General features: G+C 33.6%; 7 protein-coding genes across 10 annotated transcripts in view; 6 read left to right on the top strand and 1 right to left on the bottom strand.

The window, feature by feature from the left end:
- The first annotated feature begins 436 nt into the window (after positions 1 to 436).
- LOC133332579 (palmitoyl-protein thioesterase 1-like) lies at positions 437 to 1,623 on the top strand. The gene is made up of 5 exons (XM_061540953.1): positions 437 to 506; positions 574 to 811; positions 871 to 1,179; positions 1,246 to 1,372; positions 1,489 to 1,623. The coding sequence occupies exons 1-5, from the start codon at positions 491 to 493 to the stop codon at positions 1,615 to 1,617; spliced, it is 819 nt and encodes a 272-aa protein (XP_061396937.1). The 5' UTR covers positions 437 to 490; the 3' UTR covers positions 1,618 to 1,623.
- Positions 1,624 to 2,636: 1,013 nt separating this feature from the next.
- LOC133332589 (uncharacterized) lies at positions 2,637 to 4,652 on the top strand. The gene has a single exon (XM_061540969.1). It carries the CDS (start codon positions 2,637 to 2,639, stop codon positions 4,650 to 4,652), a length of 2,016 nt encoding a protein of 671 aa, XP_061396953.1.
- Positions 4,653 to 10,797: 6,145 nt separating this feature from the next.
- LOC133332577 (carbonic anhydrase 2-like) lies at positions 10,798 to 13,358 on the bottom strand. The gene is made up of 3 exons (XM_061540951.1): positions 12,876 to 13,358; positions 12,662 to 12,798; positions 10,798 to 10,959 (listed from the first exon to the last, which is right to left on the bottom strand). The coding sequence occupies exons 1-3, from the start codon at positions 13,348 to 13,350 to the stop codon at positions 10,819 to 10,821; spliced, it is 753 nt and encodes a 250-aa protein (XP_061396935.1). The 5' UTR covers positions 13,351 to 13,358; the 3' UTR covers positions 10,798 to 10,818.
- A 9,559-nt stretch (positions 13,359 to 22,917) lies between these two features.
- LOC133332588 (putative carbonic anhydrase 3) lies at positions 22,918 to 25,768 on the top strand (the record flags this gene model as incomplete). The annotated part of the gene is made up of 5 exons (XM_061540968.1): positions 22,918 to 23,170; positions 23,231 to 23,383; positions 23,444 to 23,679; positions 23,741 to 24,145; positions 25,715 to 25,768. Coding segments are annotated over exons 1-5 (1,101 nt in total), but the record flags the coding sequence as incomplete, so codon positions are not given.
- A 32,428-nt stretch (positions 25,769 to 58,196) lies between these two features.
- Positions 58,197 to 112,005, top strand: LOC133332595 (rho-associated protein kinase 1). 4 transcript variants are annotated; one of them, XM_061540977.1, is made up of 10 exons: positions 58,197 to 58,230; positions 89,879 to 90,024; positions 92,034 to 94,901; positions 94,972 to 95,126; positions 95,200 to 95,319; positions 95,619 to 95,809; positions 97,745 to 97,938; positions 98,012 to 98,117; positions 98,185 to 98,418; positions 111,863 to 112,005. In XM_061540977.1, exons 1-10 carry the CDS (start codon positions 58,199 to 58,201, stop codon positions 111,906 to 111,908), a joined length of 4,092 nt encoding a protein of 1,363 aa, XP_061396961.1. In that variant the 5' UTR covers positions 58,197 to 58,198; the 3' UTR covers positions 111,909 to 112,005. The 4 variants fall into 4 exon arrangements, with proteins under 4 accessions (XP_061396961.1, XP_061396962.1, XP_061396960.1 ...); XM_061540978.1 differs by lacking the exon at positions 111,863 to 112,005 and adding an exon at positions 104,651 to 104,686; XM_061540976.1 differs by lacking the exon at positions 111,863 to 112,005 and adding an exon at positions 100,661 to 100,793 and having other exon boundaries at positions 95,646 to 95,809.
- A 12,730-nt stretch (positions 112,006 to 124,735) lies between these two features.
- Positions 124,736 to 125,280, top strand: LOC133332587 (uncharacterized). Its single transcript, XM_061540966.1, has 2 exons — positions 124,736 to 124,879; positions 124,951 to 125,280. The coding sequence occupies exons 1-2, from the start codon at positions 124,736 to 124,738 to the stop codon at positions 125,278 to 125,280; spliced, it is 474 nt and encodes a 157-aa protein (XP_061396950.1).
- Positions 125,281 to 130,945: 5,665 nt separating this feature from the next.
- LOC133332585 (uncharacterized) overlaps positions 130,946 to 144,179 on the top strand; it is a 17,379-nt gene continuing 4,145 nt past the window's right edge. The window contains exon 1 of the mRNA XM_061540964.1: positions 130,946 to 131,028. Coding sequence (XP_061396948.1) covers positions 131,012 to 131,028 — 17 coding nt within the window. The 5' untranslated portion in view covers positions 130,946 to 131,011. The remainder of the gene's footprint in view (positions 131,029 to 144,179) is intronic.

Raw genomic sequence — 144,179 nt, 5'->3', positions numbered from 1 at the left:
GATTTTTTAAAAATATTTTTTCAAGGCGTGGATTTTTTAAAAAAATATTTTTTGAAGGTGTGGATTTTTTAAAAAAATATTTTTTGAAGGTGTGGATTTTTTAAAAAATATGTTTTCAAGGCGTGGATTTTTTAAAAAATATGTTTTCAAGGCGTGGATTTTTTAACAAATATTTTTTGATCTGGCCTTATCGGACGACTTTATTATTACCGGCCATGGTGTTTACAAAGGAAACCATATGTTCACATCAGCTGTTTTCTTCATTTTTGCATTTTTTTGTTTGTTTTGCAAATACAAAGGCAATCACAACTGAGTTGGGTACCGTACCGGTCAATAGTTCGAGACAATTGTTGGCTTTCTTTGTTCTATTAGTGATAAGAAAGGGTTAAAATTTAATTAACAAATGAATTGGAATATATTTCTGGCATTCTTGTTAATAATATTTATTAATCAAGCAACAGCAACAAATGGCGAAAAATATCCTGTGGTTATGTGGCATGGAATGGGTAAATTGATAGATATTTGGATAAATAAATTATTTAATTAAATTCAAAATTTGCATTTATATTACAGGAGACACTTGTTGTTTCCCATTCAGTCTGGGCTCCATTAAGAAATTATTGGAACAGGAACTCAATCAAACCTATGTGAAATCTTTGCGAATTGGTGATAATTTAATTATGGATTACGAAAGTGGATTCTTTATACATCCCAACAAACAAGTGGATTATGTTTGCCAGGAATTGGCTAAAGATGAGAAATTGAAAGATGGCTATAATGCCATTGGATTTAGTCAGGGTGGGCAGTTTTTGTGAGTAAAATAATAAACTTAACACAACAATAGAATACATAAGAATTAATTATTTATAGACGTGCCTTGGCCCAACGTTGTCCCACACCACCAATGAAAGTTTTAATATCGATGGGTGGTCAACATCAAGGAGTTTTTGGTTTACCCAAATGTCCCTCGCTGTCGTCGAAAACATGTGAATACATACGACGCATACTGAACACGGCAGCCTATGAAGAATGGGCTCAAATGGATTTGGTACAGGCCACCTATTGGCATGATCCGCTCAAGGAAACGGATTATATGGCCCATAGCACATTTTTGGCCGATATTAATAATGAAGTATTTGCCAATGGTGTATATGCGGAGCACTTGAATCGTTTGGACAAGTATAAATATATCTTTATTTATTTTTTTAATGAAATTCAAAATGCCTTAAATTTATTTTATTTTAGGTTTGTTATGGTGAAATTTCTAAATGACACAATTGTCCAACCAAAGGAATCGCAATGGTTCGAATTTTACAAACCCGGTCAGGATAAGGAAATTTTACCACTGAAAGAGAGTAAAGTTTATGAACAGGTTTGTATAGATTTTGAATTTTTGTAATATTTTATAGCAGCACTCAATACTCCAATTAATTACTTTTTTTTCAATTTTTATTCAAATTTAAAAATATTTTTTTTCATATCTTACAGCTGGCTCTCAGACAAATGGACATAAATAAGAAACTGGTATTTTTGGCTACCGAAGGTGATCATTTACAATTTGATAAGAAATGGTTTTTGGAGAATATCATACCATTATTGAGTCAGGAGAAAAAATAGGGGAGGAAATTTCTTAAAAAAAGAGGAGTAATGAAATTAGAAACCAAAAATATATATTTATATAACATGTAATATTATGTAATAAGAGTACAATATTGTAATAAAAAGGGGTATTATAATCAAATAATTAGTTAGGTCATTTGAATTTTTTTTTTAAATTTTAAAATATTTTTAGAAAATCCACATATATGAAAGACGTTTGCAAAAATATTTAAAAAAACCACTCCTATGGCAGGTCTAAAAAAATTTGGTTAAAAAATATTTTCAAAAAATCCACTGCTATGGCATTTAAAAAATGTTTTTAAAAATTCCACGCCTTGAAAAAATATTTTAAAATTTCCACGCCTTGAAAAAATACTTTAAAAATTCCACGCCTTGAAAAATATTTTAAAAATATTTTAAATTAAAAAATATTTTGAAAAAATATTTTAAAATGTCCACGCCTTGAAAAAATATTTAAAAAAAAATCCACGACTAGAAAAATTTTTTTTAAAAAATCAAGCCTTGAAAAAATATTTTTAAAAAATCCAAGCCTTGAAAAAATATTTTTAAAAAATCCAAGCTCTGAAAAAAATATTTTTAAAAAATCCACGCTTTCAAAAAATATTTTGAAAAATCCATGTCTTTAAATAATCCACGCCTTGAAAAAATATTTTTAAAAAACCCACGCCATGAAAAAATATTTTTAAGAAACCCACGCCATGAAAAAAAATATTTTTAAGAAACCCACACCTTGAAAAAAATATTTTTAAAAAAATCCACGTCTTGAAAAAATATTCTTTAAAAAATCCACGCCTTGAAAAAAATATTTTTAAAAAAATCCACGCCTTAAAAAATATTCTTTAAAAATCCACGCCTTGAAAAAATATTCTTTAAAAAATCGACGCCTTGAAAAATTATTTTTAAAAAATCCACGCTTTGAAAATATATTTTTAAAAAAATGATGAGACTTTCAAAAATTATTTTTTTAAAAACATAAAAAAGTCAATTTTGAAATTATTTTTTTTTTTGTTCAAATCATGTCGAAACTAAAAAATCTAGCCCAAACGGATTTATCCAAAATAAATGCCTTTTCCTTGGACTCGCTGGCCACCAATCAATCGGTCAATGTTGAACACAATCTCCGTTTGGTCAACCACTTGATCGACAATATTTTCGAAGATCGCAAGGGCATTTGTGATATATCCTCCTCACAATGTTCAAGTTTGAAAATACAACCATCCGATTATAGTTATGATAAACGTCTGAAATATTGGAAAGCGGTACTTAGAGATCGAGAAAAATTAAAATCGGAAATTTACAGGAAAACCAAAAAATCTCCTTACAAGGATGTGGTACTTTGCAATAATCATGCCACCACAATCGATGATCGGGATAAACAAACCATTAAGAGAATATTTGATTATGCTGAACGTTTAGATCCTGAGAGGTTATGTACGAGGAAAATCAACACTTTGCCCGCAAAATGCGAACCGACCACATGTCAAACTATAATGGAGATTGAGGAAACTCTACCCAAAGCGGAAAGGGAGAAGACTACGAAATTGGAAATTTGTGGTTTACCCAAGGTAACAAGACAGGAGATATTGGGTAAGGAGGACTGTACCGAGAAGTATCCGAGTAAGTGGTTGAGCTCCAAACATTTGGAGAGACGAATTGAGCAACATCGTGAAAATATAGAACGTGTCGTAGAATTTTATCCGGATATTGAAAATCTACAAATTGTAGGTAAAGGCCTCATAAAGTCGCCACAGGGTGGTTTACAACATAATTCCAAAATTCAATTATTGCTGCCTGAGGCAAAAATCTGTGAAATATCCTCCGAGTCCAAAGAGGATTGTGAAGTTCTCAATAGGCCCTGCCCTCAGGAAGAAGAACCAATTCCGCCGAAACCCATTGAATATGGTTTCAAAATTAATGACCAAATTTATATTTTGGAGAATTATGACGGAAAACAAAACAAATCTATGGAGATTGAAGTGAACTTCAACGGCCACCCCTTTGAGGTGGAAATGAAAAAGGTCTTGGTTTTGCAAAATCTGGGTCAAAAGATATTAAATTTTAAATGGCTTCACTGTTGTTATTACAAAAACAATGTAGCCTTATTGAAATCCATGGACAATGAATTTGTGTTCGACAATCGCCCATTTCGTCTGTGTCGGGGTGAAATCAAGGAAATTTCGGTTTTATATCGACCCCGCAAGGTGGCTTTAATTAAAAGTAAATGGCAATTGAAAGTGGATCTTGGATTTTTCAAAACCAAAACGCAGGGTATTATTTTGAAACTCAGCGGCAACTGTGAACCCCATGCGGAATATGTTAAGAAGCTTGAGGAGTTACAATCGGACGTAATTGGTAAATCGAATATGAAAATGATGCGTAAATTAACCCATATCCTTGGTGATCTATCGCCTGCTGCAGTACCTCCTTCCTACTACCCCTGTCCATATCAAAGACCGCTCACAGAATTGGAAATATTTGAAAATTTAAATCCTGGTTATAAATGTGAGAGGTATCATGATTTGGACACAATGAAAGAGCTTTACAGCCGTGTTAAAAAGCCACGCGACAAATTATGGAACTTGAAAGTGGAGACCCTGAAGAACGCGGTTTGTAATTTGGAAGATCGTGAAAAGCGTGTTTTATATTTCAATGAGCTATCTTCTCTCTTAATGGCGCTGCGGCGAGCATCGCCATTAAAATCTGAAATAGTATACGAAACGCGAAGAACTCAAACCAGTTTACTGTGTGTCAGGGCTATGATCGGTAAATTCATTGAAGAATGGGAAAATCTCAGAGATAGTTTGAAAGATGGATTTCTTAAGGCTTTGGAAATTTCAAATAAAAATGGTTCGGGAGATTCAAATAACCGATTGTCGACCTCAAGCAATGATACCATGAAAATCGACTTTTTGGAAAAGCAGCTCAGGAATTCAAAATCATTTTATGACACCTTGTATCTGCAAACATATTCTTTGCTGTGTAACTTTTTAGAGGACTTGGTAAATGTCATTGAAAGCTCCGAGATTTATTAAAATTTTAGAAAAATTAAATAAAATAAAAAACTTATAAAAATATTTAAAAAAAATATTAAGACCTTTCGAAAATATATTTTAAAAAATCCTGAGACCTTAAAATATAATTTAAAAAACAAAATCCATGCCTATTTTGAGGGGTGATGATAGATTCCAAGCAACGGCTCTGATCGGCTTTAACATGGCGAAGTCCAGGCTTATCATGATCCCTCTTTCATGTGATGGTATATAAACGCGCAAGACATCCAGTAGACTCGGACCAACTGTGGAACTTGAGAAATACAGTTTCGAGGTAGTCAAAGATTTATATATACCTTGGTACCAGGGGGGCTACTCTGTATTGCGATGCGTGAGAAAAATTGTAACGCATCGCGTAATTGGTACTCTCTAATTCGTTTTCGTATCTCCTTTCGCATCTACTTTACGCAAATGCGGCATCACCGCACTCTGTAATACGAAAACGCATGTCAAACTCGTTCGTTAAGCGCAAATATCTTGCGTTAACAAAATAGCAAACGCAAAGGAAGCGAAACATATAAGTAAGCTCCATTAAAGGTTTTATTTATATATACATTGTAAATTATTTTAATTGACCTCCTGTAAAAGATGTCGGTGGTTGGAAAAAGTAATATATTATTTTTTTATATAAAATGTGAAACTATATATGTATATTTATAGGTTGGTGTTGATAACCACCTTGTCCAAGCAATTTCAAAAGCAGCGGCCTCTTTTATTGGAGTTGGAATTGTTGTGGATCTATTTGAAACGACGAGCGTTTAAAAAATACATAAACGAGTCTTTATTGAGACATTTTATATAAATCTATAAAAATTAAATATTTGAAAACATTTGTCACATAATTCGTACTTATATTTTCATACCCGTGGTCACTTAGGGAGAGTATATTTGATAGATCTCATAAAATTCTTTTTTTTTTTAATTCGTTCATCATTTTTGTTTAAAAAAACACTCGTACCACACAAAAATATAGGTGTGTCTGGTTACCCTAAAGTTTGTAACAATTGTTACAAATTGTTACTGGAAGTCGTCTGTTAACCCAAAAGTTCTGCAAAAGAGAGCGGTTGGAGAGAGAAATTTTGACAGTTCTTTCAGTGAGAGTTTGCAAATTCTTGCTGGAAAAATTTCTTCTTGCAATCTCTTGCAACTCTTCTTCTTCTCATACATCGACATTCAATCAGATGTTTTCTATTGTTTGTTTATTTATTTTTGTGCTTTAAATTTGAAAATAATTTTTTTTGGAATTAGCAAGACTAATTGTTTTTGTTTTTGTTAAACTGGTTGTGTTTTCTTTCTTTTAATTCTTTATAATGGCGGACAAATTGGTTTGTTTTGACAAATCAGCTGATTAGTTGCAAGCTTCTGCAGGGATGCCGTCTGTTTACTTTTCGCATTTTTCTTGCAAAAGAGAATAAAACTACCTTACTCTCTCAGAAAGAAGTTACTGGACAATTCCTGCAGGGAAAGTAACCAGACACACCTTATGTTTTCATTTACAATTTTTTGACGTTTCCTTTTGTCATTCTTCGTTATTGTTTACTTTGTGGCGACAGTGTTGCCCTATTTTCAATTTAGTTTGCGAATGCGTTTGCGTGAACGTTACAGAGTACCAAATTGTACTCTTAACGCATTTAGCTTTCGCATCGCACTTGCTTTCGCAACGCAATACAGAGTAACCCCCCAGTTTTGAAATTCGAAGAAGGATTGTGTTGGCCAACAGATGCTACTATGGTCTGAGTAAGCAACTCAAAAGCAAGGCCACCTCCCGCCAGATCAAACTCACACTCTACAAGACACTGATACTACCCGTGTTGTTATATGGATCTGGAGGGCTACTCTGTATTGCGATGCGTGAGAAAAATTGTAACGCATCGCGTAATTGGTACTCTCTAATTCGTTTTCGTATCTCCTTTCGCATCTACTTTACGCAAATGTGGCATCACCGCACTCTGTAATACGAAAACGCATGTCAAACTCGTTCGTTAAGCGCAAATATCTTGCGTTAATAAAATAGCAAACGCAAAGGAAGCGAAACATATAAGTAAGCTCCATTAAAGGTTTTATTTATATAAAAATTGTAAATTATTTTAAGTAAAAGGCAAAAAAGTCACAGTTACAGACTCAGCAACGTCAGTTCCTAACTTCAGTATATTTTATGGGGCAACACAGTGATTTGGCAAAGGGACAGTTGCAGAGTTCAAATGCGAAACAACGCGCCAACAATTTGTGGACAAAACTGTCTGATGACCTCAATTCAAATTGACCTCCTGTAAAAGATGTCGTTGGTTGGAAAAAGTAATATATTATTTTTTTATATAAAATGTGAAACTATGTGTGCATATTTATAGGTTGGTGTTGATAACCACCTTGTCCAAGCAATTTCAAAGCAGCGGCCTCTTTTATTGGAGTTGGAACTGTTGTGGATCTATTTGAAACGACGAGCGTTTAATAAATACATAAACGAATCTTTATTGAGACATTTTATATAAATCTATAAAAATTAAATATTTGAAAACATTTGTCACATAATTCGTACTTATATTTACATACCCGTGGTCACTTATGGAGAGTATATTTGATAGATCTCATAAAATTCTTTTTTTTAATTCGTTCATTTTTGTTTAAAAAACACTCGTACCACACAAAAATATGTTTTCATTTACAATTTATTGACGTTTCCTTTTGTCATTCTTCGTTATTGTTTACTTTGTGGCGACAGTGTTGCCCTATTTTCAATTTAGTTTGCGAATGCGTTTGCGTGAACGTTACAGAGTACCAAATTGTACTCTTAACGCATTTAGCTTTCGCAACGCACTTGCTTTCGCAACGCAATACAGAGTAACCCCCCTGAAGCATGGGTACTTGCGCAAGCATGATTAGCAGCTCTTAAAGTGTTTGGGAGAAAAAATCCTCGAAAAATCTATGGGCCGATCTGCGTCGTCAACGCAATATCGGCGTCGAAAGAACCACGAGCTTTACAATTTATACGCGGACATCGACATAGTCAGACGGATTGAGCTACAGCGGCGACTACGGTGGCTAGGCCATGTTCTGTGAATGAAAAAGAATGCCCCAGCTCACAAGGCATAGAAAAGCGATGTTGTTTTCTACTACGACTTTCCATCTTATTCGTGGCCTTCCCCTTCTAAGTAAACCATCAACTGGTTCGCTTTTATATGCCCCGTCGACGCAGATCGGCCCATAGATCTTTCGGAGAATTTTTCTCTCAAACACTCCAAAAGCTGCCTCATCGGCTTGCGCAAGTACCCATGCTTCAGATCAGGGATGCGAAATGAAATTATTCAAATTGTACTGACTTTCAATAAAATGTGTACTTTTTTCAGTCCGATTGTACTTTTTATACATTTTTTAATAAACAATCTATCAATAAAAACATACATAAACCAGTAAGAAAAGTAGTAAAGACGGACGGGACCGACTATATGATACACTTCACAACTATGTATTAAAACGATACATCTTAACAGAAGGGTCATTAACATGAAATTGGATGAACTAAAATATGTGAACCTTTATCTAAATGTGAATCGACTTAGATCAATCCATAAACATGTCATTCGTTTGTTACAATGGGTCACAATTATGTAAATCGATTTAAAGCAAATATCAATCGGGCACTCTTCGAATATTTGGAGCCCAATTAACACGAAGTCAGTCAAAAATATATATGGGCTACATCTGTACTTCTACAAGCAATTACGTCATTCTATCCTGAAAAAACATGAAGCGTTTGGTGCAACATTTACTTAAAATCGGATGAAAATATATATGGAAGCTATATACAAATATGAACGGATTTCAACGAAACTTGTTACAGGTTAGTTTAGACTAATTTATGCATGTTTTGTTCCTAATGAATATATTTTGGGTCCTTGGGTCCTACTTAAAATTTGGACGGATTCCAATAAAAATTGACACACGTTTGGCTATACTATCTTAAGTACGTTGTGCAAAATTTTGTGTGAATCTGCCTAACATTGATTCTTTGGTGCTCCATTTATTTACATCGGAAGAAAATACATATATATGGGAGCTATACATAAATCCCAAAGGATTTCAGCAAAACTTGACACATAGCTATGTCAAATTATAATTAAATCGGGCGAAAATATATATGGAAGCATTATCTAAATCTGATCCTATTTTCACGAAAATTAACACACATCATTCTATACTCAATTCAGTACGCTATGCCAAATTTTGTGTAAATCGAAAGACCACCATTTACATTAAATCGGTCGAAAATATATATGTGAGCTATATCTAAATCTGAACCGATTTTCCCCAATTTCAAAAAGATTCGTCCTTGGGCCAAATAAATGAGCTGTGCCAAATTTCATCCAATTCGAATCAAAAATGCGACCTGTAGTTTGTTTACAATTCAACATGGACAGACCGGCGGACGGACATGCATAAATCGACTTAACAAATGATTCTATGCATATTCTCAAAAGGAAATATGGGTCTATCTCGTTTCCTTTTGCCTGTTACAAACATATGCACAAAGACATAATACCCTGTACCGCAGTGTGGTGAAGGTTATAAAAACATACATAAGATGAACACATCCATGGCATCCTCAGACTGCATTTCTAAATTGACATTACTTGTAATTTTTAGTACATATTGTAAGAACAGAAATAACAGTTTGTAAAAAGGGGTTTTAAGTAAAATAATTTGATACAATTTAAAAATAGTGATAAATAAGTCATTGTGGTGCTATTGTACTTTTGACTTCCAAATAGTGCTAAAATTAGTACAATTGTGCCAACTTTTGCATCCCTGCTTCATATCCATATAACAGCACGGGTAGTATCAGCGTCTTGTAGAGTGTGAGTTTGGTCTGGCGGGACCAACAGATATTACTATGTTTGCTCAGACCATAGTAACATCTGTTGGCCATCCCCATCCTTCTCCGAATTTCAAAACTGATGTCATTCGTTTTTTTATGGCGGTACCAAGGTATATAAAATCTTTGACTACGTCGAAGCTGTAGTTCTCAAGTTCCACAGTTGGTCCGAGTCTACTGGACTCCTTGCGCCTTGGCTCCTTCACAATTTGTTCAAAGGTGGCTATTATCGCTCTCAGTGTTCGACCCATTATGTGGATGTCATCGGCATTTCTGTTCACTTTTGCCTCTCGTATGACCTTTTCCAGTAGGATGTTAAAAAGGTCACACGACAAACTGTCACCTAGTCTGAATCCTCGTTCGGTATTAATCATTTTTATAAATATTTGAAGAATATAAAACACCCATTAATTTGTCATTCATTCCTCATTTATTCGCGTTTATTATTTTAATTATATATATAAAAAATTATTTAAATAATTAAATGTTTATAAATACATGTAATAATAATAATAGGTAATCTTAAGAAAAGGGGTGAGAGGGACTCTGAAACGAAGAAAAGAGCTCAGCATATTTCTATGAAATATCATGATTGTGATCTCTTTCTTTTCGAGGGAGGGGAGTATACACGTATAGAAGAGGTATGTGGAATGTGCTCATGTTTGAGTGTGAATGTGTTTTTGTTGTTGTTTTTTTTTTTTTTTGTTTCGATTGCCTTTTAAAGTGCACTTTGACAATTGTTTTTAATTAGCGTTTCAATATTCTTTCGAAATTAAAATTATTCTCTTCTATTGTTTGCACCATCATCATCAACATAACAAAGAACAAATGTTGTTGGACAAAAGGGAAGGTGAAAACAAAACAAGTTAACAAAAAATAGAATAGTGTTATAATTAATAAACAAAGTGTGTCGATATACATAAATAAACTAAACATATTGCCGTAACACAACCAAGTAGTATCAACATAAATTCTAGGAGTTACAAAAAGGAAAAAAACAGAAATAAATTTATGAATTGGTATTGACTGACTATAAAAAACACATTACTTACATACATACGTACTAAGTTCATATACATTTACATAAAACAAAAATACTTTAGGTATTCTTTTCACTTTTTCTTGTTTTTTTTCTAATTTCGAACATCTTAGGGCGAGAGACAAATTTTGTTAAAACAAAAACCAAAAATCTATGTTGGGGTTAGAGAAAATGTTGTTGTTTATGATTAGTTTTAGAATGCAGCTTAGCTTCTGGATTTGTAGGATATAATGATTAGATCATAATTTTGATTTTGGTTTGACATTGCGTGCGAAAATAATTTCTGGATTGTTGCTAGGCTTTTGTATTTCACGATAATTGTTGACGATTTTTTTAGTTTCATCCTTGGGACATGATTGGAGATTGCGAAAAACTTGAACCTGCAAGAAAGAAAAAAGAAGAAGAACACATAAATACATATTAGAAGAGTGGTGAAAAATATTGGGTATGAATTGTAAGAAAATTTGTCACCTAATGACAATCTCAAAATGTCAAATTACAGCGTATTTGGTTGAAACCCATATCTGAAATCTTCAAAATTCAAAATTCAGAAATGGGGGCTACCACAAAACTTGGGCCAAAATTGATTATCATTGGTGGGGTACTACTTTACTACCCAAAGCGAACCCAAAATGTGAAATTGCAGCCAATTCGGTTGAAAATGTGTGGATGTGTGGACTAAAATTGGGTATTTTTGGTTGGAAGGTTTGTTAGCCAATAAATACCCAAAACACCAAATTACAGCCAATTCGGTAAAGAAAAGTGTCAAAAATCCTCAAAATATCGAAAATTGGAGATACCTTTACATGGAGACTACCACGAAACTTGGGCCAATCTTTATAATTTTTAGTAGGAAGATGTGATACCCAATGCGAATACAAAATATCAAATTACAGACAATTCGGTTGAAAAACTGGTACGAAATTCTCAAAATACGTAAAAGAAGGGGCACATTTACATGGAGGCTACCCTTCGACTTGGACCAATATTGATAACTTGTGGTGGAATAGTTTACTACCCAATGGGAACTAAAAATACCAAATTACAGCCAATTCGGTTGAAAAATGTGTTTAAAATCCGCAAAATATGGAAAATTAGGGACACCTTTACATGGAGGCTACCACGAAACTTGGGCCAAAATTGATTATTTTTGTTAGGAAGGTTTGTTAGTCAATGTATACTCAAAATACCAAATTACAGCCAAATCGTCACAATAGGCCTAAATCTAACGCTTTGGTGCAGCATTTGCGAAAAATCGGACGAGCATATATATGGGACCTATATCTAAATCTGAACCGATTTCAATAAAACTTGGCACATGTTAGTCTATCCTAACTTCAATACGTTGTGCAAAATTTAGTGGCGTTAGGCCTAAATTTGACTCTTTGGTGCACCATTTGCGAAAAATCGGACGAACATATATATGGGAGTATATCTAAATCTGAACCGATTTCAATAAAACTTGGCACACGTTAGTCTATCCTATATTCAGTACGTTGTGAAATATTTCGTGCTAATCCGCTTAAATTTGAATCTTTGGTGCACCACTTGCTAAAGATCGGACGAAAATATATATGGTAGCTATATCTAAATTTGAACCGATTTTTCCCAATTTCAATAGGATTCGTCCTTGGGCTAAATAAATGATCTGTGCCAAATTTCATCTCATTCGGATAATAAATGCGACCTGCACTTTGTTTAACATGGACAGACGGACATGCATAAATCGACTCAGAAAGTAATTCTATGCATATTCTCAAAAGGAACCATGGATCTATCTCGTTTCCTTTTGCCTGTTACAAACATATGCACAAAGACATAATACCCTGTACCACAGTGTGGTGAAGGGTATAAAAATCCATGCCATTGTTTCTTCTTGAAAAATTTACTATTCATAACAAGTGAGACCTTGACAATTGTCATAAAATCGATGGGTTAGAATTGCATTACAAATCGCAATAGTCCTGGGAATGTCAGTAGACAATAACAGCTGGCTTCCAAACCACACACCAACATATCCACCCCACCCCGCCCGACACACTGACATTTAAAATAATATTGACCGTGACGACGTTTGCATACCTGTCCTTTGGATACATATATGGGTGTTCGATAGATAATCCATGTAACACTTTCAAAGTAGGGTGCTGTTGTTAGAGATCCTTTATAGGTGTAATAATGTTTGCTTAACTCCTGTAAACCAATCCACGAAAGGCAATCTGAAAAATAAAACAAAACCAAATTTAGATTTCCTTAAATTCCAAATTTAATTAAATATTTAGTTTTTGTATCATACCTGAATCAACAGATGCTGAGGTATGGATTTTTTGTACAATTCGTATACCCTCGGTGATTTTCTTAAATTCCGGGCAATCCTTCTCACCACATGCCTGTATAAAGAATGCCACAACAGCCAAGCCGTCTGGCTTATTTTTCGCCTCTGAGAAATCTTTGTACTTTGAATTGTAGTGAACCGCATGGGCTTCCATGGAGTACTTCATACCCTCCAGAGTGTGTTCACAGCCCGATTCATCGGTGTCGGCCCAATGGAAATGCAACTGTTCAAAGATATATTTTTGATCGCCCAAACAACCGCCCAGCAGATAGGGTTGTTCCTTGCGTTTACTAAATGTTACCATGGCCGAAGTGCCGGTATTGTGGATGCGAGCAATGCCCACCGGTTCCCAATGGCCATGATATTCAAGTGGATCAATATCATCGATATGCTCAATGACACGATTGCTAATTTCAATAGGTGATTGAACGGGCATTTTCTGATCTGTTTGGAGGGTTGGTCTAGGTCTAGATAGCTCTTGTTGGTTTGGTTTTAAGCGTTTGGCGGCGCGGTTTCCTTTAATCAGGCGACGACTGTTGCTGCTGCTATTTTAGTTAAAGGCCAAGCTTTGGTCTCTCTAGGCTCTTACTATGTTATATTGACGTCGTGTTGGGATTTTTTCTTAACTTTAAAAACACAAACGTGTTGTGGTTTATGGAACCAAGTAAACTGCGACGTGGTGGCGAATTTTATTAAACTCGTTGAGGATCAAGAATTGAAATTATTTGGATGGAATTTCAGTTTGCCGGTGATGGGTGATGCTGCAGCTTTGCTACTGCACGAAGAGATATGTTTAAACTGAAAAAAAGGAAGAGTTAGGGAGAATTAGTTTAAAGAAAACCCATAAATAATAATAAAATTTAATTTCCAGTAGCAACACGTAATGCGATGGAGAACTATCGGGAGAAAAGGAGAGAGGAGAAACGTATTTTCAGAAAAAAACAAGGAAGAACAATAAAAACGTGAGCGTAAGCAAATCGAGATGTACAGGAGGAGTCAGAATGAAGTCAGGAAATTCTACCAACGGGTAAAACACCAAACCGATGGCTTTGGTGCAGGCACATCCTACTGTAGAGATAAAGAAGGAAACCTGGTGACAGATACAGACAGCGTGCTGAGGATCCATTTTGAAAAGCTTCTGCTATCAAATAGTAGCGGTGAAGAGGATACCCCAGAACCAATAATATATGACGGTATAGAGTGTATACCACCCGCCCAGGCACGTCAGAAAAGATCATCATGATCTAGAGAGAGGTCCAAAGGTACAAGCGTGAACCTCTAGATCAAAAAGCCTATCAAGCAGGTCTGAATGGTATTTACACGGACGCAGTCGCTCAGACAGTAGAGCAATATCACGTGAATACCATAATTGGAGACCACCCCCATCCATTGCAGCAGAGGAGAAGCAGCGGCTAGATACCTAACACATGTCCTGCATGTGGACTAGGACCACACGACACGTTGCACCTCTTCAACTGCCCAGCTAAGCCGACTCATATATCGCCGAATTCACTTTTGCAATATTCTTGAATTCGGAGGTAGGGGAAGCAGAATGAGACGATGTATGATAAACTACATGTATTCTGTTGCTACAACAACTACATGTACACGACTCATACCACCTATTCGTCGACTATAAAGCCGCATTCGAAAGCCGCACAAGACGTCCAGTAGACTCGGACCAACTGTGGAACTTGAGAACTACAGCTTCGAGGTAGTCAAAGATTTTATATACCTTGGTAAAGCCATAAACAAAACGAATGACATCAGTTTTGAAATTCGGAGAAGATAGTGTTGGCCAACAGATGCTACTGTAGTCTGAGCAAACAACTCAAAAGCAAGGCCACCTCCCGCCAGGCCAAACTCACACTCTACAAGACGCTGATACTATCTGTGCTGTTATATGGATCTGAAACATGGGTACTTGCGCAAGTCGATGAGGCAGCTTTTGGAGTGTTTGAGAGAAAAATTCTCCGAAAAATCTATGGGCCGATCTGTTGGCGGTGAATATCGCCGTCGAATGAATAATGAGTTGTACCAGCTATTCTCCTGCATCGGCATTGTTAGACGTATTGAGCTACAGCTAGGTCATGTTGTGAGAATGGATGAAGATGCCCCAGCCCAGAAGGCATATAAAAGCGAAACAGCTGATTGTTCACGCAGAAGGGGAAGGTCACGAATAAGATGGAAAAATACCAAGTGGAAGAAAACATTGCCGAATATAACCTTTCAAATTGGAAAAACTGAACAAAAGACCGACGCGCCTAGAAATTTTTTTTATCTCGGCTTAGTCGAAATAGAGAAAAAATATTTAAAAAAATCCAGAGACCTTCAAAAATATTTTTAAAAAACCCACGCTTATGGAAGGTTCTTCAATAAATATTTTAAAAAACCCACGCTTATGGAAGGTTCTTCAAAAAATATTTTTAAAAAAATCCAGAGACCTTCAAAAATATTTTTAAAAAATCCAGAGACCTTCAAAAATATTTTTAAAAAATGCAGAGAAAAATATTTTTAAAAATTCCACGCCTTGAAAAAATATTTTTAAAAATTCCACGCCTTGAAAAAATATTTTTAAAAATTCCACGCCTTGAAAAAATATTTTTAAAAAATCCACGCCTTAAAAAAATATTTTTAAAAAATCCACGCCTTAAAAAAATATTTTTAAAAATTCTACGCCTTGAAAATATATTTTTAAAAAATCCACGCCTTGAAAAAAACATTTAAAAAAAATCCACGCCTTGAAAAATATTTTTAAAAAATCCACGCCTTGAAAAATATTTTTTTTTAAATCCACGCCTTGAAAAATATTTTTTTTTTAAATCCACGCCTTGAAAAAATATTTTTTAAAAAATCCACGCCTTGAAAAAACATTTTTAAAAAATCCACGCTTTCGAAAAAAATATTTTTAAAAAATCCACGCCTTTAAAAAACATTTTTAAAAAATCCATGCTTTCGAAAAAAATATTTTTAAAAAATCCACGCCTTCGAAAAAAAATTTAAAAAAATCCACGCCTTCGAAAAAAATATTTTTAAAAAATTCACGCCTTCGAAAAATATTTTTAAAAAATCCATGCCTTCAAAAAACCACGCCTTACGACAGACCTTTTAAAACATTTTTAAAAAATCCGCACCTTTAATGGTCATTAAACAGTATTTTTAAAAAAATTAAGCCTTTTTACCTGCAGGATATTTATTTCGCTGAAGACCTTCTTCAATGCCACTTAACTGTTCCGATTTCAAAATCGAACTATTCAAAAATATTGTATATTTCTGTCGCAGGTAATCAAACAATTGAACGGTTCGAAGACACAATAATCAAGAGAGAGAAAGAGAGTGAGTGAGTGAAAATAAATTTAACGACTTTTAAATGTATTTATTGTGTGATGACTGACTTATGATTTAGTTTTGTGTATCGTCTTTTGATACCTTTTAATCAACGGCCAACCACCTCACCCTTCTACTCTGGTTAGAATTTTCCCTATCAAAAAATGACAACCAGACCATCAAACCAATAGATGGGTAGAGGTTGGAATGGGTGTTTACGGTGGTCTGGTTGATGTTTGTTGTAGAGCGTTAAAGTGTTGCACTTGTTTTACGAATATTTTTCAATGTCAATATAGGTAATAGACAAAAGCAAAAAAAAAATACAACAATAATATTTTAATAAATTTATTAGCCACGGGCAATGGGCCTAAGGCAATGGCAAAACAGTTGTATGGCCATAACACAGTAGAGAGCGAAAGTTGCAGAACAAATTATTTTATGGATAGTGAAGTGAGTCTTCCATGTGAATTTAAACTTCTATAGGCCTTCCATACAAAAAACATGGTTTATAGGTCTTCCTTTCGAATTTTCTGCACAGAGAAGACACTTGAGAGGCAAAGGTTATTTGCCTTAGAAGATACTTCTAAGGGCAAATGACCTCCTAAATGACTTCTATGCAAAAAAAACTTTTAAAGACCTTCCCTAGAAAAAAAAAAACATATAAACCTCATTCCCTTGAATATATTAAAAAATTTTGTCCTTCACTGTTTTGTGAAGATAAAAAAACACACAATATTAAATGCCCATCATTGACAGCCAGCCATAAACGCAATCGGGTAATTAAGTCATCCATCAACATTGACGATGATGATATTCAATGTCAAGGATGGAGGATATATGCATATAGATACAGATATCCTTGCTAGAAGTTCGTCGAACTAAAGAAGAAAGTTTTTTTTTTTTTGCCAATTACATTCAGAAATGTGAATACAATAACAAAAAAATGTCTTTGACACTTCCTCTACCCCTACAGACCACCAAACTACAAATTTCTTTTCTATCCACCGCCTTGACTACTGACGGGATATAGAAGAAGCAACAGACCAATTGAATACCGCATAGAAAATGAATAATTGATCATTTGAGTTAAATGGTCATGCCACTATACATGTGCTATTTTTTTGAGAATACATACAGGAAATGTAGGCGGCCACACATACAGGAAATGTAGGCGAATGGAGAATATGGATGGATTCACAGGAAGTTGCAGCAGGATATTAAATAACCAGACAGGCAATTAATTATCTAAATAAAAACCAGTAAAGAAAGTAGTATAGTCGGACTGGGCCGACTATATGATACCCTTCACCACTTTCGGTATATTGAACAGATGAATCCGACCAGTAAAATGAAATTGGATCCATAAACATGTCATTCTGTAACCGATACTAAATTTTTCATTTGGTCAGATATAGTAGCTGTATCTAAATCTGAACCGATTTTCACGAAACTTAACACACATCATTCTGGACCTAATTCATTACGCTGTGCCAAATTTCGTGCAAATCGAAAAATATTAAGGGACTTTGGTATACCATTTACATTAAATCGGACGAAAATATATATGGGAGCTATATCTAAATCTGAACCGATTTTCACGAAACTTAACACACATCATTCTAGACCTAATTCATTACGCTGTGCTAAATTTCGTGCAAATTGAAAGATATGTAGATACGTTGGTGCACCATTTACATTAAATCGGACGAAAATATATATGGGAGCTATATCTAAATCTGAACCGATTTTCAGGAAATTTAACACACATCATTCTAGACCTAATTAATTACGCTGTGCCAAATTTCGTGCCCATCGAAAGATATATAGGGACTTTGGTGCATCATTTACATTTAAGTCGGACGAAAATATATATGGGAGCTATATCTAAATCTGAACCGATTTTCACGAAACTTAACACACATCATTCTAGACCTAATTCAGCACACTATGCCAAATTTCGTGCAAATCGAAAGATATATAGGGACTTTGGTGCACCATTTACATTAAATCGGACGATAATATATATGGGAGCTATATCTAAATCTGAACTGATTTTTACGAAACTTTGCACACATCATTCTAGACCTAATTCAGCACACTATGCTAAATTTCGTGCACATCGAAAGATATATAGGGACTTTGGTGCAACATTTACCTTAAATCGGGAGAAAATATATATGGGAGCTATATCTAAATCTGAACCGATTTTCAGGAAACTTAACACACATCATTCTAGGCCTAATTCAGCACACTATGCCAAATTTTGTGCAAATCGAAAGATATTTAGAGATTTTGGTGCACCATTTGTCTTAAATCGGACGTAAATTTATATGGGAGCTATATCTAAATATGAACTGATTGTCGCGAAACTTAACACACATTATTCTAGACCTAATTCATAACGCTATGCCAAATTTCATCCAAATCGGATCATAAATGCGATCTGTACTTTGTTTACAATTTAACATCAACAGTTTACAATTTAACATTTAACGGACGGACGGACGGACATGCATAAATCGAGTATGAAAGTAATTCTATGCATATTCTCAAAAGGAACCGTCTATCTATCTTGTTTCCTTTTGCCTGTTACAAACGAAAGTAGGGGTTTAGTCGCCGAAGTAGTCGTCAACGACAACATCGCGCATGAATACTGCCACACTTTTGTCCCCGATTGGGACAAAATTTTGCACTGTGCATTGAATTATGTTCAGACTGATGTCTGCGAAGTTTTGTGAAAATCGGTTCAGATTTAGATATAGCTCCCGTATATAGTTTCGTCCGATTTTTTTGCGAATGATACACCAAACCCCCAATATTTGTGCGATTTGGACTAAAGGTTTGCACAGAGTACTGAATTAGGTCCAGACTGATGTCTGCGATGTTTTGTTATAATCGTTTCAGATTTAGATATAGCTCCCGTATATAATTTCTTTATATAATTTTCTAAATCAAAATTAAAAAAAAATCATTAAATTGTAAAATTCAAAATATTAAAAAAATATTTTTTAAGGTTTCAACATTGTTCTCATTAATTGTAAAATCCAAAACCGCTGATTTTGTGTATTGTTGTATTGATGGCAATTGTTTTATTTCAAAATTATTTGTGTTCGGATAGCAGATTGTAATTTTTTTTACCACATATCCCGATTACTTTTGCCATTCAATATATATTTGTTTAAAATAAATTTATTTTATATAGGTATAATAATTTCGAAAAAATTATAATTACATTTTTTTAATTTTTTTTTATAAAAATTTGTTACACTTTTTAAAATATTTAATTTTTTTTTTTTTAATTTTTTCAGATCACTTGAGAAAGGAACCGGTTTAACACAATTTTTTTTGAAATAATTTTAATTGAATTGCATTTCTTTCGCGAACATTAATCACGTGAATTTTGTTTTCTTTTTCTCACTTCACCACCACTAGATGATATATTAGCACGTCTACACGCTTAGCCGTTTAAATATTAAATGAAGTAATCCCGCGTTACGGGGTTTTTGACGATTCTCCTATGCAAATACAAAAATAAAATATATGAACAACAAAAATTAAAACAAATGTATTAAAGGTGACAAATAAAATACGAGAATTCTACCACGAAGTTAGTTAGTCGTATCATTGTAGATAATAATAACCGCCGATAGCAAAATCTCGTTAGAATTCTTATCGTGGAAATGACTGGCTGAGTGACTGATAAAAGATTGTTGAAACAAGTCGTCGAACAAACATATCAGGTCACATAGTCAGACGATGAACGATCAATAAACGAAAATATAAGGAGCGGAAGAAAGGAAATTTTTTTTACTTCACCCAATTTTTTATGGCGGGGTTATAAATCGACAATTTTTTTGGCAAGGTGGGATATTATTGGCGCAAATCGAATTGGGGCGAAGTTGAGGGTGTGAATGTCTTTTTTGAACTAGGAAAAAATTTTCAAGGAATATCAATTCGTATATTTTTATAAGGTCGTTTCCTTAAAGGTGTGGATTTTTTAAAAATATTTTTTCAAGGCGTGGATTTTTAAAAAATATTTTTTCAAGGTTCGGATTTTTAAAAATATTTTCTTAAGGTTCGGATTTTTTAAAAATATTTTTTCAAGGTTCGAATTTTTTAAAAATAATTTTTGAAGTTTCGGATTTTTTAAAAATATTTTTTAAGGTTCGGATTTAAAAAAAATCAAGGTTCGGGTTTTTTAAAAATATTTTTCAATGTTCGGATTTTTTAAAAATATTTTTTTAATGGTTCGGATTTTGTAAAAATATTATTTCAGGGTTCGTATTTTTAAAAAAAGTTTTTCAAGGTTCAGATTTTTTAGAAATATTTTCCGAAGGTTCGGATTTTTTAAAAATATTTTCTCAAGGTTCGGATTTTTTAAAAATATTTTTTCAAGGTTCGGATTTTTTAAAAATATTTTTTCAAGGTTCGGATTTTTTAAAAAAATTTATGCAAAGATTGGATTTTTTAAAAATATTTTTTCAAGGATCGGATTTTTTAAAAATATTTTTTCAAGGTTCGGATTTTTTAAAGATCTCAAGCCGTGAATTTTTTGGAAATATTTGTTTCCCCAGAACATGCAAATAATCTCCTCTTTATAAAAAAGCACACACACGCATTAACATATTTTTCATTATCAATACCGTTTTATCTGATTAGCTGTCAATTACCTACCAGAGAGAGCGAGAGAACATTTCTCAAGTACCCCGCCGCTGGTGTTGTTTACACACTACACAATTTTGCGGGACAAATAAGTGAAAAACTATGTAATCCTAAATGCAATTGTTTATTTGTACTACCTACCAACCTGACTACCTACCTAACTGCCCGTACGCCAGATAAGATGATTATTTTTATTTTCGGAACGATATTTTTTGTTGCTGTTGTTTTTGTTTGCAATTAACATTTTGATGACATACGTCATTTATTATAATCAACGTTGTTATGATAATCAAACCGCATCATGATTGTCATCAACATTGGCGCTATTCGGCTGAGGTATTTTATCGTAATCAGTATTTATACGAGTATTGTTTTTTCACCTGATTTCATTTCTGTAGGCTATTGACTATAAGAAGAAACTCTCAGACGACTCTGACGTCTAGAGGAAGAAGAAAAAAATAATTTAGATTATTTAAAATAACCGATCAGGAATTTTATATGGGGTAGCTAGCTGCCTGGTCATTGCTGTCGAAATACCATACTAAAGAAATCGATCTAAGACCTTGAACATACCAAAAGGTCACTAGTCATTTATGGTAACATTGGACCAATGTTGTTAATTTTTGTTAGAAATATTTATAAATTACAACCAATCCAAAAGAAACCGCGTATGAAATTCTCAAAATACGGAAAATTAGGGGTACATTTACATGAAGATGTGATACCCAATGCTAATCCAAAATATCAAATTATAGGCAATTTGGTTGAAAAACGGGTCAGAAATTCTCAAAATAGGTAAAAGATGGGGTACATTTACATGGAGGCTACCCCTAAACTTGGACCAATATTGATAATTTTTGGTGGCATATTTTACTACCCAAAGTGAACCCAAAATCTTAAATTACAACCAAATCAGTTGAAAAACTTGTTGGAAATCCGCAAAATATCGAAAAATAGGAAGGCTACATGAAGGCTACCCCAAAACATGGGCCCAAATTAATAATTTTTGGTAGATTGGTTTACTATCCAAAGCGAACTCAAAATATCAAATTACAGCTAAATCGGTTGAAAAATTTGTTTAAAATCCGCAAAATATCGAAAATTAGGGACACCTTTCCAAGGAGGCTATCACAAAACTTGGACCAAAATTTATCATTTTTGGTAGGAAGGTTTGTTAGCCAATAAATAACCAAAATACCAAATTACAGCCAAATCGGTTGAATAATGTATTCAAAATCCTCAAAATATCGAAAATTGGAGGTACGGTAATATGGGGCCTACCCTGTAACTAGGGCCAATTTTTATTATTTTTAGTAGGAAGATGTGAAAGCTAATGCGAATCCAAAATATCAAATTATAGCCAAATCGGTTGAAAAACGGGTCCGAAATTCTCAAAATACGTAAATGGGCCAAAATTAATAATTTTTGATGGGATGATTTACTACCCTATGCAAATTAAATTTTCAACCGATTTGGCTGTTATCGGTTGAAAATTGTGTCAAACATCCTCAAAATGCCAAAAAATTGAGATATCCTTATATGGGGGCTACCCTGAAACTGGGGCCAATACTTATAATTTTTAGTTGGAAGATGTGAAAGCTAATGAGAATATCCAATATCAAATTATAGACAATTCGGTTGGAACCAATTGCCAGTGGTTCGGGAAATATAAACCATTCAACACTGTTGGGTCAATGATCCACCATAACTATAGAAACCGCTGCGAAACTGATACTGACACAAATAGCTGAGGGGGAATGGTGGAATTTCTACGCGTGCCCCGGGCATTTTAATGCGATGTAAATTTTGTACAATCGGTTCCAAATAGGGATTGTTGGAAGTTTTTTAAGGAGTTAAAAAACTTAATTTTTCAGTTTTGGAAAAAAACCCTGAACTCTATTTTTTCATTTTCTCTGAAAAATTAATCAAAAGCAGGGGAACTGAAAACAAAAATAAAAACAGAACATTTCTATTTCATACTTCATTCGGAATTATATATTTTCTATCCTCCAACATGGTGGAATGTACCCTATGCTCTATTGTGGGCTTGGGATTTCGTTGCCTAAGTAATATGTTAATCACAGCCTTGGAATATCCTTTGGTGGTTTTCGTGTTAAGTGTATTGATAGCCTGCCTATTGATGACCAATATCCATAGTGCAAAAATCCTGTGTGACATCGGCAATGTGGCAGCAAGAACTTGCGGTATTACATCCGCCGAAGTTGACGGAACAATTTTGAGACATTTCGATTATGGCATCGAAAGAGGTGAGTAGATAAATTGCTAGGGAAGGAGGAGAGTGATTGATATTTATTTCTTTCCAAAAGGTCCCCATACATGGCAATGTTCGCATACGAATCAATCACCCATAAACATAATTGAATCGAATGTTCGCCAATTCCCTATACGGGAATTACTGACATGGAATCATTATGATGATCTGCCCAGTGCCATAATTATGGAAAATAATGGGCATACCGGTAATATTGGAATGGATATTTTGAAAACTTTTCTATTCATTCTTCTATCGCATCTTCTAGTTGTGATTCGAGCCACATTTTCGGGTAATACACCCACCTTAAGTGGTGCTGATTTATTGGCCAGTTATAGTTTCGTTGAGTTGTGTTTCCATTGGAGTCTTTCGAACAACAAGGGTTCGGAACATATGCTCAATTATCGCCACTATCCCATGGAAATGCAAGTTATGCATCGCACTGGTCCACCGGCGGAGAATATCTCAAGTTATGATCTGTTAATGGTGGCATATTTTTTTGATGTGAGTTGGATTGAAACCGGAAAAATAGTTCTTTTGTATTAAAAAGCAAAACCTTTTTCAGATCTCCTCCAACAATCCGTACTTGGAACCGATTGTACAAAATTTACATCGCATTAAAATGCCCGGCTCACACATTGAAATTCCACCATTCCCCCTCAGCTATTTGTGTCAGTATCAGTTTCGCAGCGGTTTCTATAGTTATGGTGGATCATTGACCCAACCTCCATGCTATCAAGGTGTTGAATGGTTCGTATTTCCCGAACCACTGGCAATTGGTGAAAGGCAATTAAACGAATTTCGTCAACTGCTCAGTGTGGATGCGAAATCACGAATAGTACAAAATTCTCGACCCGTTCAAAATGTCCATGAATCATCGCGTGTGATTAATTTGAATCAATATAATCCAGTGGATCCGGCTTGTAGCCTGATGGAAGGTCAACAATCGCAAACTGCGGATATGATAATGGCATCAACTGAAACAAATGAGAATGATGATGAATAAAAATGGATTGAGGGAGAGAGAGAACGGAAGAGAGGGAGAATATGGAAACTATCTGAAAATTGAGGAGGTTGAGGGCACATTTTCAGAAGGTTTTAAATGGAATATATTTTTTGCAACTTACCAATTTTAAATATTTCAATTAATATATACTTTATTTTTTAAAATAGTTGGTGATTTTTTTTTTTTAATATTTTTTCATAGGGTCTCAGGTCTCAGCATAGGCGTGGATTTTTAATAAAATATATTTTGAATGTCTTCATACCCGTAGGCGTGGACCCTTAGGCGTGGATTTTTTTAAAATATTTTTTGAATGCCTTCAAGGAATAACCTTAGGTGGATAAAAAGAGATTCATGGAATAGCCTTATTTATTTTAGGTCTCAACATAGACGCCTAAGACTATTTTTATTGGACTTTGAGTTGATCACAGAGAAAGTATAGAATCTTTTGATGATTTCCCATTCGAAAAACAACTGATCTTTTATGAGAACATATGATTCTTTGAACATATCTTCATTGCTGAGAAAATCCCCTTTCAAAATATATTAAAATTTCGAAAATCGAAGCTATAGTTTGGGAGTTATTAGCATTTTTTAAACCCGTACCATTGAGCGTATGATTGTTATTAATTATTGGGTTGATTCAGAAAAATCAAATAACTCCCCGACTTTGAGTGGAATATGTTAAAAGAATCACAGTTTTAATAAGCTAAGAGACTAAGTGATATGATAGGCATATCATTTGTAAAAAAATCCATCATTAACATGAAATAAATGGCACAACAAAACAGGAAATCGTTACAAGGTGAAAATATTTTTGTCAAGAAATTGTATAACTTCAATTTAAAAATTCACTGATATTTCATAAGAAGAAATTTTTTTGGTCTATGACAAATTCTCTTTCAGAAGATATCACTATCTTAAAAAATCAAAGCCCAAGTTTGGTAGTTAGGTTAGATAAGGGTAAACGGCTGCCGTTTACAGCCGTTCGTTCACTCAGAGACACTTGTCCATTTTAAGATGTCATATTTTTCTTTTTTTAAATATTTTTTTCGTGGGTTGACAGCTTCATATTCCGCATCATATGGCAAAATCAGAAGGTCTCCGTAATTTTTACATAGGCCATTATCCTAAAGAGATTCTGGAAATATTTGTATAATTACCTGAAAGAAAAAGAAAAAAAATATTTTTACAAATTTTGATTTAAAAAAAAAAAATACTTATTAAAATTATTTTCTAAAAAAATGCGATCTAATGTAACACGGAAATTTGACGTCAAAAAGCTGCAAACACAACAGATAGCAGAAGCTTACTCCGCTCAACTTACTTAACGAAAACACCTCTTGTCCCGATAATAATATAGAAGCACAGTGGCAGAGAATTGCCCACTCCCAACAAACTGCAGCAAAAACAACACTTGGGTACCAAAGACCACCATCAAGAAATCCGTGGTACGATCATATATATAGGGCGACCCTGCGGACAGTAGCAACACGTAATGCGATGGAGAACTATTGGGAGAAAAGGAGAGAGGAGGAACGTATTTTCAAAAAAAAAAAAAAAAAGAAGAAAGAACAAGAAAAACGTGAGCGTGAGCGAAACGAGATGTACAGGAGTCAGAATGAAGTCCGAAAATTCTACCAACGAGTAAAACACCAAACCTAAGTCTTTGGTGCAGACACATCCTCCTGTAGAGATGAAGAAGGAAACCTGGTGACAGATACAGACAGCGTGCCGAGGATCTGGAAAGCGTTATGAAAAACTTCTGGCATCAAATAGTAGGATAGGATACTCCAGAACCAATAACAGATGACCGTATAGAGTGTATGAGCCAAGTCAGAATAGCAATCAATCGGCTGAAGAATAATAAAGCAGCAGGTGCCGATGGGTTACAAGCCGAACTGTTCAAGACTGGTGGTCAGATGCTGGTAAGGACACACACCAGCTTATCTTAAATAAAATCGTCGCCTTTTTGAGGTTTTGTTGCAGGCACAACATCCTGTAGAGACGAAGAAGGAAACCTGGTGACAGATACAGACAGCGTGTTGAGGATCTGGAAGGAGCATTTTGAAAAGCTTCTGGTATCAAATAGTGGCGGTGAAGAAGATACCCCAGAACCAATAAGAGATGATGGTATAGAATGTATACCACCTAGCCAAGAAGAAGTCAGAATAGCAATCAATCGGCTGAAGAATAATAAAACAGCAGGTACCGATGGGATACCAGCCGAACTATTCAAGACTGGTGGTCGGGAGCATGCACCAGCTGATTAGTACAATTTGGCTAGAAGAATGCATGCCCAATTGGATTGGAACCTCAGCATCCTGTGTCCCGTGCACAAAAACGGAGACAAGACGATATGTGCCAACTATGACATTATTGGACCATACCAATGCGGCTTCAGACCTGGTAAATCCACCATTGACCAGATTTTCACTCTGCGCCAAATCCTGGAAAAAACCCACGAAAAACACATCGACACATTCCACCTATTCGTCGACTATAAAGCCGCATTCGACAGCCCTATCCGCTCAGAGGTGTATAAAACCATGTCTATGTTTGGCATTCCTGTAAAATTATTACGACTATGCAGGATAACATTAAGTGACACAAGATCAGCAGTTAAAGTCGTAAAGGACCTCCGGAGCCTTTTAATACCGAAAGAGGATTCAGACAAGGTGACAGTTTGTCGTGTTGCCTTTTTAACATCCTGCTGGAAAAGGTCATACCAGAGGTAAAGGTGAATAGAAATGGCATTCTGTACACCAAACAACACATGTTACTCGCCTACGCCGATGACATCGACATAATGGGTTGAACATTGAGAGCGATAACAGCCACCTTTGAACGAATTGAGAAGGAGTTTGCCAAAGTGGGTCCGGGACAGTAAATGGCGAGAAGACCAAGCTGATGATATCAACGCGCAACACGTCCAGTAAACTCGAACCAACTGTGGAACATGAGAACTACAGCTTCGAGGTAGTCAAAGGTTTTATATAAATTGGTACCGCCATAGACAAAACGAATGACATCAGTAGGTCGATTCAGTAACTTATAACTATCCGACAATCGACAATTTTGTCTACACATAAAATCGCTTGCAGTATCGAAAATGTTATTCTGTAAAAATGTAGACAAATTGTCGATACACTTTCAAAAAGCTTTTAATTTTGAACATTTTGAAAACAAAATACATACAAATTTTGAACAAAACAAGGCATGTTCAATATTAAAGAATATTTGTCTATAAGTTAACTTCGAATTTTTTGCTGTTGTTTATTAACAACATTTTTAACAATTGTTGCTAAAAACTGTTATAGAATTAAAATATTGTTTATTTTGTCGTTATAATATTTTATCGATTTGAGAATTGCTTAATTTTGATAGTGAATCGACCCACAGTTATGAAATTCGGAGAAGGATAGTGATGGCCAAAAAATGCTACTATGGTCTGGCAAACAACTCAAAAGCAAGGCCACCTCCCGCCTGATCAAACTCGCACTCTACAAGACGCTGAGTTTGGTGCTGTTATATGGATCTGAAGCATGGGTACTTGCACAAGCATATGAGGCAGCTCTTGGAGTGTTTGAGAGAAAAATTCTCCGAAAGATCATTTGGGCCGATCTGTGTTGACGTTGAATATCGCCGTCGAATGAACCATGAGTTGTACCAGCTATTCTCGGACATTGACATTGTTAGACGTATTGTGCTGCAGCGGCGACCACGTTGACTAAGTCATGTTGTGAGAATGGATGAAGATGCCCCAGACCAGAAGGCATATAAAAGCGAACCAGCTGATTCACGTAGAAGGAGAAGGCCACGAATAAGATGGGAAAGATCAAGTGGAAGACAACATTGCCGAATCTGACCTTTCAAATTGCAAAAAACTACCCAAAAGACCGACGCGCCTGGAAATCTTTTTTAAGCTCGGCTTATGGAACGAAAGTTCTGTCACAAGCCAGGTAAGTAAAAAAATAAAGTAATTAGCAAATGAACACTACACACTAGATGTTTTCTTTATTTGCCTCAACGAAATTGTATACCCAATAAAATATCATCATCTTTTAGGTTTGGATATTGGAGGCTATGGCTAGCAAATAATCTGACTTGGATGAATTGCGTTTTGCTGTTCACAATTGGTTTGACATACACACGTCTTATATCCCGCCAACCTTACAATCTATTTTACTGCCTGATATAATTTTGTTTTTCATTATCAAATTAAATGTGGTTAAAGTCCAGAGAGAGATCGCATGTCAAGACAATCGGAAGAAAACAAAAAAAAAAAAAAAAAAAAATAGAAAAATTCTACAAAAACCCCAGAGAAGGGAATGAGGAAGAAGAGGAAGAGAATGGCCAAATAGAAAAAAAAAACAAAATCATAATTAGAACAAATATTTGACATAACTGGCATTGACGGCACGTTGGCGTTTAATCTTCACGATCAAGAAGAAAAAAAAATTATAAAAAAAACAATTACTGGAGAGTGTGCACGAGCATGATAAACGACGATAAAGTCTGAACAGAGTCAGCGCTAATAAAAAAGAAAACAAAATAAATAAAAATGAATTGAGTTTTACAATAAAATTGTAAAGTAAAAAGAAAAAAGCAAAAACAAATAATTAATTGTTACAAAACAAAAATCAACAATGTCCAGACTATGACTTCAACATTGCTGTTAAACGGCATGCCTTCTTCCCTGCCCTGCCCGGCCTCATAATGCGGGTTGGAGTAAGTAAAGTTACATCAGCGTTCTCAAAACAATTGACAAATTGATCTGAAACGTAGAAAATGGAAATTTCGCAATTGAATGCTTAAACAACAAATGAATTGAATTGACTTTAAAATCAATAAAAAATAGGGGAAAAGATAAAAAGAAGAAGACAAACATTTTTCTGATATTTTTATAAAAATCTTGATGTGGTCTTTAAAGAATCATTTAAAAAAATCATGTGTTTGTTAAGACTTGAAAAAATCGTTAGGTCTTCAAAAAATAATAATGTTTAAAAAATCCATATTTTGGTTAGGACTTGAAAAAATCGTCTTTAAAAATTAATTTATAAAAAATCCACATCAGTTTATAAAAAATCCGGTCTATAAAAATTAATTTATTAAAAATTCACGCCTTGGCCAGAAAATTCTCTTTCAAAATATATTAAAATCACGGAAATCGAAGCTATACTTTGGGAGTTATAGGAATTTTTTAACATCGTACCATAGAGCGTATGATTGTTATTAATTATTGGGTTGTTTTAGAAAAACCCAAATAACTCTCTGACTTTGTGTGGAATATTTTAAAAGAATCGTCGTTTTAATTAGCTTAGAGACTAGGTCAAATGATAGGCATATCATTTGTAAAAAATTCCATCATTAACATGTAATAAATGACACATAAAAACTGGAAATAGTTACAGGGAAAGACACATTTTGGTCAAGAAATTATTTAAATTCTATTTAAAAATTCACTAATCTCTCGTGAGTAGATATTTTAGTTGTCTAGGACAAATCCTCTTTCAGAGAATATCAATTTCTTTAAAATCAAAGCCCAATATTGGTTAATGAATGTACGGCTGCCCTTTTCTCACACACAGACATTTGTCCATTGTGCTCATCCTTGATTCCTGAAAAGGAGTAGAGGAAAATGGAAATGACAAAAGATTGTTGGAAGTTTAGGGAGTGAACGGCGTAGTTTAGAGATTGAAAGTGGAAGTTTTGAGAGTGAAAATGGAAAAGAGGAAAGATAGAGGAAGTTTGAAAAGTATAGAAAAATGTTTATTTTAGCCATGTCTAAGTTTTTGTTAGAGCCAATTTCATATTTGCCGAAATGTCTTTAAAAGTGAATTTTGTAAAAAAAATCCACGCCATGGTCAGAAAATACTTTGGTAAGAAAATTCTCTTTCAAAATACATTAAAATCACGAAAATCGAAGCTATAGTTTGGGAGTTATACACATTTTTAAAAATCGTACCGTTGAGCGTATGAGTGTTATTAATTATTGGGTTGTTTGCGAAAATGCAAAATAACTCCCTGACTCTCTTTAAAAGAATCACAGTTGTAATAAGCTTAGAGACTAGGTTATATGGTAGGCATATCATTTGTAAAAAATTCCATCATTAACATGAAATAAATGGCATATCAGAACCGAAAATGGTTACATGGAAGGACAATTTTTGTCAAAACATTTTTTAACTAAAAAAAGAAAGGAGTAGACGAAAGTGGAAAAGAGGAAATATAGTGAAAGTTTAGAGAGAGAGAGAGAGAGAGAGAGGAGAAAACTGGTTATTTTTGCCATGTCAAAGTCTTAACAAAGCTTAGGATCTGTTTGGGGTTTCTTAATAAAAAATTTTAAAAATCGTACCATTGAGCGTATGATTGTTATTAATTATTGGGTTGTTTCAGAAAAAACTAAATAATTCCTTGACTTTGCGTGGAATAATTTAAAAAAACCACTGTTTTAATTAGCTTAGAGAATAGGTCATACGACATGCACATAATTTTTAAAAAATTCCATCATTATTCAAACCGAAAATGGTTACAAAGAAAGACAATTTTTGCCAAAAAAAAAATGTAAAACTAAAAAAAGAAAGGAGAAGACGAAAGTGGAAAAGAGGAAATATAGCGGAAGTTTAGAGAGAGAGTAGAAAACTGGTTATTTTAGCCATGCCAAAGTCTTAACAAAGCTTAGGATCTGCTTGGGGTCTCTTCCGGAGAATAATGCTAGATTATCAATTTCATATTTGCCGAACTGTCTTTAAAAATTAATTTTGTACAAAATCCACGCTTTGGCCAGATCTTAAAAATTAATTTAAAAAAAAATCCTTTAAAAAGTTTAATTTTTTAAATCCAGGCCTATGGCTAGTTTCCTCACAGAAAATCAAAAGACGTCCTCATAGAAGTTGTGAATTTGTTGCTGGGGAACCTTTTTCAAGAATATCAATCTCTTTCATCAAATTGATATTATTGAGCTGCCCACCAAAGCCCCTTCAGGCGGGTAGGTCATGAAAACCCTCCCCAATTGCAAACATGTGATAAATAATTTATGGATTTTCAATTTCACTTAGTTACACTACTATTTGTTTTATAGGCCGATCAATCGATTGATTGAGTGCATCCACAATGGCCGGACAGCCAGCCCACTCTCATTTCCATTTGAGAGTCTCGACTGTCTGTCTATACATCTGTTCAATTTATTTTTTATTATTGTTGTAGTAAAAAAATCATCAACAATTAAATCAAATGGAACGTCAGCAGCAAATGTTTAGAGGCAAGCAAAATGGTCTGCGGCTGCCCCCACAATCACTGGGGGTGACACACTGATTGGAACTAATTTGCATATCTCAAATCAATTGACTCAATTCAATTGACTAAATTCATTGGTCGACGAACTACACGTGCGAATTACCTGTTAGAGGAAATTAGAAACAAATAAAATGATGTATGAGAAAAAAATTATTTATTGGACTTTGAGTTGATCACAGAGAAAGTATAGAGTGGTTTGGAAGGTCAGGTGATTTCCTATTAGAAAAACAACTGATCTTTTACGAGAACATATGATTCTTTGAACATATCTTTATTGCTGAGAAAATCATCTTTCAAAATATATTAAAATTTCCAAAATCGAAGCTAAAGTTTGAGAGTTATAAGAATTTTTAAAAATCGTACCATTGAACGTATGATTATTATTAATTATTGGGTTGTTTCAGAAAAACGAAATAACTCCCTGATTTTGTGAGGGATATTTTAAAAGAAAAATAGTTTTAATTAGCTTAGAGACTAGGTCATATGACAGGCATATCATATGTAAGAAATTCGATCATTAACATGAAATATATGGCACATCAAAACAGGTAGTCTTTACAAGGAAAGAACATTTTTGTCAAAAAATTCTTTAAAATTCACTGATCTCTCGTGAGAAGATATTTTAATTGTCTATGACAAATCCTCTTTCAGAGAATATCAATATCTTTAAAATCAAAGCCCAAGTTTGGTAATTAGGTTAGGTTGAGGGATGTACTGCTGCCGTTCACTCACACACATTTGTTCATTGTGCTCATCCTTGATACCTGAAAGGAAGGAGTATCTTGAAAAGTTGTATGTGAGTACCTGCCTATTGGCCTACCTCACAGTGGCTGAGCCACAGGCGGAAAAGCGCCCACCAGCACCGAAGTACTGTACCAATTGGAGAGCATGCAGAAGGCACACTCTCCCCCTTGGTGAAGGGCGAAAGGAAGGAGTAGAGGAAAGTGAAAGAGAGGAAAGATAGTGGAAGTTTTGAGAGTGTTGAAAAATGTTTATTTTAGGCATTTCAAAGTCTTAACAAATCTTAGGATCAGCTTTGGGTCTATTCCGTAGAATACTGCTATATTATCAATTTCATATTTGCCGAAATGTCTGCCACTTAGGGAGGGACATCTATAAAGTATGTGTTCAATTGTTTCTAGCTCTTCCTCATCCTCACAAAGACGGCAATAATCCACTCCGTTAATATCACATTTGGAAGTGAGAGATCTAATACTGCAGTGACCTGTTATGATTCCTACAAGTATTTAAATCTCCCTACTTACTATGAGACAACAGTGAAGAAGTTCGACGGCGAGAGAATTCTGGTTTTTTAGATCCTGCTTCAGTTGTTCAGTTGACCATCTGTTGCCGACTACCTTGCCGTAGCTCAAACGAATTTTGCCAATAAAGTAACCAATGGGAAGTTGTTTAGATCCCTCAATCGGTAGATTGGATGACTGTGACTCGATCAATATCATCGACTATCTCATTACCTTCTATGTTGCTATGTCCTGAAATCAAACATAATTTAACCTACTACTATTGAATTTAGAATAATTATTTTAAATTCAATATTAATTGCAAACCAATACTCTGTAGATGGTATGACCTCATCTCTTAGCTTAATAAAATTTATTTTCTTTTTTAAATCCGATGCATAGTTTATGAGTTACGTTCGATTTTATGAAGCAACCCAATAATTAATAATAGTCATATGCACGGCTGTACATTTAATAAAATCCCTTATAACTCCGATATAAAAGTTCAAATTTGAAATAAAAGTCAATATTTTGGTAGATAAGAAACTGTGGAATATTATTAACCCAAGGTTCCTGAATGAGTCAAATTCGCAATTCTGAGGAGTGACAAATGATTTGAAGTTGTAGGTTATAATTTCATAAGAGTGATTTTGTAGTAGAGCTTTGGCTTTATTGAATTATTATTCTAAATTCAATAGTAGTTGCGAACCAATACTCTATGGATGGTATGACCCCATCTCTTACCTTTGTAAAATTGATTCTCTTTTTAAAATCCGATGCTTAGTTAATAAGTTACGTTTGATTTTGTGAAGCAACCCAATATTTAATAATAGTCATACGCACGGGAGTACATTTAATAAAACCCCTCTAACTCCGAGATCAAAGTTCGGATTTGAAATAAAAGTCAATATTTTGGTAGCTAAGAAACTGTGGAATATTATTAACCAAAAGTTCCTGAATGAGTCAAATTCGCAATTCTGAGGGGTGACAAATGATTTGAAGTTTTAGATTATAATTTCATATGACTCTATAGATATTATGACCTCATCTCTTAGTTTAGTAAAATTGATTTTCTTTTTAAAATCCGATGCTTAGGTTATGAGTTATGTTCGATTTTGTGAAGCAACCAAATAATTAATAATAGTCATACGCATGGGAGTTGATTTATTAAACCCCCTTCTAACTCCGAGATCAAAATTTAGAATTGAAATAGAAGTCAATATTTTGGTAGCTAAGAAACTGTAGAAAATATTAACCCAAATTTCCTGAAGGAGTGTAATTATTAAGTAACCAAAAGGTGTTTTCATTAATTCCGATTTTAATATGAGCTAGGAGGAGTTATTTTGCACTGCCCAATATATAGGTAGTTGTCACTTTTGTGGCCTGTATTATTGAAAAATGGAAAAATACACAACAACAATAAACAACGTAATAAAATGCACTGAACATCTTAAAAATCGGGACAATAGTTCAGGATGATTTTAAAATAGGTATATGTGAGCGTATGATTACTATTAATTATTAGGCTGCTTAACTAAATACCGCATAACTCTTAACCCATGAATTCGACATAAAAAAGAAAATCGGTTTTTATTAGCCTAGAGATAAGGCTATATTATATACAGATCAGGTGCATATTTTCAATCTTGAACTTGATATAAAAAGATCTACCAAGTGGGGGTAGTTTAGTTCATAACTCAGACTATGGATGAAATATTTATATTTCGACCCAAAAATAAGAATAAATATTTAATTAATATTAAAAAATATTTTTATTACACCTGCACAGATATAAAATAGAATTATATTGAAAATCGGAGAAATAGTTTAGGATATATAATGATTTTAAAATAGGTATATGTGTACGTATGATTAATATTAATTATTAGGCAGCTTTACTAAAATCCGCATAACTCTTAACCTCTGTATTCGATGTAAAAAAGAAAATCGATTTTAATTAGCCTAGAAATGAGGCTATATGATATACAGATCACATACATATTTTCAATCTTGAACTTGAAATAAAAGGCTTCACAAAGAGGGTTAGTTAAGTTCATAACTCAAACTCAAGAAATACTTTTATATTTTGATCCAACAATCAAATATATTTTTGTTTAAAATCCGACCCACAGTTTGTGAAGGATTCCCAAATCAATATAAAAATAGAATTATATTGGAAATCGGAGCAATATTTTAGGATATATAATGATTTTAAATTTGGTACCTGTGAGCGTATGATTGTTATTAATTATTAGACTACTTTACTAAAATCCGCATAACTCTTGACCTATGAATGCGATATAAAAAAGAAAATCGGTTTTAATTAGCTTAGAGATGAGGCTATATTATATACACAACATAAGTATATTTTCAAATATTAAACTTGAAATAAAAGGTTCTACAAAGTGGGGGTAGTTTAGTTCATAACTCAGACTAAGAATGAAATACCTTCATATTTTGACCAAATAATCAAAATTATGTATTTATTTAAAATCCGACTGGGACCGAAGGATACCCAAGGTATATTTTCGAACATAAAAACCCCCTCCTCCATATATAGCAGACATTTTGGCATTTCATATACAAAATTTATTATTAATTAATTTAAAATCGATACAGATACTATCATTCTGTTGTAATCAATTGTCGTTAACGCAACATGTCATCGTCATTAGGATGATGAATTACCACAAAAACAGCAAAAAATAGAATTTCTTGGAAAAAGAAAAAAAAATAAATAAAACTGACCACTTCCAGATAAGACTGATATTATTCGGTTGTTTTTTTCTTTTCGGTTTTCGATAAAGAGAAAAATAACTCACTCAAGAAGTACAGAGTCTGAGACCACGTCATTGATTGCATGATATTAAGGTAGTCTTACGTATTTCTGATATTTTTTGTTTTTTGACTAAGAACACTTAAACTCTATATAAACTCTAAGTGGGTAGGTAAGTTATGTACCGGTAATCTCTATGGAGATAAGCGGCTGCTCAAGGTAAACATGCTTCGACAGCACGTATACAATTATTTTTAGAGTGGATTAGATGGGCAGATAAATTCGACATCTGTTGAAATAGTAGTGAAAAAGGTGAATATTGTTGGCGTTACAAAGAAACAAGTGGTGAATAAATTCTTAAATTTTTTTGAAGAGAAAACTATTAAATTTTATTTAACAAGGAATTGCTTATGAGACTATTGCATTTTCATGTAATCATTTCCTGTTTAGATGGACCTATTGCTTCAACTCCAAGTAGAACTATATTCACATTATATGTACATCGCATGGGCTCATCTCCGAATTTAATAAAATAGTTTTTCTTTTCAAAATAAAGCTCATGGTTATTGAGTTATAAGCATTTATTTGAAACAACCCATTAATTAATAATAATCATACGCTCGCTGGAACCGCATAACTCTCAAACTATAGGTCGGATTATTCTAGATTTTTTTTTAATAAGAATTGCAATAAATTGAATGTTCACTTCAGCCGATTATGTTTATTTAAAAAAAGTAAAGACCAATACTACTTTTTTATGTTTGGCCAGCAAATTGTATGGACAAATGATTTGTAGTTGCAGGATAATAAAGATTTTTTGTTTTTGTTGGATTTTTGTTTTAAATTCTATACTGATTGCAAAGAAATATTATTTACATCATATAGCCTTATCTCTTAGCTTACAAAAATATATTTACTTTTTAAAATCGGCTGTATAGTTTCAAAGTTATGTAAGGTTTGGTAAATCTACCCAATAATTATTATTACTTATACGCCTGAGGGTACATAATTTAAAAACCCTTGTAAATTCCTCAATATTGTATGGATTTTTGTTATCAAATTATTTTCTGAAAGCTATGATGCTCAGTAGCAGTAAAATATTAAAAAAGTCTGGATGTATTTGTTTTTGGGTTGTGACTTTGGTTTCGGAAGACATACGAATTTCCAGGGAAGTGTCTGGAGGATGAATATCATTATATGAAGGTATATAAATATAGGATATAGGAATTCCGAGGGTATATCATAATATGAAAGTATCTGCTTATATCTTTGGTCAGGAAATTTTACTCAGAAATGATTTGAAGTTGCAGGATAATTTAATTTCATTTTTTTCAATATTTGGTGTAAATATTTTGTTGAACTCAATTTTTATTGGATTTTTGTTCTAAATCCTATAATGACTGCAAAGAAATATTATGTACATCATATAGCCTTATCTCTTAGCATACTAAAATGTATTTACTTTTTAAAATCGGTTGTATAGTTTCAAAGTTATGTAAGATTTTGTGAATTTACCCAATAATTTTTAATACGTATACGCTCGGGGGTACACAATTTAAAAACACCTGTAAATACCTCAACATTTGGTGGATTTCAGTTATCAAATTATTTTCTGAAAGCTGTGATGCTCCGAAGCAAAAATAAATTAAATAAACAATTATATATATATATATATATATATATTATATCTCAATCTAATGTTGGAATTTTCTGAGCCTATAAAAAATTAATTTGAATTTAAAATTTACCATATTTATATTTATTTCTTTAAAAAAAATTGTCGTATAAAATGTTTAATTTTTAAACCGGCAAAGAATTACAATTTTAAGAATAAATCTCATCCTCCGAAGTTGGCCTGCGATCGCCAAACCTGCTGTGACTTACTCAAATTTTTTATTATTATTTTTTTTTTTTTTTTTTTTTTGTTAAATTGGGGAAATACACGAAACTGAAGAAATATTCTTGAAGATCCATTGCTTTGGTCGTGCTTGAAAATTTTATTTTAAATTTGTATTTAAAAGAAAATCTATGCCCAGTTTAGAAGGAAATCATTTTCTGTCCATATTTCGCAATCGAATCCAATTAAAATGTGTTATTTACTCGAAATTGAAAGATGATAGCAAACATATTTTCTGTACATCATATCTTCTCATCTCTTAGCTTTTCAAAATGACTTTTCTTTTTAAAATCGAGTATATAATGTAAGAGTTAAATGAGTTTTTCTAAAACAACCCAATAATTAATAATACTCATACGCACAATGGTACGTATTTTAAGAATCCTCGTAACTACGAAAGTATCAAAGGGATTTTAAATATTTAAGATTTATTATAAAGCTAACACTTTGGATAATAAATTTACAATGGAAACTTTAAATGATATTTTGTGAAAATAAATTTTCAACATCTAATCAAATATTTTTAGAAAAAATAATTATTTACTAATTAATATTAATTAACATTTTTGATTATTGTTTTACTAATTTAACACAATAAATTGACCATAAAACTTCTCCCGTTGTTTAAAATTGCTTTTTATATCTTGTCTTAAAAGACAACACCTAATTTTCACTTTATTATCTTGGGGTGATAAGTGCAGGTATTGCGTGTCACGTGCTTCTGCACTTTAACCGGTTCACCTATAGACTTATTTCTCCCAATCATCTAATACAATATGATAATTGAACCAAAAAATACTTAGTAACGAAACACTGATTGTTGATTATATTGGGTCTGGCGACCAGACTTCGCCTTTGTCACATAAACCTATATCAGAAGACTAACTGCCCTACCTAACTAGTGGTGGTGGTGCTGCTGCTTACCAATTTACCTACCTGCCTGCCTATCAAACATTGTCGATAGATTTATTTTTAAGTTTCAAGGGTTATTGATGTGGTGGGTAATTGTTTCGAGAAAAGTCCAAGAAATTAGACAAACAACAAAATAAAAAAATTAGATATCTATAGGAATTTTTTGGACAATCTGATTGTTATTTTTTTATTTCTAAAAAAATCAAATAAATAGCTTTATAATGACATATTTTTTATGTGTGGTGATTAGATTTCATAACCCAAAGAATGTCTTGTCGTTTGATTATTTTTGATTTGTTGATAAATATTTTGTTTTTTGTGTCTTGATTTTTTTTTCAATTTTGCAATTAAAATTAAATTATTTTATATATGTTTTTGCTTAAAATACTAATTATAATGATATATTATTGAGATTTAATTATTTCAGTATTAATTAAAAAGCTTTCATTGCCATAATTATTTTTTTTTATCCTAATTCTTAATTATATATGAGGAAAAGTGAATTCCAGGGGAATATCATATTTAGGGTAAAAATTTAGCTTAACTCCAAAATAAATGCAAAGAAATATCATGTACATCATATAGCCTTATCTCTTAGCTTACTAAAATTTATTTTCTTTTTAAAATCGGCTAAATAGTTTCAAAGTTATGTAAGATTTTGTGAATCTACCCAATAATTATTAATACTAATACGCCCGGGGGTAGACAATTTAAAAAGCCCTGTAAATACCTCAATATTGAAGGGATTTTTGTTATCAAATTATTTTCTGAAAGCAGATGATGCTCAGTAGCAGTAAAATATAATAAAAGTCTGAATATATTGAATATCTTTGTTTTTGGATTTGTAAATTCCCTTCGGAAGACATACGTATTTCCGGAGAAGTGTCTGGAGAATGAATATCATTATATAAAGATATAGGAATATAGGAATTCCGTGGGAATATCATAGTATGAAAGTATCTGCTTATATTAACTGCCAACAAATTTTAATGGACAAATAATTTGAAGTTGCATGATAATTTAATACACATCTTTTTTCAATATTTATGGTAAATATTTTGCTTAACTCCATTTTTTTTTGGATTTTTGTTCTAAATTTTATACATGCCTACAAAGAAATATTATGTACATCATATAGCCTTATCTCTTAGCTTACTAAAATGTATTAACTTTTTAAAATCGGATGTATAGTTTCAAAGTTATGTATGGTTTTGTGAATCTACCCAATAATTATTAATACTTATACGCCCTAGGGTACAAAATTTAAAAACCCCTCTAAATATCTCAATATTTGATGGATTTTGGTTTTGAAATTATTTTCTGAAAGCTACAGACACTGTCAGTCCTTATCGATTTTATGTATTTTTTCTAACTAACGAATAGGCATGTTTGAGTATTTGAATGTTTTTCCCAACTATACAAATCTGAGTCTGTTGAAAACTATTTTTTTATTTCTTTAAAAAACCTGTCGAAAAATTTTAATTTTTTCAAACCGGTGGAGAATTTCAAATTTAAAAATTAGGCAATAAATCTCATCTTCCGAAGTTGGCCTGCGAGTGTCAAACATGCTGTGACTCACACGAATTTTTTATTGCTAATTTTTTTTTTAATTTTTAAATGTTAAAAAAAAAAAATTGGGGAATTACACGAACCGGTTGAATGACGTATCAAAGATCATCAAGGTTTATGATGGGGATTTTTCTGAGAACTTTTTCAAATTATTTTGGAAATTTTGATAAAGTGAGAGGCATCTGACATCTGACTTCAAAAACAATTTGCCAATACCTTTAGTAGATAAAGGTACGCACAATGTTATAAAAAAAACTCCCCTGCCCCTGCATATAAATTAAAAAAAACAACAACAAATTTACATTTATTGAAAATATCAAAACAAATAAAAAACTGAACTTATAGCCGAGTAGGTCATGAATGAATGTGCGTTCGCCGTCGTTGTGGATGAAGTGAATGAATTATGGATAGTGAACAGCTGATGGCGTGATCGTCTAGGTATTGTAGTTTTGAGTGAGGGAGGGGGGATGGGGATGGAGAAACAAAGCTGTCACACACATTAGTGGTGATACGGAAAGTTTTGTATTGTCGAATGTGAAATAGAATTGGAAACATAAACAAATTTAAATTTTATTTTTATTTATTTTTTTTTAATAAAGGTTTTAATGAAATTTAATTTTTGCAAAGACTATTAAAAAAATACCACACAGTTCTTGGAAAGAATTTATTAAAATTTATTCGGTTTGGTATATATTTAAGGGCCGTAAACAATAGTAGATTTTATAAGTACTGCATTGTTAACACGAAATATTTGGTAAATAAATAAATTTGGAAGACAAAATAATTGAATTTGAATTAAAAACTCAATGAGACGAATGGCCATAAAAAATATCGAGGAGGTGTTTGGCGATTGGTAAAATTCCATAAATCGGGCTTCGGCTATTTTAATATAAAAAGACGGATTATATGGGGACTACCCCTAAAAAGGGGGCGAATATTAATAATTTTTGGGAGGGAGATTTTTTACCATATACGACTACAAAAAACCAAATTACAGAAAATTTCGTTGAAAAACACTCTCAAGAACCCAGAAATACCGAATATTGGAGCAGTACTTTTATTCGGTTGACAAACGAGCTCAAGCACCCCAAAATACCGAAAATTATGGGGTACCGTTATAAGGGGGCTACCAGAAAAATTGGACCTATTTTTATAATTTTTAGTGGAGAGATTTGCTACCCGATAAGATACCAATGTACGAAATTTCAGCGAATTCGGTTGAAAAACGAGCTCAAGAACCCCAAAAATATGGAAAATTTGGGGGTACTCTTATATTCTCTTATAAGGGGGCTACCAGAAAAAATGGACCTATATTTATAATTTTTAGTGGAGAGATTTGCTACCCATTAAGAACTCAAATTACTAAATTATAGCCAATTCTGTCGAAAATGGAGAAAAACTGAAAATTTGGGGGTACTCATATATGGGGGATAACAGAGATAGTGGACCTATATTTATAATTTTTAGTGGAGAGATTTTCTACCCAATAAGAACTCCAAATACTAAATTACAGTCAATTCTGTCTAAAAATTGAGGTCAAAATTTCCCAAAAACTGAAAATTTTGGAGGGTACCGTTATATGGGTGGGCCTATATTTATAGGATAAGAAACCAGTGTTGGAAATTTCAGCGAATTCGGTTGGAAAACGAGCTCAAGAACCCCAAAATACCGAAAATTCGGGGGTACACTTATATGGGAGATATGCCTCAACGTGGGCCGATGTAGCCCATCTTCGATCTTGACCTGCCTGCTGACAAAAGACTACTCTATGTTAAATTTTGGCGATATATCTCAATTCGTTTAACCGAGAGAGATTAAAACGGACGGAAATATGGACGTGCATAAATCGTTATAGAATTTTACGCTGATCAAGAATATACCATAAGTTGTACCAGCTATTCTCGGAAATCGACACTGTTAGATGTATTGAGCTATAGCGACTACGTTGGCTTGGTCATGTTGTGAGAATGGATGAAAATGCCCCAGTCTAGAAGGCATATAAAAGCGAACCAGCTGATGGTTCACGCAGAAGGGGAAGGCCACGAATACGATGGAAAGACCAAGTCGAAGACAACATTGCCGAAAATGGTCTTTCAAATTGGAAAATCTGCGCAAAAGACTGACGCACCTGGAAGTATTTTCTAAGCTCGGCTTATGGAACGAAAGTTCTGTCACAAGCCAGCTAACTAAGTTAGTTAAAAGCTTCAGAGAATATTTTTAAAGAATCAACGCAAATTTTAAGACCTTCAACAACATTTCAAAAAAATCCACGTCTATGCTGAGACCTTTAATTTGTTTTTAAATCCTTGCCTATGTAGAGACCTTGAAAAAATATATTTAAAAAATCCATGCCTACAATAATTCATGGAAATAATTTTTAAAAATTCCTTTCCTGAACTTTGAATCTAACAAATGTTCCACTGTTCTTCGAAGCATAGGTGTCTAAGATAAGACACCTATGGCCATACATTTTTCCAGAATATTTTTTTGCACAAAAAAAAAAACAATATTTTTATTCTGATAAGTGTTTTTTGATGGTTGACCTTAACAATTTAAACAAAAAAAAGCACAATCAAACAAAAAAATGTGTCTGTCCATATCAATCGCAACGGATCCGAACGACCGGTTTTATGCATATCTCGTGATGTTGTATTTTTTGTTGTTGTATACTATTAGAGTATGTTGTTGTCGCGTTTTATATACCCAGGAATAGTGAGAACAAAACAAACTGGCAAAGATAGAAAATAACAACAAAAAACTATGACAACCCCCTAAAGAAACAAAAAAAATGAAACACGAGCGAAGGAAACACCATAGAAGAAAAAAAATAAAACTTTCCGCAACAAAAGCCGGAATATTTCTCAAAAGCATAATATGTTGGGGTAGTGAGGGATGGAGATAGATTACCCGGTAAATTCATTTGATTATGATTTTTATTCATGGAAGTTGCCTCTTTGGTAAGGTGTGACCTTCACCATTTATTTTGTTGGATTCTAGGCGCTATTGAACACTGGGAATAGTAGTCATCATCATCGGGGGTTTTATGATTTGCTTGGCTCCGATCTTCTCCCCTTGCCACCTTTTTGTTATAAAAATCAATATAGCACACGCAGCCAGTTGCTCTCACATTTCAATAAGTGTGTGTATATTTCAAAAATACACAATTCGAAAACAAAGAGGGGCAAGTGCAGGGTCACACTCTCGAAATAGATAAAAAACAATGAAGCCATGAAGTTCACAACTCAACTTAACTCCTCCGCCCATACCTCACCGCTCAGCCATCATATCTTCGATATTTACAGACAGTTCATTGGAATGGCTCGGCGAATGACAAGACGAAAATAAAAAAGAACAGCAACAATAATAATGACTTCAATGCGCTATTGCGGAAGTTGGGCTGGTAGGTCAGTCAGTCAGGCAAGTGGTGTACTATTGGTTATGGTTACCCCCTCAACAGCAACAACAACACTCATAGATATGACAATGGCAAAATGCAAAAGCCACGCACCACATTACATAGCTGATAATAATTGATTTGATTGATTCTCATAGAAAATACAAAAACAAAAAAAAAAACGATTTAAAAAAATTACAATTTCAAAAAATGTATTTATTGCAACTTACCTGTTGCTTAGTTTTTTTTCTATTTCATCCAAACTGACACTAATGGAATTTTTTCTCCAAAGCAATCAACCAACCAACTGATGGCGATATGTCGACAATGATGATGATGATATTGTTTTTCTCAGATGTTTACGCTGACACACATAAACAAATGTAAACAAGTCGAATTGTGCTCGAACAATTTGTTGCTAGTTTATCAATTTGTTTTTTTTTTCGTTTCTTTCTTTCCTCAACCAAATAAATCACACACTACTATTCGTCACTCGATATCGTAATAAATTAATTGTATGGTGATTTTTTGTTGTTGTTTAATTTTAATTTCAATATAACTTTTCAATTTTTATTTTACTTTTAGCTAGCTGTGTGTTTTATATCTTCTTCTATTTCAACTTTCTCGAAAAGCTCTCTGAGTTCAACTGCTGGCTCCATCATCAGCCGTCAAATGGAATAGGGAGAGCCGCCCAATCGATTTTCGATATATTGAAAATTAATCGGAATATTGTTGAGTGGAAAAAAACAAATCGAACTGCATTGCAATTTGACAAAAGTAATTAATTCATTTTTTTTTAATATTAATAATATAACTAAATTAAATATGTTAAAAAAGACATTTATTTATTTTAATTTGTCATTTTGATTATTGTTTAGTGGCTCTCCGTCTGATGTTTGCTTTTTAACGGTTCTGTAAACGTAACGTCATCGTATAATGAATCAAAAGGCTGTTAATGTGTGATTAGTCAAAGGCGTAAGGTAACGCGCTTAACGTATCAACGTATTATTAACAAAAGAAGACCAAATAATTATTCTACGCCCTATTAGTCCTTAAAAAAAAATATTTTTTTTTTTAAATTTCAAGCTTAAAATTTAGTCTTTAAAAAATCAACGCCTTTGTTATGACCTTAAAAATATATATTGACAAAATCTACGCCTTGGAAAAATTGGATAAAAAAATTGGACTTGGATAATTTATGGTCTGTTCCCGTACTGCGAGAATCTACTATTTTTTACCCCGATAACACTTTTTTCCTTTATGATATCGAAGAAAATAGGAAAATCGAGTACGTCTTGGAAAAAATATTCTTTAAAAAATCTACTCCATGGAAAAATAATTATTATAAAAAATACGCTTTAAAAATTTAATTTTTAAAAACAACTAAACATTAAAGAAATTATTCTTTAAAAAAATACTCTTTGAAAAAATTATTCTTAAAAAATCTAAGAGTTGGAGGCACCTACTTAGGATAGAGGAGATGGAATAGATCGGTCCACGTATTGGTATAGCCTACATGTAGCGATACCTCCAATATTCGGGAGTTTGGGCACTATTTTCAAAATTTGCTGTAAATTGGGTTCTCATTAGTTCCGTTCCAGAACCTAAAAGAATCTACTAATGTTACTAGCTTTGCAACTTTTTACTCAAAATCCGTTCCTGAACCCACAAAACTGGTAAAACATTGAATCAAATTTAAGAGAGCATAATACAAAATGGCGTTCTCTTTGTAAACGTTTTACTCGAGAAATTTGGCCGAGTAAAAATGGTAAACAGGAATGCCTAATTCTGATTGGCTCTTATGTTGATTTTGAAGTATTGCCATCTAATTTTGGCAATTTACAAAAATTGCGTTCCTCAAGTTTTGAAATTATTTTATACTCTGATAGCGATTTTGAAATGTTTCCCTTTTACTAGCTTTACTATTAAAAAAAAGTACTGGAACAGACCAATTGAGTAACAAATCTTCCTACAAAAAATTATCAATATTTGTGCACTTTTTAGGTAAGCCCCCATATAACTCATCCTGCCAAATTTAGGTATTTTGCCCTGGTATAATTATAAAAGGTAACAGCATAAGCCAGCTGATTTAATTCCAACCTAATACTAGTGTCTATCAGCCCAATTCTCAAAAAAAAATCCGTGCGGAATTTCTTTCTTCTCCCCTTTTCCGCAAACGTAAAAAAAATCCGCGTGGAATTAAAGGGAGAAAGGAGAAAAAGTAGGCATCATAAGAAAGTTCAATTTTTGTTTTTCCTCTCAAAATATCTCACAAACAAAATCGAAGGGAAACAAAAAATGTATTTATGGGTTTTCAAATATAAATCGAAATAGAAATAAATTAATGGGTCGATTATGGATAGCAACCAAAATCCAGTTGCGATTTCAACTGGTAACTCCACTGAAATAAAACTTAACATTATGAATATCAACTTTTCTCAGTTGCTGTCGTTAATACTGTTTTTACACTTCTGCAACTAGAAATATTGTAAACAAACACAAAATTGAATAGAATATTTCAGAAAAACTAATTTTAAGTGATGATAAGCTCACTGGAACTATTTTTTTGATGATGAAAATTACGTGCGTATCATCGTTGTATCGTTTGTTGTTGTTGTATTATTACACCACGGTATTTTGTAGACTTTACCAGCAATTTAATATTTTTTTGATTTGATATTTTTTTCATGTTGAATAAAAATGCTTCCAATCAAAAATTATCAACAAGTTTAAGGCAGTCCCCCGATTTACAATGGCCTCTTCTCTTTCCTTGACATTATATTTTTACATTCATTCTTTTCTTAATACCAAAGCATTTCACATAAGTTCGCGATTTATTTTCTGTCTTGGCTCATCTAGTAGGTTTAACTTGTCAATTCCATTGATTATATATCAAATAAATTCTAATGCAAGGGGTTAACCCTGCAAAACGTTTCAATGTATATGCCGTTTTCTGGGCGTTTCCATTGGGATGGATTGATTTTTAAGCCATGATTCGACTTTTGATGTAATTTAATAATTCGTCAATTAATTTGGGTGTTTAAATTCATTATTTCCATTTTATTCCATTTTTAATTGTAACTAATTTTCAGTATTTTATTAAATCCGGACAATTTGCCAGCATTTGAACGCCTTTTATTTACACACAAACGCCAGACGCCCAATCCCAATGCATTGTATTCTATGCCTAACGGCGTCTGGCCTACACAACCACACATTATAACGGCGTTCCCACTTGCATAGCAAATGAACGGCGTTGCCGTAACAAAACGGCGGCAGTGCGGCTTCATACTCTGTTAACTATTCATTCGTTCAGTCGTCGTGATTTTTCATTAAAAAATTGTATTTAGTTTCTTGTTTCTTTCCAAAATAATTGCAAAAAAATCAAGCACACAAAACGTTTTCATTATTTTGCATACAATATATATTTAAAAGAAAATAATAAAGATATAAATAAAACGCTTACGTTTGCCGTGAAAAATTAATGTTAGAAAAAATAAAAGCAAAACGACCAACAAACAGCCCAGCAAGCAAAGAAAACATAAGAGTGAAGAAATATTGCACACACAATCAACCAAAGCAACAGATCTTTTTTTGCTGCTGCTTGCTCGCTCGATGATGATGATGGTGTGGAGGAATTAACAAAACCAACGAAAGAAGGTTGGTTGTATGTATGATGGAAGTAATGTAAAATTAAAAAAAAAGAGTAGTGGTGTGGCGGAGCAGCGCATAAAAAAGTGAAGTGGTGGTGATTGTTAAAATCGGAAGAAGATATAAAAGCAAACAAAAATAATAAGAGTGATAAAAAATTTTATTGTGAAGCAGTAAAGCAAAAAAAAGTTTATACAAAATGTCTTGAGCATATGAAAAAAAATATATGAGTGTTATTGGTGTATTTCTTTTTCAAACAAAATAAAAAATATGAGTTGAAAAAAATTGAAAAAAAAAATATTCTATGCCAATTGGAAGAAGAAGAAATAGTAGTGTCGTGAAGCAGCAGCAGCAGTTAAGCTGACACACAGAAAAGCAAAAAATATAGAAAAAAACAAAGTACAAAACTAAAATTGTAAGTGCAAGCAAGCCAATCATCAACTAACCAACCAACATTCACTACAACGAACGTCGTCCGTACGTACGACAACGACGTTGTCGTTGTGTTATTGTTGTTGTTGCTGTAGTCGTCTACCATTATCATGTCTCCTCTCCCCATATATATTTTTTTGATTTGATTGTTACAAAATCGTTGTTCACACACATTACGGACGAACTTTGGAGTAGAGCGTAACAACAACAACAAAATTAACTTTATTTTTGTGAAGAAATAATTAAATAAATAATTTTAAAAACATGGAAGTTTGCAAAAAATCTATTTGTCAAATTGGAATTCGTCGGTTTTTTGTTGTATTTTCTCCCAATAATTTGTATGTGTGTTTCAATCATCCAGCAGCCGGCGTTGATGTAGGCAGCGGCGGTGGCAGTGACAGCAACCAGTAATCCCAATGTTTGCAATTCGCATAACAGAACAAAGTCGTTGTGGTTGACTTTTTAGCGCCGCTGATCTGAATTTGTCGGCTTAAGCCGCCGCTTGTTCAATCAAGGAATGTGTAATTTTCTTAGGACGTGAGCCAAGAAGGAGAGGAGTTAAAAAAGTGTTATTTTTTTGTTTTTGTAAACATCTGTCTAATACTTTTACTAATTGGATTCTTATTGGCTTGTTAGAAAATTTATTTGAAGACAGGATATGGTTCTGCTGAGAAGAAAGGAAAAATATAATTTGAGGAAAAATTGATTATCAAGAACAATTACGAGGCTTTGACTTTAAAACGTGAATTTATGAATGTATTTATTGCAAAAAATTTTTCACAAGGGCACAAATTAAAAAAAAAAAAAAAAAATAACGGGACTAATTTAAAAAAAATAAGGGGACTAATATATACAACTTGGGCATACATTTAGTTTAGGGACTCATCTCCAAATTTTCTGCAAAGTTTAACACACGAAATTATAAAATTTCCCCATGAAGTTTCGAAATTTATATGCCCATAATAATTATGTTATCTACACATAACGATGAAGGTAATATTGGCGGATATTTAGGAAAATATATCGAATTTTCCATATGTCCATGGGACAAATTCTTAAATACCCTGCAAAAATTATAATAAAAAAACAATGACAATAGAACATATTGGAAACATGCAAAAATTATAATTATAAATAATTATGAAAACCACATTCATGATCTTGTGAATGAATGCACCATCAGTCAGTTTTTAAATACATCCTTCAAATTGTCGTCAAAGATTTATTTCAATTCGTCCATAGATCTCAATTTTGAAGCAGCCCTCATGGTGTATATAACCTTTCTTCAACTAGGCTCTAAATACTTTATTCAGTTCTGCAAATAATCCCTTCAGCTCGTCTATAAAAACTGTCTTCAGCTTGTCTATAAAGTCTGCCTTCACCTCGTCTATAAAGACTCCATACAGCTCTTATATAAAAAGTTCCTCAATATATAAATTCTCCCTTCGGATTGTCTATAGAGCCATCCTCCAACTCATCCTTAAATACACCCTTAAGATGGCATTTAAAGTCTTTCTCCAAATCGTCTACAAAAACTCTTTTTTAGCCCGTCAATTCGGACTCCCTTCAATTCGTCTGTACGTTTCGGAAATATTTAATTCAGCTTTTCTATAACGAACCACATTGTGTCTTCTTAAAAAGAACATCTTCAGGTCATCAATGTCATCAATAGTTTCAGCTCCTAAATTGTCCGAGCTTCAGTTCGTCGTTAAATCTCAGTTAGTCTTTCTTTGATAACGACACGAAAGCTTTCTTCAGTTTATGCATAGACTTGCTTCTGCTCCTCCAAATATTCCCTTCAGCTCGTCAAAAAGGACTCCCACAAGTTCAGTCTCCATAGTCTTCATATCCGGACTTTAAAGACACCCAATATGGATAATATTCAAATTATCGAAAGTTCGCTGTACTTTCATCAGATTGCCTTCAAGGACTTATTTCAGTTCATCCATACACTCGATTTTTAGACAACAACCAAGATGTCTCCAACCTCTATTCAACTCGTCTCTAAATACTATATTCATCTATGTTATGACTATTCCCTTTCCATCTACTCCACAAATTTCCCATACAGCTTGGCCATAAAAAATGGATTTCAATTCCTTTTTTCCATTAATCTAGCTCGTCTAAAATCTATCGCTTCAGCTTATTTATAAAGACCCTATATTGAGGCACTTATTCCTTTATCGAGTCATCATTCAGCTCTATGAAGATCTATAAAGACACACTTAAACCGCCTTTATATAGGATCTGGCAACAGCTAGTCTTAGTTAACTTGTGACAGAACGGTTGTTCCATAAGCCCAGATTAAAAAAGATTTATAAGCGCGTCGGTCTTGTCCGCATCTCATGGCAGACCATGCTCTGAGATGTTGTTTTCTGCTTGATCTTTCCATCGGATTTGTGACCTGCGTGTACCATCACTTGGCTCGCTTTTATATGCCTTTTGAGTCATCCATTCCCACAACATGACCTAGCCAACGTAGTCGCTACAGCACGATCCGTCTGTGTGTCTTTATAGATGTTGATGTCCAGAATAGATGGAGTAGTTCATGGTTTATTGAACGATGATATTCACCATCGACCCATAGATTTTCGGGAGAATTTTTCTCTCAAACACTCCAAGAGCTGCCTCATCTGTTTGCGCAAGTACCCATGCTACAGATACATACAACAGCGCGGTTAATCTGTGCGTCGTGTAGAGTGTGAGTTTGGTCTTGCTTTTGAGTTGCTTACTCAGCCCCTAGTAGCATCTGTTGGTCAACACTATTCTCCTTCGGATTTCAAAGTGGATGTTATAGGTTTTGTTTATGGCGGTATCGATGTATATAAAATCGTTTACTACCTCGAAACTGTAGTTTTCAAGTTCCACGGTAGGTCCGAGTCTACTGGATGTCTTGCGCGTTGAAAGGCTCCGAAAGGTACTTTTTAACTTTAAGGGGACCCCCCCCCATTCTCGGGGTCAAAATTTTTGTTGACTTAATTCCAATCTGCACTAATTCAAGAATGTCCCTGCAAAATTTCAAGATAAAATCTCAAGAACTCTGGAAGATATCGCCGATTTATTGTGTCAGCATCAAGTGACGGCTGAAGGGCTTCTCAAACTTTAAATGCGTTTTTCTCTAAACATTTTTTTGCGAATGGCGGGCACGATAACTCAAAAACTAATAACCCAATCGATTTCAATTTTTTACACGTTTCTCTGTGAGTGTATAGCTATCGTATGAACTAGGATAAAGCCAATCGGTGAACATCTTCCTTATTTTTTAAATTGGTTTTTGGTCAAAAATCGGCGATTTTCCAAAAATATTTTTTCAAAGGTCCGCCATTTTGTTAATTTTAGAGCGAGGTCAATTATCCTAGTTCATACGAGAGCCAGACATGTACTCTTTCTAACACCGTTGGAATTTTCGGATTCCGATGTTCCAGTGAGGAGTTATCATGCCCGCCATCAAAAATAAGGACTTTTCTTTGATCACAAAAAACAACAACAAAACAAGAACAAAAATTTTTTGTAAAATATTTTTCTTCCTTTTTAAATCTTCAAATACATATGTGCAAAGTTACAAACCTTAACAAGCATTGGTATTCATTTGCCAGCCCAGTTAAAATCTTAAAAATAAAAAATCGAGAATGGGGGGGGTTCCCTTAAATCAAATATTTTTTCAATTCACTCACGAGAGAAAGACATCCTTGAGGTCATCATTAACGGGAACGATAACTCAAAAGCTATTAAAATTTTGGTTAAAAAATTCCCTTATAATAACTTTTCTATTTTTTTAAGGTGGACTTTAAGGGAAAATGATCTCAATTCTTCTTAAAGAGTCCTAGCTAGAGCTCGTGCATAAGAATATTCCGTTACGTCTTTAAATACACACTTTTCAGAAAAATTTGGATTTTTTATTAAAAGGAAGATAATCTCAGCTCTTTTTTACAGTCTCCAACATTTTCAGGCTATTTATAAAGACTTAAGGGAGAAACCTTGTTTAATGTAAAAGAATAAAATAGAATGGCGGTCAAAAAGAAGTTTGACTCGAATTTGACATTTCATAAATTTGGCATTTCTTACAATACCTGAATCCTCGTATGTGTTTCCCCCTTCATGTCTGCTCAATTCTTTTGCTCTGCTTTAGTCCGTCTACAAAATACCCTATGTCACACATCTTGTCTAATAAGAATCCCTTATGACGTTTTAGGCTCCACTTAGCTCCATATTTTACATTTTGACGCCGTTGACCTCATAATTGAACTGCTGACTTGGTGTTTTCATCTGCTTCTTCTTTTTATTCTCCTTATTTTTCAAATTCATATCACATATTCGGTTTCTTCGTCTGTTTTCGCTGCTGCTTTCTTGTGGTTTTATGCTTTACTTGAAATGACAATACAACAACAATACGAGCAAAAGCAAACACAACAATGTCAACAAATAACAAAAATAACAACAACAAACACAAACATCTTCCGCCGTGGTGATGATTGCGATGGTGGTGGTTGAGAAACAAAAAAACGACAAATTGTTGCTTCTTTGCTGCTTCTTAACCCTTTGATGGCATGCGATGACTTATTGATGTGTGTTTTTGTTATTTATTTTTTGTTTTGCTAATTGGATATCGTTGACATGTGGGGAATATTTCTTTTCGTTAGAGTTAGTTGTAGGGAATATAAGCAAAGAATATATATTTTTTAAATTTTAATCAAAATTCAAAATCATGTATTTTTTTTGATTTTTCGAAGGCTCAGATTTTTTTAAAATTTTTTTTTCGAACCATTGTTCGCCAAATTATGCAAAATTTCCCCGCGAAGGGTTAATTAAGATCATTGGTATATGTATTTTTTTAATTTCAAAAAAAGTATTTTTCTTCCCTTTTTATTTAAAACTCCAGGTGTTGTTGCGTGCACAAATATATATTCATACACAAATAATTCAGTATTTTTTTTATTTGCAGAATATTACAGGTGTTTGCAGAATTCATTTAAATGCATGTCGATTTTGGTAGTTTTAAAATGACAAAGGAGATATGCTTCCAAATATGCCACTAAAAATCAGATAACCTTGTCACTAGAACATATGGGAAAAATGCAAAAATTATAATTAAAATTAATTATAAATAATTATGAATAAATGCACCATCAGCCAATTTTTAAATACATTCTTCAGATTGTCTTCAAAGACTTAGTTCAGTTCGTCGATAGATCTCAATTTTGAGGCAGCCCTCAAGGTGTATATAACCTCTCTTCAACTGGTCTCTAAATACTATATTCAATTATATTACGACTATTCCCTTCATCTATAGTGAAAGACCGTATTTATAGATACGGTATTCTGCTCGTCTATAGAGTCTTCCTTCATCTCGTCTATAAAGACTCCATAAAGATCGTACATTAGCAGTCTTTCAATGTAATAAAGTCTTACTTTAGATTGTCTATAGACCCATCCTTCAAGTCTTCCTCCAAATCGTCTGCAAAAATTCTCTGTTTAGCCCGTCAATTAGCATTTCCTTTAATTCGTCTGTAAAGACTCCTACGATTCTGAAAGATTCATTTCAGCTTGTCCATAACGACCCACTTTGGGTCTTTTTTAAGCGAGTATATTCAGTTCATCAATAGAACTTCCGTTCAGGTTAGTCTATATACTCGTTTCAGCTCCTTTTTTAAGAGACTATCTTTAAGTCGTCAATAAAACTTTTATGTACTCTTTTCAGCCCCTAAATAATCCGAGATTCGGCTAGTCAATAAAGTCAATATCGATTGTCAATAAATACTTCCTTCAGTTCGTCCATAAATACTCTCTTCTCCTCATCTATAAAGACGTCTTTCTGCAAATAATCCCTTCAGCTCGTCTATAAAGATTGTCTTCAGCTTGTGTATAAAATCTCTCTTCACCTCGTCTATAAAACTCCATACAGCTCGTATATAAACTGTCCCTCAATGCTTCAACTCGTCTTTTAACATACCCTTAAAATCGTATTTGAAATCTTCCTCCAAATCGTCAACTAAAACTAATTTTTTAGGCCGACAATAGCAATCCCTTTAATTCGTCCGTAAAGATTCCTACGATTCTGAAAGATTAATTTCAGCTTGTCTATAACGCCCACATTGGGTCTTTTTTAAGAGACTATCTTCAGGACATCAATAGAACACCCCTTCAGGGTAGTCTATATACTCGTTTCGGTTCTTAAGTAGTTCCAGCTTCAGATCGTCGATAAAGTCAATTTCGATTGTCAATACTTCCTTCAGTTCGTCTTTAAATACTCTCTTCTACTCTTCATAAATACACCTTTCTGCAAATAAACCCTTCAGCTCGACTATAAAGACTGTCTTCGGCTTGTCTATAAGGTCTCCCTTCTCCTCGTCTATAAAGACTCCATACAGCTCTTATATAAAAAGTTCCTCAGTATAATAAAAATCTCCCTTCAGATTGTCTATAGAGCCATCCTTCAACTCGTCTTTAAATACACCATTAACATCGCATTAAAAGTTTTCCACCAAATCGTCTACAAACACTCTTTTTAAGCCTGTCAATTAGGACTCCCTTCAATTCGTCTGTAAAGTCTCCTACGATTCTGAAAGATTAATTTCAGATTATCTTTAACGACCGACATTGCGTAATTTTTAAGAGAGAGTATCTTCAGGTCATCAATAGAACTTAATTTCAGGGTAGTCTCTATATTCGTTTCAGCTCATGAATAGTCCCAGCTTCAGCTCGTCGATAAATTCTCAATTAGTAATTTTCAATATAACTTTTTTTGGATAACGACACGAAAGCTCTATTCAGTTCATACATAGACTCGCTTCTGCTCTTCGAAAAAATATTCTCTTCTGCTCAAATATTCCCTTAAGTTCGGCCTCCAGTTACTCCATAGTCTTCATGCTTCAGGTCATGACTGTAAGGACTCCCAACTTCCTTAATTTAGTTTACTCCCAGTTTTGGGAATATCGAATCAATTTTGCCCATGTAAAACTAATTCCTTCAGCTGATCTTTGAAGGCGGCTCCCATAAATATTATATTCAGGTCTATTATGAACAGATCATTCTGTTATTCCATAAATCTAGTTTGACCCTCTATTGTGGCATTTATAGTTTCTTTTATCAAGACACCATTCATCTCTATGAAGATATCTATAAAGACACATTTAAACGTCTTTTTATAGGGTCTCCCAACAGCTAGTATTTAAAGATACTTCTATAGAGACTCCCCCTAGCAATAACGAATTCCATCAGCACGTCTAAAAGCAATCGCTTCAGCTTATTTATAATGACCCTCTATTGGGGCACTTATAGATTCTTTTATCGAGTCAACATTCAGCTCTATGAAGGTCTGTAAAGACACACTTAAACCGCATTTATATAGGATCTGACAACAGTTAGTCTTTAGACACTCCCTCCATCAATAAAGAATTCCATCAGCTTCTTCATTTACTAATTTATTTAGCTGGCTTGTGACAGAGCGGTTGTTCCATAAGCTGAGCTTAAAAAAGATTTCCAAGTGCGCGCGAGAAGCGATGCTATGATATGCCGCTAGACGACGCTATAAACCTCTGCGTGTGTTTTCTTATGGCATAGCGCAAAAGCTGTCAGAGTGGATGCTACTCTACAAGCGAGACAAAGCGAGTGCAAGCGATAAAGCGTGTTGTGCAATGGTTTATAGCAAGAGCTCTCTTTGGCTCTGTTTGAGTTTCTTTGTTTATTATTTTTATTTACCGTTATTGATCGGTTTTTGGCATCGTTCTTTTGCATCTTATCGAATTTTAATGGCGTGGAAATTTAAATTTTTGTGGACTCAAGTCCAAATTTAATTAAATAATAATAAAATAATTTGGAAAAAATAAGGGAAATCGAAATATTTGTTCATTTCATGAATTTTCTTTAAAAAATTACTTTGAAAATATTTTGTGATATGAGAAATTCTTCGTCGGAATCCTTCTTGAGTCAATAAACACCAGTTTACAACAGAAATAGGCGATATAAACCAACAACACGCTTTGCTCTCTATAGCACTCACTCTGACATACTATAGCATTGAAGTATCATGAACTATTATAGCATGTAGTATCGCATCGCTTCTCGCTTGCACTCTGACGTCAGCCTTAGCCAACGTAGTCGCTGCTGTAGCTCGATAAGTCTGACTATGTCGATGTCTGAGAATAGATGGTATATCTCATGATCCATTCGACGATATTCACCGTCAATGCAGTTCGACCCATATATCTTCCGGAGAATTTTTCTCTCAAACACTCCAAGAGCTGGTTAATCTGCTTGCGCAAGTAGCCATGCTTCAGACCCATATAACAGCACGGGTAGTATAAGCGTCTTGTAAAGTGTGAGTTTGGTATGGCGAGAGGTGACCTTGCTTACTCAGACTATAGTAGCATCTGTTGGCCAATACTATTCTCCTCCGTATTTCAAAGCTGATGTTATTAGTTTTGTTTATGGCAGTACCGAGGTATATAAAATCTTTAATTGCCTTCAAGTTGTAGTTTTCATGTTCCACAGTTGGTCCGAGTATACCGGATGTCTTGTGCGTTGATACCATCAGCTTGGTCTTCTCGACATTTACTGCCAGTCCCACTTTGGCAGACTCTTTCTCAAATCGTTTAAAGGTGTCGGTTACGGCTCGCAATGTTCGACTCATTATGTCGATATCGTCGGCATAGGCGAGTAACAACCTCGAAGCTGTAGTTTTCACGTTCCACAGTTGGTCTGAGTTTACTGGACGTCTTGCGCGTTGATACCATCAGCTTGTTCTTTTTCGCAATTAACTGCCAGTCCCATCTGTTGGCCAACACTATTCTCCTCCGGATTTCAAAGCTGATGGTATTAGTTTTGTTTATGGCGGTACCGAGGTATATAAAATCGTTCACTACCTTGAAGCTGTAGTTTTCAAGTTCCACAGTTGTTCCAAGTCTACTGGACGTCTTGTGCGTTGATACCATCAGCTTGGTCTTCTCGACATTTACTGCCAGTCCCACTTTGGCAGACTCTTTCTCAAATCGTTTAAAGGTGTCGGTTACGGCTCGCAATGTTCGACCCATTATGTCGATATCGTCGGCATAGGCGAGTAACAACCTCGAAGCTGTAGTTTTCACGTTCCACAGTTGGTCTGAGTTTACTGGACGTCTTGCGCGTTGATACCATCAGCTTGTTCTTTTTCGCAATTTACTGCCAGTCCCACTTTGGCAGACTTCTTCTCAATTCATTTAAAGATGGCTGTTACCGCTCCCAATGTTTGACCCATTATGTCGATGTTTGGTATGCAGAGTGCCATTTCTGTTCACATTTGCATCTCCTATGACCTTTTCCATCAGGATGTTGAACAGGTCACACGACAAACCTTGTCACCTTGTCTGAATCCTCGTTCGGTATTGAAGGGCTCCGAGAGGTCCTTTCCTACTTTAACTGCTGACATTTTTGCTGACAAGTTGTTACTACTTTTTGCCAGAAATTATAAAAACTATAACTTAACTAATTCCAAATTTTTTATTTCTCTTTTTCATTGCAGACTTTTTTTGGCTCAAACCACAGACTCCGCGAACTACTTTGATATCAGTTGAATAATAAAAAAGCTAACAAACAACCCAGCAGTAGCGAAAAATAGATAAAAAAGGAAGCAACCTGGGGTGCACCCAACAAGCTTTACAGAGTTGCTCCATAAAAAAAAACTTAAAAAATATTTTGATTCTTGGTACTGCAGTGGTGTGGTAGACCGTATCACTGCGGTAATCCCCAAGCCGGAATTGAAAACCTTTACATAGACGCACACATACACTACAAATATAAAAAAGAAACCGAAACAAACCCTTTAACCAAAAACAAAATATTAAAAGAACTGGCAGCAACGAAGAAGAATAAGTCAAATGAATGAATGAATGTTTAAACAACCTAGCGAACGTCTTTTTTATTTTGGCTCCAAACTATTTTTTTTTGTGAAATATTCAATTCAAAATCATACCAAGATAATATTTCGGCGAAAACAGAAAACCAACAACAGCAGAAAGAAGTACTTAAACCAACATTAAAACCAAAAACATAACCTAAAAGAAGTGGAGAACTGAAAAAGAAGTAGGGCGAAGAGCGAGAGAGCATCAGGGCATATATGAGCCCATTACCCTACTCACAAAACTAGCTTGGCGTTTTCCTTTTGGGGCCCAGCAATAAAAAGAAGTTGTCGTCACGATCCTCGTTGAAAATTATATTTTTTTGGCGACCAAATCAACGGCAACAACAAGACACTTGGCTGTATATGGGTGACAATTTTTTTCGAGACTGGTGGAAAACCCCAAACATCAATTTGCATTGAAGCTGTATTGTGTACCCGCGGGAGTGCAACAAATCTACCTACCATTAAACAACATCTCAAACTTTCTTTGCACAGCATTAGGAGACTTGTCAAATTGAGTGTGGGGCAGCCTGTTCGAATGTTAAACTTTTCTTCTCCCCACTTCACAGAAATAGTGATACAATTGATACTAATTTCTGCTCCATCGTCACCATCATCATTATTTGCGGATCCAAAACAGAAAATAACCAATGTTAACTAGAAAAGGTTTAAAACCTTTTTTGTTTAGAAAACGGCATACAAATTAATGTGACTTTTTGAAGCTGTCATCGTCATCATCACCATTATTTCTTTTTAGTTTGCAAACAAACAAGTATTATTTTGCTTCGAACCCCAACAGAAGTTCATATTCTTAATGTGGTTGCATCACTACCACGACATCAACAACATCACCTGAGTTTATTGGAGGAGTCAACTCGTCCGAACGAAATATAACAAAACAAACAACATTCGAACATATTTCTTTTTTAATTTCAAAATTTCTATCAACGAATCGAAACATAATTTTACATCACAATGGATGTTTTAGACGAAGATCGAAGGCGGAGGTAAGTCAAACATAATTTTATTTTTTTATTCAATAATTTTTCAGGAATTAAGTAGATAACCTTGTCACTAGATCATATGGGATATATGAAGAAATTTTTTTCATGAATATGTTTACAGGATTCCCAACAACAACGCTAAGAAAAAATATATAAAGTCTACAACGAAAAAGAAAAATATTACGGCGAAAGACAGATAACCTCGTCACTAGATCATATGGGATATATGAACAAATTTTTTCGGGTCTACTTTCCAAGAATATGTTTACAGCATTCACAACAATATACAAAGTCTACCACGAATAATAAAAATATTACGGCGAAAAAAAAAACAGATAACCTCGTCACTAGATCATATGGGATATGTGAATAATTTCTTTCAGGATAATCAAGATAGTCTAGCCACTAAACAAAAAAATAATACGAAAATTAACAAGTTTTGTTTTGCAAATGTCGAGGAAAAAATCAGATTTCCTTGTCACTAGATCATATGGGATATGTGAATAATTTCTTTCAGGATAATCAAGATAGTCTAGCCACTAAACAAAAAATAATACGAAAATTAACAAGTTTTGTTTTGCAAATGTCGAGGAAAAAAAAATAGATTTCCTTGTCACTAGATCATATGGGATATACGGAGAAAATCGTTCCAAACTCAAATACCCTTCAGCTAAGCTAGATACGAAATTATCTATATTTTTTCATTTCATTATTAATATACCATCGATAACTGTATAACCTTGCCACCACAGAAATTCTTTCATGTCATCTATAGAAACTCCTTTCAGATCGATTAGAGAAAGATAAATAGATTAAAAGCATTACGGGATTGCTCTAAAAATGCATAAAACTCGAAATTACCTTTAGTTCGACCATAGGGTTTCCTTACAGACCTAATTTTTAAAGACTTCTGTAATCTTGTCTTTAAAATTGTTTTCTCATCGATTTCCCCGACTTTTCCTTCTATTAACATTACCAATGTAATAAACAAATCATTCAAAGAACTGCGCTCAGTCTATAAATAATTACATCAGAACAATACCAGAAAATCACTACGGATATCTCCCATAAAGAGACATAATTTTTGAATATATACTACCATACTTAGCTGGCTTGTGACAAAACTTTCGTTCCATAAACCGAACTTAAAAAAAAATTTCCAGGCGCGTCGGTCATTTGCACAGTTATTCCAATTTAAAAGATCATATTCGGCAATGTTGTCTTCCACTTGATCTTTCCATCTTCCCCTTCTGCGTGCCTTTTGGGCTGGGGCATCATCATCCATTCTCACAACATTACCTAGCCGACGTAATCGCTCCAGCTCAATACGTCTAACAATGCCGATATACGAGAATAGCTGGTACCACTCATGATTCATTTGACGGTAATATTCACCGTCAACGGGGATCGGCCCATAGATCTTTCGGAGACATTTTCTCTTAAACGCTCCAAGAGCTGCCTCATCTGTTTGCGTAAGTACCTATGCTTCAGATCCATATTACAGCACGGGTAGTATCAGCGTCTCGTAGAGTGTGAGTTTGGTCTGGCGGGAGGTGGCCTTGCTTTTGAGTTGCTTAATCAGATCATAGTAGCTCCTGTTTTCCAACACTATTCTCCGAATTTCAAAACTGCTGTCATTAGTTTTATTTATGGCGGTACCAAGGTATATAAAATCTTTGACTATTGTCTATCTTTGACACCATGTCTGAATGCTCGTTCGGTATTAAAGGGCTCCGAAAGTGCCTTTCCGACTTTAACTGCTCATTATGTGCATCCATCCCCTACCTTAAGCCAATCTGTAATATCTGTAGAGGTTATACTGCTTATTGAAAGGTATTTCCATAGCTCTAAATATCGATTCTTATTTGATAATAATCTGTTCTAGTCACTTAATAAATTTAGTCACTCCATAGTTTAGTTACTCCTTTCAGATCGCAAATTAAGGTTTTTTTTTTAGGATTTTATACTAATAGTTCCCGGAGGACTCCTTTAAAAATGGATACAACCTGCATCAAATCTATTAATAGAGTCTATCTCAGAACAGCTGCTCTCTAACCTCATGTTCATTTATGAATACTCCTTGCTACAGCTCTTCCATAGAGACTTTCTTTAGATCTTCAATAAGGACAACCTTTCTAACTTATATATACAAAATTACTCTATTTCAAGTAGCCCATTAAGGTTGACAGTGAGTGATGGCCACCTTCAAGACGTTTTTGTTAACCTTTCTGTGACTTGCAAAAATCCGATTGGACAGCATATGCTACTTCTACCTTCGTTTCCGTTTCCTTCTCGGTCCATAGAGAGTCCCCTTATATCTTTTTCTGTGATTCACTTCTGGTTGTCGATAGATACAACTTTTAGGCCGTCAATAGAATCTTCCTGCTTCATTTCATCTTAGAGACTACATGCTTCAGATAGATTCCAAAGACTCCTTTTGGATGTTCTTGCTTCAGTATGTCTTATTCAAAATTCGTCTGTGAAGACATATTTCAATCCGACATTTGAATTTGCCTTCATTTCATCTACGAACAGCTGCCTTCAGCTCCTACGTAAAGATTTCTTCAGTTGGTCAGTATCGATTTTCTTCAGCTCAACTGAGAAATACCTCTTTCAGTTGTATAAAGACACCCTTCATAGAAACTTCCTGGAAGTGACTTCGGCGATACTTCCAGGAAGTGACTTCGGCGATACTTCCAAGAAGTGGCTTTGGCGATACTCCCAGGAAGTGTCTTCGGCGATACTTTCAAGAAATGAGTACGGCGATGCTTTCAGAAAGTGATATTTACAGGAAGTGACTTCGGCGATACTTCCTGAAGTGACTAAAGCGATACTTCCAGGAAGTTACTATTCGATACTTCTGCGAAACTTCCATCACTACTTGTAAGCCTAACAATAGGCGTAAAATATTCAAAATATTTCATGGAGTCTATCATAAGGGGTGGATTTTTTAAAAATAATTTTTCTAAAGCCGAACAATAGGCGTAGAAATTTTAAAATATTTTTTCAAAGGCGTAGATTCTTAACAATATTTTCGTAGCCATAGGCGTAGATTTTTACAAATATTTTCGTAGCTATAGGCGTAGATTCTTAAAAAAGTTATGGCTTACCTCCTTCAAAAGGGTCCGCATTTCGTTTCATTTTCCTTTTGTTGACTGGTATACGCTTCACTTTGATTTTACTATTCGTAAATATTTTCCAAAACATATTGACAAGGTAAAAAAAATAATTTTTTTTGTGCCGAATTATAAAATTCTAGCGTTTCAAAAAATCACGACAACCGTTTGTCACCAAAAGTTTCACTTTAATAAACATGTTCAACAACACATCGCCAAAGCCATCAGATTGTGAGCGTAAGTTCTGTGAGCTAAAATATTTATTGCCATAAAGAGTAAAAGCAGCTCCTTCATTCTGTTTGGCCATAATGGCAAGGCACAGGCAACAATAACAACAATCCATTGCCGAATCATTTAATATTTCGTGTCAAAATACAACAAATATTACATATTGTTGTTGATGTGGTGGCACTTGTTTGTTGCATTCACAATTGTCTTTTGGAAGTGGTCGATCGTCATCATCATCATCGCAATCGTATGGACCATTCGCCAATGCTCTAGAGCAGCTCACTTGTTCTACACAAGGTCCATGCTTGGTGAAACATTTGGGTGTTAGAATTCAAATTAAAAGCAAATATGAACCCGTCATTACAAGGCATGACAATAGCAACGAGCAGACATTTTGTGTGTTTTTGACAGATACAAAAATCCACCAACAAAAACTCCTAATGTAACTACAATTAATTAGAAGCCTAACGAATACATCAAACAAATAATGATTGATTTTCATTCCTTTTTAATTCATATTGTAGACCATGGCACAAAACATCTAACTATATGTAGCATATAGACATCACTTCTCCCCCTCCCCTTGGTGCACCTCTCCTCATCCTCATCTCTTTGTGAGGTGACAAAAATCAAGACACCAAAAACAAATAAATTAAAAAAAAAATAGTAGCATCGCATACTAAAAAATTTGTTAAAAGGTGTTTGTGTTAACAAATTTATTATAGCAAAATTCGTACAATAACATCGGCATCAAATCTATATAAATATTATGATCTATGCTCGTTGTGTCTAGAACATCATTATATCTATAAACGATGACGATATTCTCACATGAATCAAATACATTATATGTATTGTCCCCCTCCTCTTCTCCACCCTGCAGCTGAAAATCGTTTTGCCAAAAAGTCGTTGCAAAACTTAATGCCTCTCTATCTCTCTCCATCGGTCTTCTAAAAAGCACCCATAAATTTTAAGTGTTGAATTGATTTCAGAATTTGACAGGCGAGGGAACGGCATTTTTCCAGTTTCAGTAATTTTTCAAATTGATGCGATTTATGGTGTATCAAATACATTGCAAAAAATATATTAACGAAGAGGTACATTTATAGAAAATCATCGTCATGGAGCTAAAATTTCCCCAGTTACCAGAAAATATTAATTCCGCGCGTTTGTGTAGGATATCTTGCTAATTAGCTTCGAAATCAACAAAGATATCAATCTGATATCCTTGCCACTAGAAAATATGGTAAGCTGATAACCTTCTCACTAGAACATATGGAATGCCTGAAAGCTGTTTTGCAGGATCTGTAGTCAAAAATCAACAAAGAAAATAAATATTTTCTTAAAATCTGATATTCTTGCCACTAGAACATATGGGATGTATGCAAACTATTTCCTGGATTATTATAAATATTTTTATTTTCTATCTACCACCTATATAGTTACCAAGAAATATTAATTCCGCAAATTTGTGCATATATCCTGACCACTATTATACAAATTTGCTAAGCTTTTACTTCGAAATCAACAAAGATATCAATCTGTTATCCTTGCCACTAGAACATATGGCATATATGGAAGCTGTTTAACATGATCTAAGGAAGGATGTTAAAAAAGTCACACGACAAACTGTTTACTTGTCTGAGTCCTCGGTCGCTAGAACATATGGGATGTATGCAAAGTATTTTCAGGATTACTTATTTACTTAGCTTAGCCGAGCTTAAAAAGGATTTCCATGTGCGTCGGTCTTGGAAGACCACGTTCCAAGATGTTGTTTTCTAAAGGGCTTCGAGGGGTCATTTCCGACTTTAACTGCCGACATTGTGCAGATTCGCAGATCGTTTTCCTTTATACTTTTGCGGGGGTAGTCAACATTAGGGGGTTTGGTTTTCTTTTTCTTTCCTTTTTCATAGTATGAAAGGTTTTCCGAATGTGGGCAACTAACTCGACACCTCAACCCATTTTTACTATTTCAATAGGCGTGGATTTTTTGAAATATATTTTTCGAGACCTATAGGCGTGGATTTTTTAAAATATATTTTTCGAGTCCTCCTATACGCGTGGATTTTTTAAAATATATTTTTCGAGTCCTCCTATACGCGTGGATTTTTTAAATGATATTTTTCGAGACCTCAAAGGCGTTGATTTTTTAAATGATATTTTTCGAGACCTCCTATAGGCGTGGATTTTTTAAAAGATATTTTTCGAGACCTCCTATAGGCGTGGATTTTTTAAAAGATATTTTTCGAGACCTCATATAGGCGTGGATTTTTTAAAAGATATTTTTCGAGACCTCATATAGGCGTGGATTTTTTAAAAGATATTTTTCGAGACCTCATATAGGCGTGGATTTTTTAAAAGATATTTTTCGAGACCTCCTATAGGCGTGGATTTTTTAAAAGATATTTTTCGAGACCTCCTATAGGCGTGGATTTTTTAAAAGATATTTTTCGAGACCTCCTATAGGCGTGGATTTTTTAAAAGATATTTTTCGAGACCTCCTATAGGCGTGGATTTTTTAAAAGATATTTTTCGAGACCTCCTATAGGCGTGAATTTTTTAAAAGATATTTTTCTCGACCTCCTATAGGCGTGGATTTTTTAAAAGATATTTTTCGAGACCTCCTATAGGCGTGGATTTTTTAAAAGATATTTTTCGAGACCTCCTCTAGGGGTGGGTTTTTTAAAAGATATTTTTCAAGACCTCCTATAGGCGTGGATTTTTTAAAAGATATTTTTCGAGACCTCCTATAGGCGTGGATTTTTTAAAAGATATTTTTCTTGACCTCCAATAGGCGTGGATTTTTTAAAAGATATTTTTCGAGACCTCCTATAGGCGTGGATTTTTTAAAAGATATTTTTCGAGACCTCCTATAGGCGTGGATTTTTTAAAAGATATTTTTCGAGACCTCCTATAGGCGTGGATTTTTTAAAAGATATTTTTCGAGACCTCCTATAGGCGTGGATTTTTTAAAAGATATTTTTCGAGACCTCCTATAGGCGTGGATTTTTTAAAAGATATTTTTCGATTGTGGATTTTTTAAAAGATATTTTTCGAGACCTCCTATAGGCGTGGATTTTTTAAAAGATATTTTTCGAGACCTCCTATAGGCGTGGATTTTTTAAAAGATATTTTTCGAGACCTCATATAGGCGTGGATTTTTTAAAAGATATTTTTCGAGACCTCATATAGGCGTGGATTTTTTAAAAGATATTTTTCGAGACCTCATATAGGCGTGGATTTTTTAAAAGATATTTTTCGAGACCTCATATAGGCGTGGATTTTTTAAAAGATATTTTTCGAGACCTCATATAGGCGTGGATTTTTTAAAAGATATTTTTCGAGACCTCATATAGGCGTGGATTTTTTAAAAGATATTTTTCGAGACCTCATATAGGCGTGGATTTTTTAAAAGATATTTTTCGAGACCTCATATAGGCGTGGATTTTTTAAAAGATATTTTTCTCTATAACCAAAATTTCTTATAGTGTAAAATTAAATATAAAAATCAGTTTTTTGGTCATCGTTTAATTTTTCCCCCTGTTTTCTACAAAACAAAGTGTAATTATTTTGTGTGTTTTGTTTTTGCTGTCATTTTCAAAAATAAAACGTTCGAGTTTTGTTTTCTGCCAATATGACAATATGTTTGTATGTCCATCCATCCATTCCTCCGTCCGTCCGTCTGTCCGACTATTCCATTTCTAATGTGTCGCCTCAACAAAGTTGTTCGTTCATTCTTCTATTTCGTTGGCTGTCCACAACGACCATCTATTTCGTTATGCCACGTCTGTCAATTTTTATCCATTATTTTGGTCGTTTAGTTTTCTTTCGGTTGATTTTGGTGTGCAAAAAAACCGAAACTAAATAAATGACACTGAATTTGCCTTTTCGTTTGTTAAATATTTGCCATTTTTTCATTAAAATGTCGTTGATGTTGGTAAATGTATTTTCGTATTTTTTCCAATTCTCTTTTTATCTTCTGTGTATGCGGACTTCAATGTTTGTTTAGAACTATTAATTTTTTCTAAAGTTAATTTGTTACTGTTTTGTTTTTTTTTTTCTCGAAAATGTGTGTTTAGCTTGTATTTGAATTTTATTCTTAGATTATGTGTTTTGTTTCCAATTCGAAACTGTTGTCACAAGTTCAGAAGAAACTTTGCGGCAATTAGTCTCCCTGGGTTTTGAATGTGCGAAAACATATGTTTTCACAGGGGTAACATTAAAATGCTGTTGTGTTGTGCTCCCCCCGGGGGTTTTCAGTATTTAGAGATATTTTTTGTTTCGTTGATGCCTTGCTACTACATAGTTGAAATATATCTAGAGATTAAAGAAATAAAATTGTATATAAAATGTATATTATTCTGTATGGGTCTCCGATTTATTTAAAATATGTTTCTCGACCTTCAACGGGTGTGAAAACAGGCGTAAATTTCTTACTTACTTAGCTGGCTTCTTACAGAACGGTTGTTACATAAGCCGAGCTTAAAAAAGATTTCCAAGCGCGTCGGTCTTGTGCGCATCTCCTCTAATTTGAAAGACCACGTTCCAAGATGTTGTTTTCTACTTGGTCTTTCCATCTGATTCGTGGCCTTCACCTTCTACAGGAACCATCAGTAGGCTCGCTTTTATATGTATATTTTTGTGTACGAGACACAGGATGCTGAGGCTCCAATCATTGGGCATGCATTCCTCTAGCCAAATTGTATTAATCAGCTGGTGCATGCTCCTGACCAGCATCTGACCACCAGTCTTGAATAGTTGGCTGGTAGCCCGTCAGCCCCTGCTGCTTTATTGCTCTTGAGCCGATTAAATGCTTTTATGACCTCATCTTGGCTAAGTGGTATACACTATATACCATCATCTCTTATTGGTTCTGGGATATCTTCTTTACCGCCACTATTTGATACCAGAAGCTTTTCAAAATGCTCCTTCCAGATCCTCAACACGCTGTCTGTATCTGTCACCAAGTTTCCTTCTTCATCTCTACAGGAGGTGTTTTACTCTTCGGTTTGATGTTTTACTCGTTGGTAAAATTTCCGGACTTCATTCTGACTCCTGTACATCTCGATTTGCTCACGCTCACGTTTTTCTTGTTTTTTCTGAAAACACGTTTCTCCTCTCTCCATTTCTCCCGATAATTCTCCATCACATTACGTGTTGCTACTGTCTGCAGGGTTGCCATATACACCATATTTCACATCAGGTGCATTACGACACTCCTGATCGTACCATGGGTTTCTTGGTTGTGGTTTTTGATACCCAAGTATTGATTTTGCTGCAGTTTGTAGGGAGTGGGCAATTCTTTGTCATTGTGCTTCTATACTATTATCGGGACAAGAAGTGCTTTCGTCAAGCAGGTGGGTAAGTTGAGCGGAGTAGGCGTCGGCTACCTGTTGTGTTTGCAGCTTTTCGACGTCGAGTTTCCGTGTTGTGTTAGATCGCACCTTTGCTGCAACATTAAGACCAGTGCGAACCTTGGCTGCTACAAGGTAGTTGTCCGAATCGATATTCGCTCCTCGGAACGATCGAACGTCTAATACACTGGATCAATGTCTTCCGCCTATCACCACATGATCAATTTGATTTCTCGTTGCTTGATCAGGCGAAATCCAGGTGGCCTTGTGTATATCGAGGTGCTTGAATCTTGTGCCATGTTTTTTGCTGCCGCAAAGTCAATGTCGGATGGTTCTTCATGGAGGCTGAATTTTCACGTGCGCACATTCCAAGTGCAGATTCGCAGATCGTGGTCCTTTATACGAAATATCTGAAAATATCTACCCCAGGTGACACCAAGATAAGCCTGGACTTCGCCATGTTAAAGCCAATCAGAGCCGTTGCTTGGTATCTATTAAAATATCATATTTGAAGATATTTTCTGCTTCAAGAATTCATAATTAATTTTAAAAAATAATCTCCCTATAAATAATAATCTGCCTTATTATTTCCCACTCGATGTTTTTTATATTAATAATTACGAGCAAAAATTCTAAACAAAAAAGAAGCCGCTTGTCAGTATCACAGCTGGGGGGACCTCCTAAGTCAGTCATCTTCAACACATTTCACTCAAATCACACTCGTTAAGTTTGTCAATCGTAAATCTTCAAATCAAAATCTAATAGACACGATTCATCGTCGAATTAAAGACACATCTGCATTATTAGTGCATAATAAATATTACATCATAGCGATTCGTTTTTATATTTAAAAACATAATTAACATTAAACAAAAAACGATTGTCGGACAGGAGGGTATTCGATTGTCTGTCTGCTGTCAAACTGTTTGATGTGCTCCAACACCACTTGCGATCGCTTGCTGGCTGTCGGACTGGCTTGGCTAACTGGTGCGGGTGTTGAAGTTGAATCTTTTGATAGATTGGCAAAAAAATAATACCATTACTGCAGCAGTTGCGCTTCTGCAGCTACCTTACAAAATATGGCAATTGCTATTCATTCATGTGTTGCCTTTCGATTTCATACTAGGTAATGATAACACATTCTCACGTATTCATGATAGGCGCATGTGCAACTCTTTTTTGAACAACTGAGAGCTTTAAGAAATTTACTCACTCTCTCTTTCAAATGATTTCTAACAGTGATGCTAACTTCAAAACGTTTCTAGAACTCCTATAGAACCATTTTCTAGACCTCAAATTGGCGTGGATTTATTGTAGAATATTTTTCATGACCTCAAATAGGCCTGGATTTATTGTAGAATATTTTCCAGACCTCAAATAGGCGTGGATTTATTTTAGTACATTTTTCTAGACCTCACATAGGCGGGGATTTATTTTAGTAAATTTTTCTAGACCTTAAATAGGCGTGGATTTATTTTAGTACATTTTTCTAGACCTCGAATAGGCGTGTATTTATGTTAGAATATTTTTCTACACCTCGAATAGGCGTGGATTTATGTTAGAATATTTTTCTACACCTCAAATAGGCGTGGATTTATGTTAGAATATTTTTCTACACCTCGAATAGGCGTGGATTTATGTTAGAATATTTTTCTACACCTCGAATAGGCGTGGATTTATGTTAGAATATTTTTCTACACCTCGAATAGGCGTGGATTTATTTTAGTACATTTTTCTAGACCTCGGTTAGGCGTGGATTTATGTTAGAATATTTTTCTACACCTCGAATAGGCGTGGATTTATTTTAGTACATTTTTCTAGACCTCGATTAGGCGTGGATCTATGTTAGAATATTTTTCTACACCTCGAATAGGCGTGGATTTATTTTAGTACATTTTTCTAGACCTCGATTAGGCGTGGATTTATTTCAGTAAATTTTTCTAGACCTTAAATAGGCGTGGATTTATTTTAGTACATTTTTCTAGACCTCGAATAGGCGTGTATTTATGTTAGAATATTTTTCTACACCTCGAATAGGCGTGGATTTATGTTAGAATATTTTTCTACACCTCAAATAGGCGTGGATTTATGTTAGAATATTTTTCTACACCTCGAATAGGCGTGGATTTATGTTAGAATATTTTTCTACACCTCGAATAGGCGTGGATTTATGTTAGAATATTTTTCTACACCTCGAATAGGCGTGGATTTATTTTAGTACATTTTTCTAGACCTCGGTTAGGCGTGGATTTATGTTAGAATATTTTTCTACACCTCGAATAGGCGTGGATTTATTTTAGTACATTTTTCTAGACCTCGATTAGGCGTGGATCTATGTTAGAATATTTTTCTACACCTCGAATAGGCGTGGATTTATTTTAGTACATTTTTCTAGACCTCGATTAGGCGTGGATTTATGTTAGAATATTTTTCTACACCTCGAATAGGCGTGGATTTATTTTAGTACATTTTTCTAGACCTCGATTAGGCGTGGATTTATGTTAGAATATTTTTCTACACCTCGAATAGGCGTGGATTTATTTTAGTACATTTTTCTAGACCTCGAATAGGCGTGGATTTATTTTAGTACATTTTTCTAGACCTCGAATAGGCGTGGATTTATGTTAGAATATTTTTCTACACCTCGAATAGGCGTGGATTTATTTTAGTACATTTTTCTAGACCTCGAATAGGCGTGGATTTATGTTAGAATATTTGTCTACACCTCGAATAGGCGTGGATTTATGTTAGAATATTTGTCTACACCTCGAATAGGCGTAGATGTACTTTAGAATATTTGTCTACACCTCGAATAGGCGTAGATGTACTTTAGAATATTTGTCTACACCTCGAATAGGCGTAGATGTACTTTAGAATATTTGTCTACACCTCGAATAGGCGTAGATGTACTTTAGAATATTTGTCTACACCTCAAATAGGCGTAGATGTACTTTAGAATATTTTTCGACACCGCAAGTAGGCGTAGATGTACTTTAGGATATTTTCCATAGGTCGAATAAGGCTGGATTTGTTCCAGAATGTTTTTCTAGACCTCGAATAGGCGTGGATTTTTCCAGACCTCAAATGGTCGTGGATTTTTTTAGAATATTTTACCTAGAACTGAAATACTTACTTTACTTACTTAGCTGGCTTGTTACAGAACGGTTGTTCCATAAGCCGAGCTTAAAAAAGATTTCCATGCGCGTCTATCTTGTGCGCATCTCCTCCAATTTGAAAGACCACGTTCCAAGATGTTGTTTTCTACTTGGTCTTTCCATCTGATTCGTGACCTTCCCCTTCTACGGCAATCATCAGTAGGCTCGCTTTTAAATGCCTTTTGAGCTGGGGCATTCTCATTCATTCGCTCAACATGGCATAGCCATCGTAGTCGCTCCAGCTCAATACGACTGACTATGTCGATGTTCGCGAATAAATTGTAAAGCTCGTGGTTCATTCGACGACGATATTCACCGTCGAATATCGCAGATCGGCCCGTAGATCTTTCGGAGTATTTTTCTCTCAAACATCCCAAGAGCTGCCTCATCTGCTGCGCAAGTACGTTCAGATCCATATAATAGCACTGGTAAAGTGTGAGTTTGGTCTGTTGGGAGGTGGTCATGTTTCTAAACTGCTTACTTAGACCGTAGTAGCATCTGTTGGCCATCACAATCCTTCACCGAATTTCAAAACTGATGTCATTCGTTTTATTTATGGCGATACCAAGGTATACAAAATCTTTAACTACCTCGATGCTGTAGTTCTCAAGTTCCACAGTTGGTCCGAGTCTACTGGACGTCCTGCACGCTTGATACCATCAGTTTGTTCTCGCCGTTCAATGCCAGACCCACTTTGTCAGACTCCTGAATTTGTTCAAAGGTGGCTGTTACCGCTCTCAATGTGCGACCCATTACATCGATGTCGTCGGCGTAGGCGAGTAACATGTGTTGTTTGGTGTGCAGAGTGCCATTTCTGTTCACTTTTGCGTCTCGTATGACCTTTTCCAGCAGGATATTAAAGAGATCACACGACAAACTGTCGCCTTGTCTGAATCCTCTTTCGGTATTGAAGGGCTCCGATAGGTTCTTTATGACTTTAACTGCTGACCTTGCGCCACTTGAAGTTATCATGCATAGCCGTATTAATTTTGCAGGAATGCCGAACGTGGACATGGCTTTAAACACCTTTGAATGCGGTTTTATAGTCGACGAATATGTGGTATGTGTCGATGTTTTTTTTCGTGGGTTTTTTTTTCAAGGATTTGTCGCAGAGTGAAAATCTGTTCAATGGTGGATATGCCAGGTCTGAAGCCGAATTGGTATGGTCCAATAATGTCATTGACTATTGGATTCAATCGTTCACACACAGCACGCTGAATAGGACTTTGTAGGCGATGGGAAGAAGGCTAATTCATCTATAGTTGGCACATATCGTCTTGTCTTCTTTTTTGGGCATGGGACACATAATGCTGAGGTTCCAATCATTCATTGGGCATGTATTCCTCTAGCCAAATTGTACTAATCAGCTGGTGCATGCTCCTGACCAGCATTTGACCACCAGTCTTGAATAGTTCAGCTTGTAACCCATCGGCACCTGCTGCTTTATTATTCTTCAGCAGATTTATTGCTTTTATGACCTCATCTTGGCTAGGTGGTATTCACTCTATACCATCATCTATTATTGGTTTCGCGGTATCTTCTTCACCGCCACTATTTGATACCAGAAGCTTTTCAAAACTCTCCTTCCAGATCCTCAGCACGCTGTCTATATCTATCACAAGGTTTCCTTCTTCATCTCTACAGGAGGTTGTGCCTGCACCAAAACCTCAAAAAGGCGTCGATTTTATTTAAGATTCTGTGAGGTATTGACATCACTGAAATCTCTTTATTTTTGGATATTTATTTGTTGACAATTGTCGTCGTTGTAATTCGAATACCTCCCAAATATTGCAGATCAAATCAAAAAGGAAAACAGTAAACATTAAACTCTTCAAGTCTAATGAACGCTGTAGCTGTCGTTGCGTCCGCCGCCGCCGTTATAATTACGATAGACGCCGTTAAAAGCCGAAATGAAAACAAATCGCTGACGTTAGGTCTTTGTTTGTTGTCTGGCTGGCAATAGCAACAACAAAACAACAACATCAACCACATTAAGACATATTCTAAGTTCAAGAAAGAAAAAAAAAACAAATCTCCGATTGAAACAGAACTGGACTCTGGCTCTGAGTCTGACTCATATCTCAGACGTACAATGAAAGCTACAGCGTTTCGAAGCTTGTCGGGGGTATCGGATCGTGTGTTATTCTCTTTGTTTTTTTTCGTTCCTCCGTGCATTTTGTGTGAATAGAAATATAAAGTGAAATATTATTAAACAAAAATTTAAATAAAAAATTCAAATTTTGTTCGCCTTCATAAATGGAAATTGTGCGTTTGATTGCGGTCTCTCGTCGGTAACTTCCTTTCACGATCCGCACGATTTTGTGCTCATTTCCCCAACGACGACTCGTGCCTAAGTTTGTGTTTTTTTTTCTCGTTTCGTTGGTTCTACAACCTCCTCACACACAAACAAACGCACACGCCACAAGATCAGGGTCTCCAGCCCGCCCCCCTTGTGTGAATGACGCGTCGGTCTGATCACCTCTTGAGGTTAATTTATGCATCGGCTGTTTGTTTTTTTCTTTGTGTTTGTTCTTCTACGACTTCTTTGTAAATGAAATGGGTGTTCTAACTTCTTTGTGAATGAAATAAAATAAGAAAATATAAAAATAAGAAAAAAAAATCAATGAATGAGTAAATCCGTAGTGTGTGGTTTCGTCTCTAGCGGATCAATGAAATTCTAAAAAGGAAAAATCTCAATCTCATAATAAAATGCATACAATTAATGATCACATTTTGCGGTAATTTTTTGCACAGCTATTGTGATTTAAAAAAATAAATTTAATAATTTATTGTTTTCTGTTATTCATCTGAAATTCTTCAAGGCAACGAAATTCCAGTGATCCACCACCAATGTGGAATCATATTATAAGGTAATGACATTTTAGAATTAGTTATTATTTCAAAATATTTTAGAATATTTTTCTAGACCTCAAATAGGCTTGCATTTTTTTAAATAGTTGTATGGGCCTTCCAAAACCTTGGATTTTTTTTTTAAATATTTGTATGTGCCTGGTATAGGCGTGGATTTAAAAAAAAATAGTTCTGTGGTCCTGCTATAGGCTTGTATTTTTCAAAAAAAAATATGTTAATGGGCCTGCTAGAGATGAAGATGGAAACCGGTCGACATATACAGATAGTGTGTTGAGGATCTGGAAGGAGCATTTTAAAAAACTTCTGGTATCTAAAACTGGCGCTGAAGAAAATACCCCTGAACCAATAAGAGATTAGGGTATAGAGTGTTATAACACCTAACCAAGATCAAGTGAGAGTAGCAATTAATCGGCTGAAGTACTATAAAGCAACAGGTGCCGATGGATTACCAGCTGAACTATTCAAGACCGGTGGTCAGATGTGGGTCAGTAGCTGGTTAGTACAATTTGGCTAGAGGAATGCATGACCAATGATTGGAACCTCAGCATCCAGTGTCACGTGCACAAAAGAGGGGACAATACGCCAACTTTATAGGAATATGTCTCCTTCCCATCGCCAATAAAGTGCTATCCAGCGTGCTGTGTGTGAACGACTAAAGCCAATGGTCAATGACATTATTTTATCATACCAATTCGACTTCAGAACTGGGAAATCCACCATAGATCAGATTTTCACACTACACCAAATCCTGAAAAGACCCACGAAAATACACATCGACACATACCACCTATTCGTCGACTATAAAGCCGCATTCGACAGCCCTATACGTTCAGAGGTGTATAAAGCCATGTCTGCGTTTGGCATTCCTGCAAAATTAGTACGGCTATGCAGGATAACTGTACCTAGCACAAGATCAGCAGTTAAAGTCTGAAAGGACCTCTCGGAGCCCTTTAATACCGAACGAGGATTCAGACAAGGTGACAGTTTGTCGTGTGACCTTTTTAACATCCTGCTGGATAAGGTCCAACGAGAGGAAAAGGGGAACAGAAATGTCACTCTGTACACCAAACAACACATGTTACTCGCCTACGCCGATGATATCGACATAATGGGTCGAACACTGAGAGCGGTAACAGAGATGCTTAGAGTACGTGGGTACCTACCTTGCGGTCTTACCCCACGGTGCTATAAACACCAGTTAATACAAAGCGTCAAGCAACGCCCCCACACCGAAATGCAGGTACCAATCGATCACACGTATTTGGACGCGATCGCCTCTTTGATGATGAGGGGAGTCCATCTAAAACTCCTGCCTTTCTATGGGTCAGACACCCGGTTGTAATGCAACTCCATACCAAGCCACAGCTCTACCCGCGATTTGGGTATAAACCACCTCCAGCACGATGCTCCCCGAAGGGCCACACCAACTGCCAGACTAGATCCGCAGACTTAGGGGCCCAGACACCCGTGCTACCGAAACCTTCGGTCAGGTTTATAGCCGAAGCTATTACCAGTATAACCCCAAACAGTTCGAGACTGGTCACTCACATACTATAGTCTCTGCCCAGCTTCATAGCCGAATCTACTACCATTAGGACTAACATGCAGGCTCTCTACAATGAAACAATCGCTGAAAGGGGATCCAATACATGCATCTCACCCCTCCCAACAATTGCACTGAGGACGGTAACAGCCACCTTTGAACAAATTGAGAAGGAGTCTGCCAAAGTGGGTCTGGCAGTAAACGGCGAGAAGACCAAGTTGATGGTATCAACGCGCAAGACGTCCAGTATACTCGACCAACTGTGGAACATGAGAACTACAGCTTCGAGGTAGTCAAAGATTTTATATACCTTGGTAGCGTCATAAATAAAACGAATGACGTCAGTTTTGAAATTCGTAGAAGGATAGCCAACAGATGCTACTATGGTCTGAGCAAACAACTCAAAAGCAAGGTCACCTCCCGCCAGACCAAAGTCCCACTCTACAAGACGCTGATACTACCCGTGCTGTTATATATATATATACGCAGAAGGGGAAGGCCAAGAATAAGATGGAAAGACCAAGTGGAAGACAACTTGCCGAATATGGTCTTTCAAATTGGAAAATCTGTGCAAAAGACCGTCGCGCCAAGAAATCTCTTTTAAGCACGGCTTATGGAATGAAAGTTCTGTCACAAGCCAGCTAAGTGAGTAGACCTTCTATAGGCGTGGATTTTATTAAAAATATGTTTTGAGACCTTCTATAGGCGTGGATTTTATTAAAAATATTTTTCGAGACCTTCCATAGGCGTGGATTTTATTAAAAATATGTTTCGAGACCTCCTTTAGTTCACGCCTTATTAAAAATATTTTTCGAGACCTTCTATAGGCGTGGATTTTATTAAAAATATTTTTCGAGACCTTCTATAGGCGTGGGTTTTATTAAAAATCTGTTTCGAGACCTATAGGCGTGGATTTTATTAAAAATATGTTTCGAGACCTTCTATAGGCGTGGATTTTATTAAAAATATTTTTCGAGACCTTCTATAGGCGTGGATTTTTTTAAAAATATGTTTCGAGACCTTCTATAGGCGTGGATTTTATTAAAAATATGTTTCGAGACCTTCTATAGGCGTGGATTTTTTTAAAAATATGTTTAGAGACCTTCTATAGGCGTGGATTTTATTAAAAATATGTTTTCTATAGGCGTGGATTTTATTAAAAATATTTTTCGAGACCTTCTATAGGCGTGGATTTTATTAAAAATATTTTTCGAGACCTTCTATAGGCGTGGATTTTATTAAAAATATGTTTCGAGACCTTCTATAGGCGTGGATTTTATTAAAAATATGTTTCGAGACCTCCTTAAGTCCACGCCTTATTAAAAATATTTTTTTTAAATCATAATGTATTTCCAATTTCAAACCAACAATATTCCGTATTTTTGGCGCCCGTTTTAAGAGGCATTCGCTTGCAGCATAATAAATAAAAAAAAACAAATAATAATTAAAATGATTTGATGACTGTTTTTAGTCACACTTTTTAATTAGAGAAACATTTTGGAAATCGAAATTTATTTAATTCTCGTTAAACACCAACACAAAATTAATGACACTCGTTTCTCGTCACAATAATAACAACAACAATAATCGAGAGACAATTGACAACAACAACAGCAAAATTTTTATGGGTACGGGTTGTCTGAAAACATTTCAATTTTCATTAGATTTAATTAAAATGCGTTCTATGTCGTACTCGTTGGCATTTTAAGAATTTTCCGTTTTCAAATCGTTTTGATTTTTCACCATTAACGACTTCGAACGACGGCCAGTGACAGTAGTGGCAGCAGCAGCAGCCGCAATGGCGGCTCATTAGTAGTTTGTAGTTTTCGGTTCGGCTGTGAAGTTCGTTTAACTATTTTATATTCTTGTGATCACGAAATTACTTAATTGTTATTATTTTAATTTCGAAATTGAACGAACGATGTTAGCTGTCGTCGTCGGCTGATTGTCTATAGGAAAGTGTTTGGATGCCATTTGTTATGCTGGGTTGTGCTTCTCTCGTCCAACGAATTTCGGCACGAACGCACGCACGCTCATTTTAAGCGTTCAATTGATGGATGTATCGATCATTTGATGTCGGTCGGTCATCGGTAATTTTGATTTTGGGCGGGTGGGGAGAGAGAGAGTATGGTAGTCAGCGGGGTCTGTTAAAATGTCCACTTTTAAGGCATGCCATAAAAAATGGGATAAATATTTGGTGGTGTTAAAAGCGATTGCCTGCTTTGACGATGATTCTGACATGTCAATGTTTACAATTGGAAAACTAATGGTAATTAAACAAAAATTGCCATAAATTCCAAGAAAATGTGTAAAAAATCCACGCCATTTAATAAAATCGAAGCCTAATGTTAGGCCAGAAAAATATTCTTAATAAAATGGACGCCTAAAGGTAGGCCACAAAAATTTTTTTAATAAAATCCAAGCCTAAAATTAGTCTAGAAAAAAAATAATTATATTTTAAATAAATTTCTAAGATATTTTGAATAAAATTGTTGAAAATATGCAACACAATTGTAAAAATAACATTTATTGTAACATAGTAGTCGTTGGAAATAGACACTAAATATTGTCGTTAGAAATATTTAGAAGTTAGTCTCTATTGAATTGCCTTGCTGATAATATTAATAAATATCTCGTTGGAAGTTTATCTGTGTGTTTCACTTCCAAGAATGTTATGGGCACAGGCAGGTTATGAAAAAGAAAAATTCTGTGTGAATTGAGGAAATAATTGGAAAATCCCCGAAAATCGTGTGAAATCAATAGAAGATGAATGTGCAAATCGAGAAATTGGACAATGGCAATTATGCTACATGGAGCATTCAAATGAAAAGTGTCCTAGCCCATATGGATTTGTGGCGAATCACATGTGGAAGAGAGATAAAACCCGAAGGTGCAGGAGCAGCCGTTTTTGAAATCAAGGATGAAAAGACGTTGGCATTGATACTGCTTCATGTGAAGGCAAATCAAATTCATCATGTAAAGTATTGCAAATTAGCGGAGCGGACATGGATGAAGTTAAAAGAGACTCATTAACCAAAGGGGCCTGCAAGGAAAATAATGTTGTTCAAGAAAAATCTATCAATGAAGCTGCAAGTCGGAGGGAAGATGGTAGATCACTAAATGAATTTAGTACAATTTGTAAAAATCTAAATGAAGTTCAGGTTCAGTTGCCGGACGAGATTTTGGTTATAATTCTGCTATCAAGTTTGCCGACTAATTATGAAAATGTTGTGGAGTTGTCTACATTCAGTGCCTTAAAGGTGAAGTTATTGGAAGAAGACAAGATGAAGCAGAAAGAGGTGCAAATGTCGATCAAGAAGGTTAAACCCTTATGAAAATGGGAGAAAAACAGTTTAGGAAACAGAAAACGTACAAAAAGACAGATAAGAAGGAATTCGTCAAGAAATGCTACAACTGAGGTCAGCCAGGACATATTGCAGCTAAGTGTAAGCAACCAAAGAAAGGTGAAAGAAGTTCCTGCCTCATGACACAGTTAATGGGAGCCAATAGCAATAGCAAATAAGATAATATTGATGAAAATGATTGGTGCATTGATAGTGGAGCGACTAGTTATTTCTGCTGTGTGCGTGAGAATTGTTTAAAACAGAAATTTGAAAGCTTTAGGTCGTGAAAACGTATTTCTAGCAGAAATAAACGTAATTTTGAAGAATGTCCTGACCGTTACGTCCATCCCTCATAATTTTATATCGGTGTCTAAAGCAACAGACGCAAGAGTAATTATTGAGAGGAATTCAGTCAAGATTTGGGATAATCTGCGCAAGTGTGTAATAAACGCGTTTAAGAGGAATGGTTTGTACATATATTAAGGCACACGGAGAACAGAAAATACATGTTATAATGTTTCAATAGCTAACGAGGAGACAATAAAATGGCATAATTGATATGGCCATGTTAATTTTAGCTGCTTGAAGGAAATTATTAAGAAGAAAACGGTACTTCGAAATAATATAAAGGAAATAAAAGACCTGATAACGTGTGCGAAAGGGAAGATCTGTGTGAAACCCTTTCCTCAAGATGATCAAGAATTGAGAAATGAAGGATCAAATCAAGATGTAGAAACTACTGAAATGGAGCCAGTAAATTATTCTCAAGAAGGAGAAGAAAATGTGGTAGCTGAAAAAATTCGGGCGAATGAATTAGATGATACTAAGGGACAACGTGAACAAGCGGAAAATGTTCAACATGCAAATAATAGTGAAACCGAGCCATTAAGAAGAAGGCCGGAAAGACCTCGAATTGTATGTGATGGAGGCAAAGCAAGCCCACGAAAGCTGTACAATGAAGTAAATGCAGTAGGAATATGTGGTATTGAAACATAAGAAAATGAGAAACAGGCATCTATGAAGTCAGAATATGATTCTGAAATGAAAGGCGATACTTGGTAGAAAAAGAAGATACATATATTCACAAGATGTCTGAATTGAAATTCCCTCAAAGTTAGCTAAACAATATTTCAAGTAAAATGCACGCCTAAAAGTAAACTACAAAAATATTTTAAATGAAATCCATGCCTAAAAGTAGCATTGAAAAATATTTTGAATCTAATTCACGCCTGAAAGTGGGCAGAAAATATTTTTAAAAATCCACGCCTAAGATAGGCTAGAAAAATATTTTAAATAAAATACATGCCTAAAAATTAGCTAGACAATATTTTTTAAATAAAATTCACGCCTAAAAGTAAACTAGAACTATTTTTTTGAATAAATACACACCTTAAGTGTGTTGTGACAAATATTTTTAATAACATCGATACCTAAAGGTAGGCCAGACATTTAGCACCAGGCTGAAGATGGTCATTATTTTTTTTTTTTTAATAAAATCCACACCAATTAAGAAGCCTCTGAAAGGAGGAGGCCTAGAAAAACATTTGTAACAAAATCCACTTTTATAATTGACGGAAAATTTGTTGAAAATTTTTAATAAAATCCAAGTCCATTGTTTGTTGACTTTTAATTCCAGTTTTATTTTTTTCTTGGAATTTTATTTTATTATAAAAAAATAATAAAAAATATTTCAATTATTATTCTAACGTGCCACGATGTCATAAATATTTCAAACAAAATAATTTAAACATTTTTATGACATATTTAACAAATAGCGCGAATAAACAATTCATATCCACCCTCTTCGTGCCAATTGTAATAAGTAATGGAGGCATAGCCCTCTTTCCGCTCCCCGAGAAACACCGTGTGACATATAGCCTAGGCCTATTTTATTGATCCAAGTCACGTTTCAGGCTATTTTTCAGCGATATTTCAGCTGATAAGAAGAAGAGCGAACGGTGAGGGTAAATTGTAAAAAAATGCCGGTTCAATTTCAAGCCACATGACTAGGCAATGTATTTATTTTTTTTTTGCCCCATTTCAAAGCATTGAAATGGTGGTATTGCGGTTAAGAAAAAATAAAATATGAATGTGAACAAATTATTATACAATAGTTGTTTTTTTATTTTATTGATTCACTATATTACATATACAGTGGTCGACAAAAGTTTACATACGGCCAAAATTTCGGCGTTTCCACAAGTCTATGAACTATTTGAAAAAAGTAACAATGTAGTTCTATTTGATAGTTTATTTAATTAATAAAAGCAAAAAAAAAAAAAATAATTAACATCAAATTAAAAAAAAATTAATAAAAAACAAAAAATAAGTATGTAGACTTTTATACGATCTGTTTGTCCTTCTCAATGTTATTGTATCATGTTGAAAGATGTAAAACTGTAAAAAGTACAGGTTTTTTTTTTTAATTCTCTTTGCTTTGTTTTCGACTCAGACTAAGTTTATTCAGTTGTGATTTTTACAGCGTATTAGAAGTTTTTATTTGTGACAATGGCTCCTTGAAAAGAGATTTGTACCGATGTGCGAAATTTAATAATAAAATATAGGATCGAGAAAAAATCGCTAGGGGAAACAGCCAAAATATTAAATTTGAATAAATCAACGATTCAAACTATAGTTAATAACTACAATCAAACTGGTACAACTGAAAACCAATCGCGCACTGGCCGACCAAAGAAGCTTAATTGGAGAGACGTCAGCTTCATTCTGAAAGAAGTGGGTAAAAATCCGAAAGTGAATGTCACAAATATAGCCGAATAACTTGCAATAAGATGGGGAACAGTTGTACATGCACGAACCATACAAAGAACTTCGAATAACAACGGTTTCCACAGTCGAACCCCACGGAAAACATCTTATAAGCGCAACAACGGTTTCCACAGTCGAACCCCTCGAAAAAAAACCTAATAAGCGAAAAAATCGTAAACTTCGATTGGAATTCGCCCTAAAATATATTGATAAGGGAATTGTCTTCTGGAAACAAGTTTTGTTCACAGACGAATCGAAGTACAATATATTTGGAAGTGACGGTGGTGCTAAAGCTTGGCGAAACGAAACGAACGAAATACAGCTATGGATCCTAAACATTTAGCTGTGATTAACCCTTTCAGTGTAAAAAAGATTTTTTTGTCGGAATAAAAATCTAAAATTTTGTACAAAAATATGATGGCAAAGACATCAATTGCAGCAAAAACAAAGACATCAATTGTAACGGTACATAGGATAACGGAAAAATTGCAAAGGAAGAGAGTAATTTTAAATGTCGAATATATTCGACAAAAACACTGAAAGGGTTAAACACGGAGGTGGTAAAGTGATAGTTTGGGGTGCCGTTGCTGGATCTGGTGTGGGAAAGTTAGTGCTTATAGAGGGAAATATGAATCGGTACCTCTATAAATCTGAAACCATCGGTCGATATTTCAAATCTTGGTGAACATTGGATTTTGTACCAAGACAACGATCCCAAACACACCGTACATGTAGTCAGAGATTGGCTGATTTATTATGCCCCACGATAATTATTCCCACCGCCCGAAACTCCGGACTTGAATATAAAAGAAAACGTTTAGGATATTCTGCAAAAAAAAAATCAGAAATGCTCCAAGCGAAACGCCAAATGAATCCGAAAATTGTTACATTTTTTCAAATAGTTGATGGACTTGGAGAACTGAAAAAAATATTGCACGTATGTACACTTTTGCCGGTCACTGTATGTAGAATCACTCTGAGTTTGAAAATAAAATATCTTATTTGAAATACCCATTCTGCAAATGTTTTTTTTTTGCCCAATGCCCTGACCTTGACAGTCTATAATTTTGCAAAAGTCATGGTCTATATTCTGTTGAATATTTTTCTCAATTGGTTTACTTTTTTCCCCCAAATAAAAACAAAATCCTTAATTTGTTGCCAATAAATGCAATCCCCAAGATCTTTGATGTTTCATTTTTTTAATGAAACAATAAAAAAATTAGCATTGTTTATAAACAAATTACTGGAGGAAATCTAAACATTTTTTTTTGAAAAAATTGTTCTCTTTGTGGTCAATTTTGGTGGCGTCGTTTCGGTTCGGTTCAGTTGAAGTTCATTATCATCAGCTGCGGAATATGTTAATCAACAAAAAAATCTGAAATTAATTGTTGTTGTTGGCTATTTTTTTTTATTAAAATAACACTAAATGCAAATATAAACAAAACAAATTCTCAAGAGTGCAAAAAACTTAAATAAATATTTGTTTCAATCATACTGACATGAGGAGGTGGTCCGCTTTCTATAGTTTTGTTTTTTCTATTATACACTTTTTTTAATTGTTGTTAACTATGAATCAGCGTGATTCTAATGCTAATCAAATAGATCCAACCGCGGATTGCAACATGTGGTGGAGGCATGGGGGTATTTGTTTGTTCTGTCACTTGGGTCGCACTATGAGTTAATTATTAGGAGGTAATACAGTGGTGGGAAAAAGTTTGGTAAAAATATTTTTCGAGATCTATTATTGGCGTGGATTTTTTAAAACATAATTTTGGAGACCTATTATAGGCGTGGATTTTTTAAAACCTATTTTTCGAGACCTATTATAGGGGTGGATTTTTTAAAACCTATTTTTTTGAGACCTATTATAGGGGTGGAGTTTTTAAAACCTATTTTTCGAGACCTATTATAGGCGTGGAGTTTTTAAAACCTATTTTTCGAGACCTATTATAGGCGTGGATTTTTTAAAACCTATTTTTTCGAGACCTATTATAGGGGTGGAGTTTTTAAAACCTATTTTTCGAGACCTATTATAGGGTTGGAGTTTTTAAAACCTATTTTCCGAGACCAATTATAGGCGTGGATTTTTTAAAACATATTTTTCGAGACCTATTATAGGCGTGGATTTTTTAAAACATATTTTTCGAGACCTATTATAGGCGTGGATTTTTTAAAACATATTTTTCGAGACCTATTATAGGCGTGGATTTTTTAAAACATATTTTTCGAGACCTATTTTTAGGCGTGGATTTTTTAAAAACATATTTTTCGAGACCTATTATAGGCGTGGATTTTTTAAAACATATTTTTCGAGACCTATTATAGGCGTGGATTTTTTAAAACATATTTTTCGAGACCTATTATAGGCGTGGATTTTTTAAAACATATTTTTCGAGACCTATTATAGGCGTGGATTTTTTAAAGAATATTTTTCGAGACCTATTATAGGCGTGGATTTTTTAAAACATATTTTTCGAAATCCACGCCTATAAAGGCGTGGATATTTTTCGAAATCCACGCCTATAAAGGCGTGGATTTTTTAAAACATTTTTTTCGATACCTCATATAGGCGTGGATTTTTTAAAACATATTTTTCGAAACCTATTATAGGCGTGGATTTTTTAAAACATATTTTTCGAGACCTATTATAGGCGTGGATTTTTTAAAACATATTTTTCGAGACCTATTATAGGCGTGGATTTTTTAAAACATATTTTTCGAGACCTATTATAGGCGTGGATTTTTTAAAACATATTTTTCGAGACCTATTATAGGCGTGGATTTTTTAAAACATATTTTTCGAGACCTATTATAGGCGTGGATTTTTTAAAACATATTTTTCGAGACCTATTATAGGCGTGGATTTTTTAAAACATTTTTTTCGAGACCTATTATAGGCGTGGATTTTTTAAAACATTTTTTTCGAGACCTATTATAGGGTTGGAGTTTTTAAAACCTATTTTCCGAGACCAATTATAGGCGTGGATTTTTTAAAACCTATTTTTTCGAGACCTATTATAGGGGTGGAGTTTTTAAAACCTATTTTTCGAGACCTATTATAGGGGTGGAGTGTTTAAAACCTATTTTCCGAGACCTATTATAGGGGTGGTGTTTTTAAAACCTATTTTTCGAGACTAATTATAGGCGTGGAGTTTTTAAAACCTATTTTCTCAAGGACTATCAGACAAATAGGCGTGGAGTTTTTAAAACCTATTTTTCGGGACCTATTATTTGCGTGGAGTTTTTAAAAAATATTTTTCGAAACCTCCTATAGGCGTGGGTTTTTTAAAACATATTTTTCGAGACCTATTTTTAGGCGTGGATTTGTTAAAACATATTTTTCGAGACTTATTTTTAGGCGTGCATTTTTTAAAACATATTTTTCGAGACCTATTATAGGCGTGGATTTTTTAAAACATATTTTTCGAGACCTATTATAGGCGTGGATTTTTTAAAACATATTTTTCGAGACCTATTATAGGCGTGGATTTTTTAAAACATATTTTTCGAGACCTATTATAGGCGTGGATTTTTTAAAACATATTTTTCGAGACCTGTTATAGGCGTGGATTTTTTAAAACATTTTTTTCGATACCTATTATAGGCGTGGATTTTTTAAAACATTTTTTTCGATACCTATTATAGGCGTGGATTTGTTAAAACATATTTTTCGAGACCTATTTTTAGGCGTGGATTTGTTAAAACATATTTTTCGAGAGTTTGGTCTGGCGGGAAGTGGTCTTGCTTTTGAGTAGTTTTCTCAGACCACAGTAGCATCACTATCCTTCTCCGAATTTCAAAACTGCTGTCATTAGTTTTATTTATGGCGGTACCAAGCAAGGTATATAAAATCTTTGACTACGTTGAAGCTGTAGTTCTCAAGTTCCACAGTTGGTCCGAGTCTACTGGACGTCTTGCTCGTTGATACCATCAGCTTGGTCTTCTCGCCGTTTACTGCCAGACCCACACTGGCAGACTCCTTCTCGATTTGTTCAAATGTGGCTGTTACCGTCCTCAATGCAATTGTTGGGAGGGGTGAGATGCATGCATTGTATCCCCTTTCAGCGATTGTTTCATTGTAGAGAGCCTGCATGTTAGTCCTAATGGTAGTAGATTCGGCTATGAAGCTGGGCAGAGACTATAGTATGTGAGTGACCAGTCTCGAACTGTTTGGGGTTATACTGGTAATAGCTTCGGCTATAAACCTGACCGAAGGTTTCGGTAGCACGGGTGTCTGGGCCCCTAAGTCTGCGGATCTAGTCTGGCAGTTGGTGTGGCCCTTCGGGGAGCATCGTGCTGGAGGTGGTTTATACCCAAATCGCGGGTAGAGCTGTGGCTTGGTGTGGAGTTGCATTACAACCGGGTGTCTGACCCATAGAAAGGCAGGAGTTTTAGATGGGCTCCCCTCCTCATCAAAAAGGCGATCGCGTCCAAATATGTGTGATCGATTGGTACCTGCATTTCGGTGTGGGGGCGTTGCTTGACGCTTTGTATTAACTGGTGTTTATAGCACCGTGGTCCGCAAGGTAGGTACCCACGTACTCTAAGCATCCCTGTTACCGCTCTCCGTGTTCGACCCATTATGTCGATGTCATCGACGTAGGCGAGTAAAATGTGTTGTTTGGTGTACAGAGTGTCATTTCTGTTCACCTTTGCGTTTCGTATGATCTTTTCCAGCAGGATGTTAAAAAGATCACACGACAAACTGTCACCTTGTCTGAATCCTCGTTCGGTATTAAAGGGCTCCCAGAGGTCCTTTCCGACTTTAACTGCTGATCTTGTGCCAGTTAAAGTTATCCTGCCGTATTCATTTTGTAGGAATGCCGAACGTAGACATGGCTTTATACACCTCTGAACGGATAGGGCCACACTTTGAGTGTTGATGATCGACATATGATATACTGATATCAGTTAGTCAGCCAAACAGTCAACGAGCCCGAACCAGCCATCCATCCAACTATGGTTCAGCCACGTTCCCTTCAGTTTCCTATAATTCTTTTAGATAATTCGCAGTTATTTTAATTGCGGTTTTTGTTTTCAATTTTAATTTGTGTTTTTTGCTTTTCATAATATTCATATATTTGTTCACCGGACCTGATCCCCTTTCTTCCCATCCCCCCACCACCATCCAATACGACATTGGATATCACAAAAACCGTAGCTGCAAGAAACATCTGTCAGCTCGGAATGAATGACTGGCTGACGACTGCAGCTGATTTCAATGACTTGGTAAACAGTTTGGTTGTTGCTGTTGTTCGAATGATCGATCATAAAATTATTACTCAGAGTGGAAAGAAAACAAGTGGGAAGGGAGGGAGAGGGTGGGAGAGAGAGGTATTGGAGTATATGGAGAGGTATTGATAATAATAATCGTTGTTCTTTCTTTTTTTAAGAAATTACGTTCTTTTTTCGTCTTGATATCTTTTTTTTTTAATTTTTATTCCAAAAATATAAATAATTTTCCTCTTTGGGGCAGAGCAGAGGAAGAGTGCGAAAATTATCACTTCCGCTATGCTCGCGACGTCATCATTATCATAAATGACCGCCAATTTTTTGTTTTCGTGGGGGTTTATTTTAAAAGGTTTGATGAGGTATTTTTTTTTGGCAAGCCAAAAATATCAAATACATGTTTTTTTTTGAAAAATTTGAAAAAATTTAAATTTAAATTAGAATTTTGAATTGCAAATGACTATTAAAATTTTCCTAAAAAAAATCAATATTAAAAATCGAAATTTTACATAAAAAAACTTAAAAAAATTTTTTTAAAAATTAAAAAAATATTAAAAAAAAAATAAAAAATATTAAAAAAAAAATATTAAAAAAATTAAAAAGTATTAAAAAAAATTAAAAAATATTAAAAAAAAATTAAAAAATATTAAAAAAATATTAAAAAAATATTAAAAAAATATTAAAAAAATATTAAAAAATATTGAAAAAAAATATTGAAAAAAATATTTATATCTAAAAAGCCCAGCTTTTATTATTCTTCCTTTGTATTTGCAATAAAATTCCATTACGTCATTTCAATATTTTTCGTTTTTTTGGAAATAATTAAATGTTGTTGTATTTTTTTGTTTTTGTTGATTTTCGCACGTTTTGAGTGTTAGTTTTACAAACATAACATTATTCGACTGTCTGTCCCGCTGACTGTCTGTTTTTTCATATGATGAACAATCGCTGAATTTATAATCGACATGAAGTTTTGATTTTTTTCGATTTTTTTTATTGATTTGAAATAAATTTAATTTTTTATGGTTTTTATTACAATTGTTGTTCGTTGATTTTTTTTGTAATTTTTTATTATTATTTTGTCAATGGTGTTGTTTAAAAAAAACGACTGATTAAATTCCATTGGGTGGAGTTTGATGCGTCCCAATGTCTGTTGTCCCAACCCTACCAGACATTTTTTTCTCCCATTACAACAACATAGCAAAAAACGATAAGAAATTCTGATGTAAAAAGTTCTCATGTTTGTTTTGTTTTAATTTCGATCAATTTTTTTATAAAAAAAATTTTTTTCGAGACCTATTATAGGCGTGGATTTAAATAAAAAATATTTTTCGAGACCTATTATAGGCGTCAGTATTCTAATAATGATCTAATAACCATTAACATAGGCAATAAACCTACCATTGTTAACAGAATTAGAGAGGATGTATTAGATATAACAATATGTTAAGCAAACTTAATAGATGAGGTCCAGGAATGGAGAGTCTCAGAAGAGTATTCCTTTTCTGAACACAAATATATTATGTTCAAAATTCAACGGCCACCGCCGAAACCCATATACTTCCGAAACAAGTGCGAAACTAACTGGATATGGTTTGGGAGACTAGTCTAGGATAGTTTAGGGCAACCTAATTATGAGTGCCTAGACACGAATGACATAGACAGGAATGTCAACAAATTAACGGAAGTAATTGTAAAGGATTTCGAAGAAAGTTGTCCTCTTCGAGAAAGGAGATCAGCCTTTGAAAAACCCTGGATGACAGCGGAGATTCGGAACAAAGGAAAAGAGGTCCGAAAGCTTTACAATAGAGCACGCCATAAAAAATTCTACAGTTTTCTGTGACAACTTCCGCGATAAACAATAAATTGACAAGAACCGCCAAACGCAACCCCTAGAAGCTGTTCTGCGAACAGGTAGATGGTGTCAACGACGTTTCAAAAATCAAGAAGTTTGTATCGAAGACCCACACCCAACCCGAAACTATGGTAGACGGTGAGGGTAATAGTTTAGAAACAATCGAGGAAACACTATGGTTCCTAATGAATGCTCACTTCCCATCGAACACATCGACAATGGACGATGTCATGGCAGATAGGGAAGAAAGATCAGAGGAACCTATTATCGACAATTCAATGGTGTTAGAAGCCTTAAAAAGTTTCCAACCATTGAAAGCGGCAGGACCGGATAACGTCTTCTCAGCGTTACTACAAAAATAGGCGGAATTTTTATAACCACATTTAGCCGCACTCTTTAATGCATATTTAAGGTTGACGTACACACCGAAAGCCTGTCAGGCAATCGAGGAAACACTAAGGTTCCCAATGAATGCTCACTTCCCATCGAACACATCGACAATGGACGATATCATGGCAGATAGGGGAGAAAGATCAGAGGGACCTATTATCGACAATTCAATGGTGTTCGAAGCCTTAAAAAGATTCTCGCCATTGAAAGCGGCAGTACCGCATAACGTCTTCCCCGCGTTACTACAAAAAGAGGCTGTATTTTTATCACCACATTTAGCCGCACTCTTTAATGCATGTTTAAGGTTGACGTACACACCAAAAGCCTGGCACGAAGCCAGGGTAGCCTTCATACCCAAGCCCGGCATGGCAAACTACTCCACACCAAAACGTTTCCACAACAGAGGGGTCTACGATCCTAAACGACCCGAGTTTTTCTCGGCCAACGTCTGTCACCTCAGTCCATTGTGTAAAAGCAATAGGGCTTCTACAACAACAACTCCACACCAAAATCATATCGGCCAACAGGCCTAACTTCTTTCCTACTCAAAATCATGAAACGTACAATCGATACCATGATAAAGAGCGGTGTACCCAATGATGCGCTGAAATACAAACAACATGCGTATGTAAAGGGGAGATCAGTGGAAACCGTTTTACATGTGGGCACCTTCGCTGAGAAGAGTAATTTTAGACAAGAAACTTAAATGGACAGCAAAGGACTGACAAGGCCCATAGATGCTGGTATTTCTTTAGAAGAGCCGTAGGCTCTAAATGGGGTTTAATTTTACAGGCAACTACTGAGTCAACAATCAATACCTTTGATTCAGACCGCATACCTGAAACGAGAGTAGTAACACGGTGCGAAACTATAATACCAGATAAAGAACAATGGAATTGTGTAACACTGGTTAAGATGCCGCCTGGTAACTGTTGCTACACAGATGGCTCTCGACTAGGAGGAAAAACTGGACTGGGACTTTTTATAGAAGAAATAGGTAACGAAATTTCCCTTCGGCTTACAGATCATAGCACGATCCGTTGGGAAAATTAGGGGACAGGAAAAATCACCAAAATCTTATGGGGTGACCCAAGTGAAGACAAAACTAAGCAAATCCTAACGCTAAACAAAAAAGAAATAAGCCGACTAACGGGTATTCTAACGGGACACCTTAGCCTGAAGGCACATCTACTTAAGATTGGAATACAGAAGACAGTGAAACGCTGGAACATTTTCTGTGCCATTGCCCAGCATTTACAAGCCTTGGGAAATAATTCTTGGGAAATGACACTCCTCACGGACTAACCGATCTGAGGGGAATACGGAACTCCTAGATTCATAGGAAATCAAACCCAAATGCTTTTTTAATATAAGCTTTCACTAATTCCAACTTTCTCCGCTATTCTAGAGCGCACAACAGGCCTCATTTGGCTTATTTGTATGTCCATCTTCTGTTGTCTTTTCAACCTAACCTAAACATTATAGGCGTGGATTTAAAAAAAATATTTTTCGAGACCTATTATAGGCGTGGATTTTTTGAAAAATATTTTTTTAGGATATTTGCTCCAAGTTATTGATGTCGTCTCTCTCCTTTAATAAATATTTTTTTTTAAATATATTTTTTCAATATTTTTCTAAATATTTTTAATATTAATTTTTTTTCATTTTTTAATCTTTCAAATATATTTTTCTAATTTTTCAAGTATATTTTTTGCATTATTTTTTATTAAAATTTTTTAATTAAATTTATTATTCCTTAATAATTAAAAAAATGTTTGCTTTTTCTTTTCTTTCTTCCAGGACCAATGTGCTGGAACAGGAGATGCGCAACCCCTATAGCATTTGCAATGTCGACTGCCTGCTAGACACTGTGACGGCTCTGGTGAATGACTGTGATCATGAGTCACTGAAGCGGCTGAAAAATATCGAACAATATGCCGCGAAATGTGAGTAAATAAACAAACGAACAATCTGTGGAATGTCTGTCCGTCCGTCTGTCTGTCTGCCTTATCAATTTAATTAGGAATGGTTAAAAAAGCGAAGCAACAACAACACCAATGAAAAAAAAAAAAACATTATCTGTCATCTAGAAAATGTTTTGTGTGGGGGGGAACCCTCATTTTGTTCCATTAGAAAGTAGGTGAGACAGATACAATAAATATTTTTTCTTACCGGGTCATCAACAAAATATCCGCTAGATATGAAAGATCCAAGAAAAAAAAACATTTAAAAAAATCTGATTTATAGATTGGGACTTGAAAACAATTTTTTCCCAGGTTCGAATATATGGGAGTTCTCCGCAACTTTGGGCTCTCAACACAAGGAGAACCGATAATTATAACCGATTTGGTTTAGAAACCAATGTGGAATATTTTAAATAATGAAAAATAGAAGATACCTTAATATAGGGTCTATATCCCAAAACTTGTGACAAGATTTATAATTTTTAGTAGGAAGATATTTTACACCATGAACACACAAAATATTAAATTGCAGCCAAATTGGTTGAATGACAGTCCCAAATTCCTCAAAAATAATGGTTCGGTTATATGAGAGCTAACCCGGAACTTGAGCCAAAATTCATAATTTTTTGTTACAATATTAGTTAACCAAGGAGAACCCATATTATCAAATTCCAGCCAATTTGGTTGAAATACAAGACTAAAATGCATGAAAAATGTTGGTTCGGATATATGGTGGCTACCCCGGAACTTAAGTCAAAATTCTTAATTTTTGGTAGAACCCATTTTCAAATTGGTTGAAAAACAATTTATGTTCGTTATATGAAGGAGAACCCATATTTGTTAATTTTTGAGTCGGAAACTTTTCGGTTATTCAAAGAAACAAAACCAAATTTCAGATAATTCGGCTGAAAAACATACCCAAAATCCCCAATATTAAATGTTCGGATATATGGTGGCTACCCCGGAACTTGAAAAATGTAGGTTCGGATATATGGGACCTAGGTTAGGATATATCCGGAACTTGAGCCAAAATTTATAATTTTTGGTAGGAAGATTTGCTACCCCCGGAGAACCCATAATACCAAATCATAGCCAATTCGGTTGATAAACAAGGCCAAAATATCGAAAAATGTTGGTTCAGTTATATGGTGGCTACCCCGGAACTTGGGCCAATATTGATAATTTTTGGTACGACGATTTGCCACCCAATGAGAACCCATGATATCCAATTTAAGCTCATTCAATTGGAAAATGTATTCAAAATCCCCAATACACCAAATAATTGAGGTTAAGTTATATGGGGTCAACACCAAAAAAGTGAACCGATATTGATCATTTTTGGTAGGACGATTTGCCACCCAAAGAGAACCCATAATACCAAATTACAGCCACTTCGGTTGAGAAACATTGCCAAAATAACGGATAATAAAGGTTCGGATATATGGGGGCTACCCCAAAGAGTGGACCGATATTGATAATTTTTCGTGGAAAGATTTGCAGCTACCCTAAGAGAATCGAGAATTCCAAATTACAGCAAAATCAGTCCCTTTTTTCTTAATTTGGGAGGTTCGGTTATATGAGGGCAACACAAAAATAGTGGACCAATATCGACAATTTTTGTTAAATATATTTTTTACGCCATGAGAACTCATAACACCGAATTACACTCAATTCAGTTAAGAAATGTGCTCAAGATCCCCAAAATAGTGAAATTTGTAAGATACCGCCATATGTGGACTAGACCAAAATCGTGTACCGATATATTCCATTTTCAGTACGAAAACATCCTATGTGTAGTAGCAATGTTGTGAGTAAAATTTCAAGGGTCTATATAAAAATATAGAGAACTCTGAACCTTAACTTACTGGAAGGGTCTTGAAAATATATGCTTCAAATATTGGTTCCCTCTCCCCATTATCACTTTTTGTTTTTTATAATTCCCTCTTTGTTTTCTTTATTTATTAAATTCCGTTCTTCTATCTCTTTTCCAGATAAACCCCTGGCTCAACAAATCTGCCAGCTGCGCATGAATGTCGATGATTTTGATTTTATCAAAATTATTGGTGCTGGAGCCTTTGGCGAGGTGCAGCTGGTACGCCACAAATCCTCCCGCCAAGTGTACGCCATGAAGCGTCTCTCAAAATTTGAAATGATGAAGCGTCCCGATTCGGCATTCTTTTGGGAGGAACGACACATTATGGCCCATGCCAATTCCGAATGGATTGTTCAGCTGCATTTTGCCTTTCAGGATGCTAAATACTTGTATATGGTTATGGATTATATGCCGGGTGGAGATATCGTGTCCCTTATGTCAATGTATGAAATTCCCGAGAAATGGGCCATATTCTATACAATGGAAGTGGTCTTGGCCCTGGATACGATACACAATATGGGTTTTGTACATCGTGATGTTAAGCCGGATAATATGTTGCTGGATCGTCATGGTCATTTGAAATTGGCAGATTTTGGTACCTGTATGCGTATGGGCCCCAATGGTTTGGTTGTGTCCAGTAATGCTGTCGGTACACCGGATTATATTAGTCCGGAGGTGTTACAGAGCCAGGGTGTGGATAATGAATATGGGCGGGAATGTGATTGGTGGTCGGTGGGTATTTTCCTGTATGAAATGCTGGTGGGCGATACGCCCTTCTATGCCGACTCCTTGGTGGGGACATATGGCAAAATTATGGATCACAAGAACTCGTTGAATTTCCCAGCCGAAGTGGAGATTAGTGAGAATGCCAAGAGCCTGATACGAGCATTTCTCACCGATCGTACACAGCGTTTGGGTCGTCGGGGTATTGATGAGATTAAGGCCCATCCATTCTTTCAAAATGACACATGGAGTTTTGATAACATAAGGGAAAGTGTCCCGCCCGTTATACCCGAATTGTCTTCCGATGATGATACAAGGAATTTTGAGGATATTGAAAGGGATGAAACGCCCGAGGAGGTATTCCCAGTGCCGAAGAATTTCGATGGCAATCATTTACCATTTATAGGGTTCACCTACACCGGAGATTATCAGCTCTTGTCGAACAATGATACCGTCGATGCCAAGGAGAATAATATGAACTCCGTAAATCATAATCATCGGCATCGACCCTCCAATTCGAATGAAATTAAACGTTTAGAGGCTTTACTGGAGAGAGAGCGTAATCATGTGGAAACCCTAGAGAAGCAGGACAAATCCCTGCGGCAACAATTGGAGCTGATAAGCCAAAGAGAAACGGAACTGCAGAGTATGGCTTCGGAATATGAAAAGAATTTGGCCATAACTCAACACAACTATAAAATGGCTTTGCAGAAGTTCGAACAGGAAATTGAGTTGAGAAAGAAGACCGAGATTCTGCTGGCGGAGACCCAGAAAAATCTCGATAATGAACAGAAAATCAGGACACGGGAAATGAATAACAATCAGCACCACAATGAGAAGATTCTCACCCTGGAGAAACAACTTAAAGAGATGGAAGAGAATTTCAAAAATGAAACGGAAAATGCCCAGAAGTTAAAGAAGCAGGCAGCGGAATGGGGTCTCGCCAAACAGGAACTGGAAGCAAAAATAGCCCAATTAAATTTGATGATCACCAGTCTACAGGGTCAGAAGGAAACCCTGCAGCAGGAGGTTGCCGAACTCCAAGCCCAATTGGCGCAAGAGAAAAATTCCCGATCCCAATTGAAGGAACTGCAAAAAGAAACGGAAAATAAACTGCAATCGATTGTAAATGATTTGGAAAGGGCCATACAGCGGGAACAACAAGCCTATGAAGATAATCGGATCCTCAATGAAAAAATCTCTGATTTGGAAAAGGCCCATGCCGGCTTAGATTTCGAATTGAAGGCTGCCCAGGGCCGCTACCAACAGGAGGTAAAAGCTCATCAAGAAACCGAAAAGTCACGCATGCTTAGTCGCGAGGAGGCCAATCTGCAAGAGGTCAAGGCCCTGCAAACCAAACTTAATGAAGAAAAATCGGCACGCATTAAATCCGATCAAAATTCTCAAGAAAAAGAACGACAGCTCTCCATGCTCTCTGTCGACTATCGGCAAATCCAGCAGCGTCTGCAGAAACTCGAAGGTGAATGCCGCCAAGAGGCCGAAAAGGTATCCGTCCTGCAATCCCAACTCGATCAGGAATATAGTAAAAAGAATTCCCTACTCTCCGATCTGAGTTTAAAGAGCTCCGAAGTGGCCCATCTCAAGTCACGAGAAAATCAACTGCAAAAGGAGCTCACCGCCCTGCGGGAGAACAAACGTAAATACGAAGAAGATATGGCCCAGCTGAAAATTTCCCTCAACAAAGAGATCCTTCAAAAGAAGGAGTTGCAAGATCAGTTGGATGCTGAGCAAATATTTTCCCGCCTCTATAAAGCCCAGGCCAATGAACATCGTGAAGAGATTGAGGAACGTTGTCGTGAAATTCAAGACCTCAAAGAGGAACGTATCTCGCTCAAACATCAAGTCCAGGTGGCTGTGGCCCGAGCCGACTCTGAAGCCTTGGCACGTTCCATTGCCGAGGAAACAGTGGCCGATTTGGAAAAAGAGAAAACCATCAAGGAATTGGAACTGAAAGATTTCATGACAAAACATCGCAATGAAATTGCGGCCAAGGATGCTCTGCTCAACGCCGCCAAGGAAACGGAGTCCGACTATGTTAAGAAACTCAATCAAAAGAATTCCGAATATGATGAACTGCAGCAACAGAATAAGAAACTGCAAGAGGAAATTGTCCAAGTGAAGACAACGAAAGAGGAGGAGATTGGTAAACTCAAGGAGAAATGGAAGACGGAAATGTTGCTGAAACAGGTGGCCGTTAATAAATTGGCGGAGGTTATGAATCGACGTGATACCGATTTGAAACGTAAGTGTGAAGAAAATTCAAAAAATTCTTAAATTTTTTAAAAACATTTTAATTTCCTCTTTCTTTGCAGAACAAAAAGGCAAAGCCCGCTCATCGGCCGAGCTGCGCAAGAAAGAAAAGGAAATGCGTCGCCTACAACAGGAAATGCAACAAGAGCGTGATAAATACAATCAATTGTTACTTAAATATCAAGATCTGCAAAGTCAGGCCATTGAAGACAGTCATGTAAGTCAGACAATTGATTTTCCGAACTCTGAATATAATAATTAATTCCTTGATCCGTTTCTCTTCATTGCAGATTAAACAAAAACTCCAAATGGAAATCGATTGCAAAGCAACCGAAATTGAAAAACTCCAATCGAAACTTAATGAAACAGCATCCTTGTCATCTGCCGACAATGATCCCGAAGATAATCAAGTTAGTGTTCGCAATGAAAACTTTTTTACTAACAATTTAATTTTCTATACAACAACATCATCATCACAACAACAACAAACACATATTAACCAAAAAAACTTTTCTCTTCTCGTTCTTCTCTTTCTATGCTATCTCTGCTACCATCCAACAAACCTCAACATCAAAAACAAATTCATTACATTGCAACAACAATTTGGCCAACAACACCATGAACTCAAAAAAAAATGCTTCATCATCATTTTTTTTTATTTTGTCATCTGCCAAAATCCATCATTTCTTGTTTTGTTTTGCTCTCTCAGAATTCATCTCTGCTTTCACTTACACAGGATTCGGTATTTGAGGGCTGGCTGAGTGTGCCCAATAAACAGAATATTCGACGCCATGGCTGGAAGCGTCAATTTGTTGTGGTATCATCGCGCAAAATTATATTCTATAATTCGGAAATCGACAAACAGAATACCATTGATCCTGTGCTAATATTAGATTTAAGGTAAGTACAAAAAGAAAACCAGTAAGGAAAGTAGTGAAGTCGGACGGGGCCGACTATATGATACCCTTCACCACTATGGGTATATTAAACAGGACTAATAACATGAAATTGGATGAAATAAAATATGTGATATTTATCTAAATGTGAATCTACCTAGATCTATCCATAAACTATGTAAATCGACTTCAAACAAATATAAATAGGTCATCCGTTGGGCTATGTCTGTACTTCTAATAACGCAACTACGTAATTTTATGCTCAATTTTGTAAGTTGTGCAAAATTTGATGTCAATCTGACTTCATGAGGAGTTTGATGCCCAATTTACTTGAAATCGGGCGAAAATATATATGGAAGCTATATCCAAATATTAAGCGATTTCAAACAAACATGTCACAGGTTAGGTTATAGTAATTTCAGAACGTTTTGTTCCTATCAGCCTATTGGTTCCTTGGTGCGTCAATTACTTAAACTCAATCTATAATAAAATATATGTGGACTTTGGTGCACCATTTACATGAAATCCAACGAAACTATATATGGGAGCTATATCTAAATCTGGACCGATTTTCACGAAACAAGGTAGACATCACTCTAGGCTTAATTCAGTACGTTATGCCAAATTTCGTGCAAATCGAAAGATTTATAGCGACTTTGGTGTACCATTTACATGAAATCGGCCGAAACTATATATGGGGGCTATATCTAAATCTGGACCGATTTTCTCGAAACTTAGCAGACATCATTCTAGGCTCAACTCAGTACGTTATGCCAAATTTCGTGCAAATCGAAGGATATATAGGGACTTTGATGCACCATTTACATGAAATCGGACGAAACTATATATGGGAGCTATATCTAAATCTGGACCGATTTTCACGAAACTTGGCAGACATAATTCTAGACTTAAATGATTAGGCTGTACCAAATTTCGTGCAAATCGAAGATATATAGGGACCGTTTACATTAAATCGGTTAAATATATATATGGGAGCTATATCTAAATCTGAACCGATTTTTCCCAATTTCAATAGGGTTCGTCCTTGGGCCGAATAAGTGACGTATGCCAAATTTCATCCAATTCGGATCGTAAATGCGACCTGTACTTTTTTTTACTATTTAACATGCACAGACAGACGGACGGACATGCATAAATCGACTTAGAAAGTGATTCTATACATATTCTCAAAAGTTTGAGAAAAAATCTTTAAAAAACAAAATCACCGGGATAACGCTTGAAAAAATTCTTTAAAAAATCCCCACCCATAGGGGAGATAGCCCATGAAATAAATCCTTAAAAAAATCCAACCCATAGGGGAGATAGTTGTTGAAATACATTTTTTAAAAATCCCCACCTATAGGGGAGATGGTCCTTGAAAAAAAATAAACATTAAAAAGTCCTCAGCCATAGGAGAGATGGTCCTTGAAATAAATACTTTAAAAAATCCCCACCCATGGGGAAGACAGTTCCTGAAGTAAATTCTTTAAAAAATCCCCACCCATAGGGGAGATAGTCCTTGAAATATATTCTTAAAAAATACCCACGCATAGGGGAGATAGTCCTTGAAATAAATTCTTTAAAAATCCCCACCTATAGGGAAGATGGTCCTTGGAATAAATTGTTTAAAAAATCCCAAGGACTATCTCCCCTATTAGTGGGGATATTTTTAAAGAATTTATTTAAAAATATATCCCATCTATAGGTGGAGATTTTTAAAGAATTTATTTTAAAAAATCTCTCCACACATAACTATCACCCCTATAGTTGGTGGCTTAAATTCCTTAAAAAATCTCCCCCTATAGGTGGGATAGTCCTTTGAAATAAATTCTCAAAAAAAAATCCACGATTAAAGCTGCGATAGACCTTAAAATAAATTCATTAAAAAATCATCACCTTTTATTGATTTTACTAATGCTTCTTCTTCTTGATCTTCCAGCAAAGTATTTCACGTACGTTCAGTAACTCAGGGTGATGTTATTAGAGCCGATGCCAAAGAGATACCGCGCATATTCCAATTATTATACGCCGGCGAGGGTGAGGCCCGCAGACCCGATGAACAACAGCAATTGGATATGAGTATGATAAGGGGTGGTGCAGGTGATGAAAGACCAGGATCCATAATACATAAAGGTACGGAACGATCTACAATAAAATATAATAAATAAAAAAAAATTTAATGGATCCCCTTTCCTCCGTTTTCTAGGCCATGAATTTGTGCATATAACCTATCATATGCCAACAGCTTGTGAAGTATGTCCTAAACCCTTGTGGCATATGTTTAAGCCGCCGGCGGCGTATGAATGCAAAAGGTAAGTATTGATGCGTAATATCTTCCCAATCTTAAATAAAAATCTCCTCTCTTTTTTTTGCCCTCAGATGCCGCAATAAAATCCACAAGGAACATGTCGACAACAATGATCCTTTGGCCCCGTGCAAACTTCATCATGATCCTCATAGTGCCAGAGAAATGCTTTTGTTGGCCTCCACGCCCGATGAACAAAATCTCTGGGTATCACGTCTCTCTAAACGTATCCAAAAATGTGGATATAAGGCAAATTCCTCATCAAATAATAATAGCAATAATTCAGATGGTAGTAAAATATCACCAAGGTAAGTTGTGGAACCTTTTTTTGTAATTGGGGAATTTTAATTTTTTTCTGTTTGTTTTTGGGATACTCTAAACATTTGTATTTGTATTTTTTTTTTCGTCTGTGTTTTTGTAAATAATAAACATGTTGCTTTTACTTTATAAATCTTTTGGGTGCAAAACATAGAGAATTAAACCAGTAAATAAAAATAAAAAATAGAAGGGATAACCCTTGAAAAATCCTTCAAAAAATCCACTCCTTTAGAAGGTATAGCCCTTGAAATGAAAAAAAATCCACGTCTTTAAAAGGGATAGCCCTTGAAATATCTTCTTTAAAAAATCCCCACCCATAGGGGAGATACTTAATAAGTGCCCAACCATACGAGAGATTTCCTTGAAAGAAGATGATCCCTGAAATAAATTGTTTAAAAATCCCCACCTATATGGAAGATGATCCTTGAAATAAATTATTTAAAAAATTCATTTAAAAATCCACGCTTAAAGGCGATGTGGCCCTTGAAAAAAAAATCATTTAAAAATCCACGCTTAAAGGCGATGTGGCCCTTGAAAAAAATTATTTAAAAAATTCATTTAAAAATCCACGCTTAAAGGCGATGTGGCCCTTGAAAAAAAATCATTTAAAAATCCACGCTTAAAGGCGATGTGGCCCTTGAAAAAATTCATTTAAAAATCCACGCTTAAAGGCGATGTGGCCCTTGAAAAAATTCATTTAAAATCCACGCATAAAGGCGATGTGGCCCTTGAAAAAAATTCATTTAAAAATCCACGCATAAAGGCGATGTGGCCCTTGAAAAAAAATCATTTGAAAATCCAAGCTTAAAGGCGATGTGGCCCTTGAAAAAAATTCATTTGAAAATCCACGCTTAAAGGCGATGTGGCCCTTGAAAAAAATTCATTTAAAAATCCAAGCTTAAAGGTGATGTGGCCCTTGAAAAAATTCATTTAAAAATCCACACTTAAAGGCGATGTGGCCCTTGAAAAAATTTCATTTAAAAATCCACGCTTAAAGACGATGTGGCTCTTGAAAAAAAATCCAAGCTTTAAAGCGATGTGGCTCTTTAAAAAAAGTAATTTAAAAATCCACGCTTAAAAAAATTAATTTAAAAAACCTCGCTTAAAGGCGATGAGGCCCTTGAAAAAAATGAATTTAAAAATCCACGCTATAGGTATAGCCCTTAAAAATTCACGCTTAATGGCGATGTGGCCCTTGAAAAAAATTAATTTAAAAATCCACGTTTAAAGGCGATGTGGCACTTGAAAAAAATTCATTTAAAAATCCACGCTTAAAGCCGATGTGGCACTTGAAAAAATTCATTTAAAAATCCACGCTTAAAGGCGATGTGGCTCTTGAAAAAAAATAATTTAAAAATCCACGCTTAAAAGCGATGTGGCCCTTAAAAAAATAATTTAAAAATCCACGCTTAAAGGCGATGTGGTCCTTGAAAAAAATTAATTTAAAAAACCTCGATTAAAGGCGATGAGGCCCTTGAAAAAATGAATTTAAAAATCCACGCTTAAAGGCGATGTGCCCCTTGAATAAAATCAATTTAAAAATTTTGAAGGGAAATACATTATTTAAAAATCCCCGCCTTTTGAAGGGATAATCCTCGAAATAAATTCTCTAAAAATTTAAAAAATCCACACTTATTCCATTGAAAAATATTTTTTTTTTTCAAATTTATATTTTTAAATGTGGTTTAATTCTCTACGTTTGTATCACAATAAAAATCAACTCAATACAGTTTTATAAAATAAATAATCATCTTAATTTTTTCTTTATTCTAAAACAAACAAATCATCATGCTTTTATATATCTATCTATGTGTGTGTGTTGCGTCTATATCATGGGTTTTTATCAATAATAAAAAAATCGATAATAATTGTCTTTCTCTAAAAATACATCATAATTGGTAATTTAATTTCTTTCTCATCATTTAATATTTAATTTTCTTTTTTTGTTTTCTTCATTAAATTTCTTCCATTTCTGTTGCTGCTACTCTTGTTACTGCCAACAACAATATCAACACTACCAAATACCAACTCAATCTACCTACCCATAATTGTGTTTTGAACTACTACTACCATTATCATCATCATCGCCATTGAAATCATCATATCCTACATATAATATATCATAACCTCAAAACACACCACACATCCAATATTATCCTCTAACTACTACTGTCGTTCAAACCAAAAAAAAAATGCAAACCATCCCAATCTGAACATTTGCCAACCAACCAGCCAATCAACACGTTCCAATTATAAGCCATATGCAGTTAATGTACAAAGATCAGCTACGCTGCCAGCAAATTCATCATTAAAACAGTGATTAAATTTTATTTTTTATTATCATTAATTATTAATTTTTATTTTTAAATTATATAAAATATAAATATTATTATAGTATATCTGTATGTGTGTGTATTTTTTTAATTTTTATTTTTTAAAAAATTCCATTTATTTTCTAATAATATATAATTTTTCCATTCCTGTAATTTTTTTAATTAAATTAAATTTAATTTTATTATTTAATTTTAATGTTATTTTTTTATTAATTTTAAACAAAAACAACAAAAAAAATAATTTAAAAATTAAACGAGATAAATAAGATAATTTTTTCTTACCCCCCAAAAAAACTTAACGCTGCTGTTTTGTAATATTTTCTGTTTTTATTTTTTTATTTCATTAGTTAATTAAAAAGCAAAACTTTATGTTTAACAGAATTTCGATTTTATTTGTTTTTATTTATTTTTTTTTGTTAAAGAAGATTTTTTTATTTGAATTGTAATGGGTTTATTTTGAAAAAAAAAAAATTAAAGAAATCATTTAAAATCCACGCTTTAAGGCGATGAAAAAAATTATTTTAAAAATCAAAGCTTTAAAAGCGATGTGGCCCTTGAAAAAAAAAATCATTTTAAAATCCACACTTAAAGGCGTTGAGGCCCTTGAAAAAAAAAATTAATTTAAAAATCCATCCCTCAAGACGATTTGGCCCTAAAAAAATAATTCAAAAATCCACGCTTAAAGGCGAGTGGCCCTAAAAAAATAATAATTTAAAAATCCGCTCTTAAAGGCGAGTGGCCGTTAAAAAATATAAAAATAATTTAAAAATCCACGCTTAAAGGCGATGTGACCCTTAAAAAACATTTTAAAATTCAAGCTTAAAGGCGATGTGGCCCTTGAAAAAAATTAATTTAGAAATCCACGGCCCTTGAAAAAAAATAATTTAAAATTCCAAGCTTAGAGGCGATGTGGCCCTAAAAAAATTAATTAAAAAATCCACGCTTAAAGGCGATGTAGCCCTTGGAAAAAAAATTAATTTAAAAATCCCCGCTTAAAGCCGACGTGGCCCTGGAAAAAAAATATTTAAAAAATTCACCCTTAAAGGCGAACTGGCCCTTAAAAAATCATTTAAAAATCCACGCTTAAAGGCGATGTCGCCCTTGAAAAAAATTAATTTTAAAGTTCACGTTTAAAGCTGGGATAGTCTCCAAGCTTAGAGCTAGGATATCCTTCAGAAAATATAATTTAAAAAAATTTCCCGTTTAGAGCTGAGATAGCCCTTGAAATAAATGCATTAAAAACTCATTTACGAGGCGAGGATTATATATTAGATGGTACTTGAAAAAAAACATTTTAAAATACACGCCGATAGGAGAGTTCGGTCTTGATAGAAATGCATTTAAAAATTCAAACTTTAATATGGGATGACCCCTGAAAACCATTGCTTAAAAATCCACGCTTGTAGGGAGGATTTTCCAAATTATGTTCGCAGTTGATCTCTACATGACACTTTATTTACAGATTGAATTCTGTGTGCTTCTGGAAACGATATGGACCAATGATTGCTTTTGAGAATATGCATAGAATCACTTTCTAGATATAGCTCCCATATATATTTTCGTCCGTCCATTTTAAATTTAAACAAAAATGCAATTTGAAGCCATTAAAAATTTGGTCGATAGCTCAATTAAATTGCACAAGGATACTACTCCATTTAACAAGATTTCTAGATTTCGAATATATATATATATATATTTTTTCCTTTTTGCGTCCATTGAAGCTAGTATTTGGGTTTTTAGTGATCGTTTACATATATATATATATATATATATATCCGATTTTATGTAAATGACAGTTTTGCGTCCATTGAACTATTTACATACACCATATATAATGTCGCCATTTATTTCTGACTTTGAAATGTGATTTTATTATCATACCATTATTTTTTATCTTCTTCCCATTGAAATCATATAACACAGTGGAAATCACAGTAGTTTATAGAAAATCTTCATTTCATACCCATTTGAATATTGTCCGCCTAGCAATGTCCTTTGTCCTTATTTTGAAACATTGAAAAAATTATTATCTGGGATTCTGGAATTCTACATAGTGTAAATATACATGTGATTTGATTCTTCGTTCAAAATTCATTAAAATCGTTCTTTGTTTCTTAGGAGATTTTTTAAATTCTTTTCGATATATATTTTTTTCTCTGTCCTGTCCCGTTGTTGTATTATTTTGCTTTCATCTGGTTTCCTTTTTTGGATTGGTATATTTTCTCTCTCCTTTTTTTAAATATATCCCTTAAAATTTAATTCATTTAAATTGAAAACCATCTATTTATTAAATTGAAAATCTTTACAGTTACAGTTATAAACGAAGTGTTTCGTATAATGTCAAATCGACAGCATATCAAAATCGTCCGATGACCCCCACAACGAAATCAATGCAAAAAATGTTTTTGGAAACGTTCTTTTAGAAAAAAAAAAAATGAAAATATATTGATGCAGGTTACAAATTTACGATTTTATTAAAATATATCTTATTCATGACTTTATTCTACCAACATTAAGAGGCACAAGCTGTAAATATTTGCTGTTTTTTTTTCTAAAAAAAATTTAGCTTTCAAAAATGTATATTTTAAAAGATATATAGCAGACATATGTTTTTTAAAAATTCTTTGCCAAAAATCATTTAAAATTTCTATCCGATCTTTGAAAAAACTCAGGAATAATGTGAATTTGTATGGCGATTTGGAAATAGTCTCTCTTAATATTCGACTTATAAACGAATTTTGACCCTTTGTGTGGAGTGTGTGGTATCAAAGCATCAGTAACCACAATTTATGGCCACAAAACACCATAATTTGAAATGCTGAAAATTTGAATCGACCATATTCAGACATTAGACTTGTTTGTAAACGTTTCAAATGAAGAGGACTCCTTTATGAACAAATTTCCCGAAGTACAGAGAAATATCTTACATGTCCTTCGAAGTGAAAAATCCTTTCGTAGACACCGCTGACCGAAAAAATGATAATTAATTGTCGCCGTAATAGATTATTTAGTAGTTCTATAGATTCTAAGGGTTTCAATAATTATATGAAGAGAATTTTCGGTTCACCAAAATCCAAGCTTGTATCATTTAGTACACGTTAGTACGAATTCCCAAAACTTTATACATAGCCCAATCCTACACCACAAACAGTGATCCCTAACTTCAAATTTCAAGAATCCAGCTCTATCGGTTCACCCAAATCCACATTTGGTACCATTTAGTACACATTAGTACGAATTTCCAAAACTTTCAACATAGTCCAATCCAACACTTTTATTACTTTTCGTAACGTTCTAGTACGAGTTTCGAAAAACCCAGTCTTATCTGTCACCTTTGGACTAAGAGTGACGCCAAGCCAAAATTTCAAGCTTCAGCCGTTTCGTCTTCGAAAACTCCATTTCATAGATAATTCCAAAAAAATATTCAATATTATCAATGTTTTCCATTTTTGTCTGTTTAAAAATTAACCAAAACATTCTCTGTTACCACTACTACTACTAATTCTCGTTCTAATTTATTAATGTTTATGTTTATTAATTTATGTGTTTACTAATAATAATATGCTTTACTAAAATTTAATTTTATTAATAATTAAAAAAAATTATTAATTAATTAAAATAAAAAAGAATTAAAACTAAAATACATATTTTTTTTATATATTTAAAACTAATTTATATGTATAATATATTTAATATTTTTAATTGCTGTATATACCTACAATTCATAATACATTTTCGTTAATAATTAAAAAAAAAATAATATTTTTATTTTTTGTTTGTGTAACTTTTATTTTAATTTAATAATATTTTTATTTTTTTTATGTCAGCTTAATTTTGTTTGCAATTTTCAGTTTTTATTTTCTAACATGACCCCTTTTTGTATTTCCAGGCACTAAAGTGTAACTTAAAATTTATTTTTTATTTAGTTGTAGTTTATTCTATAATTTGTTTTATTTAGAAAAAAAAACAAAAAAAAAATGGTTAAAATTATTGTATTATTTTATTAAGCAATTGCCAAAACTCTTTAAAGAGAGCCAATACTAAAAAATATAGATATTTAAATAATAAAAAATATAAAGTATACAAAAAAAATATTTAAATAAAGTAAAAAATATATATTAATTAAATTAAAAAAATACATAATTAAAAAAATATAAAAATTAAAAAAATACAAAATAATAAAAATTATTATTTTAAGTCCTGTATATTCCACTAACTTTAAATGACTAAAAAAAATATAAAATTAAAATCATAATAATACAAAATTAAAAGAATAATAAAAATTATTATTTTAAGATTCGTATATTCCACTAATATTAAGTGAAGGGGAATACATAATTAAAAAATATAAAAATTAAAAAAATATATAAAATTAAAAAAAAAAATAATAATACAAAATTGAAAAAAAATAATTCAAAATTAAAAAATTATAATTATTATTTTATGTCTTGTATATTCCTCCACTAACTTTAAATTAAGTGAATTTTGAATTTGCCTGTCTCCTTTAACTTCCGTTCCCTTTACATTCGGCAACTTGTTTTTCTTTATTAACTTAAACAATGAATTTATTACTTAATTTTAAAGAAAATTTTTATATTATTAGAAAACGGAATTTGTTGTTCTATAATAAGAAAATATTAATCAATTAAAATTTGTGTGTTGCCCATACAAAAATTCTCAAAAGAAATTCAAAATTATATTCTTTGAGTCTAAAAAAAAAAATGAAAAATGGTTTTCCAATTTCTATGTGGAAACAAAATGATCGAATCATGAAAATGTTTGTCCATAAATAGTTTGTTCAATTTCTAGGATGACAATAAAAAACGACCAATTTGAGCCCTAAGTCCCTTTTTTACCTGTCTGACCTATGAAGAGAAAATCAATAGCATACCTTAAAGACAATTTTTTCCAAAGCCCTATCACATATCCTTCGCGGTGAAATGTGTCCTTTTTTTCTTTTATAAATAGTTTTTCTCCATAAATAGTTTTTTTTTCAATTTCTAGGTGGACAAAAAAAAAAAACGACCAATTTGAGGCTTTAGTCCCGTTTCTGCATGTCTGGCCAATGAAGAGAAAATTAAGAGCATACCTTAATGAAACTTTGTTCCAAAGGAGTCAAAGGCCTATCCCATATCCTTTGTGGTGAAATATGTCCTTACAAATAAACAAGAAGAAACAAAAATACCTACATCCAGTCATGAAAATGTTTGTCCAATTTTTATGTTGACACAAAACGACCAATTTGAGGTCTTAGTCCCATTTCTACATGTCTGGTCTATGAAGAGAAAATCAAGAGCATACCTTAATGAAACTTTGTTCCAAAGAAATCAAAGCCCTATCGCATATCCTTCTTGTAGAAAAATGCCCTTACATGAATTCAATATTTTAAAATTTTTCTCCATAAATAGTTTTTTCAATTTCTATGTGGACAGAAAACCATAAATTTGAGGCCTTAGTCCCATTTCTACATGTCTGGCCTATGAACAGAAAATAAAGAGCAAAGAAGTTAAAGCCCTATCGCATATCCTTCGTGGTGAAATATGACCTTGCACGTAATCAATATTTTCAATGAACAAAAATACTTATATGCTGTTGTGAAAATGTTTGTTAAATTTCTATGTGGACACAAAAAGACCAATTTGAGGCCTTAGTCTCGTTTCTACATGTCTGATATATAAAAAGAAAATTAAAAGCATATCCCAATGAAACTTTGTTTCAAAGAAGTCAAAATCCTATCGCATTTCTTTCGTGGTGAAATATGTCCTTGCATGTAAACAATATTTTCAAGGAACAAAAATACCTATGACCAGTCATGACAATTTTTCTCCATAAATTATTTTTTTTCAATTTCTAGGTGCACAAAAAAGACCAATTTGAGGCCTTAGTCCCTTTTCTACGTGTCTGGCCTATAAGGAGAAAATTAAAAACATATCCTAATGAAATTTTGTTCCAAAGATGTCAAAACCCTATCGCATATCCTTCATCAAAAAGTAAAAAAATAAATAAAAGCATATTTAATAGATTTATATGGACCACTTTGAGACCTTAAACATGCATATACACAATTTACCTGTGAGAAGCAATTGTAGATCAATCCTTAATAAACAGTATTTTCTAAGAACAGAAAACGCTATCGAGGATCCTTCGTGGTGTAATTTACGTCTGCCCATAACCCTTAATTTTGTCCTTCAAAACTTTTTACAAATAATTTTTGGATAATTTAAATTGGTGATTTTAAGACCTTGGGCGTGATTCATACATGTTTCATTTGGGAATAGAAAAAATAGAAGAGATCATAATGACCAATTTTCTCAACGATCAGAAACACCTAGAACAGGCCGTTCTAGATGAAACTAGTACCTCTTCAAGGGTCAATTTTGAGTCCTTTGATTTCATTATAGATTCTTCATCTGTGAATAGAAATTAAAGAATATTTTTTCATTGGCCTTTGTTCCAAAGAAGTCAAAGGCCTATCCTTCGTGGTTAAATATGTCCATACATGAAATCAATTGTTTCCAAGGAACAGAAATACCAATATTCTGTCATTAAGTTTCGCATATGAAGATAAAAATAAGAGCCAAAGGCCTATCCCATGTCCTTCACGGTGAAATTTGTCCTTACAACTTACCTTTATTTTGTAAGAACAACAAAATTCAGCCTATGCAGCAATTAAATTAAATCGGTCATTTTGAGACCTTAGGCTTCATCCTATACGTTTTATGTCTGAATAGGAAATGAAGCGACCTCCTTTATGAACATGTTTCTAGAAGAACATAAAATTGTATTACCTATCCTTCGTAAAAAAATCCTTTTTCTCAATTTCTGCTACCATAGAAATTCAATAAAAAAAAATATTATTATAAATTGCCCCATTTGAGGCATAAGACATGATTATACGTGTTTCACTTGTTAAAATTAAGAGCATATCATAATGAACATTATTCCCAAAGAACCCAAAGCTCTAGCGCATGTCCTTCGTGTTGAAACCTGCCCTTACAAGTTAACATAATGGAATTTTTCGTATTCAAACTGAAAATGCAGCCTAAAAATATGCTTCAAAAATCATTAAGTAATGAGCCATTTGCCATAGGCTAACTTAACTAAAATTGAAAAAAAAAATAAAAAATTCAATTTTCTGAATATTTCATAAAAATTCTAAATGGTTAATCAGGGTATTTTGTGTACAAAATTAATTTGAGGAAATGTCATTGAAATTCCATGGCTCCGAAGACCAGATTTTATTTTTAATTTTCAAAATGTTGAGAAGTTCTATTTTATCGAATAATTTTTTAAAACAAATTAAATAGTTGATTAATATTTTCTTATTACTAACAAAATTATCTCCAATTAAAAAAATATAAAATATCTCCATTAAAAAAATATTACAATATATTTTCATAAAAAATAATAATGACTTAAAACAACATATCCCTCGTTTTAGTATTATTTTAAATTAAATTAAAAAAAAAACAATAATAATTTATTTTTATAAATCATATACATTCTTAAACTGTATTTCCAACTAATAATTCCAATGCTTAATAATATCTATAAATAAATAGTTAACTATATATTATAAATATTTTTTATACAAACGAAAAAAAAATAGATTGATTATTTTTTAAGTATTATTATTAAAAAAAAAAACAGAGAAAAACAAAAAAAAATAAATAAAAATTTTAAATTTATGTTGTTAGTTATAATTTCTTTTCTAACTTTGTATATTTTATTATTTTAATTTGCTTTAATTTATTTATCTCTTTTTAGTTATTTAATACATTTGTGTGTTTTTATTTTCAAAAAAAAAAAAAAAAATGTTTTTTTTATTTTATTTAAAAATAAATATTAATTCTTTGAAGTCATTTCCATTTTATGCAATTTTTTATTTAGTTTAAAAAATATATATTTTTTTATGTTATACTGCTTGAATTTGCAAACCATTTCTTATTATTTTATAATTTTTTCGTAATAAAGAGTTTTTGTTTTTTTATATATATTTTCCCATTAATTAACATTGTTTATTTTTTAATTAAATGTGTTTATATATCTATATTTTAATTCTTACAATTTAATGCTTATTTAATTTTAATTTAAATTTAAAAAAATAAAATTTTATATAAAAAATGAAATTGAAAACAAAACCATTGCGTATCATTTTGCTTTTGTTGTTGTCCACGTATATTTTGTTTTGTTCATACGTTTGTATTTTTTTTTTTTGCTTTTTTCATTTTTTGATATTCAGTCCAGCAAAACAAAACTTAAATCAATAAAAACAATAAAAATTAAAATTGACCACAGGACCTACGAAAGTCCTTCGTAATTACCCACAAAAAATAAAAACAAATTTAGTAGATTTAAATGTCCCACTTTGAGGTCTTAAACATGCTTATACATAATTCATCTGTGAATAGCAATTGTAGATCATGTCTTAATGAATAATATTTCCTAAGATCAAAACCCGCTAAGGCGAGCGCTTTATGGTGGAATTTCCGATTCCCCACAACCTTCAGTTGTATACTTTAAAAATTTTTATAACTCATTTTAGTTAATTTAAATTGACGATTTTAAGGCCATGGACGTGATCATATATGTTTCACTCGGAAATAGAAAATGTAGAATAGATCTTAATGAACAAACTTCTCAACGAACACAAATACCTAGCACAGGTCCTTCAAGGTGAAACTAGTACATCTTCAATGGTCCATTTTGAGTCCTTAGACCTTTTTACAGGTTCTTCACCTGTATTAAATTTAAATGGACCATTTTGAGGTCTTAAACATGCTTATACACAATTCACCTGTGAATAGCAATTGTAGATCATTCCTTAATGAACAGTATTTTCTAAGAACAGAAACCGCTAAGGCAAGTCCTTTGCGGTGAAATTTGCGTCTCCCCATAACCTTAATTTTTTTACTTCCAAACTTTTTTATAACTCATTTGATTTAATTTAAATTGACGATTTCAAGACCATGGACGTGATCAAACATGTTTCACTCGGGAATCTTTATGAACGATTTTCTCAACGATCAGAAACACCCAGGACAGGTCCTTCAAGATGCAACTAGTACTTCTTCAATGGTACATTTTGAGCCCTTAGACCTCTTTACAGGTTCTTCACCTGTATTAAATAAAATGAACCTATATGAGGTCTTAAACATGTTTATACATAATTCACCTGTGAATAACAATTGTAGATCATTCCATATTGAACAGTATTTTCTAAGACCAGAAAGCGCTTACGCGGTTTCTTTGGGGTGAAATTTCCATTTCCCCATAACCTTAAATTTTATACTTTAAAACTTTTTTATAACTCATTGTAGTTAATTAAAATTAGTTATTTTAAGGCCATGGACGTGATCATACATGTTTCACTCGGAAATAGAAAACGTAGAAGAGATCTTAATGAAAAAATTTCTCAACAATCAGAAACATCTAGCACAGGTCCTTCAAAGTAAAAACTAGTACTTCTTCAATGGTAAATTTTGAGTCCTTAGACATCTTTATATAATCTTCACCTGTATTAAATTTAAATGGACCATTTTGAGGTCTTAAACATGTTTATACATAATTCACCTGTGAATAGCAATTGCAGATCATTACTTAATGACCAGTATTTTCTAAGAACAGAAACCTCTAATGCGAGTCCTTTGTGGTGAAATTTCCATCTCCCCTTAAACCTCAAAATATTTTAAAAACCCATTTTAGTTAATTTAAATTGACGATTTTAAGGCCATGGACGTGTATGTACATGTTTCACCCGGGAAAAGAAAACGTAGAATAGGTCATTATGAACAATTTTCTCAACGATCAGAAACATCTAGCACATGTCCTTCAAGGTGAAACTAGTCCATCTTCAATGGCCAATTTTTAGCCCTTAGACTTTATTGTAGATTTTTCACCTGTGAATAGAAATAAAAGAGAATTTTAATGACCAATTTTTGTAAATGACACCAACACCAAATGAAGAGCATTCCCTAATGAATAGTTTTTCCACAAACCCGGAAACACCTATTGCAGGTTCTTCGTGCTAAAATCGGACATTCTTCAATTTTGCTCACAAAGAAGTTCAAACGTTTCTATCGACCATTTTGGGACCTCAAAAATATTTGTATTTCTGTTTCTCATGTGAAGGGAAAATGAAGAGCATACCATGACGATACCATAAGTGAATTATCACAGATCCTTTGTACTCAAATATCTGCTCAAGAAGTCATATTTGGCCATATGTATATCGTTTGACAGCCTAAAAGTATGCAATAAAAATTTTATCATTTTTGTCAGGTGAAGGGAAAATAAAGGGCATATCTTGACGACCCCAGAAACAGAATCACCTATCACAGATCCTTTGGTTTGGGAAGTCATTTTTGGTCATATGTATGTCGTCTGGCAGCCTAAAAGTATGCACTAAAAAATTTATAATGTTTCTCAGGTGAAGGGAAAATAAAGAGCACACCTTGACGACCCCAAGATCTGAAACACCTATCGCAGATCCTTCGTGGTAAAACATCTGCTCAAGAAGTCATATTTTTGGTCATATGTATATCGTTTGGCAGCCTAAAAGTATGCATTGAAACCCGTTTATCATATTTCTCATGTGAAGAAAAAAATAAAGGGTATACCTTGACGACCCCAAGAACAGAATGTCCTATCACAGGTCCTTCGTGGTCAAATATCTGCTCAAGAAGTCATATTTGGTCATGTGTATATTGTTTGACAGCCTAAAAGTATGCAATAAAAAATGTTTCTCAGCTGAAGGGAAAATAAAGAGCATACCTTGACAACTCCATGAACTGAATCACCTATCACAGGACCTTTGAGGTCAAATATCTATCTGCCCAAGAAGTTTTATTAGAAGATATCGTTTGACAGCCTAAAAGTATGCATTAAAAAGTTTCAATATTCAATATGCTGGACTGAAGAAAAAAATCCTCCTTCAATTCATATAAAAAAACTCGTCCCTGCTTTTGCACGGCTTCAATTCCCAGCCATTTTCAATTTTTTTTTATTTTGTTTCACATTAAATATTGAACCTTATAATTAATTGCAATACCATTTTTTATTTTCAAATATTAATATTTCAATTTTGTTTGTTCTATTACAGCCGTTTGAAAATCTTACAACATCAATTATCATCGCCAAAATCGTAGTAGGACACCCCAATATTCGTCATCATTCTCGTCACAGTTTTCACAGCGTCTAAGTAATCGTTTGCTCAACAGTTTTATACGGCGTTTCAGGGCCAAACGAAGTAATGAGTGAAAGTTTTCTTTTAGTTAACAAATTTTCAAATACAAAAAAAAAATAATAATAATAATAATGGTACTTAAACATAAAATGCATTGAACGAATTTAATTTTTAGTTTTTTAAGTAAAAAAATATATAAAAGGGAGAAGGAAGGTTTTAAATTTTAAAAATAATAATAATAAATTTAAATATTTCAATATTTTGTGTGAATTATTTTTTAATGCCAGTTTTTTGTTAATTAAAAAAATAAGCCGTTATTTGGAAATATATTTTTTGTTTTACAAAAACTGGTTTAAAGAATAATATTTAAAAATATTAACATTAAAGAATAGGGTTTCAAATAAAAATAATTAATAAATAAATAAAAAAAAAATAAAAAAATTAATAAATAAATAAAAAAATATATAAAAAATTAAAAATATAAAATAAAAAATATATGCACTTCCTCTCTTGATAATTAAATTAATTTTTTTATATATATAAAAAATATACATTTGTTATACTAAGCGAATTTTGTTGATTAAGTTACATTCCTATAAATATTTTGTTTTCTTTATTTATTGTTTTAGTTATTAAAAATAGGAAAAAAACAAATTTTATATAAACATACAAAAAAAAAACATACTAACCCAAAAGCTTTAATAATTTAAAGCATTTATAGAATTATTAAATATAATTATTTGTTTTAAACATCGCACAGTATACACAAAACAATTGGCTGCCAATAAAAAAATAAAATTTTTTTCAAAACATTTTTTTCAATACAAGAAATATTTTATAAAAAAAAATTAAAATACTTAAATGACTTACAAAATAATGAAATTATTTTCAAAACAATTTTTTTTTCTCAATACAAGAAATATTTTATATAAAAATATTGTCTAGGAAAAAATACAACTTCAAAATATTTTCGAAAAATTATAGAATGTAAAATTGTGGATACTTTACAAAGAAATAAATTAATAAAAAAAAAAACAGAATTTGAGTTTTGTTGCCAAACCAAACCAAGGGTTGTCACTTCCAAGAAGGTTACAAAATATAATTGAAAGAAATATTGATAAACAAATAAACAATATAATTTTTATTTTAATAAATATTATATACATATCTAACATTTTCGTAATGATTTCAAAATTATTTCAAAAATAATTTTCATAGCGAGAAAAAAAGTCAAGTTTAAACAAATGTTTTTATTTTATTTAATAAAATAGTTTTTAAATGTGTTCAAATAAAATATATTAAAAAAATTTGGAATAAAATTAAAAAAAAACTTGATTAAAATATTAAATATTATTAAAAAAATAATAATAAAAAAACAATATTTTACTTATTTTGATATTTTTAAAAATTAAGAAAAAAATCGAAAATAATTTGAAAATGAAAAATATTAAATTAAAAAATTTTGTTATAAAAAGTGTGGCGGAAACTGCCGCTCCCCCATTCAAAATGGCACTGTGCTTTAATTTTAGTTAAATTTAATTTTAATTACAATAAAAAAACGAAAAACAATCCTTAACAATAAAAAAACAAATTAAATAAACTAAAAAAAATAAAATTTCAAATAATCAAAAAATAAGACTTACAAAACAAATATGCAATAAAATAAATGACATTATAAAAAGAGGTGCCTTGTAAATACTTTAGTTCATTTATAGTAATGATAAAATTATAGTAATGATAAAAATATATAAATTTTAAATTGTATTTTTTTTTTGATAAATATAATACTTTTATAAGTACAATAAAATTTAGCAATAGAAATAACAGCTAGAATATCTGACAAAAATATATATAAAAATATATATTTCAATATTTTTAGAATACACTTACAAACGATATATATCAATCATACAACATCAATCATATCTTTAAAAATTAATACATTTTCATATCATTATTTTTTGAAAAAAGAAACAACTCAAAAATCATAAGGAATTACACATATAGTGTTCATCATGACGAAATCAAAATTATATTATAACAAATTACTATTATATATCAAAATTAAATTAAAAAAAATTATTAAAACCAAAAAACATTTTATAATCTTGCATGAAAGAAAAAAAAAAATAATAAATATTTTGATAATATCTAATAATTAATATTTTTATTTTGGAAATATATCTAAAAAATAGGTAAGTATATTTTCAAGATCGGGAAGATTGTATTTAAAAAAAATCAAATCTGTAGTTCTCAAGTTCCACAGTTGATCCAAGTCTGCTGCACGTCTTTCACGTTGATACCATCAGCTTGGACTTCTCGCCGCTTACTGCCAGACCCACTTTGGCAGACTCCTTCTCAATTTGTTCAAAGGTGGCTGTTACCGCTTTCAGTGTTCGACTTATTATGTCGATGTCATCGGCGAGTAACATGTGTTGTTTGGTGTACAGAGTGCCATTTCTGTTCACCTTTGCGTCTCGTATTACCTTTTCCAGCAGGATGTTAAAAAAATCAGACGACAAATTGTCTTCTTGACTGAATCCTCGTTTGGTATTGAAGGGCTCCGATAGGTCCTTTCCGACTTTAACTGCTGACCTTGTGCCACTTAAAGTTATCCTGCATAGCCGTATTAATTTTGCAGCAATTCCAAACGCAGACATGGCTTTATACACATCTGAACGGATAGGGCAATCGAATGCGGCTTTAATAGATGGAATGTGTAGATGCGTTTTTCGTGGGCTATTTTCCAGGATATGGCGCAGAGTGAAAATCTGGTCAATGGTGGACTTGCCAGGTCTGACGCCGCATTGGTATGGTCCAATAATGTCATTGACCATTGGCTACAGTCGTTCACACACATCACGCTGGATATCACTTTGTAGGCGATGGGAAGGTGACTTATTCCTCTATAGTTGGCACCAGGGATGGTCCGTGTGACGAATTTTTAGGTTTTCGATTGTCAAAAAGGTGTAAACGTCGAAAACGTCATATACCTGTATAAAATGTAAAAAATGTAGTAAACGCCATTTATTTCAATATTATCACCATATACAATTATTTTCACGAATATATATTATTTTTACATATAACTGACTATTCCTTACTAGAACTGATAAAAATTTCTAAACTTTTTTGAGAAGAAAATTTTGAAATTTTATATGGGTTTGAGTAAAGCATACGTAATTTCCAAATTTATTAATGGAAATAGCTATTTTGTCAAAAACCTAATGGTTTTGGGTAGGTTTCCGACGTTTCTGACGTATGTATTATACGTCGGAAATGTATGTCATTTACGTCACTGTTTCTGACGGACCATCTCTGGTGGGCACATATTGTCTTGTCTCCTTTTTTGTACACGGGACTCAGCATCCTGTCTGAGGTTCCAATCCAATTGGGCATGTATTCCTCTAGCCAAATTGTACTAATCAGCTGGTACACGCTCCTTACCAGCATCTGACCACCAGTCTTAAATGGTTCAGTTTGTAACCTGCTGCTTTATTATTCTTCAGCCGATTGATTGCTATTCTGACTTTATCTTGGCTAGGTGGTATACACTCTATACCATCATCTATTATTGGTTCTGGGGTATCCACATCACCGCTTCTAGTTGATACCAGAAGTTTTTCAAAATGCTCCTTCCATATCCTCAGCACGCTGTCTGTATCTGTCACCAGGTTTTCTTCTTCATCTCTACAGGAGGATGTGACTGCACCAAAGCCTTCGGTTTGGTGTTTTACCCGTTGCAACGCGTTGGTAGAATTTTCGGACTTCATTCTGTACATCTCGATTTACTCACGCTCCCGTTTTTCTTGTTCTATCTTCTTTTTTCTGAAAACACGTTTCTCTTCTCTCCTTTTCTCCCGATAATTCTCCATCTCACTGCGTGTTGGTACTGTCCGCAGGGTTGCCCTATACGCTGCGTTTTTCCACATCAGTAGCATTACGACACTCCTGATCGTACCATGGGTTTCTTGATGGTGGTCTTTGGTACCCAAGTGTTGCTTTTGCTGTAGTTTGTTGGGAGTGGGCAATTCTCTGCCACTGTGCTTCTATAATATTATCGGGACAAGAAGTGATTTCTTCAAGCATATGGGTAAGTTGAGCGGAGTAGGCCTCGGCTACCTGTTGTGTTTGCAGCTTTTCGACGTCGAGTTTCCGTGTTGTATTAGATCGCACCTTTGCTGCAACATTAAGACGGGTGCGTACCTTGGCTGCCACAAGGTAATGGTCCGAATCGATATTCGCTCCTCGGATCGATCGAACGTTTAAAACACTGGATCAATGCCTTCCGTCCATCACAACATGATCGATTTAATTTCTCGTTGTTCGATCGGGAGACATTCAAGTGGGCTTGTGTATATCGAGATGCCTTTGCCATGTTAAAGCCAATCGGAACCGTTGCTTGGTATCTATCATCCTTTACGCCATCCACGTCTATTTGTAGCACTCGAAAAATTTGGTTTAAAAAATCCACGCCTATTTGTAGCACTAGAAAACCAGTAAGGAAAGTTGTAAAGTCGGACTGGGCCGACTATATGATACCCTTCACCACTTTGGAGATATTCTACATAAGTATCATTACAGATGTCGCAATTTGACATGAAATTGAACGAACTTAAAAATGCGATCTTTATCTATAAGTAAGCCGACTAACATCAATCCTTACACATGTCATTCTGCAATCTATTCCATATTTTGTAAATAGACTTTAAGCAAACTTTAAGCACGCTATTTGGTATGCTTCACTGTTTCAAAAGTAATATCAATCAAGCACCCATTGATGATTTTTTTGGTCGAAATTATATATGGAAGCTATGCTATATCTAAATCTGACCCGATTTCAAAGAAACTTGCCCGATATTAATTTATATTAATTTCAGTACGTTTTGTCAATCGGCAAATCGAAAGATATATAGGGACTTTGGAGACCCATTTACCTTAAATCGGACGAAAATATATATCGGAACTATATATAAATCTGACGCGATTTTCTCGAAACTTAATTATTGACCTAATTCAGTACTTTATGCCAAATTTCGTGCAAATCGAATGATATATAGGGACTTTGGTGCACCATTTACCTTAAATCGGACGAAACTATATTTGGGAGCTATATCTAAATCTGACCCGATCTTTCCCAATTTCAATAGGGTTCGTCCAAATAAGTGACTTGTGCCAAATTTCATCCAAATGCATTATTTTTATTTTTTTTTGGTAGCTTATAATAACTAGGCGTTAAAAAATTTATATATTCTGACATTTATGCATTAAAATTGTGTGTTCCGTGACATGATATCATTATATTGAAATACTAAAAAATGAAATAAATAAAAAACCTGAAATAACATCGATCCTGATCTTAGTCAAAACATTTTGAATTTCAATGAGAATTCAAATTCCATTGCAAATTAGCAAGTCCGGCCCTAGAAACTACCAAGCGCAAGGTAAGTAACTTCTATCTAGTTTCGTTTTTTTTTTCGAAAAAAATCATAAAATTGAATGGTTATTCCATGCTAATTTACTCTTTTGCATTTCAAAATGTTTCAAAAAAAAGTAAAACTTGAAAAATCAGAAAAAGCAAATATTCAATATTTGTTTTTTTTATTTTAAATTAAAATAATTTTTAACAGGTTTTTCAAAGGTCTCCATTGAAAAAAAAAACACACCGACGTTTTGGTGACGTTAAACCATCCCGAGAAATAAAATATTGAGAAGCAGCTGGAACACTATTTGTTGATTAGTTATCGATTCGATCAATAATGATGGGTTTGAATTCAACTTCTCCTCTTTTTTTCATTAAAATAAATTAAAATTATAATGGTATTGTTGTTGTCTTTACTATGCGACAGATAAAGTTGTTTTTATTGCGGTCTATATGAATTGTATGTGGGCTCGAATGTGTGTGCGTGTGTGTGTGGATGGTATTGTGCAAACTCCAATCTGAATTTCTTGATTTGTTTGTCTTTTATTCAATTTTTTTTATATGTCAATGTTAATTTCTAGTTCAAGGTTAGTGAATATTGAATAAAATCACACATACACACACACAGCCACAGATACAGATACAAGAGCACATTACTGCATCACTCCAAAAAAAAAAAAAAAAAAAAATCAGTAAGGAAAATAGTAAAGTCGTGCGGGACCGACTATATGATACCCTTCACCACTTTGATTAACACACATCATTCTAGACCCAATTCATTACGTTATGCCAAATTTCGTGCAAACCGAATGATATTGAGGGGCATTGGTACACCATCAACTTTAATTCGGACGAAAGTATATATGTGAGCTATATCTAAATCTGAACCGATTTTCACGAAACTTGGCAGACATCACTCCAGGCCCAATTCAATGCCAAATTTACATAACATCGGACGAAACTTAGCACACATCATTCTGGACCTAATTCAGCACCCTACACCAAATTTCGTGAAAAACGAAGGATATATAGGGACATTGGTGCACTATTTACCTAAAATCGGACGAAAATATATATGGCAGCTATATCTAAATCTGAACCGATTTTCACGAAACTTTGCATATGTAATTCTAGACTCAATTCAATGGGCTATACCAAATTGCGTGCAAATCGAATGATATATAGAGACTTTGGTGCACCACTTACATTAATTCGGACGAAAATATGTATGGGAGCTATATCTAAATCTGAAGCGATTTTCACGAAACTTGGCAGATATCACTCTAGGCTCAATTCAATACTTTATGCCAAATTTCGTGCAAATCGAGGAATATATAGGGACTTTGTCACTTCATTTTTCCTAAAATCGGGGGAAACAATATATGAGAGCTATAACTAAATCTGAACCGTTTTTCCTCAAAACTTAACACACGTCATTCTAGACTGAATTGAGAACACCGTGCCAAATTTCCTGAAAATCAAAAGATATATAGGGTCTGTGGTTCCCCATTTACCTTAAATCGGACGAAAAAATATATGGGAGCTATATCAAAATCTGAACCGATTTTCGCGAAATTTAACACACATCATTCTGGACCTAATTCAGCACCCTATGCTAAATTTCGTGCAAATCGAAAGATATATAGGGACTTTGGTGCACCATTTACATTAAATCGGACGAAAATATATATGGGAGCTATATCTAAATCTGAACCGATTTTCACGAAACTTAGCACACATCATTCTGGACCTAATTCAGCACCCTATGCCATTCTAGACCTAATTCATTACGCTGTGCCAAATTTCGTGCAAATCGAAAGATATATAGGTGCTTTGGTACACCATTTACATAAAATCGGACTAAAATATATATGGGAGCTATAACTAAATCTGAACCGATTTACAGGAAACTTAGCGCACATTATTCTAGACCTAATTCAGTGCGTTATGCAAAATTTCGTGCAAATCGAAAGATATGTAGGGACTGTGGTGCACCATTTTCATTAAATTGGACGAAATTATATATGGGAGCTATATCTAAACCTGGACCGATTTTCAGGAAACTTAGCACACATCATTTTAGACCTAATTCATTACGCTGTGCCAAATTTCGTGCAAACCGAAAGATATTAAGGGAGTTTGGTACACCATTTACCTTAAATCGGACGAATGTATATATGGGAGCTATATCTTAATCTGAACCGGTTTTCACGAAACTTAGCACACATCATTCTAGACTTAATTTAGTGCGCTATACCAAATTTCGTGCAAATCGAAAGATATATAGGGACTTTGGACTAATATATATATATGGGAGCTATATCTAAATCTAAACCGGTTTTCACGAAACTTAGCACACATTATTCTGGACCTAAGTCAGCACCCTATGCCAAATTTCGCGCAAATCGAATTATATATAGGGGCTTTAGTACACCATTTACATAAAATCGGACGTAAATTCGGACTAATATATATATATGGGTGCTATATCTAAATCTGAACCGATTTCCAGGAAACTTAACACACGTCATTCTAGACTCAATTGAGAACACCGTGCCAAATTTCGTGAAAATCGAAAGATATATAGGGACCTTAAATCTGACGAACATATATATGAGAGCTATATCTAAATCTGAACCGATTTTTCTCAATTTCAATAGGGTTTGTCCTTGGGCCAAATAGATGAGCTGTGCCAAATTTCTTCCAAATCGGATCATAAATGCGACCTATACTTTGTTTACAATTTAACATCTACAGACGGATGGACGGTCGGACATGCATAAATCGACTCAGAACGTGATTCTATGCTTTTTCTCAAAAGGAACCATGTTTGTATCTCGTTTCCTTTTGCCAGTTACAAACATATGCACAAAGACCTGTACCACAGAGTGGTGTAGGGTATAAAAAAACTGAAATACCAAAACTAAATTGATACCTAAATTTTGATGTCATTTTTCCAGAATCTTAAATTAAAAATAAATTTGAAAAATGATTCTCACATATCAAAATTTTTTTTTAAATATTTCTTCGAAGTCATTAATAAGCGTGGATGTTTAAAATATTTTTGAAAACATGTTTCGAAGTAAAAATCTTGCCATCCACGTTGCACTGGATTTTCGCAAACTATTTCGGTTTTCGTGAGGGAAGATTTGTGTAATCTTCAAAATATTAATGGCAATGAACCCTGACGTCAAAACATAAATAAAGATAAATCGTCAAAACTACAACCTCATTCACGGTTAATGATTGTCGTATTCACACACACACACACACACACACACACACACACCCGAACTACTCCACAAAATACAATCAAAAAAGAAAAAAATCACTGCCGATGTTTCGGCAGTTTAATTTTGTTTTATTAACTGAACTACCCATCGCCATCGATAAACGTGTGTTTCAAATTTTTTTATTTCAAGTTACGCTGATGTCTTGAATATTGAATATTTATGAAAATTTTGCTCTAATTTAACAATTAACAAATCCGTAATGGAAGAGAAGACCAAAAAAAATACACAACAAACAAAAATAAAGCGTGGCTTGTCTGTTCAATCGGGTGTATAAATAATTTAATTTAATGTTTTTTTGTTTTCGAAATGTTATAATTATGTTTATGCGGTATGATAGGTGGGTTTCCCCACCCCCTCGATCCACCAACGCGACATGAAAATATTTCTTGTGTTAATTCAACCTTTTTGTCTATGAATTCGCTTCCTCTAGGTAGTGCAACTGAAATGCACAATTTTTTTCAGTTTCACATGCATTGCAATGCAGAAGAGGTTTCAATTTTTTTAGTGGGATTGATTGTTTTTAAGTTTTATTTTGATAACATATTTAAGTATTCCGTTGTATTGTATTCCGTTTAGACAATTGCCCATTAAAGTGAAATGCATTTCGGCTACTTTGCATATTCAATGCAATGACATTTTTTTGGTGATGGGAATTCGAAATGCATTTTTTTTTGAAATTAGGGAAAAACCTAGAAGAAGTAAAAGTTACAAAAAAAAAATAAAAATTAAAGAGTAAAAGTTTCGGAAAAAACTACTTAAAAAAATCTACGCTTATTGGTCTCTGAAAAAAATATTTAAAAAATCTACGCTTATTGGTCTTTAAAAAAATACTTAAAAAATATATAAACCAGTAAGGAAAGTAGTAAAGTCGGATTGGGCCGACGATATGATACCCTTTACCACCTTGGGTATATTCAACAGATGAATCCTAACAGACGTAGCATTTTTAAAGGACCAGTAAAATGAAATTGCATCATTCGGCAACCGATACTAAATTGTTCATTTGGTCAGATATAGAAGCTATATCTATATCTGAACCGATTTCAGGAAACTTAACACACATTATTCTAGGCCTAATTCATTACGCTGTGCCACATGACGTGCAATTCGGAAGATATATAGGAGCTTTGGTAGGCCCATTTACCTTAAATCGGAAGAAAATATAAATGTGAGCTATATCTAAATATGAACCGAATTTCACGAAATTTGGCACATTTAATTCTGGTCCTATTTCAGTACGCTATGCCAAATTTCGTGCAAATCGAAAGATATATAGGGACTTCGATGCACCATTTACATAAAATCGGACGAAAATATATATGGGAGCTATATCTAAATCTGAACCGATTTTCACAAAACTTAACATATGTAATTCTAGACTCAATTCAATGCGCTATACCAAATTTCGTGCAAATCGAAAGATATTTAGAGACTTTGGTCCACCATTTATATAAAATCGGACAAAAATATATATGGGGGCTATATCTAAATATGAACCGATTTTCACGAAACTTAGCACACATCATTCTATATCTAATTCATTACGCTGTACCAAATTTCGTGCAAAGCGAAAGATATATAAGGTCTTTGGTACACCATTTACTTAAAATCGGACGAAAATATATATGGGAGCTATATCTAAATCTGAAACGATTTTCACGAAACTTAGCACACGTTATTCTAAACTTAATTCAATACGCTATGTCAAATTTCATACAAATCGAAGGATAGATAGGGACTTTGGTGCACTATTTACCTAAAATCGGATAAAAGTATATATGGGTGATATATCTGAATCTGAAGCGATTTTCACGAAACTTAGCACACATCATTCTACACTTAATTCAGTACGCTGTGCCAAATTTCGTACAAATCGAAAGATGTATAGGGGCTTTGGTGCTCTATTAACATAAAATCGTATGAAAATATATATGGGAGCTATATCTAAATCTGAACCGATTTTCACAAATTTCAATAGGGTTCGTCCTTGGGCCAAATAAGTGACTTGTGCCAAATTTCTTCCAAATCGGATCATAAATGCGACCTGTACTTTGTTTACAATTTTACATCTAGAGACGGATAGTGGCCCATTTACCTTAAATCGGACAAAAATATATATGTGTACCCGTTTTTTTTTTTAGAAACTTGGTACATATCATTCTGGACCTATTTTAGTACGCTATGCCAAATTTCGTGCAAATCGGAAGATATATAGGGACTTTGGTGCATATATCGGACGAAAATATATATATCAGCTATATGTAAATCTGAACCGATTTTTTCCCAATTTCAATAGGGTTCGTCCCTGGGCCAAATAAATGTGCTATGCCAAATTTCATCCAGGCGGACGGACGGACTCAGAAAGTGATTCTATGGAATTCATTCTACCCGTTACAAACATATGCACAAAGACATAATACCCTGTACCGCAGCGGGGTGAAGGGTATATATATATATAAAAACCAGTGAGCGGAGCAGTATAGTAGGACGGGGCCGACCATACGATACCCTACACAACTACCACGGAACTCAAACTTTCTGCGCAGGTTTATTCCGAGCCTGGGCAATATTTCGTGATATTTTGCACCCTCTTGCCCGATTAGAGGTAAACAGCACCTCTTCCTTACATTGACATATTTTACAAATATTACGAGTATTCAGTACAGCTCTGGTCCAGATTCCCTTCACAGTGGGTTGTGTTGTGGTGTTCGGCTTTCAATTGTGACCTGTAGATCGACTCGGAAATAACACAAAAAATTATGTTTTTGGTCCACTCCATTACAAAATTATTATCTGACTATAGGCGTTGTCCTTGACCATAACTGGAACCTCATGGAACATTTCAAAGCGCTCAGCGTTATATTTGCGCTCTCTAGAGTGATAATGGGTTACTAAATAATATGCGAATACAGAGATACCTGTAAATATTTAGGTGTAACTCCCACATCCGAGCACAAAAATTTAATTGGTATAAATTTAAAGATCAACCACTCCTCTTGGATATAATATCAACTTCTCGGGTCTATGTCCTTCAGGGGTAGATATATATGCTATAGAATACAGATTTTGTAATTTTTCACACAAAACTCAGGTTTCATTTGACCCGCTAAATATTGACCTATGCTTAACAAAGAATTCATGTTTATTCTTTGGCCCGATGCCCTCGTCCATGTAAGGGCATGTTCGGGGTATAATTGCGGCCTCTGGAGCGACCAGAAAACCAGACAAAAATAAAGTAAATATTAACCGATATTTACCAAAAATAATTGGGGTCTTCATTGGTCAAATCCCATCCTACATGCAAAATTTCGCGAAGATTGGGCCATAACTGTGGACTATATCGTGTTTACAAATTATAATGGACAGACGGGCGGACACACATGTCTAGATCGACTCAGCTAGTCGAGATATGACGATCGGTATACTTAAAGGTGGGTCTAGGACCAATATTGCGCGGCGTTACAAACTCTTGGGGCTGCCCAGAGTTATAATACCCTAACAACATAGTTGTGAAGGGTATAAATATGCATGGATTCTTGGATTCTATTTTTGGTCCCCAAAAAAATTATCTAGAAAATCCGCTCCTATTTTTGGTCCCCAAAAAAATTATTTAAAAAATACACCCCATGTTTTGATCACAAAAAAAAAATTATTTAAAAAATAATTTCAGAAATTCACACATAATTGGTGTATGAAAAAATAATTAAGTGCTTGTATATGTGTTCTAAAATTAATTATCTGAGAATGGGTCATGTAAAGTCTGTAATCTGAATAAAGCATGCAAACAAAGCTCACGTGTCGTATTATTACAAATGTTTGGTATATTCCCTGTTAGCACCCAATTAATATAAATTAAGGTCCGACAATAGCGTTTAATTATTATTAAAAAAGTTTTCACTAAAATTACAATGGAAGTATTAATCGCAGTTGGAATAATAATAACGCTGATGATCTCTACAAAATTAGTTGAGGCATCCTTAATACCCTTAAAGGCAAGAATTATTTTTTAAAATAAACATTTTTACATATTTTTCCTAATCTATTTTACTACACCAGCAAACCTGGACCTATGAAATGAAATCCATAGAAACCCATTCGGATAATCCGGATTTGGTGAGTTTCCACGACTTCAAAGTGGAGAGGATACGTCGTGGTGTCTATGCCGCTTCGGGGAGATTTATACAAAATTTTGATATTGTGGAAGGTGATGATTCGGAGGTTAACCCAAAGGACATTTTTTTTCTACTTAGAAACCAATGAAAATGTTCCCTTCTGCTTCTGCTTTATAGATTGAATTCCTTTCGTATCGCAGTGAAAATGGTGTTCGCCCCTATAGGCCCCTACCATTTAGGGTGCAACGTCAACATTTCTTTTCATATTTGAATTCATTTTATCGTCTGATAATGGATACCCTGAAGGATTGTTCCAATATGCCGGTGTTTGAGGATAAATTTCAGCCTCCATTTGAAAAGAAAACCTACATCTTGGACAAATGCCAATTTAATCAGGAAGAATTTCCACAACACCTGCAGGAGGGGTTCTATAAAATTGTGGTCAATGGTTATGGTGCTGCCAATTGGAATTTGATTTTAGTAGTTCAAGTTCAAAATGAGTGGTGAAAATAAATATTTTGAAAGACGTGTATATTATAAATCAATGTTTTCGAAATCATAAATAGGCGTGGATTTTTATATAATTTTTTTCTAAATCATTTGTTGTTTTTGTTATTCAAGACCAACGATAGGCGTGGATTTTTAAAATAAGTTTTCCAGAGACCAATACTAGTCGTGGATTTTTAAAATATTTTTTTCGTGACCAAAAGAGGCGTGGATTTTTATATAATTTTTTTCTAAATCATTTGTTGTTTTTTTATTCAAGACCAACGATAGGCGTGGATTTTTAAAATATTTTTTTAGAGACCATTATTCAATCGCATTTTAGATAATATTTGTGAATGGCGCCCAACGTGGGATATCAGCTATTTATTTATTCATCCGAGACAGACTCAATGAATTTAATTCGGGATTTCCATTTCAATAGAAATTGTTTATTCTACAGAATAATTGATATTCCCAACTTCCTCCGATTAAAGATATTTTTCAATCATCGTTTTATGTAACATTTGAAAATGGCGCCCAACGTTATTCTCTTTATTATGGAGTAAATATGTTATTTTCATACATTTGTGAATGGCGCCCAACGTAGGATATCGTCTATTTCTTTTTGCATCTGAGACGGACTCAATGAATTCAGTTCGAGTGCTTCCTTTTCAATTGAATCACTGAAAATGTTGTGATGGTCTCTTGGATTTTTTTTCCAGTTACCCAATAGGCGTAGATTTTTAAAATAAATTTTCTACAGACCAATAATATTTTTGAAATATTTTTTTTCGCTTTACTAACAACTCCGCCTCTTGTCAACAAGTCATATCAGCCACTATTACAATTTAAATGGATTCTTTAAACAAAAAATCTGAATCATACCACATGAACAATTTCTAGGAAATTCCAACACGATTAAATAAAGAATTGAATTATGACATAACGTGACAACTAAAATCAAGATCAGTTCAGTTTCTTGTCTTCATCGTATCAATTCAAAGAAATGTTGAAACGTGTTCTGAACGATTTGCGGTATTGCTTGAAAAAAAAAAAAATATATTCTGCAAGCATAGGCAGCCGGGTAATTTAAGAGATCTTTGCTATTGTGATTTTTATTTAAGAACAATAAAAAAAAACAATTTATTTAGTAAGACAAGATACAAAGGCAATAACTGAAAAGATTTATCGAAGTGTGTATAGAATTCAAATTGGTGTAAAATGGAAAAAATGGTAATTCACAGAAGAAACTTCGAATATTAAGGAAATCTAAAATACAAAGCTTGTGGCCCGAATCTTTTGATCTGAAAACAAATAAAAATGCACGCCTGTTTGTAGCCAACCAAAAAAAAAAAAATAATTAAAAAATACATGCCTATTATTGATATCGAAAAAATATTTAATTTCTATTACTGATCTCATAAACAACATTTTAAAAAATCCACGCTTATTTGTATCCTTGGAAGAAAAAAATAATAAAAAAAATCCACGCCTATTTGTAGCCCTCGAAAAAAAAATATTTAAAACCAGTAAGGAAAGTAGTAAAGTCGGACTGCCTTTGACCGTCTATATGATACCCTTCACCACTTTATGTATGTTGAACATATCCTGTATCCTAATAATTTCTTGTCAATGTTCTCTCGAAGGGACGTACACTTTTCTGCAACCTATGCTAAATTTAGTTTCAATCGGGCAGATTTAGAATTGTTTGCGTAAAATGGGAACAATTTATGGAAATCGATTTACAGCAAACTGTATACATGCTACTCAGACACCCGTTCGAAATATATATGATACGTTGTGAAAAATTTCGTGTCAATCCGACAAACATTAGGAGTTTGGTGCACCATTTACCTAAAATCGGACCAAAATATATACGTGGGACCTATATCTAAATCTGGACAGATATTCTCGAAACTAAAGAAACCTCATTTTAGACTCGATTCAGTACGATATGCCAAATTTGGCAGAAATCGAAAGATATATATGGGCTTTGGTACACCATTTACCTTAAATCGGGCGAAGCTATATATAGGAGCTATATCTAAATCTGCACCGATTTTCACGAAATTTAGCACACATCGTTCTAGACATAATTCAGTACGCTATGCCAAATTTCGTGTCAATCGAAAGATATATAGGGGCTTTGGTGCTTCATTTACTTTAAATCGGACGAAAATATATATGGGTGCTATATATAAATCTAGACCGATTTTCAGGAAACTTAACGCATACCATTCTAGACCTAATTTATTACGCTATGCCAAATTTTGTGCAAATCAAAAGATTTATAGGGACTTTGGTGCCCAATTTACCTTAAATCGGACGAAAATATATATGGTAGCTATATCTAAATCTGACCTGATTTTCTCGAAACTTGACACACATCATTCCAGGCTCAATTCAGTACGCTATGTCAAATTACGTGCAAATCGAAAAATATATTCGGGCATTGATGAACCATTTGTTTTAAATCGGACGAAAATATATATGGGAGCTGTATCTAAATCTGAACCGATCTTCACGAAACTTAACACACATCAATCTAGACCTAATTCAGTACGCTATGCAAAATTTCGTGCAAATCGAAAGATATATAGGGACTTTGGTGCCCCATTTAACTTAAATCGGACGAAACTATGTACGGGAGCTATATCTAAATCTGAACCGATTTTCACGAAATTTAACATACATCGTTTTAGACTTAATTCTGTACGCTTTGTCAAAATACGTGCAAATCGAAAAAATATATTCGGACTTTGGTGCACCATTTATGTAAAATCGGTCGAAAATATATATGGTAGCTATATCTAAATCTGAACGGATCTTCACAAAACTTTGCACACATCATTCTAGACTCAATTAGGTGCGCTGTGCTGAATTTCATACAAATCGAAAGGTATTTAGGGACTTTGGTGCAGCATTTACCTTAAATCGGACGAAAATATATATGGGAGCTATATCTAAATCTGACCTGATTTTCTCGAAACTTGACACACATCATTCCAGGCTCAATTCAGTACGCTAAGTCAAATTACGTGCAAATCGAAAGATATTTAGGGACTTTGGTACACCATTTACATAAAATCGGACGAAAATATATATGGGAGTTATATCAAAATCTGAACCGATTTTTAGGAAACTTAACAGACTTAATTCAGTACACTATGCCAAATTTCGTGCAAATCGGAAGGTATATAGGAACTTTGGTACACCATTTACATTAAATCGGACGAAAATATATATGGGAGCTATATCTAAATCTGAACGGATCTTCACGAAACTTAGCACGTATCATTCCAGGCTCAATTCAGTACGCTATGTCAAATTACGTGCAAATCGAAAGATATTTAGGGACTTTGGTACACCATTTACATAAAATCGGACGAAAATATATATGGGAGTTATATAAAAATCAGAACCGATTTTAGGAAACTTAATTCAGTACCCTATGCCACATTTTGTGCAAATCGAAAGCTATTTATGGACTTTTGTGCACCATTTATCTTAAATCGGACGATAATATATATGGGAGCTATATATAAATCTGAACCGATTTTTACGAAACTTGGCACACATCATTCTGGATCTAATTCAGTACCCTCTGCAAAATTTCGTGCAAATCGAAAGATATATAGGAACTTTGGTGCACCATTTACCATAAATCGGACGAAAATATATATGGGAGCTATATTTAAATCTGAACCGATTTTCTTGAATTAGGGTTTGTCCTTGGGCCAAATAAGTGACTTCATCCAAATCAGATCATAAATGCGACCTGTAGTTTGTTTACAATTTAACATCTACAGACGGACGCACGGACATGCATAAATCGACTTAGAAAGTGATCCTATGCGTATTCTCAAAAGGCACGATGTGTCTATCTCGTTTCCATTTGCCTGTTACAAACATATGCACAAAGACATAATACCCTGTAACACAGTGTGTTGAAGGTTATAAATACACGCCTATTTGTAGTCGTAAGCACCTGTAAATATTTAAGTGTAACTCCCACATCCGTGTACATACGACAATGTAATTGGAGTCATTTTGAAGGTTAACCATTCCTCTTGGATACACTAAATATATACGCCATAGAATACAAATTTTGTCATTTATCACACAAAAGTCAGGGTCCATTTGACCCGTAATTAATGACCGATCTTTATCCAATCGGGAATACTTATTCTTTGGCCTATCCCCTCCATGTAAAATTTCGCGATGTTCGAACCATACTTGCGGCCTCTAGAGCGATCAGAAATACCGACAAAATTAAGTATTTGGTCCATTTCATCCTCTAAATATTAACCGAGCTTTACCAAAAACAATAGGGGTCTTCATTGGCCAAAACCCTTCCTACACGCAAAATTTCGTGAAGATTGGTGCATCGTGTTTACAAATTATAATGGACAGACGTAGGGAGGGGCGAACGGACACACATGTCTAGATCGCCTCAGCTAGTCAGAAATACCGACAAAATTATACTAAAAATGGGTTTAAAATATTTCACGTCGTTATATATTTTTGCTGCACAAAGCTATTACCCTGACAATATATTTGTGTAAGTCCCTTTTGGTCAAAATTTTTAAAAATCAACTCCTATCATTGAGGAATAACCTCAACATCCATTGAATATCCACAAATAATCTCTATTGATGACAACCTGCATGCTTAACCTGTCCAAAGAAGATTTATAAAATGTCAAACTATTTGTTTGTTGTGCCACGAAGAAACAAAAAAAAAAATATCAAAAATTTTGGGCTACGAAAAAATCTGCAATATTTTCGTGGTGGTGGTGTTGTTATTGGTTGAGCTGTGATTTGTTGTTTTACAAGAAATTATTGTTAACGATTTTTTTTTTCGAACAGAAATACTGTTGTTTCCCCAATCAAAAAAAAAAATTGAAATCTCGCGAATGAAGAAGAAGGAAACCAGTCTTTTAGGGTGTGCTTGTCCGTCCGTCTGTCTGCCTGTTCGTTCATTTGTTCAGTTGTCGCCTTTTTGGGTTGCTTCTATTCAAACAAATGAAATGTAAGCAATTTTAAATGCTCTGACAGTAATTTTTGTTACTCGTTTCTTAGTTGCAGTTTGTTGTTGTTTTTATTACCGTTGTTGTTGTTTTTTTAATTTAAATTTTATCCCTCCCCACCAAAACAAAACCATCACGGCGGTGGTGTTAATGTCTAAGGCGTTATTGCTGCTGCGCATGTGCGGCATTCTGCTGCTGTCAACAGCAACAGAAAAATCACTGCTGACTGCATAGCGACTTGTGGCTTTTCAATATAACTCAGCCAGCCCGTCAGCCACCATCAGCTGCTGCTGCCACCGCCGACGACAAAACAGTGACTTGAATATCGAAACGAAACTCAATATATGTGTTTTTGTTTTTTTTTTCATTTTCAAGACATAAAACATACAAATTGTTTTCTTGAGTCTCTAGTCAAACCATCAACCATTAGTCGTTATTAAGAAGTTGTGCTAAGCTAACACGCTCTAAAGCTTTAGGGTCCAAGCCAAGTTAACATTAAGTGATTGGGAATAACAAAGAAAAAAAAAAAATCCAAATAATAGTAAACGAAAAAATATATATTTTTATTTAACAAAAAAATATATATAAAAATATTCCCAATAAGTGATTTAAAAAAAAATAAAATAAACACCAAATAAAAATAAACCGAAAACCTTAACAAAGGCTGATATTTTTAATCAATTTTTTAACAAAGAAAACTAAATCAAAACTAAATCCAACAAAATGAAATTCTTTAACATGTGAGTGTTTGTAAAATTTTTATATATATAAATTATTAAAATAAATTAAGAAAAAAGCTAAAGTTAAAAGAAAAATTAAAGCATTGTCTAATGTTTGTGTCTTAAGTCCTTTGTTTTGTAAGCGAACAGAAAAGCAATGGAGTTAAAATTATTAAAAAAACGGGCTATTTTTATATTTTTGGGATAGAGGGGACAAGGAATTCCCCATGTCCCCTTACCACCCGCACAATTTTCCAATTTTTTAAAGGATATTTGACAAGCGTATATATATATACATATATATGTTTTCAGGGACCCAGAAATTCCTTCCTTTAGTATTTTTCACAATCACAAAATACAAAAAAATACTATTTTTTCATAGCATATCAGGTTGAATGTCCGCATATTTGTCTTGATGTTTAAATGTCGGTGGTATTTTAAAAAAATCCAATCTTAGGGAGGATTTTTTGATTTCTTTTTTTTTTGAAGAGTTACATTAATGGGTAACCTGATTGATTTTTTTATTTCTGTTTCCTCATGATTTTTTTTAAGTTCCCGCTATAGGGTATTCGTTAAAAAAGTATTTTGTTTAATTTTTAGAACTAATGGGCAAACTTTTTAAAAATAATAATCCATTTTTATTATTATTAATATTAGGGAATATTAAGGAAATCTCAAATACAATGTTTGTGGCCCAAATCGTTTGATCTGAAAACAAATAAAAATGCACGCCTGTTTGTAGCCATCGAAAAAGGTATTAAAAAAAACCTTTGCCAATTGGAAGCCTTTGAAAAAAAATATTTAAAAACTAGCTCTCGAAAAAAAATATTTAAAAGATTCACGCCTATATTGAAAAATGCACGTCTATTATTGGCCCCGAAAAAATATTAAAAATTTCCAGACCTTTTAAATCCATATTCATAGGATTTTTTTGAAAAAATATTTTTTGGAGAATAATTTTTTAATTGTATATTAAAATATATTGAAAATATCGATGACATATCAAAAAGTGGACCTATACCGAAATGTGTAAAAACGGATTATGTAAACCATAATATAAATTTCAGAAAATTTTAATGGGTAAATATACCCTCAGACTTATGGCTGATGAGGGTGTATACACTTTAACACGGTAAAAATGTGCCTCACCGAAATATTGGTTCTAGACCCCATGTTCCTTTGGACCAAATCCCTTTTCAGAAAATTTTGATTTCATTCAAACTTTGCCCATATTATTATTACTTCCAAACTTAGTTCAAATTCGAAGATGGGGAATATCGGTTCACTCCTTTTGGAACCTCCACACAGGGGCTATGCATAAATGCGGGCTATAGTTCATTATCGAACCTTACGTTCTAATTTTTTATCTCGCTATCCTCCGCTGGTGAAATTATTACAACAGAGTCTTAGAACCGTACTCAAAACGCAGAATAAATCATATAACTATTTTAATATAAAAAGTAGGTTATATGGGGACTACCCCAAAAAGGGGGCGAATATTAATAATTTTTGGTAGGGAGATTTGTTACCATATACGACTACAAAATACCAAATTGCAGCAAATTCGGTTGAAAACGTGCTCAAGAAGCCCAAAATACCGAAAATTAGGTAGTCCTCCTAAATGGGGGCTATCCGAAAAAATGGACCTATATTTATAATTTTTTGTGGAGACATTTAGTACCCAATAAGAACCCAATGTAGCAAATTTCAGCGAATTCAGTTAAAAAATGCGCTCAAGAACCCCCAAATACCGAAAATGGGGGATACCCTTATATGGGGGCTACCAGAAAAAGTGGACCTATATTTATAATTTATTGTGGAGACATTTAGTACCCACTAAGAACCCAATGTAGGAAATTACAGCGAATACAGTTAAAAAATGCGCTCAAAAAATTCCCTTATATGTGAGCTATGCCTAAACGTGGACCGTTGACCTGCCTGCAGACAAAAGACGACTCAATGCACAATGTGGGCTATCTATCTCAATTCGTTTAGAGGCTAAAGTGATTACAACAAACAGACGGACATGGCTATATCGTCATAGAATTTTACGCTGATCAAGAATATATATACTTTATAGGTTCGGAAATGATTATATCGATGAGTTACAAACGGAAAAACAAAATTAATATACCCTCTATACTATAAAAATATAATTATAACGGATTCACCATTCGATCAACATATTTTTTTTTTTGTCAAAGACCATTTGTAGGCAGGTACCAGAAGAAGCTGCCCTATAGATTCCAATTTCATATTTAATGTTTGGATGATTTTTAAATTTTGTTGGGTCTTGGGCAAAAATTCAAACATTCTAGACTCTCCGTTAGATTTGAACAAAAACAATATTTTTTAACTGTGTTTTTTTTTTGATTTATTAATTTTTTATTTTTTTTTAATTTAATATATTTTTTTTTGATTTTTTAATTTTGTTGGGTCTTGAGTCAAAATTCAAACATTCTAGACACAACAACATTTTTAACAGTTTTTTTATTTTTAATTTTTTTTATCAAAAAAAAACTTTATGGGACCCACATATTTTTTGGATTTTATATTTTGTTGGCTCTTTGCCAAAAGTTCAAACATTCTATCCTCTCCGTTAGACGATACGTTGGTAACCACAACAACATTTTTAACTGTATTTTATATTTTTTATTTATTTTTTTTAAGTAAAAAAATTCAACATTTTGGGACCCACATATTTTTTCTCATTATCTGGGCTTACCACCCCTTCACTTTAAATGTGCCAAATAATAAATAATCTTAAAGCCGTCTATAATGTATAGCTAAATAACAATTAGCTCTATTGTCCTAAAGGGCAATGGACAACATTAAAAGATTTACATAAAGCACTTGTCATTGCTGTTGTTGTTTTTGTTTTTCTTATTCTTCTTCTCCTTGTAATTATGAACAATTTATCGATCACTTGAGGTTTCGATTAACTGACCAGAAATCTCAACTTTTCTCTGGGGCCATAATGTGTCATTTTTGATTATAAATTACAATAACATAAAAAAGAAACAATAACAACAAAAAGGTTGCAGCAGCAGCAACAAGACCAAAAGGCAAAAACTCTAACTGATCTTTCAAGGTCGTTTGGATCAACTTTTAGAGAAGTGTCAATCACACACATACATACCTATGTATGTATACATATGTATATGCATAAATGTATGATAAAGGCATGCGTGTACTAAATGGTCAATTGGTGTCTTTTCTTCTTCTTCTTCGTCGTCTTGACAATGCAGATGTTTGATGGCAAAACAAAGTTGTTGTTGTTGTTGTGTGGACCTCTTGATGTACCATTTGGCTGCTGGGCCATTGGCTTGAGTCAAAGCTGCCGGTGTTCCACCATTACCATTATATACATACATATTTTCGTTATTTATAACTTGATATTTGGGTTCTTGTTGTATGTGTGTGTGAGCCTTAGGTTTTTTTTGTTAATAAGTGACACCAAAAAATAAAAAAAAACATAAAATCATTTAAATAAAAAAACCCACTATCAAGGATTTATTTTTTTGGATTGGTTTCTTTTGAAAAAAAACTTGCTTTAAACGATTATTGATCGTTGCAGACCAAGAATGGTAATATTTATTTATTTTTTTTTAGATAAAAAAATATTAAATTAACAGCAATATGAATTTATGTATATAAAACTTGACTTATATATACAAATCACAACATGATCACATGTTATATTTTGCTAACTTGAATTTGAGAAGAAGAAAAAAAAAATACAACAACAAACAGATACAATAAAATATAAAACCATGAATTCAAAACCATTTTATGGCACTAAAAACTATTTAGATTAATTATCAAGCGTTAGTATGAAATTTGATTATGATTTCAAATTTAATTATGTTTTCAAATCTATAGTTTTTTTTTATAAAAACAAATATTATTGTTTTATGACAAGAAAAAAAGAAATAAATTAACTCAAATAAAGCTTTGATGATTTTTTTTTTTTCAAATCAAATATTATAAAAAAATATATGAGGGATTTTTTTACATATAAACAAATTTTATTTTCTACATATAAACAAATGCTGAGTTATTTTGGCTAATTGGAAAATATCATCCTAAATATCTTATTCAGCAATGCCTAAAAACTTTTTTCCCATTGGAAATATTTTTTTTCTCAGTAACTAAGGATTTTTCCAATAGGAAAATGACTAGAGAAATTTGTTGTATAGGAACAAGTTGACTTATTTCGTCCCAGGACGAATCCTATTGAAATTGGGAAAAATCGGTTCAGATTTATATATAGCTCCCATATATATATATATATATATATATATATACCATAGTCCCTATATACCTTTCGATTTGCACGAAATTTGGTGACCATAGTCCCTATATATAGCCTTATATATTGCACGAAATTTGCCATAATGTACTGAATTAAGATTAGAGTGATGTATGTCTGCTAAGTTTCGTGAAAATCGGTTCCGGTTTAGATATAGCTTCCATATATAATTTCGTCCGATTTAATGTAAATGTTGCACCAAAGTCCCTATATATCTTTCGATTTCCATAAAATTTTGCAAAGGGTACTGAATTAGGTCTAGAATGATGTCTGCCAAGTTTTGTGAAAATCGGTTTGGCTTTACATATTGCTCCCATATATAGTTTCGTCCGATTTTATGTTAATGGTGCACCAAAGCCCCTATATATCTTTCGATTTGCACGAAATTTGGCATAACATACTGAATTGAGCCTTGAGTGATGTCTGCCAAGTTTCCTGAAAATCGGTTCAGATTTAGATATAGCTCCCATATATATTTTCGTCCGATTTAAGGTAAATGGTGTACCAAAGTCCCTATATATCTTTCGATTTGCACGAAATTTGTCACAGCGTAATGAATTAGGAGTAGAATGATGTGTGTTATGTTTCCTAAAAATCGGTTCAGATTTATATATATAGCTAACATATATATTTTCGACCGATTTAATGTAAATGGTGGACCAAAGTCCCTATATATCTTTCGATTTGCACATTTTTATATAGTCTGGAATTTTTTATATTGATCTTTCTTTATTGCAGAAAAAAGCTTGGATTTTTTAAGAAATATTAAGAAAAATAGGGTGGATTATTTTTAAATATATTATCATTATTTGTTCAATTTATTATTGAACACCAAACTATTTGTATTTTATGTTTTTATTTATTTATTTTTAATATCTGTTATTTTTCGCCATCCATGTTAGCCGTACAAAAAAAAAAAAAAAATCCATCATCACTTTGCCAAGAATGCTCCAAAGCTCTTTAAAAGGACAAGGGTCATTTTCCCATACTAGAAGTTTCCATTGTGTTCATGGGGCTTCATTTCATTCATTCATTGTTTGGAGTTTGCTGGCTTCTCTGGTGTTGCTGTTGTTGTTGTCTAACTTGTTTTTGTTGTCATGAACGACTAGAGTAGTTGTTTTTTCTCCTTCTTGTTGTCGTTGTTGCTAATTTATTGAGGAAATTCTGTATTTGACGTTAGAAAAAAAGACGAATGTGTAAAGGTTAAATATTACATCATCGAAATAAGTAGTGTATTTTTTCTATTTCTTTAATAGAAATATTTAATTGCAGGTAATAATTGGATATTTTACAATTCAAGTTGCCACAATTACCTTCGGATTTAATTTCTACAAACTATGTTTGAATTGAAGGACAAATTATAACATCTTCCCAAAAAATAAAAATCCGCAATATCAAAAAAATCTTCATAAAATTGCCAAGAGTATTAATTGCCATTTTATAACACAAAATGTTCATTTTTTGCCAAAAAAGTCGAAACATTAAACAAAAGACTTAAGGCAAAAACATGTCTTAGATTTACATCTCCTCCGTTACCAACATGAAGATGTGTATACGGATGTTATTGTTATTAGACGACACACCCTCTCAACTAATTACAAAAAAAAAATGTTCAAAACATGGTTAATCAAAATGTTATTGACCTAAATCGAAATGATGGATCATCTGCCTGAGATTTTTTTCTAATTGAGTTCAAATAATAAAAATTCGCTAATTAATTACTTCATCATAGGTAATTATTTTTTGTTTTCAAAATGTTATCGAAGAAGATAAATACGCCTTTGCAGATTTCATAACAAATTTTAAATTTAGTTTGAAGTACACCGATATAACTGAAAGGAATTTCAAATAAATACAGGGTGTGGCATTTTTTTTAATATGTAATTTTCATTAATTTATTTTTAAGAAATTTTTTACCATTTTTTTGGGGACGTACCAAAAGGAGTGGATCCATATTTACCAATATCTATACTTTGATAATTCCTTAAACAAATTTGGTAATTCCTTAAAATATTTTAACCAGTAAGGAAAGTAGTAAAGTCGGACTGGGTCGACTATATGATACCCTTCACCCTTTGGGTATATTCTACATATGTATCCTAACAGACATCGTCTTTTCGAAGAAACATTGACATGAAATTGAACGGACTTAAATATGCGATCTTTATCTATAAGTATCGTAAACCGACTAACATCAATCCCAATCAAATTTCGTGGAAATTGATGGAAATATAGAGGCTTCGGTGCATTTTTTAACTTAAAACCGATCAAAATATATATGGGAGCTCTATCTAAATCTGAACCAATATTCTCGAAACTTAGCACACATCATTATAGACTCAATTCAGTACGCTATGCCAAATTTCGTGCAAATCGAAAGAGATATAGGGACGTTGGTGCATCATTAACCTTAAATCGTACGAAAATATATATGGAAGCTATATATAAATCTGACCCGATTTTCACGAAACTTACCACACATCATTCTAGGCTCAATTCAGTACTCTATTCCAAATTTCGTGCAAATCGAAAGATATATAGGGACTCTGGTGAATAATTTACTTTAAATCGGACGAAAATATATATGGGAGCTATATCTAAATCTTAACCGATTTTCTTGAAACTTAACACACATCATTCTAGACCTAATTCATTACGCTGTGCCAAATTTCGTGCACATCGAATGATATATAGGGACTTTGGTGCACCATTTACCTTAAATCGGACGAAAAAATATATGGGAGCTATATCTATTTCTGAACCCATTTTCACAAAACTTAGCACACATCATTCTGGACCTAATTCAGTACTCTATGCCGAATTTTGCACGAGCAAATGGAATGATTTTCAGGGACTTTGGTGCACCAATTACCTAAAATCGGCGAATCTATATATGGGAGCTATATCTAAGTCTGAACCGATTTTTCCCAATTTCAATAGGGTTCGTCCTTGGGCCAAATAAATGAGCTGTGCCAAATTTCATCAAATTCGGATTAGAAATGCGACCTTTACTTTGTTTATAATTTAACATCTACAGACGGACGGGCGGACATGCATAAATGGACTCAGAAAGTGATTCTAGACATATTCTCAAAAGGAACCATGGGTCTATCTCGATTCCTTTTGTCTGTTACATGCTTCATATTTTTATAAAAAAATCCAGTCTTTGGAAATTCTTCAAAAAAGATTTTCGATACAATTTTAGTTTAGTTGTTTGGTTATAAACAAAAGACTTAAGACACAAGCACTACTCCATAATGAAAGTCATGTCTTTCGATTACACACACACCCCCACACACCTAACAAATGTATGTAAATTTCGAATGTGATTTAATGTTGATGACCCAAATCGTGAAAAACGCTAAAAAAAATATTCGATTTTGAATTTATTTCAAATAGTGGTAAATAATAAAAAAAATGGGTCACTACGTGGACCCAATGTAGCTCCACTTTCCACTTTGTATTACACAGTCAAAGTTATGTATTACACTGGATTACAAATTGTCTTTCTCTGGCATCAATTGCTGTTTAACGGTTACCATTTAGTCACGTTTTCGAAACGTGACTGTTTTACAAAAAATCCATGGGAATGGGATGATACCAAAAAAAAAAAACTCACACCTCAACTCCCTATTTTGTATTCATTGGCAGCAATGATTTCTATTATTTTTTAGGATGATTTTTATCACCCTCGATTTCTGGTGAATTCGAAACATGATTGTTGTGTGTTTTTTCTATTTTTTTTTCAATCTTGTTGTCGTTATTATATAACACTGCTAATATGAATATTTGCAATTATGCTTTGTCACATGATGATTGAATAATGAAATCAAGGTCTTATCTGGTTAATGGGTTTGTTATTTGTTTTGTTGTTTTTCTTATAAGACAAAACTCCCGCCTTGCAAAAACGTGATTTTAGAAACAAAAGACTTAAGACACATACAGCCAAGCATCTGGGGTTTCTGTTCAATTCTACAACCACCCTTACCTACCAGACATACTAGAATTGCAAGTTTTTTTTTCTTTATTTCATGTCTAAAACGGGATGGTAGAAATGTTATACAACAGCTAATAAGAAAAAAAATAATAAATAAAATAAAAATAGCTTCCGCCTTATTGTTGGCTAACACATTCAGCTTCTAATGCAAATTGCTATGGACACGTTTTTCCATTAGTCAATTCTGGGAATCAATTTTTTTTTTTAAATATTAAAAAAAATATCTGTTGTTGCTTTTTTGGTTCTGGAGGCGATTTTCTTCTTCTTCTTCTACACCTTCTCGAAGCAAAATTTGCTATTTTGCGGTTTTTATTTCTATTGGAGAGAAACAAAAAAACCGCAAATAACCCAACCTGTTTCTTGAAATGCCATTTAATGTCAGAATGCTATAGGCAAGCGACAGCAGACAACATTTGGAGTGGATTATAATAAAATATATTTTTTGGGGATTTTTATTTTTTTTTATTTGTTGTGAAATATATTATTTTTGAAGAGTAGAATTAGTTGTCGTGAAATCGAAATTCGATATAGAATTAATTATTATTTATGATGGCGCTGTGATATTTAATAGAAATTAATAAAAAAATGCGGATTATGTTTCGACACAATTCTGGAAATAATTTGAAATATTAGAAATCAATAACTGAAGCACAAAATGAATATTGAAAGATTTAAGAAACAAACGTCATATTTTAAAAAAAATTATATTCAAAAAATTAAAAAAAAATAATATTAAAGATTAAAGAAAATATGTTTTCAAAGAATTTACAAGGCGTGGATTTTAAAAAATATTTTTTAATAAGGCGTGGATTTAAATTTTTTTTAATAAGACGTGGATTTTTTAAAAATATTTTTTTTTAATAAGGCGTGGACTTTTTAAAAATATTTTTTTTAATAAGGCGTGGATTTTTTATAAATATTTTTTTTAATAAGGCGTGGATTTTTTTAAAAATATTTTTTTAATATTTTTTGAAGGTCCTTCTCACAGGCGTGGATTTTTTTAAAAATATTTTTTTTAATAAGGCGTGGATTTTTTAAAAATATTTTTTTTAATAAGGCGTGGATTTTTTAAAAATATTTTTTTATAAGGCGTGAATTTTTTAAAAATATTTTTTTTATAAGGCGTGAATTTTTTAAAAATATTTTTTTATGCAGCTGCTACTATAAGGCGTGAATTTTTTAAAAATATTTTTTTATGCAGCTGCTACTATAAGGTGTGGATTATCTAAAAATATTTTTTTATAAGGCGTGGATTTTTAAAAAAAAAATTATTATAAGGCGTGGATTTAAAAAAAAAAAAAAATATTATAAGGCGTGGATTTAAAAAAAAAAAAATTATTATAAGGCGTGGATTTTTTAAAAAGATTTTTTTTAATAAGGCGTGGATTTTTTAAAAATATTTTTTTAATAAGGCGTGGATTTTTATAAATATTTTTTTTAATAAGGCGTGGATTTTTAAAAATATTTTTTTTAATAAGGCGTGGATTTTTATAAATATTTTTTTTTAATAAGGCGTGGATTTTTTAAAAATATTTTTTTAAAAAATTTACAAGGCGAGGATATTTTAAAAATAATTTTTTAAAAAATTTACAAGGCGAGGATTTTTTAAAAATATTTTTTTAAAAAATTTACAAGGCGAGGATTTTTTAAAAATATTTTTTCTTTTAAATTTACAAGGCGAGGATTTTTTTAAAAATATTTTTTGGGCTCTATAAGAGGTCCAGCAAATGCGTGGATTTTTTAAAAACATTTTTTCTTTTAAATTTACAAGGCGAGGATTTTTTAAAAATATTTTTTCTTTTAAATTTACAAGGCGAGGATTTTTTAAAAATATTTTTTCTTTTAAATTTACAAGGCGAGGATTTTTTAAAAATATTTTTTCTTTTAAATTTACAAGGCGAGGATTTAAAAAAAAACATTTTTTAACCAAATACAAAGAGTGGATTTTTTAAAAAAAATGTTTAATGTTTTTTTTTTAATTTTTGTTATCGTTTTGCATTTACCATTTATTTCCAACAATTAACCAATCACCCCCATGACCAATGTGAAAAAAATTAAGGCTAATATTTTTTTTCTTTTGCCATTATGGCCACCAATAAATCTTTGGACTTTGTTTTATAATAATAATATTGGCAATAAATTTTCGTGATCATAAGTTGAGTTCAAATTCACAAACACAAAAATGGGCTAAAAATAACTTAACACCAAGTTTAACAGAACCAGTAGCCGCTGCAGCAACAGCGCCCAGACAGCTGAGTCTTAACAACTCTTAAGAATTTCATTAAAATCGATTATAAAATAGTTTTTTTCTTTCTGTCGAACCATAAAGAAACTGGCAACAGAAGTTTCTGTGAATATCTTTAGAAATACTTTGTAAGTAATGTGTGTAATGTAAATGAAAGTGGCAAAAGCCGTTGGGTACTAGTTGTGATACTACTAGAACTAATGAGTCAAATTTGGTACTAAAAAATATTAAAAACAAATCCACGCCTAATAATGACCCAAAAAAAAAATATTTAAAAAAAAATCCACGCCTAATAATGACCCAAAAAAAAAATATTTAAAAAAAATCCACGCCTAATAATGACCCAAAAAAAAATATTTAAAAAAATCCACGCCTAATAATGACCCAAAAAAAAATATTTAAAAAAATCCACGCCTAATAATGACCCAAAAAAATATTTAAAAAAATCCACGCCTAATAATGACCCAAAAAAAAAATATTTAAAAAAATCTACGCCTATTAATCACTCTTGAAAATGACCTTTAAAAATGGTCCTATTAATGGCCCTTGAAAAAATATTAAAACAAAATACACGCCTATATATGGTCCACGCCTATTAATGGCCCTTGAAAAAATATTTAAAAAAATCCACGCCTATATATGGTCGACGCCTATTAATGGCCCTTGAAAAAATATTTAAAAAAGATCGACGCCTATATATGGTCCACGCCTATTAATGGCCCTTGAAAAATATTAAAAAAAATCCACGTCCATTAATGGCCCTTGAAAAATATAAAAAAAAAATTAAAAAAAAATCCACGCCTATATATGGTCTACGCCTATTAAAGGCCCTTGAAAAAATATTTAAAAAAAATCCACGCCTATATATGGTCAACGCCTATTAAAGGCACTTGAAAAAATATTTAAAAAAATCCACGCCTATATATGGTCCACGCCTATTAATGGCCCTTGAAAAAATATTTAAAAAAAAAATCCACGCCTATTAATGGCCCTTGAAAAAATATTAAAAAAAATCCGCGCCTATTAATGGCCCTTGAAAAAATATTTAAAAAAAATCCACGCCTATTAATGGCCCTTGAAAAAATATTAAAAAAAAATCTACGCCTATTAACGACTCTTGAAAATGACCTATATAGGGTTCACGCCTATTAATGGCCCTTGAAAAAATATTTTAAAAAAATCCACGCCTATATATGGTCGACGCCTATTAATGGCCCTTGAAAAAATATTTAAAAAAAATCGACGCCTATATATGGTCCACGCCTATTAATGGCCCTTGAAAAATATTAAAAAAAATCCACGTCCATTAATGGCCCTTGAAAAAATATCGAACAAAACTCCACGCCTATATATGGTCTACGCCTATTAAAGGCCCTTGAAAAAATATTTAAAAAAATCCACGCCTATATATGGTCAACGCCTATTAAAGGCACTTGAAAAAATATTTAAAAAAAATCCACGCCTATATATGGTCCTCGCTTATTAATGGCCCTTAAAAAAATGTTTAAAAAAAATCCACACCTATATATGGTCCTCGCCTATTAATGGCCCTTGAAAAAATGTTTAAAAAAAATCCACGCCTATATATGGTCCACGCCTATTAATGGCCCTTGAAAAAATATTTAAAAAAATCCACGCCTCTTCTGGACACTTCAACAAAAGCCCACGCCTATTTTGGACACTTCAAAAAATATTTTTCAAAAATCCCCGCTTCTGTTGACACAAACTTTTGTGTCAATCGGACAAACATTAGGAGTTTGATACAACATTTACCTTTAATCGGACGAAAATATATATGGGAGCTATATCTAGATCTGAACCGATTTTCACAAAACCTAACACACATAATTCTAGACTTAATTTAATGCGCTATACAAAATTTCGTGCAAATCGAATGATTTTCAGTAACTTTGGTGCACCATTTACCTTAAATCGGACGAAAATATATATGGGAGCTATATCTAAATCTGACCCGATTTTTACGAAACTTAGCACACATCATTCTAGGCTTAATACAGTACGCTGTGCCAAATTTCGTGCAAATCGAAAGATTTATAGTGACTTTGGTGCATCATTTACATTAAATCGGACGAAAATATATATGGGAGCTATATGTAAATCTGAACGGATTTTCACAAAAAATAACATACATCGTTCTAGACTTAATTCAGTACGCTGTACCAAATTTCGTGCAAATCGAAAGATATTTAGGGACTTTGGTGAACCATTTACCTTAAATCGGACGAAAATATATATGGGAGCTATCTAAATCTGAACCGATTTTCACGAAACTTAACGCACATCATTCTAGACTTAATTCAATGCGCTATACCAAATTTCGTGCAAATCGAAAATATATAGGGACTTTGGCGGACCATTTACCTAAAATCGGGCGAAACTATATATGGGAGCTATATCTAAATCTGAACCGGTTTTCTCGAAACTTGGCACACATCATTCTAGACTTAATTCAATTCACTATGCCATATTTCGTGGAAATCGGATCATATTTAGGGACTTTGGCATACCATTTACCTAAAATCGAGGGAAGCTATATATGGGAGCTATATATAAATCTAAACCGATTTTCACGAAACTTAGCACACATCATTCTAGAC

Source organism: Musca vetustissima, unplaced genomic scaffold, assembly GCF_032173495.1.
Source record: "Musca vetustissima isolate MV318-11 ecotype Yass unplaced genomic scaffold, APGP_CSIRO_Mvet_v1 utg539, whole genome shotgun sequence".
NCBI lineage: Eukaryota > Metazoa > Arthropoda > Insecta > Diptera > Muscidae > Musca > Musca vetustissima.
This window is presented reverse-complemented; position numbering and strand designations above follow the sequence as displayed.

Bases quoted from the DNA above. Each gene is read 5' to 3' on its own strand.
- LOC133332577 (XM_061540951.1), bottom strand. From the start codon at position 13,350: ATGCCCGTTCAATCACCTATTGAAATTAGCAATCGTGTCATTGAGCAT. The intron at 12,799-12,875 runs GTATGATACAAA...TTTATTTTTCAG, and splicing joins CTCAGCATCTGTTGATTCAG to ATTGCCTTTCGTGGATTGGT. The intron at 10,960-12,661 runs GTATGCAAACGT...TCTTTCTTGCAG, and splicing joins TATATGTATCCAAAGGACAG to GTTCAAGTTTTTCGCAATCT.
- LOC133332587 (XM_061540966.1), top strand. From the start codon at position 124,736: ATGAAATCCATAGAAACCCATTCGGATAATCCGGATTTGGTGAGTTTC. The intron at 124,880-124,950 runs GTTAACCCAAAG...TCTGCTTTATAG, and splicing joins TGGAAGGTGATGATTCGGAG to ATTGAATTCCTTTCGTATCG.
- LOC133332589 (XM_061540969.1), top strand. From the start codon at position 2,637: ATGTCGAAACTAAAAAATCTAGCCCAAACGGATTTATCCAAAATAAAT.
- LOC133332579 (XM_061540953.1), top strand. The intron at 812-870 runs GTGAGTAAAATA...AATTATTTATAG, and splicing joins AGTCAGGGTGGGCAGTTTTT to ACGTGCCTTGGCCCAACGTT. The intron at 1,373-1,488 runs GTTTGTATAGAT...CATATCTTACAG, and splicing joins AGAGTAAAGTTTATGAACAG to CTGGCTCTCAGACAAATGGA.
- LOC133332595 (XM_061540974.1), top strand. From the start codon at position 58,199: ATGGATGTTTTAGACGAAGATCGAAGGCGGAG. The intron at 58,231-89,878 runs GTAAGTCAAACA...TCTTTCTTCCAG, and splicing joins GACGAAGATCGAAGGCGGAG to GACCAATGTGCTGGAACAGG. The intron at 98,118-98,184 runs GTAAGTATTGAT...TTTTGCCCTCAG, and splicing joins GCGGCGTATGAATGCAAAAG to ATGCCGCAATAAAATCCACA.